Source organism: Heteronotia binoei, chromosome 15 (genome assembly GCF_032191835.1).
Source record: "Heteronotia binoei isolate CCM8104 ecotype False Entrance Well chromosome 15, APGP_CSIRO_Hbin_v1, whole genome shotgun sequence".
In the NCBI taxonomy this organism is placed as follows: Eukaryota; Metazoa; Chordata; class Lepidosauria; order Squamata; family Gekkonidae; genus Heteronotia; species Heteronotia binoei.
In genome coordinates this window covers 26,225,290-26,367,517 of record NC_083237.1, presented here as the reverse complement: position 1 = coordinate 26,367,517, position 142,228 = coordinate 26,225,290, and the positions used below count along the sequence as shown (strand labels likewise).

At 48.1% G+C, this 142,228-nt stretch overlaps 3 protein-coding genes and 1 non-coding gene across 4 annotated transcripts; 1 reads left to right on the top strand and 3 right to left on the bottom strand.

Moving 5' to 3' along the window:
* Nucleotides 1–3,455: 3,455 nt before the first annotated feature.
* CDC42EP5 (CDC42 effector protein 5) lies at nucleotides 3,456–4,393 on the bottom strand. The gene has a single exon (XM_060255637.1). The coding sequence runs from the start codon at nucleotides 4,361–4,363 to the stop codon at nucleotides 3,683–3,685; it is 681 nt and encodes a 226-aa protein (XP_060111620.1). The 5' UTR covers nucleotides 4,364–4,393; the 3' UTR covers nucleotides 3,456–3,682.
* A 41,282-nt stretch (nucleotides 4,394–45,675) lies between these two features.
* Nucleotides 45,676–83,996, bottom strand: EPS8L1 (EPS8 like 1). The gene is made up of 21 exons (XM_060255675.1): nucleotides 83,892–83,996; nucleotides 78,991–79,044; nucleotides 76,766–76,806; nucleotides 71,951–72,009; nucleotides 70,495–70,656; nucleotides 70,213–70,362; nucleotides 69,628–69,710; nucleotides 66,683–66,822; nucleotides 64,741–64,793; nucleotides 63,222–63,348; nucleotides 62,527–62,615; nucleotides 62,350–62,424; nucleotides 62,086–62,234; nucleotides 61,270–61,411; nucleotides 58,904–58,932; nucleotides 50,461–50,554; nucleotides 49,307–49,477; nucleotides 48,284–48,383; nucleotides 46,922–47,093; nucleotides 46,202–46,334; nucleotides 45,676–45,829 (listed from the first exon to the last, which is right to left on the bottom strand). The coding sequence occupies exons 2-21, from the start codon at nucleotides 79,005–79,007 to the stop codon at nucleotides 45,761–45,763; spliced, it is 2,055 nt and encodes a 684-aa protein (XP_060111658.1). The 5' UTR covers nucleotides 79,008–79,044; nucleotides 83,892–83,996; the 3' UTR covers nucleotides 45,676–45,760.
* Nucleotides 83,997–87,232: 3,236 nt separating this feature from the next.
* On the bottom strand, nucleotides 87,233–136,601 carry PPP1R12C (protein phosphatase 1 regulatory subunit 12C). Its single transcript, XM_060255508.1, has 23 exons — nucleotides 136,176–136,601; nucleotides 127,085–127,215; nucleotides 126,228–126,346; nucleotides 125,201–125,360; nucleotides 121,804–121,948; nucleotides 120,590–120,664; nucleotides 118,811–118,899; nucleotides 111,552–111,694; nucleotides 111,368–111,462; nucleotides 106,618–106,806; nucleotides 104,604–104,699; nucleotides 103,988–104,082; nucleotides 100,849–100,956; nucleotides 100,176–100,266; nucleotides 99,627–99,764; nucleotides 98,792–98,882; nucleotides 98,331–98,452; nucleotides 98,077–98,135; nucleotides 96,955–97,054; nucleotides 96,751–96,855; nucleotides 96,267–96,317; nucleotides 89,467–89,517; nucleotides 87,233–89,325 (listed from the first exon to the last, which is right to left on the bottom strand). The coding sequence occupies exons 1-23, from the start codon at nucleotides 136,503–136,505 to the stop codon at nucleotides 89,239–89,241; spliced, it is 2,670 nt and encodes an 889-aa protein (XP_060111491.1). The 5' UTR covers nucleotides 136,506–136,601; the 3' UTR covers nucleotides 87,233–89,238.
* TRNAT-AGU (transfer RNA threonine (anticodon AGU)) lies at nucleotides 123,702–123,768 on the top strand. Its single transcript has one exon. It is a non-coding gene; the product is annotated as a tRNA-Thr (tRNA).
* Nucleotides 136,602–142,228: the final 5,627 nt, after the last annotated feature.

The following is a 142,228-nucleotide window of genomic DNA, read 5'->3' as shown; positions in this document are numbered from 1 at the left end:
GCTACAGGAATTGCCCGACTCAGAGTTGGCATCCCTCGCCAGTGTCTTGTCTTCCTTGAGGTTTACTTCAACCAGCTGCAGACTATCAGAGGGGGAGAAACGCAACCTCTGCAGGAGGAAGCAGCGTCTGCTTTTCCTGGTTTAGACAGTCCGCAGTGAGAGACAAGGGCAATGGCTGAGAAAGCATAATACTTCAGCATTTGCAGCGTTTTGAGCATTTAAAGAGCTTTGCATACACATTTGCTCCTTGTAATCTTACAGAGATCCTGCAAAGTAGGGGTTTTCCACCCATGGGCTACACCAAGGCTAGAAGTGTCTTGGCAGAGGTGACATTCGAACCAGGGGCTTCAGTCTCTTGACCACTGCATTGCACCAGTTCTCTACATAATAGGGTAGAGTGTAAAATAAGAGATGCACAAGCCCATTGTCTTATTTGCTCACATGGTGGCCCTTCACAGGAACTCCAGCTGTCTGCTTAGAAGACTCCCCGGCTCCTTTCAGAGCACTCAAATGTGGGACTCCTCTTGAATCCAAACTTGCAATGGGGGAAAACCAACTTTTTATTTCTCATAGGTCAGCTTCTCTCCCCTACTCCATCTTCTTAAGAAATCTTGAACAACAACAAAAGAAAATGGTGGACCCTCAAGTCTAGTCTGCCAACAGCCCATGGGAGCCCCCCTGGCAGGCTACGAAGCACTCAGAGGTCTGTTTCCCAGGCCCAGTAGCTCTGATCTACTCTCTTGGTGGGAAGTCCAACTAGGATAGCTTTGGACCTGCCTTCCTTTCCTACCCAATGAAGGATCTCCAACTGTCCTGCATTCCCCACCGCAACCTATTACACGCCAGTTCCCTTCTCCAGAACCTCGCTCCCCAACATTCCAGATTCCACTCTTGACTGCAGTGAACACAACATGCAAATCCTTTAATAAATCAAACCTTCCCGTCACTCATGACGGAAGTTGTGCTCTGCTTTCAACAGGTTCAGGACTGCTGTTTTGAACCCCATCTGGTCTCACTTACAAGATGGCAGACCCATCTGGGTTGGGCAAAACGCCCTGTGCCATATCAAAGGCTTGCCATGAACAGATAGGAGTGACAAAAATGGACAGCAATAGCATTGCCCAGGACCACCTTTCCAAGATGTTTAAGTTTGTCCCTATTATTTGGGACAGGCAGGAGGAGAAAGAGGCCAAGGCCCAGCTGGGCAAACAGAAACTAATTTTTGGCAAAATGCCTACATGGGTCTGTTACCAACAGACATTTTTCAGTTTTGCTTAACAAAATCTGCCATAAGTACACAAAGGAAAAAACCCTAACCTAGATTAGATCCCCCTCTGTAAGCACACAACAAAGGAGCCAGAAAGCAACCCACTTTCCCCAAACTGCCTTGTCAGTAGGCACTGTGTTAAAGGGTAACTAAATTCCTAGGTGATGCAGTGGTTAGATATCACACTGTAGCTAAAGAGTGACGGATAAAGGAAGTGCAGGGAAGGAAGCAACCGGTGGCACCAAGGGAGGAGAGAGAAGGGTGATTCGGGAGACATTGCTGATGCAGGAGAAATGAATGGGTGGACCTCCCCATGGCTTATCAGTTGTCTCCTCCAGAAACCTGCGGGACTGGAGGCACCCAGAATTGAAAGCGCTATCTGTCAGGGGTATCGGTGCAAACAGGTCAAGAGACGTTTAAAGACTGGGGAGTCTGTGTGTCTTTTTAACAAAAGGCAGAGGATAACCAAAGGGCAGAAGGACAGACGTTGAGGTTGATGAATGGGGATCTGGAATCAGCTTTCAAAAGGGTCTGTTGTCCAGTATCAGTCCGTGAGTCTCCTAAACGGCGCTTGGCTTCAAGCAGTTCATGTAGAATGTTTTCCAGTTCCTGCTGGATAGAGGTGCAGTCAATTGATGCAACTCAGTGGTCAACTCAATCGCTCACCTGGGTCACGTCACAGTTTCCAGGGAAAAAAGGAAGTTATTTCTCCAGCCAGTTATTTCATTCCCAGTTTACCTTTTACAAATAAGTCTACAAAAGATACTAGCCCTCAATAGAACAGTACTAGCCAGCCTACCCAAACATACTTTAGTCAGTCATTTGTGGAATGCTGATGGATTGAATTTACTAAAGGTTTTCTTCCTACCTAGCCTGGAGGAGATATTTTCACTCAAATGTGCCAGGCAAACTTACTTACAAACCTGCCCAGCAATCAGTTCTCATTATGCCCAAAACATTCTTAATTCATTCACTCACCCACCCAATTCTCTCTTCACTGCCTCCCTTGGAACACAAACAAGGAAGCACCTCCCCTGTTTGCCTTAGTCCCAAAACAAGCCATTTCCCTCAACTTCCTCCTCTCTGAATTCCTCAGCTTCTTCCTCCCCCATCTTCTTTCCTTTCAATTTTACATTAGACCAGAGCGCGAATCCCACAGCAAGAGAACCTTGCAATGCTGGCAGTACAGCTGCTGGCTCAACAGAGGCTCTCTTGGCCTTCCCTTCAAGCTGTGAATGGGCACCTGGACAGACGGGCAGACAGAAGTACACCGGGATACACGGGTGGGTGAAAAGATGGGGGACACAGATCAGAAGACAGGCAAACGGCCACCCAGATTGCTCGAGTCCAGTTCAGCAATATTCAATCAGAAAACAGAAGGATAGTCAGATGGAGACTGACAAAGAGATAAATGAAGGGATCTTTTCTATCTGCCCACTGTTTCATTTCCCGGTGTAAAAGTTATTACACCATCCATCCATGGGCAGGTTATCCCTTCAACTTACAGTCAAAGTCCCAGGTATGCTGCTACCCAGAAGGACAGCCGGCAGAGAGAAACAAGCAGAGCTCCACTTATGCCACAAGGGCCATTCATCTTCACAGCTCAAGTGATAGGCGGCTGCTCTTCTTTCAACATCTCAGTCCGCCCCGTGTCCCTTCCTCTCATCTCTCTACCCAAACTGTTTTCTGGTTAGACTTGAATGAACAACAGCTGAGAAAGACGGACTCTCTGTCCCGGTGGGGCTCAAAGATGGATGGATGAGAAACAAAAGGCAAGAGGAGAAGACAGAGACATGGAGGGTTTCTTCAGCATGTCCACTGATGCACTGCTTCTTCTGTTCTACAGAGATGAGGTGGCCAGAAGCAGAGATGCATTTCTCTGCAGGAGCCAACGCTGTGTACACGGAAGAGTTTATACCATTCCAGGCATCATTGGGGAATACGAGAAATCAAGGAAAAGGACAACTGCTATTGGGCATGCACCACAATCCTGTTTTTCAAAGCTTGTGTTCTGTAGCATTATCACTCGGCTGGCCAGAAGTTCAATCTCCAGGCTGAGAAGCCAAGTCCTGTTCCCTTTCCCCCTTCCTTCCATCGCCATTGCCAGACTTGGAGATCAGAGAAGATCACAGACCAGCCTGATGCCTTTCCTCAAACAGGCGGCTGCAGCAGTCATGGCAGGGGAGAGCAGCCTCTGTCCGTCCTCCTCTTGAAGTCAGCTAGGAGAGGTGTAAAGCAAGAAGGCTTCTTTGAAGGCCAAAGAGAAGTGGCAGGCCAGCCAGCGGTCATCTGCAGGACAGGCTTGGCTCACGGGCGACCAGCTGCCCACTACTGGGGAACTCTGCAGAGTGGAGTGTTTCAGAGGGAGGAGAGGTGGAAAGCCAAGGAGAGACAGACTGGTGTCGCTCCCCCTTCCTATAGCCCAATCTCGTCATCCTGCTCATCCTCAAAGCTGTATCCCTGCCCCATGTCCTCGTCCTCATCTTCATCGTCGTCCTCATCGTCAACAGCATGGTGGAGGTGGTGTCCCACTGGGCTCGCACTTTCGTTCCTCACTGGCACCTGGTCCAGGTCCTTGATACTGTCCCAGTCTCTATCCATCACTCCCAGCACCTCATCCAAGATAGAAGGCCCAAGATCCAACTGGAAGGAAAGAAGGGACTCGCCGTACTCCAACGTGGAGCTCTCCAAGGAGATCTTCTGGTGCAGGTCCCAGCCTGCTCCATTAGCGGGCGCCTGTGGCTGCTGCGCCGCCATTTCTGGGCCCTGCAGTACCACGTAGCTTCCTTCAGGGGTTGAGGTCGCTGGGCTCTGGATGACTCCGTTCCCCCTACCCGGGGGAGACAGCAATTCAAATGGGCCAGAATCTGCTCCGGAAATGGAGAGGCGCTCTGGAGACCCAGAAATGTCCAAGGCCAGACCGTTGGCCTTGGGGCCCCCGTGGTTGCTGAGGAAAGATGTGTCCCCAAAAGCATCTCCACCCCGACCGATGTGCATCGTGTGCCGGAAGTCCCCCAAAGGAGCGCTGATCATGGCTCGATCCAGACGGGGTCGCTTCTTGGAGTGGGAGACAGGAGACTGCTTGAGGATGGGCATCTGGGGAGAAAGGAAGAGACGGATGAGAAGGGGACCCAAAGGACAGTCTTCCCCTGAAAGCCAGTCCGGCCTGCTGCTCAGGCAGCTGGAATCCAGGAGACCAAGACAACTGGTTCATTATTCAGCAAGTCATTCTCTCACACCCATCCATACATTTTTCAAAAGCCGTTCTCCCACCACCCTCAGCTGCTCAATCTGCCAAACGGGAACCACCGCAGCAGTGACTCCACCTCGCAGGACTGTCGCTAGAACAAACAGCAGGATTGCAGAAAAGCCCTTTTGCAAATGAGCGCCACTGCCTTCAATTAAGCACGCTGATTTGGAAGCTGACTTTCGTCTATGACTGCCTGGCATATTTATTATTTATCAAGCGGCGAAAATTGCTGGGTGCTGCAGGAAAATGAAAAAGACAAAACAAAACATGCCCTGCCCTTGAGCTTATCACTTAAAAGAATTTGCCTATTAAAAATGTGTCTCCCACCCTTCCTTCAAGAAGTTCAGGATGCAGAGCATGGGGCCATCCCATTTTATCATCACAACAATCCTGCGAGGTAGGTTAAGCATCGCGTTTTGCTCTGAGGCTATCCAAAGAGCTTCAGGGGTAAGCAGAGATTTGAACCCAAGACTTCCGCATCACATTGAGTCAAGGAGGAGGGCACTGGGCGGGCGGAGGGCTTTGTCCCTTTAAGAATCTGGCAGATTTTGCCACATTTCAAAAGGAATGAATGGTGGAAGAACTTTTCTTGCCCCAGCCTTGGATGTCCTGAACCCACTCACCGAGTCCCCAACTTGTTTAACTGGTTCCTCAAACGGAGGAACATCTCGGTTGCTGCGAGGTCTGGGTCACAGGATGCCTGGATTCCCTATGGAGGAAAGCATGGCAAGCCAGGATTTCCAGGGCCTAAGGGAGGAGGAGTGAGCTCTCCGGCATTAGAATGGGGGATGGCTGCTGAAAGAGAAGCAGAGTTGTGTTGGAGATTTCTGAGTCCCTGACTTCCCTGCTATCATCCCAAGAAACAACAGAGTCAGGGGCACAAAGAAGGCTGAGGGGCCTCCAGTTAGGGTTGCCAGCTCCTGGCAACTGAGGAGGGATGTGACATCATCACAGAGTCTGCCCTCCAAAGCAGCCATTTCCTCCAGGGGAACTGATCTTTGTCATCCAGAGATCGGCTGTAATGTCAGGAGGCCTCCAGGCTCTGCCTAGAAGTTGGCAACTGTAGACCACCCCCCTAGACCCCAGGGGGTCTCTCATCTCCCCCAAATGTGCCCCAGACTTCAGAACTGTCCCTGTGGTCTGATGATCTAACAGCTTGAGATGAGTTACATTTCAGAGGAGTGATAGTACTACCCTTGGGGTAGGGGTCACAGTCCGGGCAAGTGGGGGGAGGGGGAGCCAAGGAAAGTGGGGAGGCAGGCAAAGCAAGAAGGAAACCCAACCAAGTTTCTCCCACAGAGATCAAAACTGCTGACAGGAGTGGGAAAAGGGAGAGAGAAAGCCGAGTCAGCAGTGGGTAGTAGGAAAAAGAAACCTGGCTTGGCAGGAGGTGGCGAAAGGGCCCATGAGGCCTGTCTCCCAGAATCCTCTCCTGTGGGCAACACTCCCTCACTGTAGTATGCAGGAAGGCTCAGTTGCCAGGACCCTAGCTCTTAACTCTTCAGATGCCAAAATCTTTTTTTTTCAGGGTTTGCAGGGGTTAAGGGCCCTGACCAGCATAGCCCAGGTACCCTGATCTCATCAGATCTTGGAAGCTAAGCAGGGTCAGTCCTAGTTAGTATTTGGATGGGAGACCCCAAGGAAGTCCAGAGGCTAGCAGGGGCTCTGATTTTCTCGTGAAACCACTACAGGGTCACCATAAGTCATGGCCTTTCTGCACAGCCAGGCAAAGGAAGCCCCAAACACAGCGTAACTTTTGCACAAACACCTTTGCCAGCTTAACAAACCCCACCCCCCTCTGCCAGTTTTGCACCTATTCCCCTTCCCTCTCTCCAACTTCCACCACTGTCATCATAGAAGACTGGAAGCTCTTTGTGGGCAAAGATCCAGAGGTATTGCTACTCCTGAAAGTGGCATGGCAGACCCAGCCTGGAGATGCTCTGCAAAACAAACAGCTGCCCTGATTCCGCAAAGACCTCCCATTGGAGGTAGAAGGGGAGATACTAAGTGGGGAACTCCTGCCCAGCTCATGTCAACTTAATTGGGTGCGTGCACCAGCCTGCCAGAACAGCACACACACAAGTCTTTTAAGTAAATGCACACAAAGTGTCAGATCAACAGAGGGCTTTCGGAAGGGGTGGCGGTGAAAGGGGTGAAAACACAGACAGAGTAGTCTTGCTACCCCCATTCCGTGCACTGCTCCCTTTTTAAGAAAGGTAATGGTGGAGGCCTCCTTTATAAAGGAGCAACACCATCCCCAATTGTTTTATTTTTAACAAAGCTTACTGGACAACCCTGAGGCCGGCCCTTTGGAGGAAAAGCGGGAAAACACTGTAATTAGTAGTTGCAGCACAAGGGATATTAATTAAGTGTTTTGACAGGCAGCCAAATTCCACACACTAAATAGAACAGCATCAGATACACTGGGCGGAGGTGGGGGGATACAGATGAAGCATGGCGTTTTCCATACATAAAAGAAACTGCTCTAATAGTGCCATCCTAAGGAGAGTTACACCCTCCTACATCCATTTAAGTCAACAAGCTTACACAGGCCTAACTCTGCTTGGGATGGCTTTGCAAGGCATACCAAACCTTGCTTGATCACCCATGGCGAGTTCAGAATTGCCTCCAGGCGATCAAGTAGTGAAACTTTACAAACGTTTGCAGCTTCTTCTTCTTCTTTTAGGTTACAGCACAGGTACGTGTGGGCAGATGGGCTAGTAATAAAAAAACCAAACGTGGGCTGCAAATGGCTTTTTTTTTTATTTAGCAAGTTTATAGCCTGCAATCAGAGTTGCTCTGCTAGATCACATCAGTGGTCCATCTAGTCCAGCATCCTGTTTCTGTCTGGGACGCTCCAAAGGAGGATAAAGACAGCTTAGACCAACAATTACAGTCACGCAGAAAGCAAGCAAGCCAGTAGGAAACTACAACATAACCCTTGGATGGCCAAACAACAACCCGGGAGCCACATGTGGCTCTTTCACACATACTGTGCAGCCCCCACCCCACCCAATCCCATTGGCTGGCTAGGAGAAGGAATTTTTCTCTTCAATTCACTTCACCAAGCCAGACAGCAGCTTGAAGAATGCATTTAAAGCTAAAGTTGCTTTCTTTCCACTTCTCCCTCCCTTCCCCAATCTATTTGTCTGCCTGCCTGCTTTGCAGCTCTCAAACATCTGATGTTCATGTCGTGCACCTCTCAAACATCTGACAGTTATTCCATGTGGTTCTTACGTTAAGCAAGTTAGGCCACTTCTGACATAATTCATAAAACTCAATTTTTTAAAAAAATCAGAAGACCCATTCATTGCAGGAAGTCCACTGTAAAAGATTCCCTGATTGCCCATTTACAAGGACCAAATTCCTGAAAACGGGGCTTCTTTGGAGGAAGCCAATCCCACAGGTCGCAAATGGATGGCGGTGGTGGAAGGTGCCGTCAAGTCACAGCTGACGGACGGACGACAATCCTGTGGGGTTTCAAGACCAGAGACTTTCAGACAGGTGGCTTGCCATCACCTGCCTCTGCGTCACAACCCTGGGATTCCTTGTCGGTCTCCCATCCAAATACCAGCCCAGGCCAGCCCTGCTTAACTTCCCAGATCTGCCGAGATCTGGTTATCCAGGGGTATCCAGATCTTTACGGGTGGATGCCAAGGAGGTACCCCTCTGATTGACGAAGCCATTAAGAGGTTTATGTGCCGGAGGGAAGAGGCAAAGGTAGGAGAAACTGAACCCTCCTCCTTTGTGAGCTTGTTTGCAAAGGTGGTTTTTGGTTGGGGATGGGGAGAAATGCATCAAAAGCCCCAGGACCAAAGTTCATGGATGTGCATCGACTGCCCACACATATGCACAGTAACTTAGTGAGGTGTGAGGAACAGCTGAGCGCCAGAACTGTTGGGAGTCTTAGTCCTGGCGTGGAGCCAGGCAGCGTTACTCCACAGCCTCCCGGGAGAAAAAAAATATCTGTTCCCTTTCCCCTCCACGTTTCCCTGCTCTGCGGATGACAGATACGGTTACTGGGCCCAGAGGACAATGACGGAATTTCCTTCTGGGGAAAAAAAACCCACCCTGAAATGAAATCCTTTGAATAAAAGAGTTAAGGAAATGATTGGGGGTGGGTGGGAATGAGGGAATAACTCCACAGTTCTCTTGCCTGGCCTCTGATGTGCAAAGGGCTCTGAGGCATTGCGATAACTTGAGTTCCTGGGATCTTGCTGGGAAAAGGGGGTCTGCCGTCTTTGCAGAGTACAGTGGAGAAAGCAGAGGGGTCACTGGGAAGAACGTGGGATTTGGTGAGCTGGGACCCCTGGCAAAAGGAGGGGGGACAAGGGAACTGTGGGACAAGCCACCTGGGGGGAAGGTGACCAGAAAAGGGGCAGGGGGAGATGAGGGCTTACCTGCAACAAGAGTCCGGGAACTCTGGGCGGGGCGGGGGGGGGGGGGAGAACGTGTGCCACAAAGTCCACGCAATGGTCTCTGACGGGGAGCTGTTTGCTTAGCCACAACCCCCCCCTTGCTTGCTGCCCAGCCGCAGCTTGATTTATGACCCCTGGCTCATTCCTCCCAGACAGACCGAGAGCCAGACGCACATTTTGCTAGAAGGTTTTATGGAGACACCACTGAGCCCTAAGCGTTCAGCTTCCAATCATCTCAAAAAGTTATTTTCCTTCCCCTTCCCGGAGTGTCACCCGAAAAGCATCTGCTGCTTTCTGATTCCCACCCACCCCCATGTTGCTCAACAACAAAACGAGACAGAGACTGACCCTTCCCCAATTCCAGGAAAGAATCCTGGCAGCCTCTCATTCTTCCTCTTCCTCCTTCAGATTCTGGCTACCACCTTCAGCATCCTCCTCTCTGTAAATCCCACTTGTTTGGGGAAGCCCACAGTGGATCCTCCTCCTTGATCCCCCCCCCCAAACACACAGTACTTAACACTCCCCCCCCCCCGCCGCCACCCAGCCCCAACATGCGCATGCCCACACACCCTCTCTGGCAGACAGCCGGCATCTGCGAGTTGATGTGCGGCGTGACTCTAGCCACAGCGAAGGTGCTGCCAAGCCAGGAAAACTCACCTTTCCGAAAGCCTTCTTTTCTCCACCGCTTAGGGGGGTGACTCGCAGGACCGTCCCGTTTTGCTTCCTGCTTTTGTAGTCGCCCTGATCCGCTGCCTCTGCCAAGAGGTTGAGCCAAAAGAAGCAGAGTCGCAAAAACACACACACCCCGTCGCCCAATATCCTCCTGGCGCTACAGTTGGATCCTGTCGCTGCTGTGTCCAGCCACGTCCGGGAAGTCCACTGGCCCTTCTCAAAAATCCCCAGAAAGTTTCCTCTTTTTCCCTCCTTTCATTTGTCCAGTTTTTGCACTCCCTCTCTTCCTGCAGTCTCTTCGTCACCACCCTTTGCTCCTCCCCTCCCTGGGTGGTGTCCCGGGATCTTTTTATTTATTTATACCTGCATTAAAAAGATGAAATCGAAGATGTCAGGAGCTCCAGCAAAGCTAAACAAACTGTGCGGTCAGAAGAAAAATAGACGCGGGATCCCAAATGCAACAGAAGGAAGGGAATCCAGAAGCCAAGGCAAATATTGTCTCAAGAGAGAGAAAGAAAGAAAAAAGAGCAAAGGAATCCTTTTTTAAAACCCCACAAAACTATTTTGCATCGTCTTCTGAAGTTCCCCACATTCCACGACTTCCGGACTTATTTGGAGTATTTGGAAACCAGGCTAAGGGGTGTGGGGGGGGGGGTGAAAGAGCAAAAAGAGTAGCAATGCAAACATTAAAAGAAATAAATGTGGCTTTGGAACAGACGTGGCGCACACACTGGGTCCTGGAATTCAGGAAATCGAATCTGAAGCAATGAGGCAGCTAGATGGTGAGAAGGGAGAGAGCAGGAGGGTAGGAAAGCATAAGGACACATGCGGGAAGGGGTGGGTGTAGTGAGTGATATTAAAGAGACAGCAGCTTCGCATTGGGAAGGGCACATCCAAAACACAGAATGGGGAAAGAAAGATCTGGAGGGCAGGTGGGCATTTGGAAATGAAAGGCTCTCTTCATCTCAAAGCCCCCAAATGGGTCCCCTTACTCACACACACCCAATTGCCATCAGGGGTTTTGTGCAACTTCTGCACTAACTGAAAGGCGGCCCTTGGGGCTGCTGGCACAAAGCTTGCCCGTCATGCAAACCAAATGATGCAAAATCAGCACATCTGCTGCAGACGTTCCCCAGATTTGCATCCTTTTAATTTGGAGCTCTCTTGCCACACAGCTCGCCTCTTGTTGGGTGCTCAGCACCTGCGACAGCTATGCAAACAGAGAAGGCAGGAAGGGCGACTGAGGCAGAAGAGCTGCACTTTGAAGACCGGGACAAACAAATGGATCAGACTGATAAGCTGCAGCAATTAAATTCCATGGGGAGAGGCCGTGCCCTCAAAAGCCCGATGTGCAGGCTGCAGGAAAGGTGCACAGCGTTCCCCCAAAGGCACTCTCTACTTAATTGTTTGCACTGCTGTTCTGGTGTTTAGGAAGCCTGAAACTTATTTAGCCAGCAACAAACCTCACTTTTCTCCAGAGCAGCTTACAACATCATTTTCCTGTCATCCATTTTAGCCTCTCAACAACGATGCTGTGAGGTAGGTTAGGCTCAGAGTGACTGACCCAGGGTCACTCAGTACTAATAATAAGCTAATAATTATTATCATAAAATAGTGCGTGCAGTATAGCCAGGAGATACTAAGATTGTCTGGCAACTGGAAATTCTAGGTCTTTTAGCATTAAGTGCCACTAGGTAGTGGCAAGCTTGACTTGTTTTAGGGGGCTGAGAGAGTTCTGTGACTGGCCCAAGGTCACCCAGCTGGCTTCATATGGAGGAGGAGATAATAGAATCTGCTGATCTTAACCACTAAACCAAACTGGCTCTCGGTCACCCAGTGACCTTCCATGCTAGTGTGGGCATTCAAACCTGGGCCTCCCAGATACTAGTCTGATACTTTAACCACTAAGCTGCCTGTCATGAAAAGAGTTTCCAATCTAAGCCCAGGTCTTCATTTGAGCCAAGAACTTGTTCTAGAATTCATTTCTACAGTGTCATATACAGTTTAAGAGTACCTCTGAGCATGTACAAAATACACTTCCTTCAGCACTGTTTAGTTTGATCAGAGCACGTAGCTTTTGGGCAAAGAAAAACCCTAGTATATTTCTCTTTAGAAATCTAATTATCTTCCCCCCCCCCCCCAAAAAAAAGCCAAATTACAGTTGTGGGGGTTACATGATGGAAGTTTGAGATCTAGATGTTTAGTCAGTCTGTTTGTAGCAGCAGGAAAGAGAACGAGCCCAGTAATACCTTACAGACTACAATTTTTTAACTTGACTGTTGAATGCTGTCTAATTGGAAATGTCTGAGCCTTGTTTCCCAGGTAATGGCAGGTTTATAAGTCAAATTAAAAAATAACCAATTTTGTGGCAGGGTATGAGTTTTAGTGAGTCACTGCTCACTTCTTCAAATAATACCACTTTATAAAATTATTTTAATATTTTATTTTTTAAAAAATCTGTCCCATAACTCCAGGATTTGAGATAATACAATAAAATTGACTGGCGGTAGGTTCTTCACAAGAGCCCCGTGGCGCAGAGCGGTAAACCTGCAGTATTGCAGTCAGAGCCCTCTGCTCACGACCTGAGTTTGACCCCCAGCGGAAGCTGGGTTTTCAGGTAGTTGGCTCGAGGTTGACTCAGCCTTCCATCCTTCCGAGGTTGGTAAAATGAGTACCCAGCTTGCTGGGGGGAAGTGTAGATGACTGGGGAAGGCAATGGCAAACCACCCCGTAAAAAGTCTGCCAAGAAAACGTTGTGAAAGTAACGTCACCAAGAGTCGGAAACGACTGGTGCTTGCACAGGGGACTACCTTTAGCTTTTTTTACCTTTAGGTTCTTCACATATGAACATGCACAATGTAAATTGCACTGTGAGAAAACGAAGCAAAGGTTTATACTAGTGTTAAATTGCATGGAAATTAGGGCTATTGGCTGTGGTGGCTAAATAGAACCTTCATGTTTAGAGGCAGCATACCTGTAAGCACTAGTTCCTGGGAGACAACAGTCATGACCTTCTGGTGGGCTTGATGAAGACCACCGGTTGGCCATTGTGGGAGATAAAACGCTGGGTCAAATGGAGCTTTGGGTCTGAACTGGCAGGGCTCTTCTCCCAAACAACTAGGACAGACAGACAGACACAGGGTGGGGAGACGGGGAGGTCCTGAGAGTGTTGATAAATTGATGTAGTGATGGGGATGAACAGAGAAGGCTGTGAGGAGGCTGGCTGATTGAAAGAAGGAATAAACAGGCTGTGAAGAAGGACAAGAGATCACAGGCAAGATTAGCACAGGGGAGGGAGACAGATCTGGGATGGCGTGGGAGGCAAGGGGATGGAAATCGTTCTCCACAGTCATAAATCTCAGAGTCAAGACCTTCTTATCTCCATTTATCAGTACCAGGTTCAAAGCTCAGTGTTTTTTTTTAAAAAGAACAACAATAGCAAAGAAGAGAAAAAATGGGGGGAGAGACTGAAGAGGGAATGAGGGGAGGTAATCTTTCTCCCTCCCCCCTTTTCCAGTCCTAACCTAACCACAGCAATATCCATACACTGCTTCATTTAGAAAATTTGTGTGCAGCCTTTTCAGAACCTGGGGGTGGGGGAGCTCAGAAATCAAACAACAACAAAAAAAAGACAATAAAACAAACCAGCACCACAAAACAAAAGAGCAGTGTGAAATGACAGTGATCAGGCTGTTATCTAAAAGCTTAGATGAAAAGAGAAGCTTTGACCTGCTGCCTTTAGAAGTCATAAGGCAGGAACTAGGCAACCCTCAAGAGGAAGGGTGCTCCAAAGGTGAGGCACCACCACCAAAAAAGCCCTGTCTCTGGTTACCACCTGCTTCACCTCTGAGGTGACAGGGCTTAAAAGGAAAATCTTTTAACTGGAGGGCTTTCAAGGGTTCATAGCATTCATGGATGGTTCAAGAGATTTTGTTCCCTAAGTAAAGGTACTACTCCCCTCCTGTCATCCAGCCAGTGACGGCATGGGCCTTGACATTATTTCCTGCCATCTCTGGTGTTGCTGAGGGCTCAGATAGGATTGCGAACTCTTGCTTAGGGAAACTCTTGGAGAATCGGGGGTTGTGCCTAGGGAGGGAGCTCAGTGAGACTGTGATGCCATAGGGCCCATCCTCCCAGGAACAGATCTCTGTAGTCTCAAGATCAGGTATAAATCCAGGAGATCTCCAGCCTCCCCCCCGGAGGTTGGTAACCCTAGACCTAGAGCAAGCTGAGCTCTGATGTGCATTACCATTCTCCTCACAATAGTCTCTCAAGCTGCGGGGGGGGGGGGGGGGATGATTTGTCTCAAAAACTGGTCCCAATAGATGTCATGTGCCTTGTACCACACACATTACAACAGAGCACAAAGTGGCATAAGAGAATGAGCCAACTGTAGATTAACAGCAAAAGACAGACACATCCCACAGTTTAAAATCAGCTCAAAACACAACCCACCCAATACATGTGCTCAAGAGATGACTACGTGTGAAGTCAGTCTCACATGACCCCAGAAGCTGGCTCTCAGACCCCTTCCCCTCACATCCTCATTCCCTGCCCAGGGCAGGCCAAAGCCTTGTTGACGCCTGAGGAAAAAGCTCAAGTCATACCACTGCCCCTAAATGTCACTTAAAAACTGGCAAATTTCTGCCTTTGAATGTTGCCCCACCCAATCTGCCTTGAAGCAGCCCATTTTGCCCCTCCTTTCCTGTAATTTTCTCCTCACATTACCCCTACTAACTCAAATCACAGAGGTTATGCTTATCTCACATTTGTATATCGCTTGATATACAGATCATATATATTATCTCATAGCCTCATAATCTTGATATACAGGTCACATATATTATCCTCTTAATTACTGCAGATAGGGGAGAGCTGAGGAAGAGCGCCTCCCAGTGAGTTCATGGCAGAGGTGAAATTTGAGCACAGAACCATGAGTATCACAGCCTGGTCTCTTAGCTCAATGCCACACCAGCTCTGTGCCTTCCTGTCATGCCAGGCTTAGACCACAATCTCCTTCAACACCTACTGAAATGGGTGAACAGACGTGGCAGAATATCTGGGCAGACAGGTATGCGATTGTGCTTATCTGTATTGCTTAGATGACATATTTAAAATGCTTAAGATGAAACATTAACAAAATGGGCCACATCAACACAATGAGGAGCAAGCATGAAAACATAAGAACGGCGCTATTGAAAGCCACCTAGCCTAACACACCAAACCTCCAAGCAGAGTATTAAGGCCACAGCCATCTCTTCTTTGCCATAAGGATCATAGAAATACACTACTTCTGGAGGTTCCAATTCTAGCTGTCCTGGCTAACAGTCTGATTTTTTTTATAATTATAACATTTTAATTATATAATTTTAAATGTAACACATGCAACCATAAAGCATAGGAATACAGCAATTGAGTATGACAATCAGAACATATGTATAACATGTAATACAACTAGGAAGGACGGGCAAAAAAAGAGGATAAAAGGAAAAAAACTGATTTTATAAACCAGGAAGAAGAAATTGTTATATTATGTTTCACTCAGAGATTCTGTGCATGTCATAACCATGTTTGCAATTGAGACCATTCAGGTAGGATAAACTGTTGGTGAGATAAATAGTCCAATACTGTGAACCATTTCTCATCAAAGTTAGAGTTTCTGGGGAAGTATAAAGTGTTATTAATACCAATCTGTGACATGTTCCATGATGTATTGATCCCAGGGCTTGTGAAACCAACAATTTAAAGTAGGAGGCGCTTTGTTTCTTCAGAGAGAGGCTATTGCTGTCCTAGCTGCTGTGATCATTGTGCCTAACAAGTCTTTGTGTCCCAAAGAAGGCAGGCCAATCAGAAACTTGATATCTGGGAGAAATGGGACTTCAACACTAGTTATTAATTTTATGTGGAAAAGGACCTCCCTCCAAAATTCCTGTATTTTATTGCATTGCCACCAACAGTGAGCAAACGTTCCAATCTGATTACAAGATTTCCAGCAGTAAGATTTCTCCTAGGACATGTTTCAACTTTCTTGTTAAAAGTTAACAAAAGAGCAGATTACCACACCACATATTGTATGCGAATTCTTTAAAATAATGGTGAATTACAGAAGACATTCACATGTTCATTTGGCTAACTGTCCTAAAATGTAGTTATTTCTAAGAAAATTTTGGCTAAAGCTGTGTGTTGGGGTTTGTATGAACACACCGTGGAAACTGCTGGCTATGCAATACACATTTTGGGGGGTGGGGGAGTTGTTCCAATGCAGCGAATAAGAAACAGTCCTAACAACAGCACCATGAGTGCAGCAAAACAGTATGGATTTTTTAAAAATGTTAATTAGGGAACAGAGTCCAAAGTTAATCAGGATTAAAATGATGATGTTGATGATGATATTGGATTTATATCCCACCCTCCACTCCAAATCTCAGAGTGGCTTACAATCTCCTTTACCCTCTTCCCCCACAACAGACACCCTGTGAGGTGGGTGGGGCTGAGAGAGCTCTCCCAGAAGCTGCCCTTTCAAGAACAGCTCTGCAAGACGTATGGCTGACCCAAGGCCATTCCAGCAGCTGCAAGTGGAGGCGTGAGGAATCAAACCCAGTTCCCTCAGACAAGAGTCGGCGCACTTAACCACTACACCAAACTGGCTTTATACAAGATAAAATAGGGAAACTGCTCTGACCTGTATCGCCCAGGCTAGCCTAATCTTGTCAGACCTCCTCGGAACACCAGCAGTCGGAAAGACAAGGGCAAGCTTTATTCAGCCACCTCCCTGAATATTCTCCAGGCCCCCAGTAGGGATCAGTCACCATGACTTCCACACATGTGCATACACACAAACAAATATGATACAAAAAAGATAAAATAGGGGGAATGAGGATAAGACAGAAATGGCTTTATTATTGGGCAGGGGAAACAGCCAAATTATTGAAGTATTTTTTCTACAAGTTACTTCAAATAGGCATAAATGCCCTTTTATAAAATGCCTACAGCACCACTCAAGTTTAAATAATCTTGGGTATGCAACAGGAAATCCTGACTCAATAACCTCCCTCCTGGTCTGACTTCATAAAGCCAATGGCCTTTTCTGCCCATGGATGTTCCTGCTATCAAGGTCTTAGATGTTCAATTTGCTGTTATCTAAAATGTTTACTTTCTATCCCCAACACACACACACACACACACACACAGGTGAGTCAGCAATATGATGCGATGCAACGTGACTAATTGATTCGCTTTCATTTGGTGCAGCATGGAACACTATAAAGCCACCACTGATATCTGGGAAATGCCCCTCAGTGGATGGAGCAGGCTTGAATAGAAAGAGGGGCCAGGATGCCTGGGTTTCAGGGTTAGAAATGGGAAGTGCATCACAGGAGAGGATCCTACAGAATGCGTATGCAGGGATGTTAACTAGGGTTTCCAGCTCTGGGTTGGGAAATACCTGGAGATTTTGGGGCTGGGCCTGAGAAGGGAACTCAGCAGGATATAATGCCAGAGTCCACCTTCCAAAGCAGCCATGTTCTCCAAGGGAACTGACCTCTCTTGTCTGGACTGCAGACCAGCGTTCCCTCTAAACTGAGTTAGAAGAAGAAGACCGTAGATTTATACGCCACCTTTCTCTTTGAATCAGAGTCTCAGAGCAGCTTACAATCTCCTTTATCATCTTCCCCCACAACAGACACCTTGTGAGGTGGGTGGGGCTGAGAGAGCTCTTACAGCAGCTGCCCTTTCAAGGACAACCTCTGCGAGAGCTATGGCTGACCCAAGGCCATTCCAGCAGCTGCAAGTGGAGGAGTGGGGAACGAAACCCAGTTCTCCCAGATAAGAGTCTGCGCACTTAACCACTAACCAAACTGGTTAGTATGAGCTAGCTCAGTTTAGCTTTCGGCTCACACTTTTTTTCTCTCAGCTCAGGAAAAATGACCCCAGAACAAACTAATTTATACCATAGCTCACAACTTTAATGCCAATAGCTCAGAAAATAGAATTTTTGCTCACAAGCTTAGAGATAACATTGCTGAAGACCAGCTGTAATTCTGGGAGATCTCCAGCCACTACCTAGAGTTTTGTAGCCCTAGTTACAGCCACAAGTAGGTTCTGTCTAGATGTACTGTAACTATACATACGCTTATCAGTGTGTATTGAAATTTACAAAGAGCAGAAAAACCTGGAGTCCCTGCCCAAGCAGCCTACAATCTTCAGTTTTGACCAAGACAGGGAAAGAAGTCAGGAGGAACAGGGAAAGAAAGTGCCAGTATTCCAGCAAGGCATTTTTCATTTCAGTACAGGAAAGGGTTGTGCCAAGGAAATGCAAAGGAAAGGAGAAAGGGCAGCATTGCGCAAGTGTAATGAGCGATTCCACACATGTGTACATAATTATACATAACTACCCGAGCACGGGGGTTGTGAATTTTCATTTAGCATGCTGACTTTCATCTATGCAATCAATAACATCTAGCAAGTTTATTTTGCTTTTTTAATTTAATGCTTGTATATACCCTGCCTTTCTCCCCAGCAGGGACCCAAAGCCACTTACATCGTTTTCCTCTCTTCTGTTTTATCCTCCCAACCACTCTGTGAGGCTGGGAGGGCGTGAGTGGCCCAAGGTCAACAGAACAGAGACCAGGATGTTTAACAGCCCTGCTGGAACAAGCTGAGCCACCTGCCCCCTGAGCTGTTGCGGGGCCTGCTCGGCTCAGACCCTCGGCCAGGGCAATAACATCAAGGACTGACTCGGATCCAGGGGCTGCTTTACTCCACTCCTGGTCACCCTCCGGGGAAGCGCAAGCCAGGCATTGCTGAAAGGCTAGCCTGCCCCACAGGACACCTAAAAAGAGCCTTGCTAGATCAAAAGGGGCATCTAGACAGGACCACGATCTCGAAGAGCCAGATGCGAATCCCCACAGAAGAATGCTGCGTAATGTCAAGCCAGCCACTCTCAAAGCCCAGCCTACGTTACAGGGCTGTTGCAATGGTAAAATGGAAGAGGGGAGGTTGTGAGACATTTTTTGGATCCCCACTGGAAGAAAACTGGGTAGAAATACTTAAATCAACAGCAATACCCAACGTTATGTCCAGATGCTGGCATGTAACAAGGGCCTGCAGGAGGAGGTTTGAGCAGGAAGTTCTGGAGGGAGGTCTGGGCTTGCTGAATGCCTTAAAATAAGTTATTTTCTCAGCCTCCGCTTGCCTTATCCATGCAGAGGAGAAATTAGAATAATACTGACCCCGCCCCCCATACTCTCTTCAAGTATTAGACTGTTAACAAATAAGGTATTTCCATCACATGCCAGGCTGCAAACCACAGTGCCTGCTACGTGTGTGAGTTTAATCCAAATCAATAACTTTTTTTTTTGCCAAATTGGACTAATAGAACTTCCATGTTCAGAGGCAGTATACCTTAAAATACTATATACTAGGAGACAGAAAACTCAGAGTTGAATTCACACACAGAGGGATCTGGCTAGCCACTCTCGGAACAGGATGCTGGAGGAAAGGGAACCACAGTCCAAACCAACGGCTTTTTTCTTAGTTCGTACACGAAGAGCAGAAAAGGACTGAGAAACAGGATTTCTGTTTTCCTCTGGGAAAGGAACAAGGTCTAGCTCAGGTTGGGACTAAACCAAGAGTAAAGTGTCCAAACAGCTGAGTATACATACAAGACACCAGAGCGCCTTTTCAACAAACAAAAGTTAGCGGCCACACCAGCAAACAGAAGAGAGAGAAAAATCAATCAACTAGGCCAGCAGGAAAGAGAGGGGGGAAAAATCACATGATACAATTCAATCACAGGCCTACACCAGTGACGGAACCCAGGTTTATATAACATGGTGCCCTGCCCCCCTCTTGCTGCCCTGGAGATGTGGAACACGCTTGGAACATGCCTTGTGCCATGTGATCTTCAAAGGCGCGGCTGGGACAGTGCGGGCCTGTGCCCCGACAGGGCAGGTTTCGCCTGGGAAAGTGGATGGGCTTTGCCAAGCACACATAAACACAAAAATTAGACTATTCTACATGCGCATGCAAGAAGTTAACAGCAAAACCCCAGAGATCTGCAAAACCGATAGCACATTGCTCCAGAAACTTGAGAGCGCGTGCCAGCTTGCCTTCACTGGACACGCTTGCACAGACGTGCGAACGGTTGCACAACTCACTGGTGTGCAAACATACCCTCAGTCTTCTAGGTGGCATCGATATACTTCCCAGCTCACCCACACAGCCATTTCAAACCTATATACAAGCCTGGTGCCCAAGAGCCACGACCTCCATCCCTGCTCATTGTCCCATATTGGGTGCCTAAGCTGAAAGACCCTTTTCTGACATTCACACTCCTGTTGCCCTGCAGGGCTGTGGAGACTCGGCTTACCCAAGCCCACAGGCGCAGGAGAGCCCCCTTTTGCTCCCACTGCCTGGCCTCCTCTCGGACGGGGTGTCTCGGTCTTCCTGGTGGGTTCCCTTATCAGCTCTTAGCCCATCCGCTTGGTTTGCGGCTACAGCAAGGGACAGGACCTGGGACTCCCCGCGCCGGCGGCAGCAGCAGGCTCCTTGGCTGTCTAGGACGCAGCCAGCCCCCCAAGAGTGCCTCCTCCTCCTCCTCCTCCTCCCTCGGATCGTCCAGATAACCCCTGCACCAAACCGAAGCAGACTTCCTGAGCCCCTTCCTCAGAGAATCCACGAGTCCCCCACTCTCACGCCTCACTGAAATCCATGCTCCTCCTCTGCTAAATAAGCCCGGAATCCCGGCTGCCAAATTCTGCGCTTCCAAGAGGGCCGCGTTTTTTCACCCACTAGGCAACACTGCCCTCCCAAAGAAGACCTCTCGCTCCAAAGCCCGGGCTCTTCTCCCGGAGCCTCCCCTGGGTCCCAGGCAGAGAAGCCTCCCAGCCCGGCGTCGGCCTTACCTCCCTCCCAGCTCCGACCCGTTCGTCCGGCAGCGCCTCGTCATTCCACCCCCGCGGTGCCCAGTGCTTTTTGGCACGGCAACAGTTACCGAGGGAAGGGGCGTGCCTCAGGCCCCGCCCAGGCGTCCCCGCTTCGCCCTGCAGGCGGGCTCTTCAAGAGATACCGGGGGAGGGGCGGGGAGGGCGGCCGGGAGGCGGCGTGGCTCGCGCCCAGAGGAAAACTTGAAAGGCGCTCCGCGCGCGCGCGAGGGAGAGGCGGCGGCGTGGACGGGCACGGGGCGCCTGGGGGCTGGTGGGGTAGAGAGGAAATGCAACGCAGAAGAAGCCCCCCACCCGCCGCCTCCCAAAATCTGGCAAGCCCAACCCTTGGCTGGAATTTCCTGAGCGTTGCTGAAAGTTCCTTTCCCAGAGAGAATAATCTGTTCCAGATGGAAAGAGGGGAGAGGGGGAGAGAAGAGGCTGGAAAGGTAGGGCGGCAAGAACAGGGGGCCGAAGAAAGAAAAGAGCGTGGAGGGAGAAAAGGAGGCACGTGATGGATCAGGCCGGCCGCCCCATTCGCACGTTTATTAACAAAATGTTTCCTTTCTGAGTTACGCTTGCAATTAACACGTGTAGATGGAAGAGGCGGAAGGAGTCTGACCAGTCAGCTCAAACGACATACTGCTTGCAGCTAGCACGCGGAAAGCGTCACGGCCTACACACGTTACCTTGCTGGGAAACCATCACCGATTGCCAGGGCCCAAGAGGGGAGGACTGGGAAAGAAGGGGCGGCCGGGCGGTGTTATCACGCTGACCAGCCTATTTGATAGAACTTCGGCAATAAAATAGAATGCTGTTTATGATTGGTGAGGTTAGAATCATAGAGTTGGAAGGGACCTCCAGGGTAATCTAGTCCAGCCCCCTGCACAATGCAGGAAACTCTCAAATGCCTCCCCCTAAATTCACAGGATCTTCGTTGCTGTCAGATGGCCATCTAGCCCCTGTTTAAAAACCTCCAAGGAACGTTGTATATATGAGGGGCGAGACAAGTTTGTACCAGCTCAAAGAGGGGAGCGGGACTAGCTGGAGGCCCTACTAACTGCAGCCTTCATGCATGGGAACTACAGTTTTGGGGAAGAGTCACCTGGGTTGGGCTTTACGGATCGCACATGGCCAGCCGCAAGTCAGACACGTAAGCATTTTTTATTTTTGCAGCGTCTGAAACAGCGCGTCAGTCTCGTGCCTGCTTTTCCTCCTTTGTTCATAACTTGTGTAGAATCCACCTGTAGGTGTTCACAGGTGTTGGCTTTCTTTAGAGAGGGTTACCAGACGTCCTCTTTTGTGTGTATCCTCTGTCCTCATTTGGGATCTTTAAAAAAAACCTGATGAAAATGTCCTCTTCTTGTGTTGGAAGGTTAGGAATATTCCTGGTTAGTAGCAATTATCACATCTTAAAGTGAGATTTGTCATAGTGATCACTTGTTTGGAGTAGTCAGTCAGGAATTATGTCCTCTTGCTTTTCAAAACATGGTAACTCTACTTTAGAGCAGGGCTTTTTTGTAGGAAAAGCCCAGCAGGAACTTATTTGCATATTAGGCCACACCCCCTGATGTCACCATTGTTCCGCGCAGGCTTTTTTGTAGAAAACACCCAGCTGGAACTTATTTGCATACTAGGCCACACCCCCTGATCCCAAGCAAGCCAGAACTGTGTTCCTGTTAAAAAAAAAAAAAAGCCCTGCTTTAGAGAAATTTTATCCCACCCTTCCTAGAAGAAGCTCGGGGTGCTTGTGGGCTTCTTGAAGGCAGCTGGTTGGCTGCTGAGTGAACAGAGTTCCGGGCTAGATGGGCCTTTGGCCTGATCCAGTAGGGCTCTTTTTATGTTGCAGGGGTGGTTCTCCTTTTATCCCTACCCCAACCTTGTGAGGTAGGTTAGGTTGAAGTAGAACAACAGGCCACAGTCAGCAGTACATGTCATGCTCAGTGGGAGATTTGAATCCAGGCCTCCTCCATCTAGTGTGGTGTAGTGCTTAAGAGAAGTGGACTCCAGTCTGGAGAACCAAGTTTGATTCCCCCCTTTCTTCACAGGAAACCTGCTGGGTGACTTTAGGCCAGTCCCAGTTCTCTCAGAACTCTCTCAGCCCCACCTTCCTCATAAGGTGTCTGTTGGGGGGAGAGGAGGGGAAAGACAATTTAGGGTTGCCAGGTCTGGATTGGGAAATACCTGGAGACTTTGGGGGTGGACCTGGGAGAGGGTGGGGCTTGGGGAGGGGCTTCAGTATGGCTCAATGCCTTAGAGACCACCCATCAAAGTGAAGAGGGACCCCTGAATAATGAATGAATACCTCAATAATAATAATAATAATTGAAAATATGGTTGTGCTTTCAAAAGAGAATGTCTGATGCAACATTTAGAGTGACTGTCAAGAGGCCCCTCAGAAGAGCTTCTGCTAAACTGTTAAAACTAGACAGGCTAAGGGTGTGACTCCAAGATAACAGGGGTCCTGCAGAGAAGGAGCTTCTTGCTGATAACACAGAGGGACAGGGCAGGGGAAAACTACAAGAAATTACTGGAAGGAAAGCAGGAGGTGGAGCATTTGAATTAGATAAGAGGGGGCTTGTCTTCTTGTTTTGGGGATGAGTAAAAATGGTCAGAAGGCTGATGATTTTAACTTAGTCATTTTGAGCTTATGCTGACAAGTTCTACTTTGATGTCAAAGTAAAATACCTTGCTTCAAACCAAGCAATATGTGGGGCTTCGTTATTTACCTGCTACAAAAGCAGCCGCTTTCTCCAAGGGAACTGATCTCTGCCAGTTGGAGATCAGTTGTAAAAGCAGGAGATCTCCAGGCCCCACCCTAAATTAAGCCACCTTGAGACTAGTTAGTGTACAGAAAAGGGGGTTATTAAAACCCACTTTTCTTCATCATCCTATTCCAGCACTCTTAATTTCTCTGCCCCACCTGGATCTATCTTCTCTACCCCTTGTTAAAAGAAGTACCTTTATGCAAGAGTCCTACAATGTGAAGCAATCTTGAATAAATTCAGCAAAAAACAGAGACATCCCACCCAACTTTCAGTGGGCACAATTAGACCCAGTTGAAAGAAGGGTCAGAAAAAAAGTGACTTCCTTTTTTTAAGGAAAATCCTCTGGACGCCTGTTATTCCAAGGGGCAGTCTTGTCAAGACTGTAGCAGCAAAACATATGGTTACCAGCTGTCCCAGAGAGAAATATCTTGTGCCTTTATAATAGAGATTTATCAGGATGTTAGTTACTTCCCTGCTGTGAAAAGTTTCAACTGCCCAGTGCATTAAAGCCTCTGTTAAAGGGACAGGGGCCATTTTCCTCCTGGCCAGTTAGCAACTGGAAAAATAAAACAGGATCCCAGTGGCACCTTAAAAACTAACAAAACTTCTTCCCACTGTTGGACTAGAACCCGAGACTATCGACTTAACCTATTAGCTAAAACAATGCTTAAGTGGAATTAAAATTAGTTTAAAAACAAAGCAAAACAGGGGCATTAAATTAATCTGAGTGTGAATTTGAAGATTCTGTTTGCTGCACTGATAAAGGAAATGGACAAATTCTTCCAGTAATACATTTGTGTTTTGCCCTCACTGGGAGGTTGTTAATCCAGTCAATTGTTTTAGAGGATCTGATTACAAACTGCATTGGACCCACGCTTCAGTCAACTTCAGAGTCACAGTATGATTAATGTGATTGTTCATACACGTTAAATCATTGCCGCCTTGTTAAGCAATCAAATTGCGTTAAATCAAGAGAAGCAAACCTCTTTGGACTGCGGGCTGGGATTCTTCCCCCCTCCCCCTCGGTTTATTATGTGACATGATTTGGGGGCAGACGCTGCCCCTTGTTTTAAACTGATATCTATGTTTTTAATTGACATATCTCTGTGTAAATGCATTTTTGTTCAGAGTCTTGTTTTCTATTACTTTGTTTTTAGTGGCCCCAGTTAACCTGAAAGGTAGAACATCAATCTTCTAAATAAATTAATAAATGAAATGCATCTTCCTCTGCAAAGCAACCAGGGACAAGGATGACTGGGCTCAAAATAATCGTGAACTGAAACAAACCTTTGAACAAAGTTCATGGCTTTAAAAAGAGACTGATGCAGCCAGGGCTGGCCCTAGACTGTCTGACACCCTAGGCAAGGCTGACTTCTGGCACCCCCCTATACTGATAACATCACCCAAGTCACATGGGGAGCACCCTATTTGGCACCCCCAGAAGGTCAGCGCCCTAGGCAATCACCTAGTTTGCCTAGTGGCAGGACCAGCCCTGAACCCGAGCTTCCCTATTAGAAAGAAAGCTGTTGTTGGGAGAGCCCTCAGAGACCCACGTTCAAATCCTTACCCAGCCATGAAGCTCACAAGGTGATCTTGGGTCAGTCCCTCTAACTGGACCTAACTTGCTTCACAAAGCAGTTGTGATGCTAAATGAAAGGACCACATAAGGTCCTCTGAGTTCCTTGGGGAAAGGATGGGATTTTTAAAAACGTAATAAAGAAGAGATTCTCCGTGGCTCTCCCTGAATCTTCATGGGAAAAACGATACAACAGTTGCTTCAGAGGAACACCAGAAGTGCTAATGAAAACTGCATGGGAACTTTTCCAGATGGGTAGCCGTGTTGGTTGGCAGTGGAAGAACAAGATTCAAGGCCAGGAGCACCCTGAAAACCAACAAGATTTCCAGGGTATCAGTATCAGTTTTCTAGAGTCAAAACTCCATTCATTCAGATATTACAAGTGGGAATGCTGATGATCCCTGGGCTCTTATTCTGGGCTTCTGACTTGTACTGGTCATTGGCCGAATAAACTGATTGATTGATTGATTCCCAGTCTGAAGGTTGCAGAAAAAAGAATCAGAATGCAGAGGTGCAATGCAAAATTGAATCTGCTTGGGGACAGAAATGCTTAGGGCCAGAAAATTGGCATCTGTAGCAAGATGTGTCCCTATTCACCCTGGGGGTGGAATGTCCATTGTTCTGTATGTGTGAACTCAGAACAATTTGGTGAATGCAAGGGAACTGTAACCCTTTGATTATTTACCTTCCTTTCATGTGCACCTTCAGGAAAATAGGCAGCCAGCACTGTCTCTCACCCACCTCCTGGCAGCTTCCTGAGAACAGAGCTTGTCCTTTTAAAATGAAGTCTGGGTTTCTTGCCAGAAGAAAGACCCTGTCTGTCTCTGCTGCTTCCCACGCCTTCCCAGTCTTGCGGGGTGGGGCATAGTCTATGGCTGCTAACTCCAGGATGAGAACAAAGCAGGAGTCAAGTATCACCTTTAGGACCAACAAACATTTATTCAGAATGTAAACTTTCACCTGCATGTACACTTCTTCAGACAAGGGAGAACATGCACATGAAAGCTTACATTCTGAATAAACGTTTGTTGGTCTTAAAGGTGCTACTTGACTCCTGCTTTGTTCTGCTGCTTCAGACCAACAAGGTTGCCTACCTGGATCTATCTCACTATGAGAAGTTCCTGGAGATTTGAGGATGGAGTCTGGGGCGGGAGGAAACTTGGTGAAACATAATGCAGAGTTGGCATCAGCAAACCTTGCAGTGGGGCAGCTGCCAACACCTCCCCCCCCTCCAGCATGCTCACTGACTAGTATTCCACCACCCATGCTCCCTGATGCCTTCCCTGCCCGGTGCCACTAGGGAAGGATCTGAAGGCAGCTGTGAGCATGGGCAGTGGGAGAGCTTGTGAGTAGACATATGAGCAGGCAGGAGGCATTGCAGGTGGGTGGGAGACAGGGCTTTTTTTGTAACAGGAACTCCTTTGCATATTAGGCCACACATCCCTGATGTAGCTAGTCCTCCTGGAGCTTACAGTAGGCCCTGTACTAAGAGTCCTGTAAGCTCTTGGAGGATTGGCTACATCAGGGTGTGTGGCCTAATATGCAAAGGAGTTCCTGCTACAAAAAGAGCCCTGGTGGGAGGGCATGAGTGCCCGGTAGTGAGGAGGGGAGGGAAGCTCTGAGAACTCTTTGCCTGCCCCCCCCCAAAAAAACCTTGGAGCTTGCCCTGAAATAATAACACCATACAGCCCGCCCTCCAAAGCAGACATTTCCTCCTGGGGAAGTGATCTCCATATTCTGGAGATGAGTTGTGATTCCAGGAGGTCTCCAAGTCCCACCTGAAGGTTGGCAGCCTTAGGGCATCCAGTGCAGAGCTTCTGGGAGTGGGATCTGATCTTTACTACCAGGCAGAGGTATCCTTTATTCCCCTCTTTTGGTCCACTCCCCTCCCCAATCTGTCCCCAAAAGATGATGTCACTTTGTTACAGCCATCTAGGTTGCAGCTCCTCAGTACAAGGTGATGTACACAGAAGAAAGGAGCAAGCAGAATAGAAGAGGGATTAAAATAGCAACACTGAGTTCTTTACAGAGTTAACACAAGAAGAAGGAGATCTCTAACCTCTAGGATCTTACACTATAAGTGTAAACACCAGGAAAGCAAGATTTTGAGCTTTAAATGTTATGTTTCTCTCACATTTTATCCCACTCTCCCTGTGAGGAACTCAGACATCTTCCTCATAACAACCTTGTCAGGTAGGTCTAATTGAGAGAGGGTTACTGGTGTGAGGTCACCCAACAAGCTTCATGTCTGTATTTGGGATCTGAATCCTGGTCTTCCAGCTCCTGTGGCGCAGAGTGGTAAAGCAGCAGTACTGCAGTACTGTAGTCTGAACTCTCTGCTCATGACCTGAGTTCAATTCTGGCGGAAACTGGATTCAGGTAGCCGGCCTAAGGTTGATTCAGCCTTCCATCCTTCTGAGGTCAGTAAAATGAGTAGCCAGCTTGCTGGGGGGAAAGTGTAAAAGACTGGGGAAGGCAATGGCAAACCACCCAGTAAAAAGTCTGCCATGAAAACATGAAAGCAGTGTCACCCCAGAGTCGGAAACGACTAGTGCTTGCACAGGGGACCTTTCCTTTTCTTTTCCTTTTCCTTCCAGCTCCTATTCTGGCACTCTAAACGGTGCACCACCCTGCCTGAAGCAGTTACCTGTGCAGAATTCCATGTCACCATTGTTTGTTTAACCAGGTTGCTTTGCCTGTAGATGTGCAGAGATCCATGACCAAGGCAAGTGTTAGGCTAGCATGATAACATGACGCATTTAAAAGTTTAAAAGTAATACAAATTTTATTGAGTAAAAAAAAATGGATATGATGCTTTTAAAATCCATCTTCAGTTCTATAAATAAATCATATAAACATGATTAAGTTCAATTCACCTTGCTGGTCAGAATAACTTTCCATCTATCAAACTTATCTAACTGCTTATCTTGCAGCATACAGGTTAGTTTACACAAAACGTGTGCATTCCTTTAGTGCTTCCAACCACGCCTTTTCATTGGGAGTTATGTTTTTTCCCCAGTACCTAGCAAAGATAAATCTCTCAGAGGTTATGGCATTTAAAACAAATTCTTGAATATCTGTAGAAAGGAAAGCAGGGCAGGTTTTAATATAAATGTGATGCTGGAATGCCAGGTTGGAGTATTCTTTAATTTAGGCCCTGCATAAAACCCAAGTGTCAGCAAATTCTCACATTACAATTTTTTTAAAAAATTATGCCATCTTTCCACCTGGATGGGGTCCTCAGGGTGGCAAAAATTAAAACATTCAAGCAAAAACATTCCCAAGTTATAAAACAATTCAACAAAAACACATAAACACAGGTTACTCTGATTTTATCTGGGTGGCTTACTGTCACTGAGTCAGACATGAATTAAGCATTCTCTTTACTTCCCCTCGTGTGTGGTATTTGATTGGGATTGGGAGCATGGGGCTTCAGCCGCTCATTATAGTGGTATGGAGGGAAGGTTCTATTTATCCCTTTTCTGTCTGTGAAAATGGCTCCCTGGAAGGGTGAAATATCTTCTCTTCACTTTGTGCAAGGGAACTGAGGGAAACCTATAAGTCCTGTCTGCAAGATGAAGCAGGGAACCAGACAATCCCTTGCTAGACTATAATGTGTCACATGAGTCAGAGGTAAACAGTCAAAGGAATCTGGGAGGCTAAGTCAAGGTTTCAGCCTCTGAGGTAAGAGGAAATTGTGCCATCACAACAGCTGTTCTCTCCACATTGGTGTTTTGCCTTTGACCTGGCAACTGGGAGGGGTAGGTTGGATTTGCCCTGGGGTCCCCCTGTTGCTGACTCCTACAGGAAATTTAGGAGAGTCAGGTATCAGTTTCTCCTGCTGCAGTCCCATTGGATCCATCACCTCTCAGAACTCAGAAGTCCTGTTTCATAGGAATAGAAGAGCCCTGTTGGATCGGTCTGATGCTCCATCTGGTCCAGCATCCTGTCACACACAGTGGCCAACCAGTTATGGTAGACAGCCAACAAGCAGGGCAGAGAGGCTAAGGTCTTTCTCTGATGTTGCCTCCTGGCACTGATATACAGAGCTTTCTTGCCTCTAAATGTGGAGGTTCCTTTTAGTCACCACGGCTAGTAGCCACTAGTGGATCTGTTGCAGGTTGGGAAATACCTGGAGATTTTGGGAATGGAGTCTGAGGTGGGCAGAGTTGGGGGAGGGACTTCAATGGAGGATAATGCCACAGAATTCACCTTCCAAAGCAGCCATTTTCTCCAGGGGAACTGAACTCTGTTCCCTTGAGATCAGTCATAACCCCAGATCTCCTGCCACCACCTGGAGGCTGGCAACCCTACCTGTTGTCTATGAGTTGGCCCTCCTGTCCCCTTTGAAAGCCATCTATGCTTTCAGCCATCACTGTGTCCTTGCTGGCAACGAATTCCACATGTTGATCACGTTGAATAGAAAAGCACTTCCTTTTGGTTTATTCTGAATCTATTGCCCATCAAATTAACTGGATGTCGCAGAGTTGGGTAAGGGAGCGTGTGTGGAGATAACCCACTCCCTAATTCTTCTTCCCTCTCCACAATCTATGTCTTTCCCAGAGAAATCCAGGCTTGTTTAGGTTTTTTTAAAACATCCTATAGTTTGTCAAGATATGATACTCTAAACTCCAGAAGGGAATAATCTTTCACTTTCCCCTAGTAAATCAATTCCTTCCAAGCCCGAATTGAAGGCAGGAAATGCATTGCAGGCTCTCCTAATCCCCTGGCGGCCTGAGGCCGGGCAGATTTCCTGTTAGAGGGCCAGGCATGAGAATGCGAAGGTAGGTATTCAGAGCAGGAAACTGTTTAACCCTCGCAGGCCTGGGAAATGACTATGCCTCGTGGTGGGGCAGAGCAAGGGCGATGTGGGCTGCAAAGGCGCAGAGCAGGCTGAAAGGAGCGAGGTTTTCCTCAGGTGGATCCTCCAAGAGCCGCAGAGGAGAAAGCGCTGGATCCGCACAGCCACCACTTAAAAGCTTACAGCAGCAGGGCGCGGGTGATTATATAAGGGAAGGAGTCGTTTGGACGGATTTGTAGCCAGCAGCTTCACAAATACGGCTGCACAAGTTACTAGTCCATAAAGAAACCATTTACAAGCTGTCCTGTCTGCCTGGTCGCCCAAAGCGTATTCTTAGTCACCACAGCTCTTTACAGAAAGTAGCACTTTGTGAGCCTGCATCAGTGGAAAGCAGCATCAGGCTGGGCTAGGGTTGCCAACTCCCAACTGGGAAATATCTGGAGATTTGAGGGTGGAACCTGAGAGAGTGGGGGGGGGGAGGGAGGGACAAAGGTAGGGTATAATGCCATGCAGTCTACCTTCCAAAGTAGCCGATTTCTTTAGGGGAAGTAGAGTAAATGCTTTAAATAAATTAGTGATGTATGTGATGTGGAGATCATTTGCAATTCTTGGAGCTCTTCAGCCCCCACCTGGAGGTTGTCAACCCTGTTTCCCTCTGCGGCAGCCCTGGTCTCCTTCCATGTCTTTGTCCTCACACCGGACCCTCCAGATGGATTCAGGGGCTGCGTGAAAGAGAGCCTCTTCAAGTTCACTGTGGCTGCGGGGGAGGGGGGGCGGTAATGATCTGTCAGCCGTCCCTCCTTCCTGTCTAAGTGTATTTTCAGGGCTCATGTTAGGGTTCCCAACTCTGGGTTGGATTTAAGGTTGCCATGTCTGTGTTGGAAAATACCTGGAAACTTGGGGTTCCTAATAAGCACTGTGTGAACTGTGTCAGACATTAGAAACATAGAAATTGGGGTTCCATTGAAGTAGCCATTTGAACTGAAGGAAAATATATTGAAAGGCTCTTCAGTATATCAAGAAAAGACGTTTTCAGCTGGTCAGCTGTGGTCCCCTCTTGTGGAATGTTTGAGAGTGTCCAGACTTCACTTATGGACATTTTGTACTTTTTGGTGGAGATGCAGTGTGATTTGTTTCTGGTATTTGCATATACTTATGTACTCAATTTTGTATTTGCGAGCACATTTCAATGTTATTCCATTAAGTCAGGTTGTTTTGCCACCAACCTGTTTTTTAATTCAACTATACTTTTGATACAGTGCAGGGGTGGCCAAACTGTGGCTCAGAAGCCACATGCGGCTCTTTCACACATATTTTGTGGCTCTCAAAGCCCCCACCACTCCATCAGCCAGCTTGGAGAAGGCATTTGTCTTGTTAAATCACTTCTCCAAACCAATCGAACAAAGCAGGAGTCTGGGAGGAATCTCAAGTTGCACCTTTAAGACCAACCAAGTTTTATTGAGAACGTAAGCTTTCATGTAAGCTTACATTCTCAATAAAACTTGGTTGGTCTTAAAGTTACAACTTGACTCCTGCTTTGTTCAACTGCTTCAGACCAACACAGCTGCCCTCTTGGATCTATTCTCCAAACCAAGCCAGCCAGAGGCTTGGGGAATGCATTTAAAGTTGCTTTCTTTACACCTCTCTTTCCTCCCCATCTATTTGCTTTCTTTCCACCTTTCTTTCCATTTTTCCACCCTCCCTTTCTTTCAGTCTTGCAGCTGTCAAACATCTGATGTTCATGTCTTGTGACCCTCAAACATCTGACATTTAGTCTATGTGGCTTTTACATTAAGCAAGTTTGACCACCCGGATATAGTATTTATTATACTTGTGATGGCTTCTGCTTAGCGGCTTTACCAGTCTTTATTTTCTCCAGGGGAGCTGATCTCTGCTAATTGGAGATCAGTTGTCCAAGTGGGAGATCTCCAGGCCTCACCTGGAGGCTGGCAATCCTAGATTGGGAATGAGAAATTTCTGAAGATCTCAGGGGCCTCAGCAGTGCATAGTGCCATAGAGTCTGTCCTCCAAAGCTGCTGTGTCCTGCAGGGGTACAGATCTCTGTAGTCTGAAGACCAGCTGAAATTCCAGAAGATCTTCCAGCTCCACCTGCAGTTCTGCAACTCTCAGTCAGGCATACCTTTGGATTTCATCTGTCTTCATCTGAGAGCCAGTTTGGTGTAGTGGTTAAGTGTGCAGACTCTTACCTGGGAGAACCGGGTTTGATTCCCCACTCCTCCACTTGCAGCTGCTGGAATGGCCTTGGGTCAGCCATAGCTCTCACAGGAGTTGTCCTTGAAAGGGCAGCTGCTGTGAGAGCCCTCTCAGCCCCACCACCTCACATAGCATCTGTTGTGGGGGGAGAAGATATAGGAGATTGTAAACCACTCTGAGACTCTGATTCAGAGAGAAGGGCAGAGTATAAATCTGCAGTCTTCTTCTTCTTCTTCATTCTAACGGTTTTTTTTGTTGTTATTGTTGCAACTGCAGCTTCAGGGATTGCTGTAACAGGGAGGGAAATGGTGCAGGGAGAAAGAGAAACTTAACTTTTCCCTCCTTATGTGCCAATGCAAAAACTTTTTCCTCCTTATGTGTGCCATCGGAAAAAGCTTCAGCTACTTTCCCCCTCTTGGTGCAAACTGGCAGGCATTCATATTCTCTCCTCTTACCCCCCTCCCCCCCCCCCCCAAGCAGAGGCAAAAGTGGTTCAGGTGTCTTTTAAAGAAAAAAGAAGAGGGCAGTATGTCAGGGGAAGAAAGAGTTAAAGTATCACCCCTGCTGTTCTCCTTGATAAAGCAATCCCAGAGCCAATGCTTGAGTCCCACTCTCCATTATAAACACAGAAGAAATTTTACTGTTGTTTAGTTCGCAGCTGCTTAGAAGGAAGAGGGTTACAGTACTGCTTTTAACCACACAGTCAAAAGTAGCAATCAGCACAACTGGTATTTCCCTGTGCTTTGGGGTGGGGGAATTATGTAAGACCACTGAATTATGTGAGGCCACATAGATCATGCAGATATGTCCACGCCTGCATTCTCCTTGATCCATACTCTGAGTTGTACATTACCTTTGCTGTCCAGGCTACCCTTCCACGTGATCCAGCCCTACCACTGCAACTGCAGTGCTCACATAAGAGGACGCACCTGAGCAGGTAGATCAAAGAGCTGGTGCACTTGCAAATCAGTGGGATCTGAATGACATCCATATAGGTCAGGGGTAGCCAAACTGTGACTCAGGAGCCACTTGTGGCTCTTTCACACATGTTGTGTGGCTCTTAAAGCCCCCATTGGCCCGTCGGCCAGCTCGGGAAGGCATTTCTCTTTAAATCACTTCTCTGAGCCAAGCCAGCTGGCAGCTTGCAGTTAAAGTTGCTTTCTTTCCATCTCTCCATCCCTCCCCTCCATCTGTTTGTCTGCCTTCCTGTCTTGTGGCTCTCAAACATCTGACATTTATTCTGTGTGGCTCTTACATTAAGCAAGTTTGGCCACTTCTGATATAGGTAAATGAAGAAGAAGCTGTAAAGGTCACCTCCACACTTGAAAGGAGACGAATGGAGTGCAATGGCAGTGTGTCAGATTCAGGCAGATAGCCAAGTTGGTCTGAAGCAGCAGAACAAAATTTGAGTTGAGTGGCACCTTTAAGATGCACAAAGTTTTATTCAAGCTATAAGCTTTTGTATGCCACCTTGTTCAGTTGCTTCCACGCTTGAGAGGAGATGGATGTAGCGTAATAAAAGGATTGCCGTTAGTTACTCTAAGCATTCCACAACTAAGAACTATAAAATTAACTATAAAATGAATAATTTATAGAATGTATGATTTATAATGTGTATTGTTTTTAATTGTTTTTAGTGTTTTTATGCTGTGAGCTGCCCTGAGCCTGCTTTGGCGGGGAGAGCGGGATACAAATCAAGTCAAATAAAAATAAATAAAAGAAGGGTACATCTGTGCATCAGTCTCCGATTCTGATATATTTATTTCCTTCATTATATTTTTCCCTGAAATTAAACCCAAACAAATGGTGACCATATAAACTAAGCTTGTTATTTCAGTTTGGTCCTTGCATCTGTCAAACACCTTTATTATGCTGTATGCTAAAACGCCTATATGTATGGACTGGTAACTTCCATTTCAGTGTATTGAAGAAGTGAATGTGCACATGAAAGCTTATGCCAGGGGTGGCCAAATTTGCTTAACATAAGAACCACATAGAATAAACCTCAGCTGTTTGAGCTGCAAGACATGAACATCAGATGTTTGAGAGAAAGAAGAAAGGAAGGAAGGCAGACAGGGCAGCAGGCAGGCAGGCAGGAAGGAAGAGCAAATAGATGGAGACATGAAAAGAAAGCAACTTTAAATGCATTCTCCAAGTTGCCAGCTGGCTTGACTTGGATAAGTGATTTAACAAGACAAATGCAAGCTGGCCAATGAGGCAGTGGGGGCTTCAAGAGCCACACAATATGTATGGAAGCTGCAATTTGGCAACCCCTGGCTTATACCTTGAATAAAACTTTGTCGGTCTTAAAAGAGGACAGAGACTTTGTTCTTCATGTGTGTGTGCATGTAGACTTGCTTCCACTGAAGAAATCTGGAAACTTTCCCTTTGATATGTACACACCCCTAGCACTTAGAAGACACATTTGGGCTGCATTTAGATACCCCAAACAGCATGTTTTTCTTTTGCAGTGAATTACACAAATAAACTTGCAAACACTGTAATTGGGAGGATTTCAAAGCTCAGAATATGCTCACTAAATTGTTCGACCTGGTTTGGTATCAAATCAAGAAACCGCTGGGAGCTTTCAAGCTTCCTTCTCCCCGGGCAGCCCTTTCTGGTGTGTGCAGATCTGTTTGCCGTGGGACCCCTGTGCCTTTGCCAGGAAGACCTCGTGTACCACAGAGGATTCTGGAGTCGATTTGAGCCAAATGGCTGACTCAAGCTATTTCGCTCTTTGAGCTGAAAGTCAGCTATGCCTCTCAGCCCCCCCTCCCCTCCCCATCCTGCTTCCATTTTCTTTTGAAAGAACCCTATTTGCTTCTTAAGGGGCTTCGTAGATGCAGTTCTCTTTCCTTAAACAGATATTTTTCCTGGGGGGGGGCAGGGGTTGCTTCTTTCCCCCTTTTAAACCTGAACATCCAGCCTCATACAGAATTTGTCATTTGAATGCTTGCACACAGTGTTCTGGTATTTTTGTAGGCCGCAGTAAAAGGTATTACACCTTTTTAGGGCAGTTTTTCTGCTGATCCATTTGGGGTTACCTCTATTTTAGCAAATTTCTTTTCCTCCAAATGAGGTGAAGGAAAGGGGGCAGTAACCAGGAAGACAGTATAAATCTTTATCCCAGTCCTTGGGACAAAAAGATCTGTGGAGAATCACATCCTCATTATAGGGTTTAATAAACCCAGCCCCCTTCACCTGCTTTGTACAAGTGAATGGACACTTTTGCCCAATCGCCTGGATGAGAAGGTGTTGCAGGGAAACGGGGTGTGTGTGTGGGGGGGGGGGGGGGGGGAGACACACACTATTGCCCATACACACAGACCTTATTGTGCTAAGAGATTTGTGTTTCCTCCAGTGGACTTTCTTGATTAGCTTGGGGCCCAGAGAATTCTGTCCCAGCCAGTGTTCCCTTTAAGCCGAGTTAGTGTGAGCTAGCTCACAGATTTTTAGCCTCCAGCTCATACATTTTTGCCTTAGCTCAGGAAGGATGACCCCAGAGCCAGGGCCAACCTGGCCACTAGGCAAACTAGGTGATTGCCTAGGGCACCAGCCTTCTGGGGGGGCTGCATTGGGCGCCCCCCATGTGACTCAGTGACATTATCAGTGCAGGGGGGCGGCCCAGAAGATAACCTTGCCTAGGGTGCCAGACAGTCTAGGGCCGGCCCTGCCCTGCCCAGAGCACACTAATGTATGCAGTAGCTCACAACTGTAATGCCAGAAGCTTATAACTTTAATGCCAATAGCTCACAAAGTAAAATTTTTGCTCACAAGACTCTGCAGCTTAGAGGGAACATTGGTCCCAGCCTATTGTCTATACCAGGGGTGGTCAAACTGCAGCTCAAGAGCCACATGTGGCTCTTTCACACATATTTTGTGGCTCTCAAAGCTCCCACTGCCCTATCAACTGGCTTAGGGAAACCATTTCTCTCTTTAAATCGCTTCTCCAAATCAGGCCAGCCAGCGGCTTGGAGAATGCATTTAAAATTAAAGCTGCTTTATTTCCACCTCTCTCTTCCACCCCCCATCTATTTGCCTCCCTCCCTCCTTCCTACTTTCAAACATCTGATATTCATGTCTCGTGGCTCTCAGACATTTACTCGAAGTGGCTCTTACATTAAGCAAGTTTGGCCACCCCTGGTCTATACAATCTATTCAGACAGGCTCGATCTGAGTGCTGTTCCCTCAGCTCATTCAGGGGTGCCAGCCAGCCCTGTCTTGTGCACAGGAGGACCACAGCTGTGGGACAAGATCAGCAATCAGTATCTTGCGCCTGCTGGGATGATTGCCGAGCAGACCCCTTTACTGGTCTCCTATCACTATGAAGTCCTGACAAACATCTGAGGAATTCCAGGGTTCCTAGAAGCAGTGTCTGGAAACAGCTGCGCTAAGCAAAGTGAGAAGTGCTTCAGCCCAGAAGTACTAATTAAGTGCCAACATGCCTACCCTGGTTTAGCTAGACAAGAGCCATTCACACCCCAGGCAAAAGGGTAGAGCTTCTTTGGTGCTTATGTCAGTGGGTGGGGAAGGAAGGAGACACCCTTTTCTTGCTTCTCTTATGGCAGCCTTTACAGGGCAGTTGAGTTTCTTTTCAAAACGGGGTCAGGGTAAGTTAGAAGGGGAGGAAACACTAGAGGATTCTGGGAAATTCAAGTGGCAGCATGCTCTGTGGTAGGCTTGCCAAACTCCAGGTGGCAGCTGGAGATGTCCTGCTATTACAACTGATCTCCAGGTGACAGAGATTACTTGGAGAAAATGGCCACTTTGGAGGGAGCACTCTATGGCAGCGGTCCCCAACCTTTTTGGCACCAGGGACTGGTTTTGTGGAAGACAAGTTTTCCACGGACTGGGGTGAGGGTGGGGGATGGTTTTGGAATAATACAATTGTGCACTTTATTTTGGTGTGGTGGTTAAGTGTGTGGACTCTTATCTGGGAGACCCGGGTTTGATTGTCCACTCCTCCACTTGCAGCTGCTGGAATGGCCTTGGGTCAGCCATAGCTCTCTAGGAGTTGCCCTTGAAAGGGGAGAGCTCTCTCAGCCCCACCCACCTTACAGGGTGTCTGTTGTAATAGATAATGAAATAATTATACAACTCACGGCCTGGTTGCTAACAGGCCACGGATTGGTATTGGTCCATGGGCCAGGGCTTGGGGACCCCTGCTGTATGGCATTACACCCCATTGAAGCTCTCCGCCTTCGCAAACCCCACCTTCCTCAGGCTCCACCCCCAAAATCTCCAGGTATTTTCCAACCCAGAGCTGACAACCCTACTCTATGACCATGAGGCCAGTAAGAAATTGTGACAAGCTGGGGGCCAGTGAGAAAATTCAGGAGCAGGAAACAATTCGTTACAAGGTGCTGGTCATTACCTTTAAAGCCCTATATGGCCGAGGACCTGTCTACCTTAGGGACCGCCTCTCTCCATATGTTCCCCAGAGAGCACTACGATCTAGCTCACAAAATCTCCTAGAAGTACCTGGGCCAAAGGAGGCCAAACTAAAAATAACTAGAGAACAGGCCTTCCCTATAAAAGCACCCCAATGGTGGAACCAGCTGCCGGAAGAGGTGCGGGCCCTACGGGACCTTAGTCAATTCCGTAGGGCGTGCAAAACCGCCCTCTTCCGGCTAGCCTTTCAAGACGGAGCTTGAAATAAACATCACGCCATCACAAATATTAATAACTGAGATAACACCGAATAGAGATATTTTAGACTGTTTTTAGATTGTTTTTAGATTATGTAAAAACTTAATAGTAAATTGTAATTTTATTGAATTGTATAACTGTTTTATTGTTCAATGGCTTTGCCATGCCTGTAAGCCGCCCTGAGCCTGCCTTGGCGGGGAGGGCGGGGTATAAATAAATTTTTATTATTATTATTATTATTAATTCCGGATATCCACTCCTGCCACATCTCCACCTCCACAATGCTGTGTGTTTCTTATGCAAGTTGAGGTCCACCTGAGGTTTCTTTTTGGTCATTTGCAGTCAGGAAAATTGGGGTCAGGTAGCAATTTTTCTCCAGGCCAGTTTGGCCAGGGATCCTGAAGGGGTTTTTGCCATCTTGTGGGCATGGAGCAGGGGTCATGGGTGTGTGTGGGGGGGAGGGGGTATTTGTGAAGTTCCTTCCTTATGCAGGGGGTTGTACTAGATGACTCTGGAGATCCCTTCCAACTCTATGATTCTGGAGATCTCTTTCAACTCTATGATTCTGGAGATCCCTTCCAACTCTATGATCCATTTTTTCTGTGTTCCTGGGGAGTCCCCACAAATATCAAGATCTTTTGGCATAGGAACATAAGAGAAGCCATGCTGGATCAGGCCAGCGGCCTATCCAGCCAGGCACTCTGTGGCACAACAGCTAGGCTCTGCTCTTGTGGCTCTTGTTCTTCTCGCTGGGCTAGCCACTTTGCTCTTTGACAGGTGATGAATGATGATGGCCACTTGCCAGCACAAGCCTTCCCTTGAGATCTGGAGGGAAAGAGGCATACGCCAACAGCCAGAGGACAAGGCAGGGTAGCTGATCAGGGGGGCGGCTGTTGCAGGTTCTTGCTCTCTGATGGCGCTGTGCTACCTTTAGTGGTGGGACCTGCTTATTGGTTAAAGCAGCCAGGGAATTCCAGAAGGGTAGCCCTCCAAAATAACACAGTCTTGCAGCATCTTAAAGATGAACAAGTTTATTGTGGCAAGAGGCTTTTGTGAACCAGAGCCCTCATGAAGTTTTCAAGACAAGAAGACCAACAGAGGAGGTTTGCCATTGCCTGCCTTTGTAGCAACCCTGGACTTTCTTGGTGGTCTCCCATCCAAGTGATACCCAGGGCTGCCCTGCTTAGTTTTCAAAATTTGGTGAGATCAAGCTAGCCTGATCCATCCAGGTCTGTGTTTTGGAGGAGGAGGAGTCTCAGAGCAGCTTTCCCTTCCTGTCACCACAACAGACACCCTGTGAGGTAGGACAGGGCTGAGAGAGCTCTGAGAGAACTGCTCTTGAAAGGAACAGCTCTGAGAGAATTATGACTGACCCAAGGTCATACCAGCAGCTGCAGGTAGATGAGTGGGAAATCAAACCCACTTCTCCCAGATTATTTAACCACTACACCAAACTGGCTCTCTATCATATGGGTGCCTTCAGAACCCTACAGGGCTGCTGTAAATTGGCTGCAAGGTGATGGCACTTTCTGCCACTGCTGCATAGGGATTCTTCAGAGAACATTTGGGGGGCTTTTCAGCAAACAAATCCATGTAGTGAAGAGCCACTTGAAGATCCACTCTCCTGGTAGATAATTGTCCTCCCTTTCTCTGGGCTATTTTTGCATGCCTTGTCATGAGAACATGCTTCAGTCCAATTCTCTTTAGTGGTATACTGTTAAAAGGGGGGGACGGGAGCTGAAAATGTTTTAATTGGCAGAGTGACTGTTTGTTATGCCTGCTACCATCTGCCATCTCAGCTTGCTGGGTGCCACACAAGCAGGCAGGAAGATGGCAGAGGAGACCGGGAAGATGGTGGTAATGGTGGTGGTGGGGAGAAGGGCACCCAGCCCCGAACAGATCTTGCAGGGGCCGAAATGAGGGTTTTGGTGTATTATTCATAGCTCCCAGGCAGCTAAACTGACCATTGAAAGAAAGTCAGAGTTTCCCATTTGAAAATAGGAATGGGGACCTATGTCGCTACAGGGTTGTGACCAGTGTTCCCTCTAAGCTGAGTTAGTGTGAGCTAGTTCACAGATTTTTAGCCTCCAGCTCACACATTTTTGTCTTAGCTCAGGAAGGATGACCCCAGAGAACACAATTTATGCAGTAGCTCACAACTTTAATGCCAGGAGCTCACAAAGTAGAATTTTTGCTCTCAAGACTCTGCAGCTTAGAGGGAACATTGGTAATGATGTGAAACCAGCTAGGATCAAAGAGAGACACCCTGCAAAGGGAAAGTTCTATATGGATTGTCATAAAGAGACAAAAATGAGGTACGGGGAAAGACTGGTGGTGTGGAAACCAGGTTCAAGTCATGAGGGCCAGGAACAAAGTCTGCTGTATTATTTGAGGAAACAGGGATGATCTTTCAGGCAAGTAGGGTTGCCAGCTCTAGGCTGGGATATTCCTGGAGATTTGGGGTGGAGCTTGCAGAGAGTGGGGCGAGGGGAGGGGAGGGACTTCATAGGGGCACAACGCCATATAGTCCACCTCCAAAGCAGTTTTCTCCAGGGAAACAGATCTCTGTAGTCAGGAGAGGAGTGATTATTCTGGGAGATCTGTAGGCCCCACCTGGAAGTTGGCAACCTCAATTTACCGAGGGAAAACCAGCTCTCCTGGGGTTTCTTGGAAGTCAGAGGGCATCACACACTGGAGAAGGATAGCGGTGGCCCCGAGATGTGCCTCCCACCGTTTCTTTGGCCTGTACTCCAGGGTCAGGCCAGAGCCGACGGGATCCTATTTCAGAATGAAAATGGAGCCACTACAAATGTTTTTGGTTAAACACAAGATTGTCGGCTGGTGCCAAAGGGCTCTGAAAAACAGCTGTTGCCATTCCCCCCTGGGGGCTGCTACTTTGGATGGGGCTTCATATAGGAGAGAGGGAAAGCTCTGTGTGTGAGAGTGCGTACACCCTGTCTAAGGTCTGTTTTCTGTGTGCGTGCCTTTACAAAAGGGCTGTGCTTTCCCATTTTAGTGCTTATACACACCCATTAGGGTTGCCAGGTCTGTAAATACCTGGAGATCTGGGGGGTGGAGCCAGAAGATGGGTTTGGGAAAGGGCGGGAAATGGGGCATAAATGCGATGGCCCCACCCTCCATAACCATCAGTCATCCATGGAAAGGACTTTACCACTTGATCCTACTGATTGTTATAAATCAATAGTGCCCATCAAAGAAATGGGGTACAGATGCACATATGACCCTTGGAACCAAGTTGCTTGGCATGACTTCATGTAGGATGCCAGATAGCTGATTTAACAGGGGAAAATGCAAGATGGGTGTTATTTTCATGAGCCTTCCATAGCTGTGACTTAGCCATACTATTTCCATTATGATCCTACATTTGCTTATAGAGAGTTAGTTCTTCTTGAAGCGCCAATTGAACTACTTTTTAGGTCTCCCATGAGGGAATACTCTCTTTCTCACAAAGCCCGCCAAAAAATTCACCTCACACTTAGAAAACTAGCATTTCAGGGGAAAGGATTCTAGACATGTTAGCTTCCCAGCTGCAGGGAGACTTTTGTGGAGGGTTTTGTGAGACGGCTTTCCACCATTTTGCTTTCTATGTATTGCATAGAGCAGCATTTACTTACTCCCCACACCTGAAGTGAGGCAGAACAGCCTCTTAGAAGTGAGAACTGGGCTAGAGATGCAGAAGATGGGCTTGCTGGCTTTCCTTCCCAGCCCTACCCAGTTTCTGGCACCCTGTGGGGCTGGTTGCTTGATGTAGCATGCCAGAGATTGTGTAATATCTAAGCAACGGGAAGGTCCTCAAAGAAGCATATGTGGCAATTAATGGAATTTGGCAACAAGGGCCCATCCTTTTTTTGCTAAGTCCTGAGTCACTCTTTCAGCACCTCCCAGTACCATCCTGACACCTTTCCTAATTCTTCTGTGTGCTCTTACCCTCTTTAACTCTGAGTTTCCCTCATCAGGGTTCCTGACCAATCGCTGAATGCCACGCCAAGCTCCTCTGCCCCACCCCAGTGCCACACGACTCTGCCCATGTGCCACGATGTGACAGAACCACGCAGTTCCCTGCCTCCACCCTGAGGGCCTTCAGTAGTCGGCACTCTCGAAACCCAGACTGGAATGGAAGCCGCCCTTCAAAGCAGGCCGAAACCAGCTCTGACAGGATTTGGGCCATTCTGCCAGGAATTAAAAGAATCCACTCCATAAACACTGCTTACCACAACCCTCAAAATGTTGCAAATCACAGATGTTTTCCCCAAAACAAACTGCTGGGAGATGCCCTGGGCAAGCTGCCGCATAACCTCTCCCCCAGTGGATACGAAGAAGAGAGAGGGTCTTAAATTAATTGGGGGGAATAGGTAAGGGGGAAGACTCTACATCTGGGGGTCAGCAGAAGAATGAGGTTGTGGGGACAGTGGGAAATGCTGACTCCCTGGAAAGCTGTATAAAGGGAGGGTCTTTAGTCAGGAACTAGTTCTGGTTTGGGAAATTCCTGGAAGCTCTGCCTGGGGAGGGGAGAGGGAGTCAGTAGGGATTTGATGCCATAGATTCCATCCTTCAAATCTGCCATTTTGTTCAGGGAAACTGCTCTTTATTGCCTGGAGGTCAGCTGTAATTCCAGAGGAACTCCAGGTATCCCCTGGAGATTGCCAATGGGCCATTTTGAGAATGTGTGTGGGGATGGAGTGGCAAACTGCTGGTCTCCATTTTGATATTCTGCCTCACTGACCTGAGTTAAAAGGGATTACTTTGCCTTGTGACAAAAGATCATCTCTCAGTCATTTTAAAACGAACACTTACTACGCAGTGCGCTTTGGCAGATGTTGAGGCAGCTCAGTTAACTATGCCATTGGAATGTTTTTTTCAGGAATTCAGTGGTTCTGAAGAGGCAAAGGAGCTCCAAGATGATGTCTTTATATGGAAGGGTGTCCCTCCCCCATCGCTTCTGCACGCTCAGGGAGATAACTGCAAACAGACGCTAGCAAGGAAAGCCACATACAGTTTGCACCATTTTTTATTTACACAGCTTTATATATTTAATTTCTTCAGTAAATGATAGATCCACAAGTAGCAGCGATGTGTAACTCCCATCATGGGCCCTCTACCACAAGACCAGCAGCCAGGCATCTCCAGATGTATGGACAATAAAGCCACAATTAAATTTGCAAGTATCAATTAACAGTAACATGCACCCTCTGATCAAACAAAGTTCTCTAATATCAGATTCGAGCTCACGGTACATTGGCGTTTGCCACCTCTGAATATCATTAGCTGAGCCCTTTCCGTATCGTCAGACGATTAATAAGAACATAAGAGAAGCGATGTTGGATCAGGCCAGCAGTCCATCCAGTTGCCAAAGGCGCAATTAATTAGTTTATTCCAGAAGCCTCTGTTGCCTCCCAAGCATCAAGAATACAGAGCATCACTGGCCCACACATCATGTTCTATCTATACCTTGTGGCTATTAACCACTCATGGACCTCTGCTCCATATGTTTATCCAATCCCCTCTTGAAGCTGTCGATGCTTGTAGCCGCCACCACTTCCTGTGGCACAGAATTCCAAGTGTTAATTGCTCTTTGGGTGAAGAAGTACTTCCTTTTAACTGTTCTAAGCCTGCTGCTCATTAATTTCATTGAGTGCTCATGAGTTCTTGTATTGTGAGAAAGGGAGAAAAGTACTTCTTTCTCTGCCTTCTCTATGCTGTGCATAATTCTGTAAACCTCTCCCAAGTCACCCCTCAGTCACGGTTTCTCCAAGCTAAAGAGCCCAAACTTCTTTCACCTTTTTTTTCATTCCACCTCTTAATCATTTTCATTGCCTTTCCTGCTCCTTTTCCAGTGCTATAATACCTTTTCTTAGGCTGGTGACCTGAACTGCACACAGTATTCCAAATGAGGCCACACTCGATTTATAGAAACATTCCTGAAAGCAATAGGCCTGCAGCAACCATGAGGACTACAAAACTGTCTCATGAGAAGGGACTGCTGCAGTTACCTTCTGGCAGCAGACTACATGTGACTTGGCTGCCCTCCACTGATTGGTTTAGACCAGCAAGTAATTTTGTTGGCGGGCCCCCTTGAAACAAAAGGAGGGGGGAGTGGAAGGCAAACCCCCCTCCACTAAAGCAGTCTGTTGACTAGCCCCATTAACCAAGCCTGTTCTTCTGACGGTCTTTCATCTTGGGCTTGCACCCCCCACCCCTCAGGAGACTCCAGGCTTTGTCCTGAGTGCTCAGGTTGTCAACCTCCTGGTGGGGCCTGGAGAACTCTAGTTCATCAGCTCTGCTTTAAGGGTATTGTCAGAATTAGAATAACAGCAAAAAAAAAGGTCATTTATAAAATCTTTATAGCAGTTAAGATTAAATCAATATAAATAAGCTTTAAAATAAATATTTTGTAGGGAGAGGGAATCAGTAATAGGCAATTTGGGCCAGAGTTCATCACAAGACCAAGGGCAAACAACAATCCTTGGGAAGTTGTTCTTAACATTCTAACCACTAGGAAGTGGGGAAGGAATTATTTAAAAGCTGGAAAGAGCTCCAAATCAGAATGCCTTTCTCCAGGTTTTCTGAAAAGTGCTGTGGGGGAAAAAATCCTCCAAGTTAAATTCCTAACCTCTCCCACAAACCCACCACAATGGAGAAACAGCAAGGCATACTTCGAGAGGAATGATGAGCCCTGACACAAAAAGGTTCTCTTGGAGTGGGGTGGCTGGGATGAAATGCCTTATTCTATTGCACAAAAGTCTCTCTGGAGAGCAGCAGATTCGGGGAGGGGGATTAGACCTCAAAAACACTTGAGGGGGGAGTTTTCAGGTCAAACTCTTTTTTTAAAAGTATGAATACATCAAAAGAGGGGAAAGGGCATTCCTTCAAGAAATGTTTTAAACACCAATGTCTTGCTGCAATTAATGTCTGCCACCTAGTGGCGTTAAAGCGACTTCCACCTAAGTCAGTGGGTGGGGGGTGGGGGGTTTAGAAACAGTCTCTGAAAGTAGGATGCATGATCTTGTTCAACAGCTTTACACCAGGATCTCTTGCAGAAGGATACATTATTCCTGAAATGGAAGAGTTTGGCACAGGAAGTTTCACAGGTGCCTCTATTTTTCTCCTCGATCAAGGGTAAGTAGACAGCAACACAGTGGAGAGATAACTTTGCTTAGCAAGGTCATCAGAAACTGCTACCCAGTGTGGATGGAAGATGGAGCTGAAATCATGACTGCAAACATTATGACCTTGAACAAATACCTATGTGCAACAATGACTATGCTGATTTACAACTACAAAATCCACGATGCAGCACAACATATGCAGCAGTTGCTAGGGCTTACATTAAAGTGCAGAACAGTGAAAGCAGTGAAGAGTGGCTGAGTGGCAGAGCACATGCTGGGGTCTCAGGCTCAATCCTCCAGCATTTCCAGTTAAAGGATACCAAGGCATAGATGTTGGGAGATCTCTCTCTCGCTCTCAGGAAGGGGTAATGGCTCAGTGGTACAGCATCTGTTTGCCATGAAGAAGATTCCAGGTTCAGTCCGCAGCATCCCCAGTAACAAGGCTCAGGCGGTGGATGATGTGTGACCCAGGAGAGCATTGCGAGTCTGATTAGACAATACAGACCTTAATAGACCAACAGTCTGATTCAGTATAAGACAGATCTATGTGTTCTCTCTCTCAGACACTCTGGACAGCCACACTAAATGATACTGGGCTATAAGGATCAATGGTCTGCAACAATAAGAATGCGCACAGTTGGAAATAAATTCAATTCGAGCCAACATTTTCTATGGATCTCTGTTGACTGTGGAAAGGAAAGTTGAACTGAGGATGGTTACAAACTTGTGGGTTCGCATTTTGCATTTTTGGAGAGGCACAAACATTATTTAATTCTGCAACAGAAGGAAATAAATACAATATAAATATCTTTTTCCATTAGAGGCTGCGATCATTCTACTTTTTTCACTGGGAAGAGAGAAGGAGTCGCAAGACTGCTCCATTATGAAAATTTCAAAAAGGAACGCTGGAAAGAAAGAGCGATCCCTTTTAAGAAGATAAGAAACATGAATTCAGTGGAAAATTAATTAAGTGGATGTTGGCAGACATGGAGCAAGAAACCAGCAATGTAGCTTCTTTTGAGCTGGTTACTGTGCAGTCCCTCAGGTTTCCTGCAGAGGGCACTCTTGCATTAGAATGCAGGAGGTCTCTAGGCAGTCAAATGCCCTCTACTTTCCTTTTCCTCTTCTCCATCACCGCCTCCAGCTCTGATATTTTTCCAGAATCCTAGAAGAAAAAAAGAATGACCACTATCTTTCTTGCAAGAACCAACCCTTCCACACCCCAATCACTCTGTAACCAACTATGCTACACTCAGGGCTTTTTTTGTTTAAGAAAACCCAGCAGGAACTCATTTACATATCAGGCCACACCCCCTGACACCAAGCCAGCTGGAACTGTGTTCCTGTGCATTCCTGCTAAAGAGGAACTCCAGTGTTGTGGGAAATCAGTCTTTTTTCAGCTTGTCCACATCCCATTCCCTAGTTCCTGGTATGTCTGCTGCGGACCACTAAACTCTTTCCTTCCCAGCATCTTGACAAGCTAAGTCTTCAGCATCCCTCTTTCACACTGTTAGGAGAGACTTGAGAATTGCTGTACCTCCAGGAGGGCTTTCTGTACTGTGACCTGGCTGTAGACCCGAGCTCCTTCCTCTGGGCTGACGGCTTTGAATTCTTCCTTTTGCAAGGAGAAGAGCTGAGCTCCATTCAGAACCCCCAAGGCACCTACAGTCCTGGGAGAGGAAAATAAGGTGGAAGGGGGAGAGTGTCATGCAAGAAGAAAGGAATTGCCAGCTGTTTCTACATATACAAATAGAAACAAAACTGACTTGCACATAACAGAGTTGGAGAACTGTACTGACAAAATGCAAAATGTTTGTAACGGCTGTCAGAATTCACACAAAGCAAAGAGGGCCTTTCGAGAACATCACAAACTAGCAATGGCCAATGAGAAAGCAAGGAGGCACCAGCAGTAGCCAATCAGGAAAATCTAATCTGGGCAGGTGTATTTCTCCAAGCCTCGAATTTGGCTAGCATTAGTATTGGAAAAGACCCCCTAGCCAGCAATTGAGAGATGGCAAAAGAGAAGCTACTAAGTCGGAAAGTTGAGATGCTTCATATGGTGGTCAACCAAGTCACTCAAGAGTGGTCAGGTGCCTGGGAATTAGTGAAACCAGTCAGGACAAATTGGCGTTCCAAGGCCTCATGACTGGCTCATGTACAGAAAAACCTACAGGCACCAACGAGAAATGAAAAAGCGGCAAATCTGGAAAGGCAGGTGCTCCGACTATAAAGCCAAAAGAAACAGACATCAACTCACGGTGGGCTGAATCCTTTGCCCTCTAGCCAGGCTTGGACCTGAGCAGGGTCGGAGTCATATCCTAAAGGCACGTTGGTGTCTGGAGCACGCTGGATATGAAGATTTTTGCCTCGGCCAGACATCCCGTTGGCCAGCCTCAGGGCAAGCTCCTCATTGACGCTGCTGAACCGCTCTGTCAAGGCAGGAAGTGATGTTGCACAGTTTCAGGCACTTGACTTTAAACATCTATCTATAGTTAGGCAAGTGAGTTTATGACCTAGTCTCCAATTGCCAGCCTCCAGGTGGGGCCTGGAGCTCTCCCACTTTTACAACTGATCTCCAGCTGGCAGAGATCCGCTCCCCTGGGGAAAATGAATGCCTTGAAGGGTGGACCCTATGGCATTGTGCCATGCTGGGGCCCCTCCCCTCCCCTCCCCAAACCACGCTGTCTCCTAGCTCCACCTCCAAAGTCTCCAGATATTTTCCAACACAGATCTGGCAACCCTAAGTACAACAAGTCTGCAATGATTTTATGTGTGTTACAAAATGGCGGCCAAATCCTGCCCAAGGAACCTTGGAATACATGAATGAGGACAGTTATAAACTAGTCTTTAGCGGCAGTCAGCCAGAGGAGAAGAGAGATTTGTGAAGAGGCTATCTGTGAAGTCAGAGAAAATTCTGGAAGCCTGAGGGCCTGTTTGGAAGTAATTTGAAGACAGATCTTGTGGTAACTGTTACACTGAGAATGATCTTGTATTTTGTCATCACGCATGACAAAATAACAGCTTCTGTTGTTTTCACAAACCAGGCCACTGCTGTCTTTGAGAAATAATCTGCCTGGCTGAGCTGTGGGAGGAGGCCATAAAGTTTAACATCACCAGCATGTTCAGCAGTTCTGAACACACAAATAACAATTCTACAAAATGACAAAGTGCTTTCTTCTAGTGCCTCTACAGCTAGGGTTGCCAACTCTGGCTTGTCAAATTCCTGGAAATCTGGGGTAGCAAAACCTGGGGAGGGTGGGGTTTGGGCAGGGAACTCAGAAGGAATGCAATTCCACACAGATCAGTTCCACTTCCTTCAAGGCAACTGCTCCATGTGATCTGGAGACCAGTCATCATTCTGGAAAGACTCTGAGCTCTACCTGGAGGTTGGCAACTACTCTATCTGTAGGGCAGTCTATTTTTTTTTTGTTGGATCTGTGGATTCTTCACTGATTTCTCCACATTTCAGTCAGCCTGTCCCTTCAGCGGGGCCATGAGCCAATCTCTTCCTCTTCTTAACAAGCCAACGGGAAAAGTGAAGAAGCTGGGTTGGGTCTTGTCCAGCAAAACGATGACAAAAGAGATATTTCCTCACCAGATCTTGAGAGGGAATTCTTACCTCGATCATTCAGGTCCATATTCAGCCCTTCAGCACTAGCCCAGCGCTGGCCATTTTGGTACGGAGTTCGGGTCTTTGGGGGTGGCTGCGGTGGGGTTTTCTAAGGAAAGGAAATGAAGCAAAATCACACTTTGGTCTCCTGAGAAGTCTCTCTAGTGATGAAGTCAGGGAATATGTGGCTGGTTCCTCAATATTTGCTGTGCTGAGTATACATTGAACAGTGTGGGCCCTGTGCACCTAGGTCATTTTTACAATTAGGGTTGTCAATCTCCAGGTAGGGGCAGGGGATCCCCCAGTTTGGAGGCCCTCCCCCCACTTCAGGGTCATCAGAAAGCTGGGGGGGATGTCTGTTGGGCACTCCAGTATTCCCTATGGATATAATGTATTCCCATAGGGTATAATGGAAAATTGATCTGCAGGTATCTGGGGCTTTGGAGGGGCAGTTTTTTGAGATAGAGGCACCAAATTTTCAGCATAGCATCCGGTACCTCTCCCCAAAATGCTCAAGTTTTAAAAGGACTGGACCAGGGGGGTCCAATTCTATGAGCCCCAGAAGAAGGTGCCCCTACCCTTCATTATTTCCAATGGAAGGAAGGCATTTAAAAGGTGTGTGGTCCCTTTAAACATGATGGCCAGAACTCCTTTTGGAGTTCAACTATGCTTGCTCCTGGCTCCACCCCCAAAGTCCCCAGATATTTCTTGAATTGGATTTGGCAGCCTTATTTACAATGCTTAATCTGATTTCTGCATTTGCTGTAACTTGAGTGTTAAACCTCTGTCTGTAGTAATGAATATTTGAAACAAGGCTGGATTAAATGCTCTGATATGATTTGTCGATAAATGCTTCCTTCTATCAGTTGAGTTCACCCAGTTACCCCAAGTGCTATGGCAGTTTTTATAGAGTGCTCTCTCTCTCTCCACTTCCTCCACACTAAGCAGGATGCATGATCAATGCTCTACAAGGTTCTCCAGTACTTGTCTTTTTACCAAACTCAAAAGACACCTGCTCAAAAGACACTGTACCGGTGTTTGCGTTCTTGCAGAGTTGGTTCCATTGATTTGGACTGTTACATTGTGGTTCTGAGGGTCATTCCCATCACCAGGCGGAACGGGGGCGACAATATTATAAGGCACGTAGCCAATTTGACCACAGCTGTTCTGCACCTTCCACCATTTCTTACTGTCCTCCAGGACCTAAACAACAACAAAAGGAATATCCCCAGCTAAGCCAACACGGAAATTCCACCACATTTTTCAGATTCCTTTGACTTATGAGAAGAGTCCCAAACTAGACGTGCAAATAGTTCCCGAGAGTACTAACAGAAAATTTTAAAACTACCTGGACAGTCCATGCATATCTATGTTGATAATTTGTAGCAAATGGCTTACAGGGGGCGGGGGAGGGAGGGGAGGAAGAAAAAGACCAACATCTAATTTACAAAAAGTTTCAAGTTTAGACACCTAGAGGTAATTTTTGCTTCAACACAGGTGACCAGGATACTGTCTACTTACAAGACCATCCTAATTTAGCACATTATTTACTGCTCTGAACAGGGCTTTCTTTGTAGAAAAAGCACAGCAGGAAATCATTTTCATATTAGGGCCCTGCCACAGTTCTGTCGGGCCTGTAAGTCCAAACTACTTAAACTTGCCTTCAACAGTTAAGGGGAAGTAGCTAATGCCCCATAGCACTGACGATCTCATTGGATAAATACAGATAATCAGACGTGCATCTTGGATTTTTATAGTTGGAAAATGTATGGAATTGTTTTTATTGTATATTCTGTTTTCTTTTTAATATTCTATGTGGTTTTAAATATTGTTAGCCACCCTGAGCCTCTCAGGAGAGGGCGGAATATAAATTTGATAAAATAAAATATCAGGCCACACCCCCTGATGTCACCATTGTTTCACACAGGACTTGTTTATAGAGAGGAAAAAACAGTAGGAACTCATTTGCATATTAGGCCACACCCCCTGACACCAAGCCAGCCAAAACTGCACTCCTGTGTGCCCCTGCTCCAAAAAAGCCCTGGTTCTGAAGATAAGCTTCTCTTCAGTAGAGCTAATGCTGCAAATTGCCCCTCCACCTGTGCTCCTCTTTTTCCAGAGATTTGAGGGGGATGTCTCCAAATATTATGATGCTCTCCAAGCAGTATCCTGAGTTGCCAACTCACCTCCAGCATCTCTCCTTGAAGGACTGACAATTCATTGCTGTTTCTGGCTATGAAGTCATACGTGCAGCTTACTCTCTTGGTTTCGTTTTTGTGCCTGTGAGGAAGGAAGGAGGTGCAGAGTAGTTTACAGGCTGAGAGGCCTAGGAGTTCAGCTTTCATTTTCATTTTGTGAAAACTTCCTTATATAGCATATTTCATCTGTAAGCAACCTTGCATATTCTGTGAACAGAAAGGGGGCTTAGAAACCCTCTAGAGATATAAATCAGTCCTATGGAGAATACAGTTAGTTAGGACCGTGTCTGGAGACCCAGGAGTTTGGGGTTCAGTTGTGAAGTTTAGGAGTGGCTAACTCTGAAGGCTGTGTGTAAACTAAAACACACCATCACCCTTCTAAATTATCATCATCCGTTCAAACAGTAAACTTGATTGGCTGTGCATGCATCACTAGCAGCAGTGAAACAGAGTTACCCACAGACAAGGTGGGTGGCTCTGCATTCTTGGAACTTCCTAGGTAAAACATATATTACAGTAAATGCTTTGTTATTTGGCATTGGCATCCATGGGGAATGATGGTTCCCAGTTAAAGCTTTTAACAAGGGGTAGTAGCTTAGTAGCAGCAAGCAATTATGAATGTTTGATGCCACCAGGTAGGGTTGTCAGGTAGGGTTGGTTGTGAAATTCCGGGAGATTTCAGGACAGAACCTGGGGAGGGTGGAATCTGGGGAAGGGAGGGAGCCCAGCAGAGATGTGATGCCATAGAATCTGCCCTCCAAAGCAGCCATTTTCTCCAGGGGAACATCTTTGTAGTCTGGAGAGCATTTGTAATTCTGGGAGAACTCCATGTCTCAGCTGGAGATTAGCATTTCTACCAACCAGCCTGGGCAGAGTGAGAAGTTCTCCAACTGAGTGTCAGTTAACAAAGCTTTTAGTTTGTCAAGTTAAAAAAAACCCACTCCTTTACGAAAACAGGCTGATAAAGAGTGAGTGTACTCATTGCCTTTGAAATTTTGAGAGAGCGCTCTAAGTCAGGGGCAGAAGAGGGTTTCCTAGCTGTTTATCTCCTCACCTGCAGTTCCTTATACTCCCCTCCATCTGGTTTCATTTCAGTTTGGCCATAGCTTTGACCAGAGAGAGATAAGAGTGTCTACACCAAAAATGTATGCTTTTTCCAGCCTTCATGCTGCTTTGGAATTTTGACACAGGGTGGCAAGCACAAAAACAAAATGGCTGACACAGAAGCAAGGCCAACCAAAACCCCCCATTAATTAGCAAGTCACTAATGCTCAATTTAATTTGATTTATAGAAAAAACCCCATAACTTAGGGCTAATGCCCCCAGTTAAGAATGATGCTGCACATATACACATTACCCCCACCCCAAAAAGTATTGTGTTACCACCACAGCAACTTCAAATGCCACCTGATCTTATTATACAGGGGCAACGACAAAAAATGAAGAGGAAGAGTTGGTGAGGGGAAAAAGACGTGGTGTCAGAACCCAGGGCAGGGGGAGAAAGGAAGCAGAGAAGTGTGGGCCATGGGAGATAAAAACGATTCTCCCCTTTCCATGAGTCCTTGTGGGTCTGCCTCTTGTTAATCTAACAGAGAATTAAAAAGAAAAGACAAAAGAAGGCCTAGCAAGGAATGAAAGCGTCTGTTTACTGAAGTGAGAGTAACCTTGACTAAATGAGGGTTGCCAGATCCAGGATGGGAAATTCATGGAGATTTGGGGGTGGAGCTTCGGGAGGGAAGTGACCTCAGCAGTGTGGTGCAGTTCCACAGAGTCCATTCTCCAAAGCAGCCATCCCCCCTCAGGTGAACTGATCTCTGTAGCATGGAGATGAACTGCAATACCGGGGGTCCCCAGATCCCACCTGGAGGCTACCACTGATGAGCGATTGCCTGTTAGAAAGAATCACTGAGACATTTCTGTCCCATGGGAGTTTTGTAAATGTATGTCTTCATTGACTTTTGGAATTTCTAATAATCCCGTGCCTGAGGAGATTACTGAAACAGGAAGTGAAAGTTAACAGTCCTGTCACTATTCAAGGGATTAAGGAGAATGAACTACCTACTGTGAATTCATGTGAACATCAATTGGAACTATTCAGCATATATGATATTGGTATTGTATTATGTGCAATTTTTAATTGTATGCCTATGCTATTGAAATTGCAAGAGTTTACTTTGGTAAATTCTAGTTCATAGTAATTTTGGGTCACAGTGGCCCTTTGTTTTGGTCAGTGGTTATCTCAACTTTTAGTGACCTCTCTCCTGCTATTGGCTGTATCCCCACCTGAAGGTTGGCAACCCGACTTCAATATCTCAGAAAAGTCATGTTGGTGTTTGGTAATGAGCAGGTTCATTTAAATTAAATTCAGTTGATGATTAAACAGGAAAAGGTCAGCTGGCAAATCAATTAAAAATTCTTTCATCCACCAGGAGCCCAAGTTTTCAGATGACTTTTTACTGAGTGAACTTTAAATATGTGTAATTCCACAAACGCACCAATGACTACTCCCAGTTTTGAGGCAATGTGCTGATTTTAAAATCAGCACATTGAGACGGAATGGTTTTTGCTGACGTTGTGAGTTAAGCTGGTTTCTAAACCGTTTTAAAGTCAAGGTAGTCCCCTGTGCAAGCATCAGTCGGTTTCGACTCTGGGATGGCATCGCATCATGATGTTTTCACAGCGGACTTTTTAAAGGGGTGGTTTGCCGTTGCCTTCCCCAGTTATCTACACTTTCTCTCCAGCAAGCTGGGTACTCATTTTACCAACCTCGGAAGGATGGAAGGCTGAGTCAACCTCAAGCTGGCTACCTGAACCCAAAGTAGCCAAGTGTCTAGATGAACATTTCACACAGCAAAAAGTTCTGAGAAAGAAAAAAATGCTTTGGTCTGAAGGAAGGAAAGAAGAGATGAAAAATGGCCAGAAAAGGATAACATGAGACACTGGTCCACACCAATTGCAACTTTGTGCCTCTTTCAGGAAGTAAATGGTTGTTTCTACCAGAGGAGAACCCCCCATACTACCATTTTGAGATACTCCTCCCAGCTAGATTTTATGGTGATCACAGATGAAATTGATGGGACAGATAGTTTTGCCCCAAAGACAGGGACAGGAGAAGGAGAAGAATCAGAGCCATCCACCTCAACCCCCCATCCTACCTTAGCTGGCTGCCTAGTGTCCCCCTCTTGGCTCTCTTCTGGGCGCCATCTTTCTTTTAACAGCTGTCATCTTGTTTTCATCCTGTTATTTTCCCCTTGTGTGCCCATCGACAGAACTTCAGGCCTGTGCCACCTGCTGCCCTCCATCTGTGACACCTGCAGTCCTAGCTGCATCTCCTTCTCACCTAACCTCAGTCTACCCCATTACTGTAACTTAACAGATCCTCCCTCCCACTGCTGGTCCCTTCACTACATGAGTTCTCCCTAACTAACTTAGGCACTGAAGCCCCTCTTGTTCTCATTCCCATTCACTCCAAGAAGTCCTACCCCTCCTTAAGTGCTCTTCCCTTTCTGGTCTGCCCTTCTATGCCTTATTCCTGACCTGAACAGGACTTCCTTTAGTTCAGCTCATTTCCTGCCTTCGTTCACCCAGCAGCTGAACTGCAGCCAACCGATCTAAGGACTGGCTTTTTCAAGGGAGGAAAAGTTCACCGTGCCCTCTTGAGCTGCGGCTTAGATTGTTTGGGGTGTGTGCTTTTTTGGCCACTTTCCTATTCAACATAAAGGAACTTGCTGTGTGCTGTTCAGGTAGGATGCACCCAGGTTAGAGCACCTAGCTATTGCCAGCCAAACTGTTCCTTCTGCTGCATTTGCATTAATGCAAAACAAAAAAGGGGTAATTCTGTAGGGGCTTTTCAGCAATTGTGGGGCAATCCATAGACACGACTGGCCTACTCCAAATAACTTTCAGAGTGAAGTCACGTGGACATATTTGAGAATCCTCTTCAGCTTCCCCCCCCTTGCACTGTAAGCAACTAAACTTTCTGTGTTGCACAGAGACACTCTGGGAAGGTCTGTGCTCTTTCAACATTCAAATGAATTGTGTTAAGACGTAGTGTATTGTTCTCCTGAAAAGCAGAATGTGTACTCATCTTAACTCCTCAGGTGGGCAGGAACTATGCAGCAGCCACTTAATATGTTTACTGGGTGGGGAGGCAGTCATTGTAGCCTCTAACCACATGAATACACCCAACGTTCTCGTCTCCATGTTTCCTAGAAACTCTGATGCTATGGGTGCTTTTACATTCAGTTTGATCCAGAGTTTTAGAGTCTTCAAATCGCCTGCCACTGTTCCGCTTTAATTATTTTCCTTTTACATTGGTGGATTTTCTGTGCTCATTTTGCATAGCCAAACTTCTATATTTCCTGCTGAAAGCGTTCCAATTTGCGGGGGGGGGGGGTGTCTTTGATCAGAGGGCAGCCAGAATACCAGTGCTTAGTTAAATGTATACGATCGCTTGGAAATCGCATCAACACTGCAAAAGCAATACAAATTTAAATTACAAGATGAGACAAGCAATGATATGTAAAAATTTCAAGCGCTGTCAGTTCTCATGCAAATTACTTCACCTTGTGGCTTTTGGAGGAATCTTTTAAAATGCATGAAAACTTCTACAATACAAGTTTGAAACGCCTGTAGAGAAATGACCGGATCAAAACTAGTTTTGAGAAAAACGTTGCAGCAGCAGTGCCAGAACTCATCTCACCGAAACAAATGTAGATGCTTTGGGCAGCAACGATGCAAAACAGTTGTGAGAATGTTAGGTAATGTAAAAGGTGAGTTTCCAATGCGGTGATAGAGAGTCACAAACTGTCAGTGTAAAAACACCCTATGATCACATACACGAAATAATGCACTTTCAATTCACTTTCAATGCACTTTCCAACTGGATTTTACTGTGTGAATTGGCAAAATTCAGTTGGGAAGTGCACTGAAAGTGGATTGAAAGTGCGTTATTTAGGCCGTTTTCGCACTCACGTTTTACTGGCGCCACGACCCTCCTGACGCCGGCGAATCTGCATGGATTTCGCACCAGAAGCGCCGGCTACTTCCGTCGCTAAGCCAGCGCAAACGCAAATCGCAAAGATGCAGGAAAACGTTTGCGCTGGCTTAGCGACGGAAGTAGCCGGCGCTTCTGGGTGCGCCGGCGCTTCTGGTGCGAAATCCATGCAGATTCGCCGGCGTCAGGAGGGTCGTGGCGCCAGTAAAACGTGAGTGCGAAAACACCCTTAGTGTGTGTGATCGCAGCCTGAGTATCTATTCACATGTGATCAAAGCGGAATGTCAGCCTCATTCACTGCACATAGAATACACATGGAATAACTTGAAGCTTCTCCATGCAATTATATCCAGTTCTTCCAAGGATCTTAGGGAGTCCTACACTGTTCTCCCCTCCAGTTTGATCCTCATGTGTGCGTGAGGTAAATTAGAGAGTGCCTGGCCAACTAGGGATTTGAACTTTGGTCTTTCTAGTTTTCTTTTGGAAGTCTAACTATTACTCCACACTGGCTTTCTAGGCAAATCTGAATGTGTGTGTGAAATTCACACAGTGTGTATCATTCACTGCAAATGTGTAGATGGGTTCCTGTCCTAAATCCAGCCCTAAATCTCTGTAAGAGTGCGGTGATACATGCCCCTTGTCATTTGACAGTAGCCCAATCACACAAGAGTTCTGGCTGATAAGAATTCCAAAGGCTCCTCCTACCAAAAGGTTGAAAAAACTGGAGAGGATGGAAATCACACACAGTGGAGGACTGCATTTATCCCCTTCTCCTCTTCTTTCTTTGTGGCTCATTTTCCTGAAGACCTGGGAGGGGGAATTGTGGGGATATTAGATGCTCTTATTGGTGGGGGGGGGGGGATCAAAACAGCAGGGCTGAGAAAGGTAGCCAGTGACTTCACCACCACTGTGTGTGTGATTGCCAGATTCTCAGCAGGGGGATCTCTCAAGTTCCTACCCAAATTTCTCTTTAAAAAAATTATTTTGGAGAAAACCAACTCCCAGCATTCTTTTGGGGAGAAGAAAAAAATCCATTGTGGTCACTATTCTCCTTTATTGTTTTTGGTATATAGCAATTGATATTCTGAAGGTTTTCTGGGAAGGGGAGGGTCACAGTCTTGGAATGTTAACTGGAACATTTCCGCAACTATCCGAGACGTGAAAAAGCTATACAAACACAGTCACCAAATGGACTGTGACTTCTCTGTGTACACAACTCATCATAAATACTTGTGTGAATCCACCCAAAGTAATAAAAAGGGGTGAAGTCACTTGCCAACATTATTTCAGCGACTTATCGTGGCCTTAAATTCAGGTAGTCAATCCCTTGTATTCTTCATTTAGACAGTCCTGCCTCACATCCAGAATTTCTAGTTGGGTCAGAAAAGAGGCATTCATTTTTCATTTGTTTTAAGAACAGTGGGCGAATCCACTCCCTTTGTGACACAGCTTCTCTCAGTGGTCAAGCATTTCCTCGTTTTCACGTGATATGTTTGGGGCTTAGTCCATTCTACTTGTCTCGTGTAATTTCATGTATCTGTCAATGACTCATTTCCTGGACTGAAAGATTCCTCAGCCACAGGTGGTCCTCAGATAAGTTATTACGGACAGAGGTACACTAAAAATGTAAAATGGCTTTGGAGTAAAACCTCTTGGCCCAGGGAATTCTAGGAGTTAGAGTTTCATGGGCTATGTGAAGGGAGTGGCTAGAGAACGCTTAAAACATTCTCCTCACCTGCACCAAACTACAATTCCCAGGATTACTTGGAAGATACCGCAACACAGGTAGAAGAACGTGTATTGGTCTGCAGTGTAGACACATGACCTTCTCTCTCACCCAAACTTATTTCACAGGGTTGTGTGTGGTGAGGACAACTGGCATCAATGAAAAGTGCTACAGAAGTGGCTAATTGTAAACTAATTCTGTTGAGATCACTTTTTTGTTTCCTTTTGAGGTGTTCCTTGATCTTCACATAGATTAGAATTCAATGGGCCACTGAAGGCACATTGGCTATACAGGAATATGAGGGTACAAACCAGATCTGAAACCTGCATCAAAAACCCTCCCTGGCTTCCATTGGATCTTAATTCTCTCCTTGCTGTCTGTTTGTGAAAGCTTTTTTTTCCTCCCAAGAGCAAAGAAGACTATAAACTTGAAAAAAGAGAGCTGTGATTCATGCAACAACTACCACAATTCTGAGTTTGGAGGTCCTCGTCTCATGTCACAGTGGTGGCCACAAAGATTCTGAGCCACCTATATCAACTAGAGATCTGAGGAAGTAATTTGCCACTCTTGCACATGAAACAGGCTGCTAAGCCCCTAGCCTAAGCCCCCTCACCTCCTGCTTCCCCCAGCTACCTGCCACAGTTGACTTATAAGGACCACCCCCTACCCCAGCTAAGCTTTTGCCCCTCTTTCCCAGTGAAAACTTTTTCTCTGAAATCCCAGCTCACCACCGGACCCAGCTATTCTCGACACAGATAGAGAAAGAGACAGACAGACAGACAAAAAGATTTTTAAAAAAAGCAATACAGAGTTGATTTAAGCTTCCCATGAACAAAATGGCATTCAACCTTCCCCCTTCCTACCCAACATTCTTCAAAACCTCTCCATCACATAGCCAATTCTCTTCCCTCCTTCCTCCAAATTTCCCCGTTGACATCAAGCCCTTTAAGGTTACACCATGCAAGAAACTTCCAAGCTCTCCCCTGCCGACAAATCCCACTCCTTTAGAGCCCAGGAAATGGACTGGATTCTGGGGCAAGAAACCTAAATGGTTAATATGCAGTTAAAGGGCCAAACATTAAAAACAAAGTTTAAAAAAATCATAAATCAACATACATGTATTTATTGCAGAAAGCTAAAACCATTTAAGGGCCAATCATAAGTCTCTATCCTATGTAAAATCATAAAACCTCAATGGGAACTCACTCAATTTGACCTGACGCGTTTCGACCTAGATTGGTCTTCTTCAGAGGTCAGAAAGGTAAGTACACATATAGGCTCATAATACAGAACAGAATAAAACAAAAGAACAATGCTGGACCACAAGGAAAGTTAGTGAAGTGACAAAGGCTTAGAGATATTCTTGAGGCCTCTTGTTCTATAGCCTTATGTCTTAATCAAGGGCATACCTATAGCATTCAGTGTTTTTTAATATGCCACGTGGTCCAGAATTGATCAAGCAAAGTCAGAGCCTATGTGTCAAGACACACAACTCTTGGCACATAGGCGCTGACTTTTCTTGATCAATTCTGATCAAAACTGTAGAGGGCTTTTCAACACCCTTGATTTTGCCTGTCCCTCATGATCCTTAACCCAATTTCTCTCTCTTTCTCTCTGACTCTTCCAGGTCCTAACTTCTAGCTCTGCCGTTCTTCACCCCATCTATCTTCCAAGACACCCCCCGCCCCATCCATTGTCCAGGGACTTACCCATTGGCCGCGATTGTGGGAGCCGATTGCTGTGAAGGAAGTGAAAGAAGAGAGATAATTAACGGACAGTCAACCAGCCCGGGTTTGTATCATGAGAGCCAGTTTGGTGTAGTGGTTAAGTGCACAGACTCTTATCTGAGAGAACGGAGTTTGATTCCCCAGTCTTCCTCCATAGGCAACTGTTAGAGTGACATTGGGTAAGCCACAGTTCTCTCAGAGCTGTTTTGCTCCTGTGCAGTTCTTGGAGAGCTCCCTCAGCCCCACACACCTCACAGGATGTCCTGTTGTAGGGAGGGGAAAGGGGAGGGAAAGGAGATTGTAAGCCATTCTGAGACTCCTTTGGGTAGTGAAGGGTGGGGTATAAATCCAATCTCTTCTCCTCCTCTTCTTATCCTATCACTTTGTTCAGCCCAGCAGCTTTTCCTCCATCTTCTGTCAGAGGAAGGCTCTGCTCGTAGCTGAGTGGAGGGATAGGCCCTTCCCTCAAGGGGCTCAAGGTGGCCCACAGTGTTTTCCCCTCCTCCATTTCATGCTGCCCACAACTGTGTGAGGCAGGTCAGACTAAGACAGAGAGGATATATGACAGGACCATTTCCACCCTTTATGGATGAGTATGAATTTAAAACTGGGCCTTTCTACTCCTAAATCCAACTCTCTATGATTCTACGGACAAACTCTATGATCCTATGGACAAACACTTGTCAAGGATGCTCTAGGCCAGGGGTGTCGAACTCATTTGTTAGGAGGGCCGAATCTGACATAAATGAGACCTTGTTGGGCTGGACCAAGTTGGGTTGGGCCGAGCCATGTCGGGCTAGGCCATGTGTGTACCTATTTAAGATTAGGTAGCAGAGATATAAATTTTATAAAAAACGCAGACAAACACACACACACACACACACACACACACATAGAGAGAGAGGGAGGGGCTTGGCTCAGTAGCTCTGCTGTGTGATTGACAGAGCCTGGCAAAGCAAGCTATTCCTCCCCAAGGGAGGAGTCTCAGCCAATGAAGAAAATAGAAGTTTTGCTCTGTAGCTCCTGCGCACTTGAGCAAGCCTTGCAAAGCAAGCTGTTATGCAGAAGGAAGCAAGAGAAAGGGAGAAGGAAGCAGAGGACAGCCAGTTGCTCGGGGGCCTGATAGGAGCCCTATGAGGGCCTGATTCAGCCCCTGAACTGCATGTTCGACACCCCTGCTCTAGGCTGATCTTGCATTGAGCAGGGGTTGTAATAGATGGCCTGCATGGCCCCTTCCAACTTTGTGATTCTATAATTCTCTACACCGGCAAACTGACTCTAATTCAGAGCCAACTTTTAGATACACCTTTAGTAACATGAGCTAAAACAAGGATGTCATAACAATGGTGCTGGCAGTGCAGTTCAATAACAGGTCTGGAGTTCCGCACCAGTGTCCCACCATTATGGAGTCCCCTCTGATTCTAGGATGTCCTAAGCACAGGAAGGGCTTCATTGGAAGTTATGAGACAATACAGAGCTACTGCTTTCCTTTCTCTTTTCCCCACTTTTCCATCTAGCATTTAGGCAAACGTGTGGCATGACATCAAGGCCTGGCGTGTGTTGCCCCATCCACGTTTTACATCACTTCATTGCTGAGGCAGTCAAAAGGGGCTTCGTGCTGTAGAGGGGCCATGCACAGGGGCAGCAGCAGAGTGACAGAGCATCTGCTTGGCATGCAGAAGGTTCCAGGTCCAATCCTCAGCTCCTCCAGTAAAGATCAGGTTGGAGGTGATATGAAGAACCTCATCCTGGAATTCTGGAAAGTCACTGCCAGTCTGAATAGACAATGGACCAATGGTCTGATTCAGTATAACTTCATGCACTCATGTAGGCAATGCACCAAGCTTATGAGGAAGAAGGATAGTGGAAAGACACAGCAGAGCAGCAGGCAGCTCCAGGGATTCAGATGAGCAGGTGATTCTAATAAGCATTGGTGTTTGCAGTCCCCAAGTGGCAGAAAAGAAACAGAAGTGGCTCGTATGAAAACACCCAAGGTCTAATTTGTGCAATGCTTGGTGCCTGTGGAATCCCAGTGTTTGTGGGACTTTTACTGCCACCTTGCCTCTGTTTGATTCTCATTACACAACAACTCAAAATGTCTACACTGAAAAAAAGGGTTATCTGAATCTATCATGACAGAGACCCAAATGGGGTATGTGTGAAAAATACACCATAGTGATTCTCCAGGGCAAACCAGGGGGTTTGACAGTAGGGGTGGAGAGCTCAGTTCTTCCACTGTCTCCCTTCTACACTGAGCCATTGCTGGACTTCTTGCAACTACAGTTTTTGCCCTGGGGACATGGGATTTGAATCCACTTGTCCTGCCCATTTTCCACCTTGATCCTCACCTGGGCACGACGCTCTTCGTGTCGATGCTGCATCTCTACTGGGTCTTCCCATGGCTGCCCATAAGCGTCCAAGCGGGGTGGTTCCCAGCCACTCTGGAAAGTTAGGGTGTAGGAAGCTGCATAGTCCCGGGGAAAGTCCACTCTGGAAGAACCAGCAATAGAGGCAGTCATGAAATCCTCAACCAGACAGCTCAAGCTGCAAATGTCACCTGCACATTTCTGATAACCGATGTGCATCAAAGCCTTGAAATCAGCCAAGCTGTTTAGGACTCACAATAATCGGTTTAAGAGTTGTTCGACAGTGGTGAGCTCTCCCTCCCTGGCAGTCTTTAAGCAGTGGCTGGACAAACACTTCTCAGGGATGCTCTAGGCTGATCTTGCATTGAGCAGGAGGTTAGACTAGATGGCCTGAATGGCCCCTTCCAACTCTGTGATTCTATCATTCTATCTGTACACTGAGCACAGTGCAGGCCCAAATCCAGTTTACCAAAAAGACCTTGGAAATTCAAGTTCAGAGGTTTCAGCAGCACCTTAAAGAGCTCAGCTGTTGAGCCTAGGCCACCAACCTTCTCTGAGACATCACAGCAGCTTATCCAGTGAGAGTCAAAGGAATAAGGGGAAAATTTACTGCAAAACTCCACTGTGACATCACAGCTGAATAGCCAATGGCAAGGAAATTTAGAGGCTAAGGAGAAGATTGCAAAAAGGTAGAAGCCAAGCCACGTGCCATGGAAGAAAGTGTAAGCGAAAGAAATGGCAAGGGAACAGATCTGAGCACCACAGATCCTTATTCTCTTTCTCTTGTATACACTGTACCTGGCCTTGGTCCAGTTTTCGCCTAGTGAATGCCAGAGCTCGACTTCCCGTTCTCCTAAGCAGCTCCGCAATAGGGTGACAGCCTCCAGGGTCAGCATGGGGCTGCGCAACTCAGAAGCAAATTCTGGGCCCCCGGAAGCCTCCACAACCTGAAACAGGATGCATGAATCAGAATCCAGAACTCCTGCTTTGATGGTTCCAAAAGTGAAAACTCTGAGTTCTTCAGAGCTTTCCAAAAGTTCCGTCCCCTGCCATCTCACTCACCATTCTCAAGGGACCAAAGAGAAAATGGATCAGCTCATCTGAGGAGGGGTTCATGATTCTCGGTTTGAGCCTGGCCTGGGTGAGGAGGGGTGGTGGGGAAGGACTAGTGGTTAATATGAGTCCGGCAAACTGCTTCCCCTCCCTGGGAAGGAAGGCACATGTGCCCCTGACACTTACCAAAAGGCTGAAGGAATATTTCATCTTAGCCAGAGTGTCTCTAAATTCTTCTTCAGGAGGGGGCCGAGCTCGGAGGGTCAGGAGTCCCTCTGTGGGCAAAGCAAGTAAGAACAACATGATAAGGGTTAATCCAGCACTGCACTTTAGAACCTTCAAATTCTTCCTCAGCAAGGGTTGCCATGAGTTGGGAAATTCCTGGAGGTGAAGCTTGGGGAGGGCAGAGTTTGGGGTGGGGAGAAACCTCAGTGGGGTTGAATGCCGCAGAGTCCACCCTCCAAAGCCGCCATTTTCTCCAGGGGATTTGATCCCTGGAGCCTGGGAATGAGTGGTAATTCTGGGAGATCTCCAGGCCCCACCTAGATTTTGGCACCCCTAACCTCAACCTCTGGAATCCATCTTGGGGTTCTAGAAGCTTCCTCAAAAAAGCAGCTTGTCTCACTGGCACAAAAGCCCCTGGTGTGAGTGCAGAATGATGTAACTGTGTCATGCCTGCATAGGAGGCCTGTATGTGGATACACAGATCAGAACCTGAACGTTACCAAGAGTTCCAACCAGAACTGAATTTTAGTGGCATTTTGAGCACTCTCATCGATGTGGTACCCCACCTAACTTGAGTTCCAGCTGTCACACAGCTGGGGGGGGAGGGAGAGAGAGAGAGGCCATTGCCCTGTAGAAGTGCTGAGCCCATCTCTCACCGCCTGGCTCTCGGCGGCGCCCCCTTGAGGATCGCTTCCGTTGATCCAGTACCCGGAAAGCTTCTGCAGCTTTCTGCAACTTCCCTATGAAGGCTTCCACATCATCAAACACATGGTTCAACAATTCCTGGCAGAAGCAGAGAGAGAGAAGAAATGATGACAAAAATATAGCACCAGATGGACAGTGCAGAAGGAGTAACTTATACAAGGACTGGCATGACCCAGATTACTAAAAATTAAAAAGGCAGAGCGCTCATGCTCATTGATCCAGGAGTTCTCTACCAGACCCACCTCCCGAGTGTGGGGGTTGATCTGTCATTGCTAAGCTAGGAAAGGAACATTTCACATCAGCAGCACATTAAAAGTCTTTCTCGTTGACTTCTCCACCTGTCTAGGATCTATGGGGGCAAGCAAGGCTTTTTTTTGAGCAGGAACACAGTTCCGTCTGGCTTGGTCAGGGGTGTGGCCTAATATGCAAATGAGTTCCTGCTGGGCTTTTTCTACAAAAAATGTTTTGAGGGCAAGTAACAAGATAGCAAAGTGAAAAAAGTCTTGATCTAAACTAAAACAACCACCCCTCCTCCATTTTGTCCTCTCAACAACCACCACTTTATAAGGCACATTAGGCAGAGAGAGGATGACTGGCCCAAGACCACCCAGGAAGCTTCAGGGGATCTGAATTTCTCAGACCCTGGCCTGACTATTCACTCTAACCATGCCGGCTCTCAAACTTTGAGCTTATTCTCCTTACAGGACTGTTGTGAGAATAAAAACTGGGGGCAGGGAATCCCATGTATCCCACCCTAGCAAGGAGAGGCAGGGTACCAGAACTCTGCACATGGTCCGCTGCTCATGGGCAGTAGGAGATGGTTTGTGTGTATGTTTTCCAGCTCTGTTGGGAAATAACTGGAGATTTTGGGGGTGGAGTTTGAGGAGGGGAGGGACCTAAGCGGGCAATAATGCCATAAAGTCCACCTTCCAAAGCACCTATTTTCTCCAGATGAACTGATCTCCATCACCTGGAAATCAGTTGTCATCCCAGGATATCTCCAGCCCACCTTATTTTGTTGGCAACCGCATTTGTGTGCTGTATGCACAGAATGCTCTGCAGCTTCCAAGAAGTCACTCACCAGGTTGCATTCAAATATTCTCCAGAAAAAAAACATAGCATTCAATATGTTAAAACTACCCATGACATGCGAGTATTATTTTTAGATTCCAGAAATGCCAAAGGGCCCAGATTCTGCTTATAACATCTGTGCAGCAGGGTGGAAAAGAGGGAGAGAAATCCTTAACACTACTCTGCCACTTGGTGAAGAGCTGCATCTGCCAACTGTGCGGCTGTTAAAAGCCCAGGGTATCTTTCAAGTAGGGGGTAGCCTCTTCGACTGGGTACATACTGCAAATATGGATCTGAGGCAGATCTGTAAATCCTACCTCCATGGCAATCCCTCCCACTTTCTGCAAATCTAATCACTCGCTTCTGATGTTGCAAGCCACTCCTTTCCAGCTAACTCACCACGTCTTGCTCGGTATGGATGATGGCCAGGTCAGGCTCAGCAGGCAAAAGGGCTGGAAGCAGAAAGAGCAAGAGGTTAGAGAGGGCAGGGCTGCCTGCCTAGAACCTGGAAAGCACGTCTGAGTCTTTGGAATAGCCTTCTGGAATAAGCCTTTTAAGTCAAAGGGAGAAATTCTGCTAACAGAAATACAAAAAGACCCTGGGCTAGCTCTTTTGCACATTAGGCCAAAAGGATTCCCAGCAAATAAGATGCATTTAATGGGAAACCTCTTTGCTGCAGCATGGAGACAGAACAAAACACCAGAAATCAAGAAATGACTGTGCAAGGTGTGGAATATCAGGTCAATGGGGAAAATATCTGCATATAGGATTTTCTGGGGAGGAGATGTGCATGCACAAAACTGTACAAAGTTGGACTTTGTGGAAGAGGTTTAAAGAACCAGTTAACAAGAAATGTTGAACCTTGTTTGGATAGAATTTTTTTTTAATTTCATGGATATAACATTATATATTATGTCTTATGTGGGTTATGGAAGTTTGAGAAGGCCTCTCAGCAGAGAAAGAGCGGGTGACTCTTTCCAGTTCCACTCCTCCTCCAGATCATCGTAATTAAATCTGTCATTCATAAATGTGCCTGAAATACACCAGGTGCTGTACAGGAATATAATGAACAGCTTCCTGCCCACAGGCTCACCCCCTCAATAAAAAAATTAAAAAGGGATCTTTAAATAAACCCAAACCCTGGAAACAAGAATAAAGGGGGAGTGAACACCCGGCACTGTCTGGTTGAGAATAAAAGAAACTAAGAATTCAAAGAATTAAAGCAGCCTTGACTAGATTAGACCAAAGGTCCAATTCAGCCCAGGGTCCTGTTTTCTACAGCGGCTAACCAGATGCCCAAGGACTGGATAGAATGCCATCAAATCACAGCTGACTCATAGAGACCCCGCAGGGCTTTCAAGGCAAGAGATGGAGATGATTTGCCATTGCCAGCCTCTGCATATCATCCCTGGACTGCCTCGGTTGTCTCCCATTCCTGACCCTGCATAGCTTCCTAGATCAGGCTAAACTAAACACATTATTGTTCTAGCATAAGCTGTTATGCCCCTGGGCAGCCCAGAGGTAGGGCACAAAGGCAACGGCCACCTTCTGCTTTGGCAGCCCCAAAAATGCTACTGAGAGGTACACTGCTTTTGAACATGGAGGTTCCATTTAACCATCCTGGCTAATAGCTGTTGGCCTGTCCTCCAATGAATTGGGAGCTCTGGACATGAGACTCCCGGCACATGTCTGGCTTATCCCCCTGAGACAAACAGAGAGGCACAGAAGGGTCAGTCCCACTGAATCTAAGATGTCTCTGTGTGAATAGGGAACAGGCTGTAACAAGAAGGTCCACACTTAAAATTTAAAAAACTCACCTCCCCCGAACGAGTTAGCAGCCCAGAAGGAACAAGAGGTTTTCACCCCATCCTTCCACGTCTCTCCCAGAATTTAAATAGCCCCTCTGAAGTTGCGATTAGCTTTACACTGATAGGAACAGAAATCATGGGTACCGTCTTTTTACTCTAAACAGAACTAATTGCAGCTTCAGAGCGGGCTATTTAAAACATAGGAGGAAAGAGTTAAACCTCCTCATCCCTGGCAACTCTTCCCCAATCCTTTTTTAAAAAACAACTGCAAATGCCCCTAACCATGGTGGCTTTGTCACTTATCTCATCCTGACCATTTGGGCCCCTGACTTTCTTACCCAGGGCTTTTTTTTTAAGCAGAAATGAACAGGAACGCAGTTCCAGCTGGCTTGGTGCCAAGGGGGTGTGGCCTAATATGCAAATGAGTTTGCACTGGGCTTTTTCTACAAAAAAGATTTTGTTCTTATCTATACTATTTTATCTATACCCCATTTTTCTCCTCAGTGGGTAAGCAGGACCGGGGCTCTCACCACTTGCAGGCTGCTGGTCAGCTGGATCCGATGCAGTGGGCAGAGGGGTGATGACTTTCGTCCGGGAAGGTACCCGCTTGGGGGACTGAACTGCGGTAAGGATAGGCTCTTTGGGCTGGTTGCCCAGCCAGTTCTGAGCAGCTCTGGAAAGGAGAGACAAAAGGACAGTGGCTGAGATGCAGGCAAAGGAGAGATGACCCAGATGTTCTCATGCACTCTAGGGTTACCGACTCCAGGTTCAGAAATACCTGGAGATTTGAGGGTGGAGCCTTGGAGAGTGGGGTTCAGGGAGGGGAGAAACCTCAGCAGAGTATAAATGCCATAGAGTTCACCTTCCAAAGTAGCGGAATAAATGTTTTAATAAGTAATAAACAGACGAGTGCTCTATGTAGTCTGGAAATCAGTTGTAATTCTGGGAGATCGCCAGCCCCCACACGGACATTGGCAACCCTGGGCCTCTTCTAGGCCTCAGTAACACTGGCTGTAACCAATATTCCCTGTAAGCTGCAGAGTCTTGTGAGCAAAAACTCTGCTTTATGAGCTACTGGCATTAAAGTTGTGAGCTACTGCATAAATTAGTGTGCTCTAGGGCCATTTTTCTGAGCTAAGACAAAAATGTGTGAGCTGGAGGCTAAAAATCTGTGAGCTAGCTCACACTAACTCAGCTTAGAGGGAACACTGGCTGTAACCCTCTATTCTTCAGGGTTGCCAGATCCAGGCTGGGAAATTCCTGGAGCTTTGGGGGTGGACTTTGGGGAGGGCTTGTGTTTGGGGAGGGGAGGGAATTCAGCAGCGATGTGATGCCACGCAGCCCACCCTCCAATGCAGCCATTCCCCCCATCCCAGGGAATTGAGCTCTATGTCTTGAGATCAGTTTTAATTTCAGGAGACTGCCAGGTTGGCAACCTTAAAGCAGCTTCTGAAAGAAGGGATTTTTTTGGCAGAGAACCTGCAGAGGAGGGGGATGCTTAACCGCTTCCCTGCCTGTTACAAGGTCATCCCCAGGGCTCTCTCTGCCTCCCACCCAGCACCAGGTACCTAGAAGCGTTTTTTTGGGGGGGGACCATATCCAAGAGTGAGTGGGGCCTAAAGCAAGAACGTAATATGTAGTTTTTGCGCTCCTCTTCTTCCTGCTTCTGCTGGCCATTTAGGGTTGCCAGGTGGGGGCCGGAGGTCTCCTGGAATCACAGCTGCTCTCCAGACTACAGAGACGATTTTCCCTGGAGAAAATGACAGCACTGGAGGGTGGATTCTCTGGACTTATACCCTGCTGAGATCCTCCCCGCTCCCCAAACTCTGCCCTTCCCAGGTACTGCCTCCAAATCTCCAAGGAATCTCTCAACCCAGGCTTGGCAACCCCATGCCACTGCTTCTTCCCAAAGCTGTTCTTCATAAGGAAAAGCAGCTGTTAAAAATAGCAATTCTGAACTGAGGCCCAGCTAAGTCCCCAGAAAGGAAAGAAGTGAAGCCTTTCTCATTCTTAACAAGATGTACAACTCTTGATGGGAATTCAGAACTGAAGATCTGAGGCCATCCCTCCTCCACACTTGCAATGGCTTCTGATTCAGGTTGCTAGGTCCCCGCTGGCCACTGGGTGGGGGGAATGGGATGGGTAGTGTTGCCAGATCCATGTTGGGAAACTCCTGGAGACTTGGAGATGGAGCCGGGGGAGGTCAGGGACCTCCGTGGGGTACAATACCATAGAGTCCACCCTCCAAAGCAGCATTTTTCTCCAGGGGAACTGATCTGTGAGCTGTAATGAAGATGAGCTGTAATTCTGGGGTATCCCCAGGTCCTGCCTGGAAGCTGGCAGCCCTACTTCTGATAGGCAGAGGAGAATTGGTCTTTATTGTTCATGCTGTCCTCCTCCACCCACCACAGGACAGCAAGAACAGTACAGAATTTCAGATTCTAGATTTATCCCCCAAGCAGGGAGCAAACAGGAGCCAAAACTACAGTGCTCAAGTAGCTGAATGCACACTTGAGCACGTGCGTCATAAATGTATAATGGAAATTGCCTTGTCTGGTGCATTGTTGTTTATAGGGTTGCCAAGTCCAATTCAAGAAATATCTGGGGACTTTGGAGGTGGAGCCAGGAGACATTAGGGGTGGAGCCAAGATCAAGGTTGTGACAAGCATAATTGAACTCCAAAGGGAGTTCTGGCCATCACATTTAAAGGGACGGCACACCTTTTCAATTCCTTCCTTCCATAGGAAATAATGAAGGATAGGGGCACCTTCTTTTGGGGCTCATAGAATTGGACCCCCTGGTCCAATCTTTTTGAAACTTGGGGGGTATTTTGGGGAGAGGCACTAGATGCTATACTGAAAATTTGGTGCCTCTACTCAAAAAACCAGCCCCCTCAGAGCCCCAGATACCCGCAGATCAATTCTCCATGATTTTCTATGGGAATAAATCTCTATAGGGAATAATAGAGTTCCCAGCAGACATTTCCCTCCCCTCCCCCCACTTTCTGACAACCCGAAGCAGGGGGAGGGTCTCCAAACCGGGGGATCCCCTACCCCCACCTGGAGATTGGCAACCCTAGTTGTATGTCCTAATTTTCTTTTAACTTGTGGCTTGGGGAACATCTGATAACAGTGTTGCATACTGTGGGGTGGGGTGTGTGTGGAAAGTGCTATCAAGTCACAGCCAGTTTTCAAGGCAAGAGACGTTCAGAGGTGGTTGGCCATTGCCTGCCTCTGTGTCATGACCCTGGTATTCCTTGGAGGTCTCCCATCTAAATACTTGCCACGGCCAACCCTCCTTCGCTTCCACCATCTGACGAGATTGGGCTATCCAGGTCAGGGTGCAGCAATGGATTAAAGGCCAAGAACCTCTACATTGAGCTCCAAATAACTACATACGCAGCTTAGACCCCAAAGTGATTTCACTTTTCCCTTTCCCTCCCTCTTGGCTGTGCTGACATGTTGCTCTCTCTGCTCACCTGAGTGCCTCTTTCCTCTGGGCATTTCCCCCAGACTTGAAGTCCAACAGAGCGCTGTGGACATCCTGCTGGATCAGTTCAGCCTGGAGAGAAGAGAGGAAAGAGCTAGTCAAAAGAATGAGGGGAAGCAGAATCACCCTTAAAACCAGGGGTTTTTTTTAGCAGGAATGCAGCAGGGTTCCTGCTAATATGCAAATGAGTTCCTGCTGGGACTTTTCTTCATAAAAGCCCTGCTTAAAACTAAAAACACACTTTAAGCCAAATTCATCATGCTAGCAGAGGATCAAACCCAATGACCCCATAGGGTGACCCATCAATGTTCGTGGCAGATGAGCAAGGTAGCCTTTTTTAGGTTCGTAAATGGCTCATGGCCATGGCAGTGAAATAGAACTTCCATGTCCAGAAGCACTGTACCCCTAAACACCTATTGTTGGGGGGCAATGATAGAAGGAAAAGCTTTGCCCTCTGATGTCGCTTATGAGACTTTGGGGATTGCCTTACTGGCCACTGTGGGAAACCAGATGCTAGACTTGCTGGATCGTCAGTCTGATCCAGCAGGGTTTTTGCTGTTCCTAATTTTCTTACCCCGATGTGGTCACATTCAAAGAAGTGGACATCTGGCTTGAGCTGATAGGGTTCCTGGCACACCAGCAGGAGCAGGGATCGGGCCCGGGTCTCAGGGCGGACAGCCTCACAACGAACCACAGCAGCCAGTCCATAGTTCTCCAGCTCCTCCTACAGGGGGGAACAAAGTCACCTGGTGCCAAACCAGATAGCCCATACAGGAATGGAACACAGAAGGCTCCCATCAACCTCTTCTTGATCCCCATAATTATCCTACAACGCCTCCATCGGTTGCTCTTTTACCTTTGAGTTTATGTCCAAGAGTTTGACAGCTGATCCGTTGACCTGGAGCAGCATCTCCTGGATCCAGATCTTCCCTTGGGCATCCATGACAGACAGTTTCCTTATGGCATCCTCCACAGTTCCTAAATCGTCTTCTTCCCTCATGGAGAAAGTCACGAGGTGCTGGGAAGACACAGAAGCAAGAGAGATGTGGGCAGACTGTGCCTAGGACAGAGGTTCTTTGCTTGTTTCAGTGCCCTTCGAACTGGGAATCTTGGAGAGTGAAGGCAGACCAGCTTCCTCAAGAGGCACCCACCCTCGATTCTTCTAATGCATTCTAGGCCATTTGCATGTGGCCTAACGTGCACATGTAGCATGCACATGAATAAAGGTGTTCCAGAGCCAGTTTGGTGTAGTGGTTATATAAGCAATCTGACTAGGATCTGGGAAACCCTGGTGTTAATCCCCACTCTGTCACGAAGCTTGCATGGACTGGTCACTCTCTCACACCTTAATCCACCTCATGGGGTGGTTTGTTGTAAGGATAAAATGGAGGATGGGAGAAAAACATTATAAGCTATTTTGGGTTCCCATTGGAAGCACACATATCAGGAAGAAGAGGAGGAGAGTTGGATTTATACCCCGCCCTTCACTCAGAATCTCAGAGTGGCTAGAAATCTCCTTTCCCTTCCCCTCCCCACAACAGACACCCCGTGATGTAGGTGGGGCTGAGAGAGCTCTGAGAGAACTGTGGCTGATCCAAGATCACCCACCAGCAGCATTTGGAGGAGTGGGGAATCACACCAGTTTTTCCCAGATCAGAATCCACCATTCTTAACCACTACATCAGTAAACAGTCATTCCACAGAATCTGTACAATCTGAAGGAATTTCCTTGTCCAATGGAGGTTCCTTCAACTAAGCATCTCTGCAATAATGCCCTTCGCCCTCAGATGAGAAATTCAGTCTGGGAGTAGGGTTGTCAACTCCACATTAGGAAATTCCTGGAGATTTGGGGGTGGACCCTTGAGAGGGCAAAGTCTGAGGAGGGAAAGGATCTCTGTGAGGTATAATGCCATAAAGTCTGTCCTCCAGAGCTGCCATTTTCCCCAGAGGAACTGATCCGTGAAGCCCGGAGATAAGCTGTAGTTCCAGGAGATCTTCAGACCTTCCACTTGACAGAGAAACTTCTCTGATGCCAATTACAACACACATTCATGGAGGACTGGTCTACTAACCATGAAAGCTAAATGGAATGAATACCAGCGATTGAGGGAAAGTCACACCAGGGGGAGGCCTCCTCCTCCTCCTTCTTCCCATTGTTGGCAAGAGGACACTGGACTAGGGCATTTGCTCTCACCCATCCAGTTTCTGCTGATGCTCTTCAGCAAGGTGACACACCCAGCCCTCTCCACTCTGACTCACTAAATACACCTTCCTCCACCCAGAGAACCCACAAGATCAAGAGCAGCACCTACATTGACAGGATACTGGGAGACATCTGCCATGATGACACTGGAATATTTTTTCCTCTGCTCTGCAGAAAGAGAGAAAAAGGCTACATAGGAGGTGAAATTGATTTTTAATGTTTACCTGAGATAGCAAGATAGACTAGGAAGTCCAGTGTTTAGAGGTAAGTAAGAATTAACAATAGAATATGATTCTGAAGTCCTTTAGAAAAGGGAGGGAGGGTTATCTGTGACAGATTAGTGTCCTTTCCCTTGGCCCTTTCCTCTCCAGTGAGGAGAAAGCTGACCTCCTTTGGGGCAGCAGCACCCCTGTGCTTTTAATAGTGGCACAGAAGGCAGAAACCCAACAGATTAAGCTTTCCTTTCCTCATGCTGAAGAAAGCAGCACCTGTTGAATATGTCTCCTAGCATACAGCTGTTCAGGCTGCCAGAGGGGAAAAGGAAGAAGAGTTAGAACCATACCTGCAGTTCCCCCCTACATATCAAAGAATACTAGTTCTGAAACAGGATCATCTAGTTCAAAAGACCTCATCTTGCCACCCAAGGATCTATTCCCTGTAAGGAAGACATTTCAGTTCTGGAGAAGTTATTCTCCAACCTAGAGCAGAGGGAGATGAATTCGTGCCTGTCCCTGGGGGAACCAGTTTGGCTTTTGAAGAACTCATATAAAAGTCCACCCTTCCCTTTCCTTCTTCCTACTCCTCCCTTCTACCCACTCCCCACATTGTAACTATTAGATTTTTAAAGCCAGGAGACAGATTGCTGAGGAGGAAGGGAGAGGATGTGAAGGCTGAAGGAGCCACCAGTCATCTGGCTCAATTTGTAGTAAGGAGTAAATTGTTGTGGGGAGGGATTCACTCATCTCCAACTCAGGTGATACAAACTGTAACTTCTGCAAGAAAGGTCCTTTAATATTAGAGATCACACACCCCTATGCAAAAGGCAGGGGAAACCGTTGCGGATGAACCAGCCCCACATGGGCAGGTTTGCTTCAGACAAACTAATTTGCAAAGCAATTGTATTTATATGACTATCATCTCCCAGCAGGGACCTAGCAACAGCCTCATCAGCCTATGTGGCTTTTACAATGTTTTGGAAACAAGAGGACAGATCCTTGTGGACAAGAAGCTTAAAGTCTACATCTTGACCATGGGGTGAACGTAATCTGTCTCACTAATTTGCCAGGAGTTGCTTTATGGAAGCGTAGAAGCCATTATTGAGCCTAAAAAAGATGGCCTGCTTCCCAGGGCAATAGGCAGGCTCTCCGAACTCAGGAGGAAGTTGGATGCAACCCGACTCCTTACAGTGCTGCCCCAAAGCCTTTTGGCTCTCTAGGTAAAGTATGCCCTGGGGCTACAGTTGTCCAGTCCAGGTGGGGAAATTCCTAGAGATTTAGGGGCAGAGTCCTTGGAGGAATCTCAGGGAGATACAATGCCATAAAATCTACCCTCCAAAACAGCCTGTTTCTCCAGAGGAACTGATCTCTGGAGTCGGGAGATTAATTGTAATTCCAGGTTCCCCTTGGAGGTTAGCAATCCTTCTTGGTCCTCCATTCAATCTAGAGAAAGATGATATTTTTGCCTTTACTTATCTGGCATTCAAAATGAACAATATAAAGATATAACCAGATATTCTGTTTTCTTTTAAATTTCCAACTTCTGTCTAATTTGGCATCTTTCAAGCATGCCACTCCTAGGCAACCGCCCCTAGACCCAGCCTTGCCCCCAGCCAAACAGGAAAGAGACACATGCTGCTTGTTTCTTTATACATGCAAAAGTTTGCCAAAAATGGCTTATAATCTACAGTTAAACTCAGAGTGCTCTCTCTCTCTCTTCCCATCACACAAGAATCACAAAGGATCAGCTGGTGTGATGGAAGCTCCAATTGTTGGTAGAGCACAGTCATCCATATGGTAGAGCACAGTCATCCATCCATCCATCCATCCACCCACCCAACCACTCCTTGTGATAATAGGCTACCCTTCCCCCAACAAGTTGAGGATGGTGCATATACACAGGGAGGATGAGGGTGGAATAGGGTTGCCAACGTCCAGGTGGGGCAAACCAACGAGATAACACGGTTAGGTTGATAGCTTGGAGAAAATCGTGTGAGAAATATCTATAACACTCAGTTACTATTATGCACTTCAATTCAGGGTTAATGAAATCCAATAACAATTTAACAATTGATTCCACAATTACTATAGAAACAATAAAGAGCAAACTGATCTGTACATCACACTTCACCAAAATAGTTTACAAAAACCAGTTGCTCCAAAGAAGAACAGAGTTCACGAAGCTGAAGATCAAAGCTCTATAGGTGTGCAGAGTTGCTGGTCAATTTCTTCCACAGCAGATGTAAGTTTTTCAGAACAATAGCTGATCATGACACACTTCCGGTAAATACGCGTGTTTTGGACACCCTTCATCTAACACAACTTATTTGTATCTGGAACTGAATATATACAAAGAATAACAGCACCTGCTGTGTAAACATAAAATTACAACAACAAATAAAAATATATATGGTCTCAGCTCACCCAAAGCTCAATGAATATTTGCGAGTTAGTCTAGTCAGTTTCCCCAAGGCATTAGCGGTTCTCCGTAATAGCCCCAACCGCACCCATTCATTAAATAAAATCAGCTGAGCTACATATAATATTCTCAAAGAAACAGTCTATTAGAAAAATCCAAATCAATCAACACAATTATGATCAGCAAAACTACAAAAAAGAAGTAAGATCCAAAGCAGCATTAAACCCGGAAGGAGATACAGTTCGAGTGAAGCTGAAAGTGATGGAAGCTCCAATTGTTGCCCTTATGGTAGAGCACAGTCATGATCCTCAGGATTTTAAATGTGGCATTATTTACAAGCTTCAACAAAGTAATCCTTACGATATTAAGGAGATGCACAGACTTTTACTGCAAAAAGAGTTATATTTCATACATAAATTTTCCACCGTGTCTCCTTCCAGACTTAATGCCACTTTGAACCTTACTTCTTTTTACTGGAAGTGTGTCACAGTCAACTATTGTTTTGAAAACTTACATCTGCTGTGGAAGAAATTGACTTCGCACACCTATAGAGCTTTGCTTTTCAGCTTCGTGAACTCTGTTCTTCTTTGCAGCAACTTGTTTTTGTAAACTATTTTTGTGAAGCATGATGTACAAATCAGTTTGTTCTTTATCGTTTCTATAGTAATTGTGGAATCAATTGTTAAATTGTTATTGGATTTCATTATCATTGAATTGAAGTGCATAATAGTAACTGAGTGTTACAGTCATTTCTCACAAAGTTTTCTCCAGGTTATCAACCTCTAGGTGGGGCCTGGATGTCTCCCAAGATTACAACTGATCTCCAGATAACAGAAATCAGTTTCCTTGGAGAAAATGGTTGCTTTGAACGATGGACCTTATGACATGATACCCAGCTGAGGTCCCTTGCCTTCCCCAACCCCACCCATCACAGCCTCCGCCCCCTACTCTCCTAATCAGGAGTTGGCAACCTGTGGGTGAAGGGGTTAAAACAGGGCTGCCAGCTTTAGCATGGGAAATTCCTGGAGATTTGTGGGTAACATTTGAGGATGGGAATTTAGGGAGTGATTTCACCTGGAATCTTGCCGTGGGTCAGTCAGGAGAGAAGGACTCCTCAGGAGACCTGCTCTGAATCAGGCAAGCAAGAAGATGAACTGCAGGCTTGTCAGAGTGCACAGCCAACAGTGGATGTAGAGCCACCAGCACCTTCCAGCCTGGTTCCAACTGATGAAACCCAGGTGGTTGTGACCAGCCTTCCAGGTTCACCCATCTTTTTTGAGCCCCAGAGACAAAGGCTTAGCATGAAGCTCCAGGAGAGCAGACAAAGTGCCCATCTCCTGGCCTGATGCCAGCTGCTTGCTGATGATGCAGTTGGTTGCAAGAAAGACCTTCCAGCAGATGCCTGTAAAAGCCAGTCAAGGGAGACTGCGCCATGTGGAAGCAACAAGTTATTGTACAACCATAGCTCCTGACTCTGCTCCAGTGTCCTTTGGACTTGGATCTCAGACCTGCTTGCTCTTGTATGCAGTTTCCGAAACCATGGGAGTTTTTGGCAGAAAAAGCGCAGCAAGAAATCATTTGCATATTAGGCCACACCCCTTGGCACCAAGCCAGCCAGAACTGCCTTCCTATGCGTTCCTGCTAAAAAAAAAAGCCCTGTCTGGAACCCTGGCTTTGGACCAACATTGAGGCTGACTCTGACCTCTGACTGTGGCTGTACACGGCACCCTACAAATCAACAGCATACAGTTGACTTTGCCCTTTTGGTGCAGCCATTTTCTCCAGGGGAACTGATCTCTGTGATCTGGAGATCAGTTGTAATTCTGGGAGAACTCCAAGACACAGCAGGAGGTTGGCAGCCTTAAGTTAAATGACAGTCTTTGTGGAAGAAGCGGGTTTGGAAAGAGCAGTGAAGCAGTGGAGTTTGAGGCCTAAGTAAGATCTGGCAAAAGGTAATGGGTTCAGTCAAGAGGATTACTGAGAGAACAGAAGACCTCCAAGGGGTTGAAACAGACAGACCACTCCACACCCCCAGCCAGGGTTGCCCGGTGTGGTTTGGGAAAATCCTGGCAATTTGGGGGTGGAGCTTGGGGGGGGTGGGACCTTCATGAGGTGTAATGCCATAGAGTCCACCTTCCTTCATTTTCTACAGGGAACTGATCTATGCAGTCTGGAGAGCAACTGTAATTCTGGCAGATTTCAAAGCCCTACCTGGGGCTTGCCAACCCACCACCATTCAGTTTTGAGCCTTCTTACCACCCAAAGGTGAATAAAGCCCTCCAAAACTCACCATAGATGGATCTGGCACTGGGCTTGGACATATCACCAATGCTGTGGGGGGGAAAAAAAGGAAAAGTCAGAAAGAACTTTGTTCTCATTCCCCCTCTCACTCCTGCCAAGGCACTCCAGATCCTTAAGAGTCTGGTCGCCCCCTGTCTTCTGAATTCTGACCTGCTGTTATCCACAGGAGCCCACATCTCATTGGGGAAAAACAGTACTAGCATTTGTTTAGCTACCCTTCAAGTAAGGTTGCTAGCTCTGGGTTAGGAAATTCATGAAGCCTGGAAGAGGTGGAATTTGGAGAGGGGAGTGAGCTTAGCAGGAATGTGATGTCACTCTAGGACTTCATTTTCTCCTAGACTCTATGGTATACCATAGAATCTGCCTTCCAAAGCTGCCATCTCCTCCAGGGGAACTGATCCCTGTAGTCTGTCATTCCAGGAGATTTCCTGTCCCCATCTGGCAGCTGGCAACTTTACCTACAAGTGGATGTGTGACAAGGCAACTGTTATATTAATCACCCCACTAAAACTATCACCCTGCCATTGCTTCAGTTGTCAAATATTTCCCCTCAGAAAGTTCACACAGTAGGCACGGGTAAAGCTTTAAACAGTTTTTGGTTTATTGAACAATTTGGCAGGAAAGGAAATCGATATTTATGTAGGGTTTATGATTTGGGAAAGATAGGCAGAACGGTTTCTTAGGTTGCAAAATTCACAAGAGATGGTTTTATACTTAAAGTTGTTTGATTTCCACTAAAGGTATGGCAGATGTTATGAGACTTATTCTTAGAGGTTACTTTTACAGAATTCCTTGTAAACTTCCCACTTGATAAACATACAATCTTGAGAGCATACTCAACTTTGTCCCTGTGTTTAAGGCGAAGGTCTTCCCATTAGACTCCTTTTCCTAGTAAGATTGTTATTATCTCTTCTTTAAGACAAATAACCTTTGGTGTGTTGAGGGCCTTTCAATTCTACTTCCAACCCTTTTGCTCAATCTATCTTCCAGACTGACAGTCTTTACACCCTGGACAGTAAGCTTAAAACTGGAGAACTCAAATTCCCTCTCAAGACGTGTTTGTTTTACACACCCAGAGACTGTTTAACTTTTGGGAACAGTTTCTAACCAGAGCCTCTTCTAGGTTCAAAGCTCTCCTCCCACTCTGGCTCTGAAACTTACTCTGCTTTTGTTTCAAGCTTTTCTCACATGAGAGAAACTCTCAAAGCAACCACTGTCTTATCCATCCACTCTCCAACTGCTTCTCCAACTGCCTAATTGACCCCCAATCAGAGTGAGTTCCATTAGCTGTCACCCATCACAGGGTGCCAGGCCATACTGTACTGAAATGGCATCGCTGCCCATTCAAGGGTTTTGCAGCAAGCAGGCACTCCCTATTTTGCCCCCACCCTTTGCCTAGCAGAGGCCAAATAAATTACGAAAAACTCAGCATCCAAAATACTTTACACAATTTAAAACAAGCTGTATGTTTTGTTTTCCATGCCGCAAAACGTGGGCTTCCTCAATGAAGAATGCTTAGTTCTTATATACTGAAAACTGCAAGGTTCTCACAGGACTGACCACATAGTGGGATTTACAGATTAAATGAAGTTTAAGGAAGAATCTGGAAGAAGTAAAGAGGAAGTGGATTAACAGGCAGTGGCTACTTTTCCAAAGAGAGCTGCACCAGGCCAGAATCAGGGTTGCCAATTTGGGCTTGGAAAATTTCTGGAGATTGGGGGGGGGGGGGGTAGCACCCAGGGAGGAGATGTGGTGACAGAGAGTCTTTCCTCAGAAGCTGCCAGTTCCTGAAAAGGATCTGACCTCAGTATCTGGAGGTCATCTGAAATTCAGGAGATCTCCAGCCCCATCTTGAGGTCAGTAACTCCAGCCCAAAGTTCATGCTTGCTTGAAACCTGCAGGTCCTTCCCCAGCTCTCCCCCCCAAAAAAATTTCCAGGAAGTGGCATCACTGCCCAGTCTAGAGTTGGCAACCCTACCTATGAACTCCTCACAAATTTACTCACCCAGAGTTGGCATGCCTAGCACTGTCTCCCCATAAAAACCTGAGAGTCCCAGGGAATATGCTCAGTTCAGCAGTATAAGACAGGGTTTTATGTGCAACCTCCTCAATGACACACACCAGTTATGTTGTGATGCCCTGAGCAACTAGCTGCCTATACAGTAAAGCTTTCCTGGGGCTGAATGAGATCATTATCCTTGCAATCACTCTTACCTTCCTGAGTCGCTCATAGTGCCAGGTGACCTGCTCTTAGATTGTTAAGACAACCTGAAAAAAAATTAAAAGGAGAAAGTTACTGCTCTGTCCACTACGCAGGAAAAGCTGCCAGCTTTTCTCACATGCTTGGTTCATGACCAGCTAAAAGAACATCCACTGGCTGCCCTTCCTCTGCTAGACGTGTGGTTTCAAAATTCAAGGCAGGGCCTGCTTCTGTAAACAGCTCAGGAGAGCTCTCGATTTCAAGCACTCTCCCTCCTTTGAACTCCACTTTTGCCTTGTTCTGGTCAGATCCTCCTCAGCTACATTTCCTGGACAATGTTGGCAATTTAGGCTGTCCAAAAGTTGTAAGAATATGTAAGAAAGGGCCACGAGAACTAAGCACTCATGCAAGTTTTCCTGCATCCTTCTCATGATCTGCCTAAGTTCACATAATCATCATTGCTGTCAGATGGTCATCTAGCTTCTGTTTAAAAACCCCTAAGGATGAAGAGCCCACCACCTCCCAAGAAAGCCTGTTCCACTGAGGAACCACTCTGTCAGGAAGTTCTTACTAATGTTTAGCCAAAAACTCTTTTTGATTTAGTTCCAACCCGTTGGTTCTGGTCTGACCTCCTGTGGCAACAGAAAACAACTTTGCACCATCCTCTATATGACAGCCCTTCAAATACTTGAAGATGGTGATCATATCACCTCTCAGATGTCTCCTTTCCATCAACTTTTCCTCATATAACTTAGTCTCCAGACCCCTCACCATCTTTGTTGCCCTCCTCTGGACATGTTCCAGCTTGTCTGTATCCTTCTTAAATTGTGCTGCCCCAAACTGAACACAATACTCTAGGTGAGGTTTAACCAGAGCAGAGTAAAGTGATATCATCACTTCACTTGATCTGGACATAATACTTCTGTTGATACAGTCCCATATCCCTTTTTAGCTATTGCATCACATTACTGAGGAAAGTAAGGTTTTCCCCAACACCTGCTACCTTGAGATTCTTCAACTGGAGATGCCATGGAGAGAACCTGGAACCCTTGTGCAAGCAAAGCAGCTGCTTGACCACCAAATCTACTGATACTGCTGTATGTAGGTTTGCCTCAGAAGGGAAAAATCACAGCTCCATGGGCCTGGTTCAGGTGAGGGAAAATGCCTTAAATCTAGCCTCCCTTTGTGCAGTGGTCACAAACCAACCTCCCTGGGAAGGAGGAAAAAAAAACAAGGGGAACTAACTCCATTCACAAAGTTGCTGGTTTGGGAAAGTCCTTTTTTGTAGCAGGAACTCCTTTGCATATTAGGCCACCCCACCCCCCTGAAGTAGCCAATCCTCTTGGAGCTTACAGTAGGCCCTGTAAGCTCTTGGAGGATTGGCAACATCAGGGGTGTGTGGCCTAATACACAAATGAGTTCCTGCTACAAAAAAAGCCTTGTCTTGGAGAATTGGAGGTAGTGCCTGGGGAAGGGAGGGGAGGGGGCTCAGCAGGGTTTGGATGTTGCCCTGGGACTTCCATTGCCTCTGAAGCTGCCATTTCCTCTAGACAAAGGGATCTACAAAGTCTGAAGATTAGTTGTAAATGAAGGATGCCAGCCTCAAGGCAGGTCCCCAGGGATCTCCTGGAATCACAGCTTATCTCAATAACAGGTGTTATTGAAAATAAAGGATACAATTAAACGTCAACTACCATGGCAAGATAGTCACTTAATGCTAAACTTTTTTCCGAAAGAATGGAAATTAAAGAAGGGGCAAAAATTATGGTTAGGAAGGGCTCTGTTGATAGCAAAACGCCAAATTCTTAAACATTGGAAACAAAATGATGTAATTCCAATTCTTCTTTGGGAAGATGACTTATTGAAACTTGCAGCTTTTGAAAAAATATCGTTTTCTGGTCGTAGACAAATATGTCGTTTTAATGAGATTTGGAGTCCATTTATGCAAATGATGAATGTTTAGCTGATTTGATTTGATATCATTGTAAACTGTATCGCTTTACTTTTCTTGTATTCACTATATGAAAGTTAGGTTGATGTTCTTCTTTCTGATATCTATTAATGTTTAACTTGAGTAACTATTGTAATTTTATGCACTGGGGTTTCACATGTGGGGTTTTTAAAACAACAATAAAATAAAAAAAAAAATCTCTAGACTTACAGAGAACCGTTCCCCTGGAGAAAATGGATGCTTTGGAGGGTGGGCTGTATGGCATTGTACCCCACTGAAGTCCCTGTCCTCCTCAGGCTCCACCCCCAAATCTCCAGAGTTTTCCATCCCTTCTCTCATCTGGCAGTTGCACCAAACTCCCAGCCCCTCTCTTGCAGTATCCCATGATGCCCCTGGCCTAACCTTGAGGATCAGCTTCCAGTTTCGTCTTCAGTTCTCTTATAAAGCCTAACTTCCCTCCTCCCTACAAAATCTTGAGACCTGTCTCCAAGAACTCACTCCCTACTCAGATTCTACTGTAGTGGTTAGCTTGGCTCTGCACCCTTCAATGCATACTTAGAAGAAAGCCTGATAGTTTACTGTGCATTAAGTTGCTTGTTATGCTGGAGAAGTCAGAGCACAAGGGATGCAGATGTGGCGTAACACCCCCCCCCCCCCCAAAAAAAAATCCCTCATTGGATTTCACTTTTCTCTTCAAGGCCTTGCAGCAGTTCCTTGCACACTTGCTGTATTATTTCACCTGACTTTATTCAAGGCAGAATTCTACCTCCTAGCCTAGCTGAGCGGCATAAACCCTGGGGCTCAGCAGGGACTCCTCCCTTGACCCACAAGGGGCCAAATGCCAGGTCAATCTGTGTTCTTGGTAAAGGCATGCCCCTCCTTCCAAAATTTGCTTAAAACCCAGCCACTGTTTGGCCAGCTAGGGAGTTGAACCAAGGTCTGCCAGCAGTGTGGGTGTGGATTGCAAAGGAAGCCAAGTTAATATTGATTCAGGCAGATAGCATGAGGCGGGTGGGAGGCTTTGATCAGGTGTCTAGTTTAGCACCTGAGAAACGAAAGCTGGCTGTTTCAATTCCATCCCTTCTCAGGGCTAGGTGACAAAAATCTTTAACTGTATTTGTCTTTACAGGCAAGGAACCAGAAGTTATATAGAAAATGTAATCATTCCCCAGAGCTGCATTGCTGAGGTAGAAATTCAGCTGGTGCAGATTCTTCCGCATGCCATTCCATAATGTGATCTTCACCATCTCAGGATGTTGTGTGTCCCCCCCCCCCCCCCCCCATATTTCCCTGACCCTCTGAGGAGAAGCAGGTGACCACTGGGAATAAGGTCCTTCTCAGTAGTGGTACCACAGTCCTCAGCCTTTCCCTGTTCCAAGCCAGCATTTATTTCAGCTGGGTTTTGTTAATTTTCCTTTTGCCACCTTGTTGTTTTGCTTTTGGGTGTACCTATTTTTTTAATTGGTTTGCTGTTCATTGATTTTAGTTTTTACTGCACTGGCTGATTTCTGGGAGGGATGAGATTTTATATGAGCTGTTTTTCATTGGATTTAATGCTGTGAATGACCTTGCTTATAAAGTCAGCCCTGCCTGAAAAAATGGTGGCAACTGTATTCCTACAGAGTCTAGGAAATCCTTACTAGATATTGCTGCTTTTTTGGGTCCAAACACAGTTGCCTGGAACTTGATTTTCAGTGAGGGCTGAACTCTGGAATCCATTTGGGATGCAAAGACCTGTTTATGGGACTTGCAGAAGCAAGCACACACACCTGGAAGCACCTTAGAGCATGCATAGAGTGTTTTTTGTACTTCCCACTGAGTAGCCACAACCAAATGCTCAGATACAAGGGTCCCTATGCCACAGGCTGGGAAGTATACGCAGGGCCAATTCTTGTAGCACCCTTCTGAGGAAGTTAAGAAACACCCATGCGTTTAGTTATCCAAAATCACCCTGAACTCAGAAATCTTAGCTCGTAGATTCTCTGATTTTCACTTTTCTTAAATATCTGTATCCTGCCTTTCTACCAAGACCAATTAAAAAAAAAAATCAAACTAGCGGTCCATAGCCCTCAAGAAAATATATCAAATTCCTTTAGTCTGCTTGAATACCAACCACAAATGATGTCTTATGCCTTGCCTAGGGAAACCCCAGAGACCTTGGTCAGCAACCAATGCTTTTTTTAAGGGGAGGGGGGAGGAAGTATATGTGGAAGCTCATTCCTGCTTGAAATCATGCCCCTCGACTGGCCTTGCCCTCCAGTCCTGGCTGTGGTCACTTCCCATTGGGCATTTGCCCAGACTTCTCTCGTTACTGAACAACTTGGGTTGAGAAAGGCCCAGCCTCCACAAGCAGCTCTGCAGCACAGCTGAGGTTCTTATATATCCCTTTCTCATAGAAGTCCAGAATCTTCCCGCTCAGAAGCAAGGGTTTCAAAACGGTGGGCCTCTGACTAGGTCACAGAATTGGTTGTCCAAAGGGTTTGAACAATTGGCAGAACAAGCAACTGTGTAAACGGTAGCAACAGATGCACAGAGAATAGTGTTTTCCTCACAAAGCCCACTTGGATCAACGGTCTCAGTGTTGTGTACCCACTTTGCAGAGACCAAACTCCCAGCATGCTCCCTGCTCTGCTGTTTCCCTTCCCTCCACATTGTGCTCCCAGCAGAGAACGCAGGACCTTTTTAGGTGATTCACCAGTCCCTCAACTCAGATTTAATAATCTGGAATCCCAGTTTTAAAAATTTTAAAAATCTGGAACTTCCCAGGTTGATGGAAAGAACCTTCAACGACAGCCTCAACATACCTATTAAAATCCTTCATGCCAAAGAACTCAAGAACCTCGACCTCCAGTTTCTCTCATCCTGCTTCACAGGTCTGTGTCAGAGTCTCAGGAGCCCTGGTCCTCAAGTTCCCTTGTCAGATTCCACCTCCCTCTCAAGTCCCACCATACATTTCAGACTTACCTGTGGGATATTAGCAGACAATAGGCCTACACCCTCAGCTGCTTTGGGACTCCCACCATCTCTCCGTGGGGCACAGAGCTGGAGGCCTCCTGACCCGACGAGCAGAAGTTGGAAACTGTCTGTGTGATTTGAGTTCCTGAGCAAACAAGCCTGTCCCATGTGCCACACCTCTCGCATACCTGGGCAGGTAGCAAAAGCTCAGCGAGCTGCTGTTAAAAAAAAAGATTACTTGAAACTTAAAAAAAGAAAAGACCGTACTGGAAACTCAAGCCGGGGACAGGGGACAGATCGGGGGTCAGATTCCTTTTGAAGGCCCTCGGGCCCAGCTGGTTGGCACTAAAAAGAAACGAGGGATAGTCAAACTCAAAATTTGTATTTAGAACTAGGACCTAATTTTATGAGGATGGTCACATGCAGCACTTGCACACGTCTCTGGGTGAGCAGCCACACAGTGTGTGCACTGGGAAGTCATGTTCAGTTTCTTAGTGCACGTAAAATGGCCACCTTCGGGATTGTTGTGCTTCTGGGAGATCATCACAGAAGCTGCGTGCTAATGACTGCAAGGGAAATCATCCTGTGTTAGCAATTGTGTCACTTTTTAAACTTCAAAAGTCAGGGCTCTTGCCCTTTAACTGGACAGCATTGATTTCGTCCCTGCCTCCCCCCCCCCCCAAGGTTCTGGTGGGGGCTGAGTGTATTATGACACAAATAAGTCAGGAACTTGAGAGCTGTAAGGGGGAAGGGAGCGAATCCTAGTAGTTGTTTATTTTAGGGAAATGTTAAGGAACCAGGACTTCAGATTCTTTTAGGAAGTGCCTCCTGGACAAGGGCCTGGTTAGCAGCCAGTTGTATTAGGCTACCTGGAAGTCCATACTTGGGATTTCTTTAGAGCTGTTGCCAATGCTGAATGTTGTTGTTTCCCCATTGCAAAGCCCCAAAACTGAACTCCTTCCTGGTTCCCTCTGTTTGGCCCTCTGCAGTTCAGTGTTTCCTCAACTTGGCCAATACTTCGGATGTTAAGGTTTTTATGAGAAGCTGGGTTTCAATTTCAGCAGGCTGTGAAGCTTGCTGGCATAAAGCCCATGCAGACCTCCGCTCCACAGGCAAACTTGCTCTAAATAGCTTGGCTTCTACTGTTTGCATGCAGAGACACAGGATGCCATGCTCCTATGATCACTAGGGTGTACGGTCATATCGATCTCCAGTTTGGAGGGGGGGAGGCGAGACACATCTGAGGCTCAATCCACTCTATTGCTGGATATCGCAGAATTATTGCACTATAGCTGTTGTTTGCAATGAAATTGTCCCATGTGGACTGTTCCATTGTGAATGATTGCTAGAGCACAATGATAGCAATTATGCCTGGATGCAACCTGACACAATTCAGACATAATCAGATACCCAGCAGGGAGCTTTTGTCCAGGTAGTGAGGAAATCAGACATCTGCATTCATCTGGTGAAAGACTGTGCTCTTGAATCTTTCTCACTTTACGAAAAGGTACCCAGCAGGAATTATAGCAGACCAGGTGTGCTTACAGCCTCACCCTCCCAGTTTCAGGTGTCAATACAACAGGCAATGAACCAAACACATTCATCCCACACGCTCTCACTTTCCAGTGGTTAACATTCCATGGCAATCCAACCTCTAATCTTTGGAGCAGTTATTTGTCGGGGGGTGCTAAGCAGGAGGCGGGGAGAGGTTTTATGCATCTGTTTACTAATTGGTGTGATGCAGCATGAAGGCCTGGCAGCTGATTGGCCAGGGACAGAGAGTGTCCAGAGGACTGTAGCCCTTAGAAGCTGGCCACAACTCTTGTTTTGGAGGGTGGTGGGAGCAGCCCGGGGTGGGAAGCAGGGGGCATCAGGACCATGGGGTTCCCTTTCCCACCTGGAGAACTTTCAGATCTGGTGCCTCACCCTTACCCCAGGGTGACACCACCTAGCTTTGGCATCCTCACCAACAGGTTAGGCTTGGCCTAAGGAGGAAAGAGGGAGTGCCAATGACCAACTCTAATTTTAGTCCAAAGAGAGCTTGAGTCACCCTCTAGGAGCATTCTACTCTGATGATCTCCCTTGTTTTCTTAAGCGGAGGGGGAAATGATCGTGCAATCATTATGTCAGCTAATGTTGAAAGCCTTGATCTAACCGGTCCAGACAGCGGAAGTGTTGGTTGGGGTTAACACGCAGATAAGCCCATCAATGCCCTTTGGGTGCAAATACCAGGCCTCTTGGGAAAGGGAGGGCTAGGAAGGTGGGTTAGAAACTGAGGCCCAGGTGGAAAAAGGCCCCACACCACTGGGAACAATTGGGGCTATGAGAGGTCCAGAACGGAGGCGCTTGCGTGAATGGAATCCAGATCCCAGATTTAGGAACCGGAACTCTTGGGCTTCTTAAAAAGAGGTGGGGAACGTCAGTCCCCAAGACAGCATGCACTCACCATGCTCTGGGAGCATGAATGTTGATGTCATGGAGATCCCAATAGTCAAGTTATACTGTGTAGTATGGAATTTGGTGGGGAGACAGGATCTGGTTGTGCTTCATTACTTACTTTACTGTTCTTTTGACTCATCGGTCTTGAACAGATCAAGATCCAACTCTCTTACAGGCAATCACTACAGCTAAATACTTAGCAACTGCTAAGGCAGTTTTCCAATCCTCATCTACAAGGAAAAACAGGGCAATTTTTTGAGAAGGTAATTTCACATACCAAAGCACAAATACATGAACACACATGAAAGTGTCTTATACTGAATCAGAGACCCTTGGTCCATCAGTCAGTACTGTCTACTGCTCAGATTGGAAGAAACTCTCCAGGATCTCAGGTAGAGGTCTTTCATGTCACCTACAGCCTGGTCTTTTAACTGGAGATGCTGGTGACTGAACCTGGCACCTTCTGCATACCAAGCAAATGCTCTTAGTACTGAGCCACAGCCCCTCTCAATATCTTTCTCACAAATCAGACCAGATTTCACACTCCAATAAAATATGTTCCAAGCCATATTTGAGCGACAGAGAATCTTAACCTTCCCCAGTGACTGGGGTTAACTAACCTGGAAGGAATGGTTGGACTTCTGGAGTATGAATGAGATTATTACACATTTTTAACCCGCCTTTCTTCTCAGGAACTGGTGCATTTTTTGGAAATTCCTCACAGCCACTCGGTATGGCAGGTTAGGTTGACACATAGTGAGCAGTTGGTGGATATGGTGAACTTTATGGCTCTGAATCTGTGGCTCTCTAGTCCAAGTCCAGCATATTCTATCCATTACTGCACCAAAAGGGGATAAACCACTGTGACTTCCTGGTGTATTATGAAGAGATCGCATCAAAGTCCCGATTTCTTTTTAAATATTTTTTAATTATATTCAAACACGGTAATTTCAATTCCCTGTTCTTTAAAACAAGTGCAGCTGAGCTGCTGAATAAACAAGTACAATATAGAGACTTCTTTGGAAAAAAATACTCATGCGATATTGCACATTTAAGTTTTTTCTGCATTTTTCTTCTCGTTTTTGTGGCGATGCAGCCATATAGAAAATACTTCTGTTATGTACAGATATGTTTGGGGAGGCGGGGGAGAGTTGTTCACCAACTGGGATGAGTGGAGGAAAGAAAGGGGAGGGAGAAGGGCACGAACAAGAAATGGGGAGGGAGGAAGTATTCTTTTTTTTTTTTGGCAGAGGAATCTTGGCTCACGATAGCGCAGGAAAAAAAAATTAACACACACAGGATTTTCAGGGTAGTACTTTGGACCCGTTTCTCATGGAATTTACTTGTAGCCCTCAGTTTCTCTTGGAAGTACTTCTAGCCCTCAGTTTCAACATGGAAAATAGCTGATTGTGTGCGTGCAGGAAGAGGAACGTAGGAGGAGAGCCACAAAAGCTAGAAGCCCTCGAGGGAAGCGGAGGGACCCAGGGGACTGGGTGGGAGTGGTCAAGAAGCGGCTCTTGGGAGGAGGAGGAGCGTCAGAAGCTGCAGTGGAGTGGCAACCCTGGCAGTGGGGCCTTGGCGTGCACTCTCTCTCTCTCCGTAGATGCCCAAGGAATCTTAGGACTGTGTTGGGTGATGGCATTAGGCTGTGGACAGAAAGTAGGAGCGGCATGAAAAGTGCACCCCTGGGTCTGGTCTCAACCTCAGGTTAAGCCAAAAGAGACCTTGGAGGCAGGACTAAGCTTTGGACACATCAGATTTTGGGAAGAGACAGGATTCATATCCGAATCCCAAGATGCTGAGGGAAACGTAAACAGGAACAGAAGTTCCTCTCCCCCCCCCCTTTACTGGCTTCAAAAGGCAGGGAAATGAGCTGACATAGCCAAACTTTTGCAACCCCCCCTTCCCCCCAATTATGGCACTTCTATCTCCAGAGCTGTTCGTATAGTCACAGCCCTTCACAGATAACCCCTCACCTGCCTTGGCAGGCGACCATGGCAAACCAGTTTGGCATCCAGGGTTCGCTCCCTTGTTACACAGGATCACTTACAAGCCAACCACCAAACCATTCAGGGCACTGCCTGGCCTGTCAGGTTGTTCTCTCACACATATGCCGCCCCTCCTGGGCTGCTGCCAGGGGCTGTTGCCTGATCACTTTCAAACCATCTGCTCTGTTTCCTAATTCCCAGGCTGGCCGCCAACCTAAGCTCCATAAAAACTGGCTCCTGGGTGCCGCCTCCCATCACGTGCTGTGAAAATGCAGCGGGTTTTGTCAGGGGGCACCTCAGCAAAGTGTGGGGATGCATCTGTCCTTAGGCTGCTGAGTCCGACACTACCCCTAGAGGGCAGCGCTGTAAACAGTACCTGTCTCTGGGGCCCTTCTTTAAAGAAGGGAAACGGTTAACCCTTCTCTCCCCACAACCACATTTTGCTTCCAAATCTTAAAATCCTTAAATCTCACTGGTCTCTCCTCCCTAGTCAGGAAAACTGCACTGTGGCCTGGTCTGCTCATCTGAACGCCCAGGAATACTGGCTCCTATCATACCACTCCCCTTGTGCATTAAAATAATAAAAAAGCAAGCAAGGAGCGTCACTTTAAGGAAGCCACAAAATAAATACTGTCTCTGAGAAGGAAAAAGAAAGACAGGAGGAAGAAGGAAAGGGTGGAGGAGAGAGGGGAGGTTGAGGCATCACTTCTGTTGACAAACTTGGCCCTGTATGGAGAAGAATGGTGTCTGATTGGCTGGGGCTTGTAACAGCTGTCATTTGGAGTGTTTGGGTGTTGGCGCAGGAAGCTGGCTGCCCCATTATCCTCGTTGTCTTTTTCCTGTCCCTGATGAAAATCTGGTTGGCCTAAAGGGTGGACTGGGAAGTAAGGCCCCGGCTTCGTGGCAGAATCTGGGGGCTGCAGCGGCGGTCACTTGGAGAGCTTGCTGATGACACGGATCAGAGCAGCGTTTTCGTCTTTGAGACGCTGGTTGTCCGCCTTCAGATCTGAAAGAGCCTGCCGGAGGGAAGGAAAGACAGGCAGAGAGGCCTTTTCAGTCTTGGAACAAGCCTCATTTCTTATGATCTCTGACCAGCCAGAGAGATGTTCCCCATCACGGATAAGACCCAGGGACTGAGCTAACCAGGTGGGAATTACCTTCAACTCTTCCTCCAGCTCTGCGGCTTTCCTCTCCAGGGCTCGGCGTTCCTTGTGGGGAAAGGCAAAGAGATGAAGGTGAGGAGCTGAAGGGAGTTTCTAAGAACCCATTTAAACAGGGCTAACTGAAGCCAGCCTCTACAGAACAAGAGTGGGCTGGATGTTAGTGCTATAAAGAGTATAAAAGAGTATCTAGAGCAGGGGTGTCAAATGTGTGACCTGAGGGTTTTAGGCTCAGAGCACTGACCATGAGATTACTGTAATGAATGTCAATAAATCAAAAGTAAGTCTGCAACTTACACCCATACACCTGAACAACACCTGAACAGCATACTCAAGATTACTACAGCACAGACACTGTCTCTAGATTTTGATGCAATAATTCAGAGCAAGAGGTGTCAGTTATCAGAGACTGATAAACAAACTAGTGCAAGAGTGCTAATCTTAAGCATTTTTAAAGTTTTTTTTAAAAAAATCTTTAATTTTGTTTGTGTCCTTTATAAAGTTTATATCTCCACCAGCTGGCATTACATTTTATGACACGCACGGCCTGGCCTGACAAGGTCTCATTTATGTCAGATCCGGCCCTCGTAAAGACAGGTTGCTTACCTGTAACTGTAGATCTTCGAGTGGTCATCTGTGCATTCACACTCATGGGATAGTGCGCTTGCGCCGATCCCCAAATCGGTACCTGAAAAGCCCGGGATTTTTCCGCGCTCGGCGCCAATGGGCATGCGCAGGCGTCCCAGTGCGCATGCTCACCGGTGCCAGCGCGGGGATCCCGCCAGTTCCTTCCTGACTGCTGGAAGCCCCTACCGGAGGGAGACCGTCAGCAGTGGGGAAGGAGGGCGGGTAGTGTGAATGCACAGATGACCACTCGAAGATCTACAGTTACAGGTAAGCAACCTGTCTATCTTCTTCGTGGTCTCTGTGCTTCACACTCATGGGAGATTAGCAAGCAAAGCATACCTGGAGGCGGGAAGATGGTCAACCGGAAGAAACAGCTTGCAGCACCGCAGTCCCCAACCGAGTCCTCTGCTGAGCATGCACGTCCAGCGCGTAATGCTTCATGAAGGCATGCGGAGAAGAACAGGTAGCCGCCTTGCAGACATCGGAAAGGGACACACCTCTCAGGAATGCCACCGACGTGGCCATCGCCCTAGTGGAGTGTCCACGAACAGGTCCAGGTAAAGGCTTCTTTGCCAACAAATAACAAAGTCTAATCGTCTCAGTAAGCCACTTTGAAAGTCTCTGAGATGAAATCTTGAACCCTAACTTGGGGGCAGCATATGAGACAAAAAGTTGCTTGTCTGTACGAAAACCCCGTGAACGATTTAAATAAAACAGCAGAGAACGCTTAACGTCCAGCGAATGCAACCTACGTTCCTCATCCGAGGAAGGGCTAGGGTAAAACGTAGGTAACCAAACCTTTAGGTTAAGGTGGAACTGAGAGACCACCTTGGGGAGAAAAGTAATGTCTGGAGCTAAAGAGACCCCAGCTTCTTGAAAAGCAAGGTAAGGATAGTCACAACGCATCGCCGTGAGCTCCCCCACACAACGAGCTGAAGTGATGGCAACTAGAAATGCAGTCTTCCATGACAAAAGTTGTAGGGAGCACGTTGCCATGGGCTCAAATGGACGACGAGTCAACTTGTCCAGAACCAGAGTCAAGTCCCACAACTGTGGGGGGGACCTAGAAGGTGGGTGAAGTCTGAACAACCCCTTCATAAACCGTTTGGAATGCGGGTGAGCAAAAACAGAGTAGCCCTCCACTGAACCATGGAAGGCAGAAATAGCTGCCAGGTAGACTTTGATGGAGGAAAATACCAGATCCTCATCCACCAAGGTTAATAAAAATTCAAAAATTGCAGAGAGCCCGACACTGTCAGGCGGCACAGGAGAACCGGCTACAAAGTTACTAAACTTTTTCCACTTCCTTCCATTAGAAGCACGGGTGGAAGGCTTCCTACTGCTTAGAAGGACCTGCTGGACCCTGGTAGAAAAGTCTAGTGGTCGATGAACCACGCTCTCAACTTCAGGTGCGGTACGTTGTGGTGGAGCACGTGCCCGCCCTGAACCAACAACAGGTCCGGTTCCGCTGGGAACTGGTAGAAGATCCCCCTCGACTGCTGGAGCAGGATCGAGAACCAGCTCTGACGGGGCCACCAAGGAGTTACGAGAATGCAGCGTGGCCTCTCCTGCACTAACTTGTGGACCACCCTCGTCAGCAGAGGCAGAGGCGGGAACATGTAAAGGAATCAGCCCCCCCAAGGAAGAAGGAGTCCGTCTCCCAACGAGGCTGGATCCGCTCCCCCTCTGGTACAGAACAAGGGGCACTTCTTGTTCTCGGCTGTTGCGAAAACATCCAGTTGCGGATACCCCCAAAGCTGGAACACAGGCGCTAGGAAGTGCCATTGCAGCTCCCATTCGTGCAGAGAGGCCCCACCCCTGCTGAGAGAGTCCGCCTGTATGTTGAGGACCCCCGGCAGATGTGTCGCTTTTACAAAAATGTCGAACTGGAGGCACTCCATCCAGAAGTCCATCGCCAGCACACAGAGCTGACGGGACACTGTCCCCCCCTGCCTGTTGATATAACACAGGGCAGTGGTATTGTCCGTAAGCAATGCCACAGTCTGTCCCGCTACCAGTGGACGGAAGGAACGAAGGGCAAAGTGAACCGCCAGCAGTTCTAAGTAATTTATATGGCACCGACGCAGGCTCGGTGACCACTGGCCCCCCACACAGAGATCTTCCAGGTGGGCCCCCCACCCCCACAGGGAGGCATCGGTAGTGATAGTCACAGTGGGGGTCGGAAGATGGAAGGGAGCACCCTGGCAGATGTTGCTCTCCGACTCCCACCATTGCAGTGATCGAAGAGCTGCAGGCGGGATGGTGAACCTCTTTCGAGGTGAGTCTCTGAGAGGACGAAAATGGCGCAAGAACCATAGTTGAAGACCTCTCATTCGTAGTCTTGCCAAATGCAGCACGCTTGTCGTCACCGCCATCAATCCCAGCATCCGCTGAAGCTGTTGGGCTGTGCCCACTGCCGCCGTTGGAGAAGCTGCACCAAGCTGATAATGTCCTTTGCTCTCTGCGAAGGCAGAAAAGCCTGCTGTTGGTCTGTATCCAGCAGAGCCCCTATGAACTGCACTGACCTTGATGGAGTGAGATGGGATTTCTCCAGATTGACCTGCAACCCCAGGGTGTCGAGGAGACGCAGAGTGATGGCAATGTGCGTTGTTAAACTCTCCTTCGACTTCGCCACAAGAAGCCAGTCGTCGATGTATGGGAAGACAACAACTCCCTGAAGACAAAGGTGGGCAGCCACCACGCTCATCAGCTTCGTGAACACCCGAGGAGCAGTAGACAGGCCGAACGGGAGGGCTCTGAACTGGAAGTGCCGAGCACCCACTGCAAACCTTAAGAAGCGCCTGAACGTCGGATGGATGCTGACGTGGAAGTAAGCACCCTTGAGGTCCAAAGTCGCCATCCAGTCTCCCTGATTGATGAGAGGCAGAATTGTTTGCAGCGTGGCCATTCTGAACTTCTGGTACAGAATAAATTTGTTCAGATTCCGAAGGTCCATGATAGGTCTCAAACCCCCGTCCCTTTTGGGGACCAGGAAGTAGCGAGAGTAGAAGCCTCCCGTCCTGGCTTCCAATGGAACTACCTCTATGGCTTGTTTCTGTAGGAGGTTGCTCACCTCCGCCAGCAGAGGTGGGGAAGGGGGAGTGGTAACTACCACGGACTGGTTCGGGGTCTGAACAAACTCTATTTTGTAGCCCTCTTTTACGATGGACAGAGCCCACCTGTCCGTGGAGATCAACTCCCAGGCAGGTAGGAAAGGGCATAGGTGGATGGATGTAACACCAGTGGGGGCGATAACGCGTGCTGGAGGAAAGTCAAAGCCCCTGTTTCTGGGGACGAGCACCCTTGGACTTGCCCATTGGTTGGGACCCGTAACGGCTCCTGTTGTTGCCAGAGTAGGAGGGTCTTTCAGCTTGCGAAGGACGAGGACGCCATTGCTCTGGAGAAAATTTCTGGTAGGGCTTCTTGGCCCAAGGCTTATGCCATTGTTTGGACCTGGGGGTCTTGGTGGTGGCCTGCACGCCCAGGTTCCGAGAGGTTTTGACACTCTTGTCAAACTCTTGCAGCGCTGTGTCAGTAGTGGTGCTGAAGAGCCCGTCACCCTCAAACGGTAAGTCCTCCACAAAGGTCTTGGTGTCTTGATGTAAGGCAGTAGATCGGAGCCAGGAGTGGCGCCGGATGCAGACAGCGGAAGTGATGGCTTTGGCCGAAGCCTCCACCATGTGCTTTGCTGCAGCCAGTTGTTGCCTGGCCACAGCAAGGCCTTCTTTTTGCAACTTCCTGGCGGCAGCCTTCTTATCCTCACTTAGGGAAGAGAGGAGAGGGGAAAGTTGTTCCCACACGGAGTACTGATATCTAGCCATGTAAGCTGCATAATTAGATATCTTCACTCCGAGTGCCCCTGCTGAATAGACCTTGCGGCCCATACCATCAATCTTCTTCCCTTCCTTATCTGGTGGGGAGGAATGAACCTTATGAGCCTTCGATGAGGAGGAGACGACCACTGAGTTCGGCCTCGGGTGGGTAAAGAGGAACTCAGCTCCTGCCTCCTGGACCCTATACATATGGTCCAAGCGTTTGGAGGAAACCGGCGTAGAGGATGGCCTCTTCCAAGGCTCTTTAACTGCCTGGAGGATCACCTTGGTGACTGGCAAGGCAACAGCGGTGGATGTGTTCCTCTGCATTATGTCGAACACATTGTCGTCCACAACTGGTTCTGGCTGAGTCACAGGCAGATTGAGGGTGGCTGCAATTCTCCGCACAAGGTCCCCATAGGACTTCAGATCCTCCGATGGCGAAATTGGAAGATCCTCAGCCGTCTGGGAGACCGGTGAGGGCTCCACGTCCTGGGCTTCGCTATCCGATTCCGATGACGAGGAATCCTGGTGAGAGGAGTGCTCCGATAACATCGGCGTCAGCTCCCTTGGAGGAGACCGGATCGGTGGCGATGGTCGATGAGCTTCGAGCGGGACCATGTGTCGTTCCGGGGGAACCGATACCGATGCAGACACCTTCCGGGATCGGTGCGATACTCGAGACATGGAGGAAAACTCCGACTCTCGTTCTCACTCCGGGAACTCCTCTGGATACCACTGGTATGGCGGGTAGTACGAGTACGGAGGTTGCCACCTACGCTGTTCCCACGGTGGTATAGGGAAGCGGCGGGGTGCCTGAAATGGTTCCACCTCTTGTCGTTCTCGGGGCCCCATCGGAAGGCTGGATGATCGGTGTCGAAACCTCCACTTCCGACGCCGATTCGCTCGCACTGCGTCTCCGCGAACCTGATGACGAAGATCGCTGAGTCAAGTCGATCGCTGAGTCAGGTCGACTGACGTGGCTGAGACAGCGGGCTGCGGTGCGGGGAAGCTAGGATCTTCCGCAGTGGTGCCGTGGTCACCGGTGCCGAAGCGTTGACTGAAGGCGAAGGAGTGCGGGGTCGCTTCCGTTTCTCCTTCGATTTAGCCTTCTTAGGAACTCGGGTCCCCGAGTCCTCTCGGCGCTTTTTAGCGGGCGTGTCCACCGAACCCTCATGGGAACGCTTTGTGGAGCCGCGCTCTTCCGGCAACTCGGTCAGAGTCAGAGCCGCATCGGCCGATGCGTGCTCCTGTGCCGGGGTGTCCACCGACTTCGATGTCGATGCGGTCGCCATCGATCTCTGCGGGCGAAGCGCCGATTCGGTCAAAGCTGCCGATAGACGGGCCGCTCGGTTCTTCCTCGTTTGTTTGGAGAAGTGAAGGCAGTGCGGGCAGGCCTCTACGCGATGCGCTTCTCCCAAACACAGCAGACACAAGGAATGGCCGTCTGGGGGGGCAATCTTTTTCCCACAAGCACAGCAGCGCTTGAAAAACCCCCAGCGACTGTCCATAGACGGTAGCCGCTAAAAAACCACTCAGGAACGTCTGAGGGGAAAAAACTGGGGGAAAACAAGGGACGGAGCACCCCGAAGGGCAACCCGAAAACACCCACTGAAGACAATTCAATTTTTTTTTTTTTTACAACTAACTAACTAACTATCTATCTATCTACACTAAGAAAATAACAAACGGGCTAGAGAAAGAGAAAAAAGGCAAAGCCAAAGATTCTCACCGACCGGGGAACAGGAAAGGTAAACCTCTCCGCGCGGCGGTCAGAAAGGAACTGGCGGGATCCCCGCGCTGGCGCCGGTGAGCATGCGCACTGGGACGCCTGCGCATGCCCATTGGCGCCGAGCGCGGAAAAATCCTGGGCTTTTCAGGTACCGATTCGGGGATCAGCGCGAGCGCACTATCCCATGAGTGTGAAGCACAGAGACCACGAAGAAGATCAATGAGTTCAACACCCCTGTGCTAGAGGATGCACCAACCAATGTGTTTTAAATGTATAAAGCAAGAGGATATGCTCAGAATTCCTTTATGTTTCATGGCATAACTTGTCTCTGCTCAATGTGCCTGGGTAAGAACAAAATACTTCCTTTCTGCATCCCGCCGAGATCCTCCTAGTCCCCCCGTCCTTTGCAGGCATCCCAGGAAGCTCCTGGGAAACTGGGCAGTATTCACTAATGGATGATGCCCACCTTCTTGCCCTTTGCTATGGAACACTGCAGCTTCTCCCATCTGTCAGGCAGCAGCCAATGAGGATGGCCGTTCCTTACCACTGTCATAGTTCCAGAGCTTTCCAACATTTGGAAAATGGCAGGGGAAAAGAAAAGAAGAGAAATGGGAACTGGTACTTACAAATCTCTCCAGCTCCAGGAGAGCTGGCCGCTCAGCAAAACGCTCCTGCCTCTGAGGGAACAGAATAAAACACACAATGTGACACACACAACACCAAGGCAACAAAGTGCAACTTAGGAGGGAGGAGAAAGGTGGTGGCAACAAAATAAGCATTTCTGCAGAATGTTTTCAAGGGATCAAATTGCTTTGGGTACATTCGTAGTCCTCCCCAAAGCCCTTTACGGCAAACTGGTATTGCCACTCCCATGTGAACAGGCAGGAGAGAAAACGGCAGCATGCCTGAGGCAGTCAATCTACTCCACAGACTAGATCTGAACCCATAACTTCCTGGCACGGGCACTGTTCCCATCAAAGAGAATCCCAGTTGGACATTTTTACACCGTGCCGCTCTGGATGGAAAGAATGAGTCATACTCATGGCCAAGCTGACTGTGTTCTGCCCCACTGTGCCCTCAAGCCTGCCCCCCACCCCCATCCCACTGCACCTGGGTCGCTCTTTCCAGCTCCAGCTTGACTTGGGTCAACTGCAGCTGTGCCTCCTGCAGCTGCTCCTTCAGTTTCTCGTTTTCGATCGAGAGGTCTTCATACAGCTGAAGGGCAGAGACACACAAAGCGGGCCCGGAGGTCACTAACAGCCGTGTTGGCCCGCAGCCTCCCCTCCCCCTCCCTGACAAGCCACAATCGCTCACTTTTTTGTAATAGGTATCGGGTTCCTCTTTGCAGCCCGATGCACTGTTTCTTCTCTGGCAGGGAGTTGTCCGGTTCGGCAAGACGCTGTTTGTGTGTTCACTGAAAAGAGAGACCGTGTCATGGTGGGGGTGGGAGGAGTGGTCCTTTGGAGGTTCCTCACACTCTGCAATTCAGATGGGGAACATGAACTACAGGAACATCTGTAATGGACTGAAAATAAAGCCCGCCAAGCGGACAGGCTAACGGGAAAACAAAATGACAAAACCTGCTTTGCAACCCAAATAGCTATTACTGGATTTGCCCTCTCGTAAGGATACGATACACCAAAGGTGAAGCTCATTCCAGCTTTACTGGAATGGCCAAGTGCGTGTCGTGCAACAAACTGGAAGGCTACGCCGTCACCTTTAACACGGTTGGAAGGTTAAAACTTGGGATCTTATGGTTAGAAAAAAAAAGATCTCGTGAATGGTTAACTCTACAGATTCAAAATTATCTCACTTTTTGAACAAGTGAATGCCTCTTATTTCTTATTTGAGGGGGGGATGAAATATCATAAAGATGAGGAGATCCCGCACCAAATATAGGCTCCTTTTTCATGACTGTTAAATCTGTATCTGCCTTAGTAGTGTATTGTATTTTGTTTCATAATATTTTAAAAAACCCACTTTGCACATTAAGTCGTTGGATCTCGCAGTGTACTGAGCACCAAATAAATGCAGGATTCTAAGCAGACCACGTCCCCCCTGGTCTCTGCCTCCCCTTCCTCAGGGCCTTGATTTATTACAATTTATTACAAGTATTGTGCAAATGGGCCCCCATTTCACTTGTGGAACCCAGCCCTCCTTGAAGGTGCTCAGGATGCTACAGCCGGTTGTTCCTACCGCTTGAAAACTTTGGGAAGCAGGGAGATGGACTGGCTCCCCCAGGTCACCCAGCAGGCTTTCTGGCTAAGCTGGGATTTAACTACACCAGCTCTATGCCTCTTGTAATTGAGGAAGCTGCCTTGGATCCCATATTCTCAACTGTGTGTGTGAGTGGGGGGGAGGGGGGAGGCCCTCACACAGCTCTTAAATACAAGGTTCAGAGGAAAGGCAGTGCTGAATTTCCAAAGGTAATCCTACCTGCCATGTCCTGATGGATCTTCATTGTTGACTTGCTCAACATCTTCTTCATCTTCACCCTGGAAAAGAGGAAAGACAGCTGGGTTTATGCTGTCCACACGATCTGTGCGAGCAACTGGGGGGCCTACCTCTAAGGCACCTGGAGAGCTCTCAATAATGTGGTCACACAGCGCCCCCCACTGGCAGTCTAATCCCAGGCCTTTTCTGAGTGCAAAGAAGCAGTTCCTTCCTACCCAGCCGTCTGGCATATTCACCTCAGAGTTTCCCCCCAGCCCGCTGATGCGTCTCTCCCGCCGGCCTTTCCTGCGGTCCCGGATAGCTAACCGGTTCCGGAGATCTGAGTCCGCCTCTGAGCTCATCTCGTAAGGTTCCGAGCCTGCAGGTCAGAGAGAGAGAGGGGGCGAGCTGCAGAGCTCTGGACAGAGATGCAGGCCCCTGTGGGGTGGCAGGAGATTTCATACAGGCAGATCAAGGCCCTGAGGAAAGGGAGGCAGAAGCCAGGGAGGGCTTCCAAGGAGAGGGTCGGGCAGGAGAACTGGGGGGTGGGGAGCACTGTTGCTTTGGGATGCAGCAACACTCAGCCCTGCAGCAGAGGAAAAGCAGCAGTGTAAAATGGGCCAAATGTTAAGAGAAGACCCCCCCCGAAAGTTACAGTAGTACAAATCTCATTAAGCCCCCCATTAAAATGACCAAATAAGGGAGTGGGAAAAGTTACCTTTTCTGGGCTGCGAATTCACCACCAATGGATTCACAGTATAAACCGAAGCGCTGTCTGAACTGGGATGCCGAAATCTCCTAGATGCATCCTGAATTTAAACAAGAAGGTGGGGAGACTGGGGAAGGCAGCACAGCACAAACTTCGTAATACTTTACGCTGATTTAAAAAAAAACGGGAAGAAAATACAGCCGCGCCAGTTGGAGGGAGAGAAAGGAAGAACAAGGTGCAGGGGAGAGCAGTTTATTTGACCTTTCAGATCGCAACGCATTTCGCAATAAGCTTCATTGGGAGATCTAAAGTTAAAACAGTTGTGATCATCTCAGTACCTGTTAATACCAATAATACTTCATTTGGAATAAACATACAAACAAACAATTAAAATTCTTCAGAATTAATTAAGACACTCTGATCTGAAAGGTCAACTCAACTGCTCTTCCTTGCATCTTGTTCTTCCACAGATTCAAAAAAGCCACCTTTGGAAGGCAAATTAAACCGTGGAGTGACCTGATGGGGCTGGCTGGGATAGACAGGCGCCACTTTACCGCAGTGAGATGCACAAACTACATCAGACTCTCACTTGCTCCAATGCTAAGAACTGCATACAAAGAATCCACATGCTATACAGAGGACACCTGTATCTCTTTCCCTGCCCAATTGCAGAGGGTGAGAAGAGGCCCCTAGGTTGATGCTAACTGTTCCCCTAGATCAGACTATGGTGTCCATGTCTACCCAATCGATTCTGGCATCAGGCCTGCTCTGTGGAGTTCCCACAACTGTGACCAGCCCAACCCCCTGCCTGCCCGCCCACATGCCCCTATCCTGCCCCCTCTACCATCACCTCTTGGGGCTGCTGCTCTCCATCTTTTTCAAATTTCTCATCCTCTTTGCTTCTCTGCTCCGAGGCTGCTTTGGAGTCCCCAGCCCGGCCCATGGTCTTCTCAGCCTCCTTTAGATCGGTGAGAGTAACACCCTTAAAGCAAGTGGGGGGGGGTGGAGGAGGAGATGGGGGGAAAATTAAGTGAATTTTGATTGCATGGAGGGAGGAAACACAGTGTTAGCTAAGGAGCTGCTGCAGGAACTGAACCATATAGATCACCCAGCTGTGATGATCTACAAACAGCTGCAGAGTGGTGTCAACATCGCTCAGCAGTGCGATCCTCATTCCCTGCCTGCTTATGGAACCGCCCTCTGTGGACCTGGAGGTGGCGGGCTCTCCTTCCTTGGAGGTTTTTAAACAGAGGCTAGATGGCCATCTGACAGTAATGAAGATCCTCTGAATTTAGGGGGAGCTTTTTGTGAGTTTCCTGCATTGTACCGGGGGTTGGACTAGATGACGCTGGAGGTCCCTTCCAACTCTATGATTCTATAACCTCGTTCCTACCTGGGTGGAACGCCTAGACTGCCTCATGAGCCTGGAACGGGCCTTCCTTTGGGACTCCGACTCCTCATCCCGCACGGGCGTCTGGTAGGACCTGCAAAGAGGACAAGCGGGTTGGGCGCCACCGAAAGGCTTCTCCCTTCAGACCCTCCAAGCTCCCCTCAGCCTCCACTCTGGGCGGCTGCTTAGGCAGCCCTCCGTGTCCCATCTGTCACCCCCAGACATCTCAAGGCGACTGGTGCCCCTCATTGCCTTCTCATCCCTCCTTGCCGTAACGGCTAGCGAGAGGCAAAGACACGCGGTGCGGCATATTTGAGGGGAGAGGGGAGTGAGGGCCATGTCTCCCCCTCTGAAGCCCTTGGTCGCTTTGTCCACCCTCAGAGGGAAGGAGAAGCCAGCGAGTGCTGGCAACACACAGAGCCGACTGCCCTCCCCCCAGCAGAAAAGCATCTTTGGTACGAGTCAGCTAGTGGTGGTTCAAGCAAAGAAGGAGCCGAGACGCAGAAGCCTCTCTGGCAGGCAAAGATCACGCTCAGAGGAGTTCAAAAGCTGAAATGCAAAAGCTGAAACTCCGAGGTGGCCCCTTGTCCCATCCCGAGAGGCGGCCTTTTGGCTCGGGGGAGGGGGGGTCCCTCGCTTTTCTATACTCTCTGCCCCTGCCCCCACTAACCCTCACCTTCGGCGGTCCCGGGGATCCGTGCTAGAGCTGGTGGCCGTGGAGGAGGGGGACAGGTGTGGGGCAAGGGCGATATCTATCTTCATCTGAAGGCCACCTTCTAAGTTTCTGTGGGGGGGAGCAAGGAGAGAGATGGGAGAGAAAGACAGACAGAAGGAGCGCGCAGGAGTGTGCTCAGAAGGGGCTGGATGCAAACTCCCGAGAAAGCTGCTCCCCCCCGCCTCCCCTCCCCCCAAGTAAGACATTTCACTCTCAGAATACTTCCCATTGACCCCAACCTCAGGTTTATGGGTACTTGAGCTTTAACCCAAGGCCCAGAAGTCGTGTCAATCTCCACCACCCACAGAAGACTCATGGCTGGCGTGCCCTTCCCCATCCCTTAATTCAGAGACAGAAACGTTCTCCCCTGCACGGCAGCACACTCGGTGCAGTCAGCCAGAACCTATACAAGCCTTTCATCCATCTGGAAACAAGGCAGACGCACCAAATCCTCTATTTTTTTAAAAAAATGTGTTCAGCCTCTTCAATTCCATGCAGCGAGTCACCCGTCGTGTCCATTCTACCCATGGAAAACGGAGCTCCCTGCACTCCTGAGCCTGCCCCAGCCCATAAGCTAAGCAGAGAGTCAAACCCAGGATGCCTGTGTTCAGGTCCTCCACAGGGCAATACGGTCTCTTCCATTCATACGCTTTCAACAATAACCTAAGGAAAAAAGAGCTACACAAACACTTCGGTTGGCAAAGGGCTCTCAGCTAATTTGCATGCACTATCTCGGTCATCCCAACCTCAGCCTTGCAAGGCAGATGTGTCTTGTTGATCTGGAGGGAGGGTGGCTTTCTTAAGACCACCACAGGCAACCTATAAACAGGGACAAGATGCTCTAGGCAACTTCTGAAAGGCCATGGAGCAGATTTACGTCCTGTCTTTTGGCTAAGATTCCAAGGTGGCTAATGCAGATGCAAAGACAGACCAAACGATAAAACCAGCAAAAATCACACGACAAACCAAACAAATCTAACAAAGCACGAGACAGCCAAGCAAAAACACAGCCATTAAAACCACTGCAGGAATCGTCAACCTCCGAGGAGCGAGAGAAAAGCAAACAAAGCCCAAATACCTGGGAAGCCCAAATGCTCTGGGCCTGACGGCAAAAAACCATCAGGGAGGGTGCAAAGTGGGTTGACCTGGGGAGGGAGTGCCACAGTTTTAGTGCCATGGGTGAAAAGAGCCATGTGGCTGCCCATCACCATTCGTGGGAGTGGAAGATGGAAAAGGGCCTGAAAGGCAGCCAGTAGTCGATTCATGCAGCGATCAGTGGACCTTTCAGCACTTTGGATCCAAGACCATGTAGGGCTTTCATGGTCATTGTGAATGGAACCCAGAAGCAAACTGGCAGCTGATGGAGCCAAGGCAGTGCTGGCACCACGCCCTCAATCTGGATGGCCGCCTTCTTCAGCGGCTGCGGTTTCTGGGTGGTCTTCAAAGGCAGCTCTTACATGGCCGCTATTGAGCCTGGCTGCAAGTTCCCCTCCTTGCTAAAGCCACTGCTGGGAAAACGCATTGCAAGCTCTCGGGCTGAAGTGCTGGGTTCGAGAGCATGCTTCTGCTGCAAGGCTGGAATCTTAAGGTGGAGCTGCACCCTGGTTGGCACACCAGAGCTCTATCGATCAGGCTGGGGAGGCCAGCTGGGAAAGTCAAGCAGGCTTCCGTTTGACAGACTGCTTACGAACAAAGACAAGCTCAACGAACACTTTGGGAAAAATCTTTACAAAATCCAACTGAAGTTTCTCCCCTCTAACATGCACCGGTGGTGCCAATGGAGTGACTGCTGCGCAAGACAAGAGACAATTGAAAATGAATGACCCGGACAGAGATAACGCGGGACGTGGACTTTGCAGCTGCTGGAAATGGGGATGGAATAGAGAGGGGTGGAGACAGTTGGGAAAGGTTAGCCTTCCCTATTTGATGGACTTTCAAGGAGCAGCAGTGACTGGGATTTTCCACCCCCTGCTGCTATTCCCTCTGTCTCCACACCTCTTTCCCAAGGAATGCTGAAGCCACCCCCCCCCCCCCGGCTTCTCCAGCCTAACCTGATATCCCCGGGGATCCAGCAACAGACTCTCCCTGCTCCGATCTGCTTGATTCTACTAACTCCTCACAGCAGACAGCCTAGGAATGCCAGAGTGCAGCCAGCATTTATCTCATGTGTTTATACCCTACTTTTCTTCCCAACGGGCCCAAAGCGGCTTACATTGTTCTTCTCTTATCCTAGCAACCAACCTGTGAGGTAGGTGAGGCTGAGAGTCAATGTTCCCTCTAAGCTGAAGAGCTTGGTGAGCAAAAATTCTACTTTGTGAGCTACTGGTATTAAAATTGTGAGCTACTGGCATTAAAGTTGTGAGCTACTGTGTAAATTATTGTGCTCTGGGGCCATTTTTCCTGAGCTAAGACAAAAATGTGTGAGCTGGAGGCTAAAAAACTGTGAAATACCTCACACTAACTCAGCTTAGAGGGAATACTGCTAAGAGTGTGCAGCTGGCCCAAGATCAGCTGGCGAGGTTCCCCGGCATAAGTGGGGATTTGAACCTGGGTCCTCCAGGTGCTAGCCTCTTAACCATGACACCACACTGGTGCTAGCATTCTAGCCCTGGCATCTGCTTTCTGCTTCCACGGAGCCAAAGCCCAGCTGTGCTCCCACTGCCAACTCAGTCTGATAGCTGACCACTGGATCTGACTCCTTCCTTCAGGGAGCTCAAGGCAGTACCGTCCCCCCACCCCCCACCCCCATTTCACTCTCCCAACAGCCATACAAGGGGTAGTGGCCAATACTCCTTCTAAGCTGTGGAGTCTTGTGAGCAAAAATGGTACTTTGTGAGTTACTGGCATTAAAGTTGTGAGCTACGGCATAACTTAGGTTGCTCTGGGGCCATTTTTCCTGAGCCAAGACAAAAATGTGTGAGCCGGAGGATAGAAAACTGTGAGCCACCTCACACTCAGCTTAGAGGGAGCACTGGTGGTGACTTGCCCCAAGGGCCACTGAACTTTGTGGCTGAATGAGAATTTCAACCTGGGCCTCCTGATCCAAGCCTGACATTATACTCGTAACATTGCACTGGCTAGCCTAGGGCAGGTTACTCACGCTCGCCGTGGGTCCCGATGGGGCTCCGTGTCTGGGAGGGCAAAGATCCTCCGAGTGGGGGTTGGTGTCACCCGGGCCAGACGTGGTTCTTTGCTCTGTAAGAAGGAAAGGGAGGAACTGAGGAACGGCTCGCGGAGGGGGAGGAATGATGCGGTTGTTTGTGTTTTGGCCAGGAGGGGGAGCTGCTCAGAGGCCAGCTGGAGACCTGGAAAGCTTCGACTTGACAGGTGGCCTAGAAAGGGAGGCTTCTAAGTGTATCTCTCGACAGATGCCAGGGCAGCAGAGCTGGTTCTGGCTCTTAGCATTTTACCGGGGCTTAGTAACACAGAATAAGGCCTGGAAAGCTTTGGCCAGAGACAGCCAAGACAAAGAAAAGGTGAGAAACCAGAAAAGGGTGGGGAGAGAATCACATAAAAGTGGGACATCCAAACCACAACTTCCTTGAAAGCAAGCGATGGCACAAGGGATCCTCTTCACAAAAGATCCCCTTTGTGCAGCCACTAGAAACCCCCTGGCTGTCAAGCAAAGCACCAATGCAACTAAAGCCCCAAAAGCTAACCAACTAGCAAGCAAGGTAATCAGCCAGCCACACCCTCTGATGGGCAGAGGCTCCTACCGGGTCACCAGCTGGCTCAGAAGCTGCACTCCTATTGGCTAACCCTGGGCCAATGGGATTCTTGTTCCACTTCTGTAAGAGTTCCCGGATGTCTTGCTGTAAATATATAGACAGTGAAGGGTGGGGTGGACAGGGAGAAAGAGAGAGAGAAAGAGAGATCGACAGAAAGGGCAAAGCAAAGAGAAACCGATGGCAAAATTTGCCTCTTGGAATCCCATCTCAAAAAGCCCACCCTGCCAGAGCAAGTTTTGCCCCATAATGGAGTCTTCAAGGCTGCTATATCGAAGATAGGAAAAGTAGAGATAAAAAAGCAAGAGAAAAAAGCAGAAGAAAGCTATTCATTCTAAGGTAAAAAGGAAGTAAGTCCCTGAGCACTCTTCTCTTCCCCTTCTCTAGTTACCCTCAAGCCGAGGGCATTTCCTTTCCTATTTCTCCTCCTTTCGATCCACCTAATATTTCCCAGTGTACAGGCTGCAAAATGGAAGGCATCGGGGCCAAAGTCTGGCTGCTTCCTGAGCAGAGTCCTTGTGCCTCCCCTTAAAACCAACTGTTGGTGACTTCTGCAGGGAGGAAAAAACACTTTCACTGCATGTTCAGACAATCCCAACTACTGCACAGCTTCTGTGCCAGAGCTGGCAAATGAAGCAACAGCACAAGGCTAATGGCTGGCTGAGAAAGTTATTCTACTTCCATGTAGCTCTTTGCTCCTCCTCCCCTAGGGGGCAGTGGAGCACATCACTCCCTGATGTCCGTTCCCCACGGCTCTCCAAGCCCTGTCCATTTATTTTCAGGTGTATTTGTGCAGCCGTAAGGGCCAGCAACTCGCACTGCTGCTAAGATTTCACCATGTGTTTTCCAGCTTATGTGTACTGCTATAACAGAGACACCAATCAGAGTGGCTTGAGACAACCAAAGGTAACCCCTGCGCTTAAAATGGTGTCACTGAACACAACTGAAGTGCACAGCACTGGCTAAAAGTCATTGCCTGCTCTGAGTACAGATGAACAAAAACTGTGTAAAAATCAATATAACAACAATGAAGTGGATTCTACATAAATATTATTCTTATATTGGTAATAAATACTCCTATGCTGCAAGAACGTGTCTGCATACGATTTCATCCACACAAAATTGAACAAATAACATATGTACATAAAGAAAACTTGCTGTCGAATAACAATAAGGCAACTCTCATGACATGTCCTTAGTCTTTTTCATAGCAAGTAGACACTCATTTCAATCAGGAGAGTAATTCATAAGCCTGAACCCATCAGTCCAATGTACGTTCTTTCCAACGCGCTGGCTAGCTCAAAGTCAAGCCTCATTTCACATCAAGCTTTCTCAAGAATCAACTTCACAAATATTCCACAGCATTCTATAATGCCAACAAGGCTTCTTCAAGGAAACATCAAATGTATTCAACCTGTGCAGCTGATTGCTCAGCAATTTCACTGAATGTCCATGAGTTCTCGTATTGTAAGAAAGCCACCCTGAGCCTGTCGGGGGAGGTCGGATAGAAATTTGATAAATAAATAAATAAAGGGAGAAAAGTACTTCTTTCTCTACCTTCTCTATCCCCTGCATAATCTTGTAAACCTCAGTCGACTTTTCTCCAAGCTGAAGAGCCCCAAGCGTTTTAACCTTTCTTCACAGGGAAAGTGTTCCAACCCTTTAATCATTCTAGTTGCCCTTTTCTGCACTTTTTCCAATGCTATAATATCTTTTTTGAGGTGCGGTGACCAGAATTGTACACAGTATTCCACCTATTCTATGTGTTATATTACACAAGTTTGGCCCCTTCTGGCATTGATTTTTATAGTTTTTGTTCATCTGTACTGATTTCTTCTGCTCCTAGGCCATACAACATTCAAGTAGAGAGGCTTCAAACAGGTGTGACTGCCGCTCCAGAGCCAACTGAGGAATTTCCCCCTTTGTTCCCCATGCAATGCCACCGCGCAGAATTTAAGAATGCTATGGCTTATCTCCTCGTGGGCCATTCCTCCCACAGGCCTACCTTTTCTTCTGTGTCCAGCCGAGGGCTGGATGCCGACCTCTTGATGCCGCTGCCCTCCTTGGCTGCCCCATCCTCTAGCCTGGCATCCTGCAGCACCCCAAAGCTGCTGGTCTTGCGCAGACTCTGCCTCCAGGCCGCGGGGGCTTGGGAGTCCTCTGGCTCCATTGTGCGGCTGCAGCCTCCAGAGAACTGTAAGCGGGGAGGGGAGTAAGTGGGTGAGGGAGAGAGAGAAGGAGAGGAAGTGGGGAGAAGAAAGGAAGGAACGGGAGTCAGGACGGACGAAGGCTTGGAACGGTGGAGTTGGAGCGGATGAAGGGGACTAAACCGGGCAGAGCTAATGCAGGCGGGTTCCGGCACGCCCAGGGTCACCAGCGACTCCACCACAGCAAACAAGAACCGCTGGACTCCTACTCGTTAGGGGAAGGACAGAGTGGAGATATGGATTCCTCATTGCTGGAGACCCTGGTTCACAAGGACAGGGGGAGCAGATTTCTCTTTTGAGAACAGAAGCCACCTAGTGCACCAAACACGGATAGAGAGGGGCAGAAGGAAAGGCAGAGGAGATCTCTTGGCTGCACAGTCAACTCAGAAAAGAGGAATCACAAACCTCCCAGAATTTGCCACCAGGTTATCGGTTTCCCTCTTGGGTGTTGCGGAAGTCCTACCTCTCAGTCTCGGCTATTGGCAAGTTCCCTGAGCTTATTAATTGGTGAGAGACAACTACTCTGAGGCAATTGGTGTCATGATAATCAAAACTTTAAGGTGCTCTGAAGCTCACCGGGGGGTCCCTGAGAGAAGCTGACTTTCCCATGGAAGAGAGCCATAAAATGCACAAAAGTATCAGCAAGAACAGAGATGCATTTCCATGAAGAGAAAACCCATCTCCTCCATTATCCAAGGGCAAGATTAAAGGCTACTGTTAAAGCATGCACAGTGTATGGGGATGTGAAGGAATATGTGTGCTCTTGGATGATTAGGAGATGGGGGTTCACCATCCCAAGTGGGAACAGGCTCCCTAACTCTTGACTGGGTAAGGAATCTCTAGCCTGCTAGGGTTAAAATGGTTAACTTTCCCAGGTTAAAAGGTTGGAGCCTCTAGATAAGGCGGTTCAAATGGGAGGCATCAGACTTCCCTGCATGGAGCAGCTGGGGGTTAGAGTCAGCATTTGCCCAAAGAGCATCCAAAGAGATGCAAAGGTGACTTCTGTATTGTGAATGTTAACTTAGAAATATGGGGTTTGTTCCTTGTTCATTTCATTAAGTAAATCTGCTGCAGCCAGTAGATATGATAGATCTTTCCTGGTCTTGTGCTGTAGTTTAATAATCCGTTGTTAATAAAGTCTTCCCTTATCTTAGAGAGCAGACTGTGTTCCAAATTCCTCCCTGAATGCCTGACCTCTCACCCATGCAGTCATGCGTGCATAGGGGAAAGTCTGAAGTAACTGGAAAACTGCCCTTTGCGCATGCTTGGAGGCAGCCTTCACCAGCGTTCCCCAAGCCACTGGTAAATATGGGAGGATGGAGTTAATTTGGGGTGGTGGCACCAAAGAAGAACACGCTTACACACAGGCTTACTACACACAACCACACAAAGCCAGGGCAGGTTTATGACAATTGCCACTTCACATTTTCCCAGATGCCCACGCCCAGCCATTCTAATAGATATGGGGGCTCAATTCTGTCTCAAAGGAATGGATGTACCATTGCATCCCACCTGCATCCTCACAAAACCTAAAGCATGAAAGCCAAGCAAGGGAATTTCTCTTTCCCCTCTTCTGTGTCGCAGATGTGAAACATCGAACTAAAAGGAAGCCACATCTTTATCTTGTCATTGTTAACATCCAGCTTCTCTACGGGTAACACAGGGAGGGCTCGTTTGACTCCAAGCGCAAACCTGGCACCAGGGAAGGGAAGATGCGGGGCACCAAGAGGGCCGATGTCAGGGCTGCCCACAATCTCGGCACAGCCTTGCAACCGCCCGACTCTGTCCTCCCGAGGCCAATTCCAGAGCCCAGCAACAACCGCTCTGACGACTCGCGCTGTCCAGATTCACGTGATGTGGAGGAATTTGGAATGCTTCCAAGAGCAGGGTTCACAGCAGGTGACGGCTGGAAAGCTGCCTCTTCAGAGAGGGGGAGCGGAGCTTCCCACAAAGCTACAGTTTCTCCAGAACTTTGCGTCCAGTTCTGTGCTGGGGAACAGAAGCCTGGAGCCCTTTGCCTGACGCATTTCACCACACTGTCGTATCGTATTCTCACTGAAATGCCTGCTTTGGCTGGCTGGGCTTCCCCATTCTAACTGAGCAGATGCATGTTAAGAGCTGGCTTCCTCAAGGCCCCTGATCCGGCTCACTAGCATCTAATCAAGGCACTCTGTAAATCTGCAACAACCCCCAGCCATTCCCCCCCTACATAGGAAGCCTGCTCACTAGAAAAAGCCCACCAAACCTATCCTCCTTTCCCTTCTGTGCTGCGGTATGCACAGGTGGGGAGGAGCTAGTTGCAGGAGTACACATGGAACACTGCAATACTTTTCTGTATCAGTACACAGAGGACAGCAGTACCATCCCTTTTAAAAAAGAGTGAAGAAGTGTTAGGCAATTTGAAGAAGACGATGATGATACTGGATTTATATCCTGCCCTACACTCTGAATCTCAGAGTTTCAAAGCGGCCACAATCTCCTTTACCTTCCTCTCCCACAACAGACACCCTTTGAGGTGGGTGGGGCTGAGAGAGCTCTCACAGCAGCTGCCCTTTCAAGGACAACCTCTGCAAGAGTTATGGCTGACTCAAGGGCATTCCAACAGCTGCAAGTGGAGAAGTTGGGAATCAAACCCGGTTGTCCCAGATAAGAGTCTGCACACTTAACCACTACACCACACTTGGCAGTTAGAAGAGGTTGCTGCAACCATCAAGAAAGAGAGTCAAACCCTCAGGATTAGAAGAGCCTGCTGCAATCATCAGGAAAGAAAGTCAAACCCCCAAGATTTGGGTCTGGTCATCCTACACATTTGACAGAACAACTCTAAGGCCGCTGCTAAGCCCATCTGATCTGGAAGGAGACTGCTTAGCTTCCCTGGTAGCTTCCCTGGAACTTTAGGACCCTGCTCCCTACTAATGGAGAAAACAGACACACAGGATACGCTTCTGAACACAGGAAGCTGCTATGTACTGAGTGGCACATCAAGCTCAGTGTTGTCTATTCTTGTTAGCAGTCGCTCTCCAACATCTTGGGTCAAGACCTTCCACATCTCTTGATCTGGAGATGCTGGGGATTGGACCTGGGACCTTCTGCTTGCCAAGCAGATGTGTTACTAATGAACGACAACCCCTCTTTGCCTCTCTCTCTCTCTCTCACTCACTGCAGCTTTCTCTCCATTCTCGGGCACCAGAACGATCCCTGTCTTGCGCAAGCTTTGCCTCCACATGGAAGGCCCGAGAGGGCTCGGGATGGGCAGCACGGGAGCGATGAAGGCAAACTGCAGCTGGGGGAAACAACGCAAGGAGGTTGGGGTGCAGTCCAGCCACAGACGGAAGGGGGAAGATGCAAGGAGGGCGGGGTGGGGGTGGGGAAGGACAGAAGAGCAAAACAAGAAAAGAACGTCCAAAGTATTTCACACGACAGAGAGAGAAAGTGACATGCAGTGGAAAGTACTGCCCGGCAGGCAGCAAAACGGAGTAAGAGAGCAGGATTAGGGTCCAATCAGAACAATCACCCTGAATGGTTTGGAAGGCTGCCTCCATAAAAGTCAGCCTCCCCTTCCCCAGTATGCTGCAAACAACAGCAGGTAAAATCAAGCATGCAAGATGACGGTGTCGGTGGGCTGACAGAGGTGTTATCGGCACAAATGCGGCATGCGTGTTGCAGGGCTGCAGGAAGAAGTCATGCAAGGATTCATGGGAAGCCAATGGCGGTGGTGGTGGGAGAGAAGATGCCTCATTCTGAAAAGGACAGCTATGCCACGAGAGAGCCCAGGAGGTCCTGGAGTTCCCAGCTTTGCTGCCCACTTCTGCAGAACCAGATTCCAAAGTGCAGCTTCCCCACTCCAAACCTGGGGAGAGTGGCCCCCGCTGCTTCCTCTCCTCCCCGGGGAGGTAGCTATGAGCTGCTGGGCAGGACGTTCAAACCTCACTCAAATGCCAGGGAAGGTACAAGAAGGTGAAAACGCATAATAACAACTATGATATTGGATTTATACCCCACCCTATACTCTGAATCTCATAGCGGCTTACAATCTCCTTTACCTCCCCCCCCCCGCCCCCACAACAGACACCCTGTGAGGTGCTCTCCCAGCAGCTGCCCTTTCAAGGACAACCTCTGCCAGAGCAATGGCTGACCCAAGGCCATTCCAACTGCTGCAGGTGGAGGAATGGGGAATCAAACCCGGATCTTCCCAGATAAGAGTCCGCGCACTTCAACCGCTACACCAAACTGACTCAAGCACTACACCAAACCCCCAACGGTCTCCAGACCTGCATCCTGTGAAATGAACAACTGACGAGTGGGTGGAAAAGCTACCAGAGCCTTCCTCAAAACGCTTAGGTTCTGCTGTCCCCTGCACGCAAGCTCTGTCACAGGCTGGTTTGTGAGAGCAGGAAGGGCTGACCCAGGACGGGAGGCCATCAGAGACCATCACGGGCGCACCAAGCCCTCCGCTGTGGAAGGAAGAGACGGCCATGCCGACTTCTCCCCATTCTTATCTCTGGGTGGCCGAGGAGCTTGTGCCAGCGTGGAAAAGGAAAGCCTTACCTTCTGCGTAGCAGGGCTGGGAGGGACGGGACTGACAGGGGACACAGAGACTCCATTCACTGTGCTGCTTTCTGCCGGGAGGCTGGGCTTTGCCTCTGTAGGGGACAGGAAACAGTTGTTATCCAACCCGCTATCCTGACCTTCCTTCTCTCAGGATTGAAAGCCTGCCGTGTGCCCCACCTACCTCTGGAATTTGAAGCCTCCTCCCCATCCGAGGCCGAACTGGTCTCCTCCTCACCTACGGCGATGGTGCCCAAAGTCTTGCGCTCCTTCGATTGGTCCTGGACGGAGATCTTTTCTTTGCTGCTCATGCGACATACAGAACTCCTGGATTGGGAGAGGTGAAGGTTAAATGTAGAAGACAAAACATCAAGACCGCACTCAGTTCTCTTGCTGCTCCACTTTGACTCGTACAAACTCAGTCATAGACTGAACCATCATTGCAGGGCTGGAAGCTTCAGGAATGCTGATAGCCTCTCACTACCAATCACCAGTTTCCTTATTTTTCATCCTATTTGGACTACTGCTGTATTTTTATTCTCCTTTTCCTTCCACAGAGGTTGTAGGTGGTTGATTTCCCCCCCCCCCCATGCAATTTTATCCTCACAATAACCCAGAGTGAGGATGTGAAATCAAGTCTCCTTGCCCAGCTGAAGACACCAGCTGATGAACGAAATGTATCGGTTAAAAGAAGTAAGGTCCGTAGGTTACAAGGATCTAGGTCTGGCATTGCTCTCTCGTGCTGTGCATTTCACATTCTAGGTCAGAGGTGGCCAAAGCGTGGCTCAGGAGCACATGTGCCTCTTTCACACAGACTGTGTAGCTCTCAAAGCCCCCACCGCCACATCAGCCAGTTTGGAGAAGGCATTTCTCTCTTTAAATCACTTCTCCAAGCCAAGCCAGCTGGCAGCTTGGAGGATTCATTGAAAGTTAAACGTTGCTTTCTTTCCACTTCTTCCTTCCCCATCTGTTTGCTTGCCTTCCTTCCTTCACTCTCGAACATCTGACATTCATGTTTTGCAGCTCTCAAACATCTGGTCACCCCTGATCTAGAACTTAAGTATGGCAGAAGAAGACACACTGCCCTTTCATGGGCGCACTGCTTACAGCTTGGAACCGTCGGGTTTTGGGCTTAAGAATGCCACCGGGATTCCTCTTCAAATTTATGGCACTGCTTCCAGCAATCAATAAATGCTACTTGGAGTGAACTGATGCTTTCCTGCCTTGAGGAGGATTTACCATTTGCGGAGCGGGAGACTCCTGTAATTGGTACTAACTCAACGTGTAACCACAACGTGAGCAACTGTGGCAACCTGGTCCTCCATTGAAAGAGAGGCATCCAGAAGCACCCCCAAGCCCTTCATCCATGGTGCTGGCTTCAATGGTATCCCATTGAGAGTTGAGAGCTGGATTCCTGATCTCAGATCCCCATGGCTCAAGTACAGGACCTCTGTCTTCACTGGATTTAAGTTCAGTCAGCTCTGTTAGAACCAACTAGCCAGGGCCTGCAGTGCCCTATTCAAAATCTCCGGGGTGGAGCCTGACCAGCCACCCAACAAAAGATAGAGCTGGGTGCTGAGCACTGATGGCAACCCAGTCCATACCTCCAGACCAATTAGGCAAAGGGACACATACAGATTTTAAACAGCATCAGGGAGAGAAAAGCCCCCTACAGCACCTCACATTCCAGTGGGTGCCACTGGGACAGTCGCCCCTCAAGCACCATCCTCTATTCCCAATTGTGAAGGAAGGAGGAAATCCTTTGTAAAGCAGTTTCCCATATTCCAATGTCAATGAAGCAGTGGGTCAAAAGGTCATGATCGACCATGCCAAATGCTGCATTAGATCAAGAAGCAATAAGAGTGCCAACCTGCCTAGATTCAGATGTCTCCAGAGATCATCTGCAAGAGTGACCAGTACAGTCTCCATCCCTTGGCCAGGGGGGAAACCAGATTGGAATGGATCCAGGACGCCAGCATCATTCAAGAAAACCTGGAGTTGTTCCACCACTACTCTCTCCACCACCTTGTCCAGGAATGGTAGGTTCAAGACCAGGCAATAGTTAGAAAGTACCATAGGGTCCAGTGATGGCTTCTTCAAGAGTGGACACACCATTGCCTCCTTTAAACCAACTGGGAAAATCCCTATGGAAAGGATTAATTGACAATATCACCACATGCTCTCTCAGCAGGTTTTAACCAGCTTAGAAGGACATGGATCAAGGAGGCAAGTGGTGGACTTCACGGCTACCAGGATCTTGTCAACTTCTTTCCTGAGAAAGCCAACTGAAGTGGTCCAATATCAGACCAGAAGACAGGGCTTCCAGTTCCATTATTGTATTTAACATGTCTGGGAGGTCCTAGTTGAGTGACAACACTTCGCATGCAAAAAAGTTTGCAAATGCCTCACAGCTGATATCCAATTCCTTAGTATAAATCCACTTGCCACTTTAACAGGGAGGATTTAGGCTACTCAGGCAGGCCTTCAGGGTAAGGTGGTCTCTCCATGTTACTGCCTCAGCAGATTCCAGAACCACATCTATCCCCACACCAAAAACAAGATCCAGTGTGTGGACTGCTTGATATGTGGGAGTCAATACAAACCAGGAGAGCCCCAGTGCCACCACTGATGACACTAGGTCCCTGGTCTGAGAGGTGGCCAGGTTATCAGCATGGACATTGAAATCCTCCAAGACCAAAAGTTTGGGGTGCTCCATCGCCTGGCCCAACACAGCCTCCAAAAGGCCTGGCAAGGTTTCTGCTGGTGTGTTAGGTAGTTGGTACACCAGCTCTCCTCAGATTCCCACACTAGGCCAACACATTCAATACCATCAATTTTGGTGTGGGGAGCACCCTGATGGAGAAAGCCTCCTGAACAAGCAGCGTTATGCCCCCTCCCACCCATTGGTCTGAGATTGGTGAAGAATCAAGAAATCTGGAGGGATAAGTGGGCTCAAGGTGAATATCTTGCCATTCTTCACCTAGGCCTCAGTCATGCATGCCAGGTCTGTTATGTTCCAACAGATAATTTGGAAGGACAGAGATCTTATTATTAATAGACCTGACATTGCACAATACCAATATCGGAGAAGTGTATTGTCTCCTAGCCCCACACCCTGCATCTCTCAGGACGAGACAAAGGTAGGAAGGGGACTGAACATCTATATCTCCTTCCCTTACTCCACCTTGTCCCACCACCATATCTTCCCCATCCCACCATTACTGGAATCCCCAGCCCTGACATGGCCTCCCCCACTAGATGTTATTGCTCCCAGCTGGAAACCACTAACCATCTAGTGGAAGCACCAAGCAACTCTGAAGACAAATCTAAATGATGGCACTATAGCGGTAAGTCTTCAGTTAATAGCTAATCTAACTAATAGGCAGAGTGAAACAATTTTATATAGTGAATACCCCCCCTCCCACCCAGACCTTAGTAATAAGTTTCTTCCCTCAAATAAGTAAAAACGAACTAACAGACTACTAATAATGAGTGGAAGAATGTCTCCCTAACTCTACCTAATTAAAACAATTCTTATACCACCATAGCCTTAATGGGCAACCAAGGTCCAAAATCAGAGTTCTACAGCAGCAGCCAGAAGAATGTTTCTTCCTACTATTTCAGGGTTTGCACTTACACAAGGCAAGTTCAGATGCCAGTTTCAGCAGTGGCCAGCAGAGGGTCCACAAGCTTGTGAGGAGTCAGGAATGAAACTCAGAAGCAGGCCACGCTGATTGATAATCTGAGACTGATTTCCCACTAGCATTGCTCCGCCCAAGGCTCAAGCGATCAATCAGTTGCTCTGCCAGTGCATTTTGAGCTGTGGTAACCTCCAGTTCCTTGTGCCATTTTTAGATACTGTCTTTTCAGGATTGCATCGCTGTGTGGAGAATTGGATGTTGCCATGGCTCAGAATGCACCCACAGAGCAACTAGTGGGAAATCTATCCCTTGCTCTGAGGAAAACAGAAGGCTGCGGGCAGACCAGCACTAGTGGGAAATTGGTCTGAGAGGATTCTATGTTGTATTCAGTTCATAACTCTATGGAAAGCCAGATACAAATTTCCAGAATTGGTGGGAATGAAATATTAGTCAAACTTTTTGGAAAGAAGTTCATAAAATGATTTGTGGACTTGTGAATTTTTCTTTCATATTCTCCAGAATTTCTTTTGCTAGATTTCAGCTTCCAAAACAACAGATTTTTTTTTTTATTTTGATATTAGCTAGATTGGCTATTACAAAAAAAATAAATACCCCCCCCCCCTTGGGTCCCACACTTCACAACTGGCAAGTAAATTTATTGGAACAATATATTATGGGGAAAATTATGAATAATCCCTTTTTCTCTGACCCACCTTTGGTGTGGGGGCATTTTGATTATGAGGAAACTTGGGAACTGGTTGTACAATATCTCATGGACAAAAGAATTATCCCTTCTGCTCAGTATATTGGGGTAGTATAATTTAAACATTTTAAATTGGCTGGAGTACTGTATAAATTACTGGATTATCTAATTTTGTTTATGAAGTTGATTTTAATCTAAATAGTATTTCGATGTTAGAATATGTACTTTTTATTTAAAATAAACATTTTAAAAGCCAAATACAAAGCATTATTGCCCTAAGCTATTTCACAAGGTTGTTGCATAGATTCAAGGTTGTTGTGCAGGTATATATCAGCCTGAGGCCCCATGAGGAAATGCTGCATACAAATGTAATAAGTTCAGATATATGTAACTGCCTTGTCATGATCACTCAACTCCACAAATAAAGTATAGAAATGCAGTTCCGGTAAGGCTTCACTCAAGAATATGGATGGAGGATATAGTCACAATCAGGGAAGTACAAACCCATGTTAAAACACTTGAGGAAAAAGTGCTAAATTTGAGGATGTTGTATTTGTATTCAGGAGAAATGGATGCAATTATACTGGGCTGTGTGCAGTGTTCCCTCTAAGCTGAGTTAGCATGAGCTAGCTCACAGATTTTTAGCCTCCAGCTCACACATTTTTGTCTTAGCTCAGGAAGGATGATCCCAGAACACAATAATTTAAGCAGTAGCTCACAACTATAATGCCAGTAGCTCACAACCTTAATACCCATAGCTCACAAAGTAGAATTTTAGAGGGAACATTGGCTGTGTGCAATTGAAGGTAGCATAACCCTGGTATTTATATATTTAGCCCCACAGCACTCCATACAGGATGGTCAGTCACACAGGCCATGTAGTTCTTCAGGTGTCTGACTTGCATATGCAAAATACAATTCTTCTCCCTCAGAACAGTGGTTGAATATTACTACACTGAGCTGGCCACTGCACAATCAGCTGCTCATGCGGAGAGCCCAATTCATCCTGATGACACTCCCAAGTGAAGGAGAAGAGTTTGTTGTTCCTACCATCTCAGCTGAATATAGGAATCAGGCCATTCTTTGCTCTGCAGTGGGTTTCATGAGTGTTTCCCTACTGCCGGTGCAATTTTACAAATATTTTGTTTTAGTTTCTATTTAATGCTTATTTGCCTTCTATCAGGTTAAAAAGAACTGCATAATTAATGAGCAGGAATCAACATGTAGCCACGTTTTTTAAAAAAAACAACGGAGGGTGAAAGCAGCACAGCTGCTGCCCCACAACACTACTGCTTCCATAGTTTCAGGTGAGTAGACATGTTGGGCTGCAGCAGAAGAGCAACATTCAAATCCAGAGGTGTCTTAAAGACCCAAGCTTAAACAACTTCTCACCCACCTGCAATGGGTGCACGCCAGATGCAGCCAGAGGAAAGAGTAGTAGTCAGTGGGAGGAAGAAGAGACTCACTCTCTTACAGCAGGAAGAAGTGGCAGGAGAGCAGGAAGCCCCTCCAAAAAAGGCTCCCTGCACTCAGGATGGAACATCAAGGTAAGCCACTCTCCAAAAGGTCAAAAGGACTACGTGGAGGGCCATGGAAGCAGTCATTTGCCTCATCAGTGAGATTATTGCTGTGGATGGCCAACCCTTCTCTCTAATGGAAGATGTAGCCTTTCTCCAGCTAAAGTGATGATGGTCAAGACTCAGCTCCCTGGAGCACAAGGCCGAACCATGCATGTCAGTGCAGACTTCTGAAGCAGCCAGCAGGACTGTCAGGGCATGGCCTAGGCCCCAGGAGGGGACAGTCTTGCCACCAGGCTACAAAGTGATTCTATTCTATGTGCAGGGGATAGATGCAAACCACATGATGCCCTGTGATGCAGAGTAACCTGAGGGAGTGGGTGGGCAGCAGCAACATTGTCCGTGGCTATGTGGTCATGGATGCCAGCACCAACATGCTGGCAGAGGTGAAGCATGTTCACCTCAAGGGCGACATCTGCTTGGCACACATGCTTCAAAGGAAACCACACCATGAACTCTATTCCATATTGTAATATAAGTAATAAATATTTGCACAAAACCTTCAATAAATCATCTGTGTATTATTTTAGATCTAAATATTCAAATCATTTATCAAAAATCTTACAGTATCATATCCTCAAAAGTAATACATCACACCCACCATGTTAAGAACTGTACGTTAGTCTCAGATCCATAAGAAGCTAGACAATAATAATGTCCTAGAATGTGCAATAATTCAGCGCTTCCAGCGCCCGGCCTTTGAGCAGCTGGAAGGCAGGCAGGCAGGCAGGAAGAACTTGCGGCAGTCTGTAGCCCGCAAAATGGGAGGGACGGTGGCTCAGTGGTAGAGCATCTGCTTGGTAAGCAGAAGGTCCCAGGTTCAATCCCTGGCATCTCCAAAAAGGGTCCAGGCAAGTAGGCATGAAAATCCTCAGCTTGAGACACTGGAGAGCTGCTGCTAGTCTGAGAAGACAATACTGACTTTGATGGATCGAGGGTCTGATTCAGTATAAGGCAGCTTCATATGTTCAATATGTTCACAAACAGTTTAGATTGCAGGTCCCGACAGCTGCGATTTGTAACAGTAAATATTTCTGCAGGAGACTGAGCCCAGGCTGTTCCTGTCCTCCAGGCATCCTCTGGGAACTCCAAATAAAGCCTTCTTGAAACTTGTTTTGCAGCTTCCACTTGCGGGATCTGCCAACCTGGTGCCAAACCAGAAGCGGCATCCCAGATTAAGAGCAGACAGCTGGCAGAAGGCGAGCCCTGGGCACTCATAGGCACTTAGGTAGCGGCTTTGGACAGGCCTTCAATGAGTCAGGCCGCTGGCCTAAGCTCAGTATGGTCAAATTCTACTCGGCACTGACTCTCCTGCGTCTCAGGCAGAGAAAGGTCTTTCCCAACACCTGACATTGGAGATTCAACCTGGGACTCACTGAGCCCACCTTCTATTCTCTTGTAAAGCCCCTCCCCCACACCCTGTGGCTGAAAGCCAAAGATGTGGCATTGCCTTTACATTTTGGCAGTTTGAGTTGTCAGGAATGGAAGGGCAACAATCACACTGCCGTCCCCTCCGACTCACCTTCGGTGCTTGCTTGTATACGAAGGGGGCTGTTCCAAGCAGGTATCGATAACAGCCTGCCTCAGGTGCGCTTCCTTCTTGCTCCGTAGCTACGGTGAGAGAAGAGGGTCACAGTCTGCCACGATGGCAAGGGGAAAGCAACGTGAGCCTAGCGAGACCTTTGCGGAGCAGAGCAGGGAGGTTCTGGGTTAGGACAGGGGTGTGTGCAGCAATGGCCCCTCTCTTCCCAGGCAAAAACAACCCTTATACTTCCTGAAGAGCAGCACTGCCTTCTCAGGAAACAGCAAAGCAACGAAGAACAGCAGTAAACGGAACTTAAACTGGGAACCGTGCAGAAGCGACCTGTCTGACTGTAGACATTATAGGGGGTGGGAGCAGGTTGGGTTTTTTTTTTGGGGGGGGGGGATGTGCAGACATCTGCTGTCTGCAGACGAATGCGTTCAAAGATGAAGAAGATGATGATGATATTGGATTTATATCCCACCCTATACTCTGAATCTCAGAGTCTCAGAGCAGCTTACAATCTCCTTTATCTTCCTCCTCCACAACAGACACCCTGTGAGGTGGGTGGGGCTGGAGAGGGCTCTCACAGCAGCTGCCCTTTCAAGGACAACCTCTGCCAGAGCTATGGCTGACCCAAGGCCATTCCAGCAGCTGCAAGTGGAGGAGTGGGGAATCAAACCCGGTTCTCCCGGATACGAGTCAGTGCACTAAAACACTACACCAAACTGGCAGAGACAAGGTCATTATCGCGGAGTTATTTTACAGAGGGCATAAATTTGGGTCTTTTGTTATTAGAAAACCCCTCCACTGCTCTGCAGACCCCAGGATGGCTCTCTCCAGTTAAGAGGAAGGAGGAAAAAAATTGGAGGCTGATCCAGTCCCAGTTCATAGCTGGAGACAGCAGTGTGGCCAATGAACAGGAGGGAAGTCTTTTATTCCCTGGGGACTCAAGTTCTTGCCTGCCCAGAGCACTGAAAAGGGAGGCATTGGACGGCCCACCAGGAACTGTCTCAGAGAGGCCCCCCTGGAGATTTTAGAAACCTACGTGCCCCGAGGGCTCCAATTAAGTCAACAGGCAAGTCTGGTTCAACCCCTGACCTTCTATCCTGGGTAACCGCTGTTCCAGCAGCTCTTGCTGCACACAGTAGTTGTAAAAAAACTGCCCAACCAGAACTGGGTAGCCTGTGCAGAAAAACCTGCACAGCAGCAACCATGATGAGCAGGCTGGTGGGGCAATTTGCCTTGTGTGCGCAGCCTACAGAGCTTGAGAGTCAACGCCATGATGGCAGGACCCTGCCCCAAGGAGCTTACATTGTTAAATTCACCACAGAGTGGGAAGATGACAGAGATAAGGGGGTGGGATTTGGGCGTGGCTTTTTAAAAAGTGCCAATTGCACACAGGCCAAGATGAGCACTGAATTGTGAAAAGGCTGAAAGCTGTAGCAGAAAGGGTTTAAAAAAAATTATTGTCCAGGGACCTCTGCTACACGCCAGCTTTCTGGGTGTGCCACTCGCCTTCCTCTAGACAAGCTTTAGCCTCACGCACAACAGAAGTGCCAGTTCCCCGCAGTTTCCATTACAGATACGAGTCCTGCAAGTTTCCCTCCTGCCACCCAGCTCCCCAGACTGGAATCTCCAAGATTTCCCAACGAGGCCTCCGCAGATGCTGGGAGCTCTCTGCACGGGTGTGAGAAGCACACATCCCAAGGAGGAGGTTCGGCAAGTTTGACACCTGCCGTGCGGAGAGGAGGAGGCCAGGAAAAATGAGTCACTCACATCGTTCTGCTTACGCTGCAGCTCCTCCAGCAGAGCCAAAGTATCCTCATCTGCAAGGTCACAGGGACGCTGGCCCTAGATGGGGTGGAGGCAGGGAGACACTGAGTGGACTGAGGGCAGCCCCGCTAGAGACACCCCCAAAATGTGCTGTCCAGCAGATCCAAGTTACACAGTGGGCATAACAGACAACATCAGGTGTAGCCAGGGGGTTCTCCAATCCTCCCCCCATCCTGCCTCCAACTCCAAGCGGCTTCCATGACCCCTCAACTGCTATCCCATTTGCCAGGCTACCACTTCTCTGACTCCAAGAGGCACCAATCTGAAGGAAGTGGTAAGCCCTGCTGGCAGGATGGGGGGGCGGTGTTTGCAGTGGAGACATGGCCTTTCTGGAAACTCTCAAGAGGAAAATGAAGGCGAAGCACAGGTGAACTTTTAAACATTTGTTTCGAGAATTCTGTTTCCGCAAAAGAGGTACTGGAACTCTGTTCCACCTCGTTCCCCCAGAAAAAAAGCCCAGAATGGAAGCAATCTAGAATATGCAGAAATGAAAGAGAGCTTCCCTTTTGTAAGAACATAAGAACAGACCTTTGGCATCAGACCAGCGTCTCGTCTCACAAACTGGCCAACCAGTTACTTTGGAGGGCCAACAACAGGGTGTAGAGACTGGGTGCATTCACACAAACTAAATAATATGGTTTGCTACTGGATTTTTACTGTATAAGAACAGCATAATCCACTTGCAAACAACTGTTGTGTGAAAGCACCCGCTGAGGCCTTCCCCTGATGTTGCTCCTGACAGTGGTATTAACGGCCTCTCCAACGCTCCTTTCCCTAGAACCAAACTTTTCAAGGACGTGCTTCCACGGCTACTTCGATACATCCTCCCCACCCCTTGCCAACAAAACCGCCCAGCTCAGTTTCTTCCAGGCCTCCAAGACCTTGTATAACATTTGTTCTGCCACACACAAGATCCGGGAGCCTCCTGTTCTAGAATCCCACCCTCTCCTACCTCCCTTTGCCTACCAAGCTCCATAAGTACAACGCTGCCATATTCAGTCCAACATTGTCTAGTCTGACTGGTAGCTCATCTCTAAGGTCTCTGGCAGAGAAAATGCTTTCCCAGCGCTGCTAACCGGGATCCCCAAAGCCAGAGATGCCAGCTCTTAAAACGCACCCTCCTCAGCTATTCCTCTCATTCCCCTGAGGCTGCTCACCACGTTGTTGAGAGCCTCCATGTCACAGAAGTGTTCTGCCAGGAGGCGGCAGGCCTCCTCCACTCCCCAGTGGGCTGCCGCATGCAGGGGAGTCCAGCCGTCCTTGTCCTGCACGTTGGGGTCGTAGCCGGCCTGCAAGAGCAGTCTGAGAGGGAAGGAAGACGTGTGAAGAGCCAGCCCCGGAGTCAGTCAGACCCTGGATGCCTCAAGACCAGTTCTGCGTACTCTGCTTGGCAGCAGCTCCTTCAGGCAGGTGTTTTTCACAGCACATAAGATCTGATCGTATTTTCGACTGGGAATGCCAGGAATTGAACTTGGGACCTTCTACATGGCAAGCAGATGCTCTGCCACTGAGCCACTGCCCCCCCCCGCCTCAGGCAATACTCCCCCCAAGCTGTCGAGTCTTGTGAGCAAAAATTCTACTTCATTAGCTACTGGGAATAATGTTGTGAGCTACTAGTTTGCTCTGGGGCCATTTTTCTTGAGTGAAGACAAAAATGTGTGAGTTGGAGGCTAAAAAACTGTGAGCTAGCTCACACTAACTCAGCTCAGAGTGAACACTGCTCTCAGGGAAGGGAACTGGGAATCAGCAGCATGATTCTGGCATTCTAGACTCTAGGATTATTAAAGAGAGAAGGTTCCAGAAATCAGAGCACTGGGGTCTTTTGTGAAGGAAACAGGATGCAATGACTTCACCCTAGAGATATACAGAAATTCTACCCCTGAGTTTTCTTACAGAGAGAAAGGATCCTGATTGTAGTCCAGAACTTTAGAAGGCTATGGCTACTATATAAACACAGCATTTTGGGGTCTGTCAGGACACACAGCAGGGTCTGCTGGAGAAGGCAGGAAGGAATAGGGAGTAGCATTTCCATGTCTTTTAGAAGGCAAAGAAAAGAGAAATCGGAGTTACAGTGAAGTTCTGGGAACTGCTGTCCCATTGCATTTCAAGAAACTGGCCCTTTCTTTGGTTCAGGCTTTTGTGTTTCATGAAGTTACTAAAAGCTCCACTCTGTGAAGATTCATGTCATGATAACTTGCAGTTCAAAGAGAGAGGGAGAGAGATAAAGGATGGGATGGAGACAGTTGCAAAGGAGATCACAGGAGCTTCAAGGCAAGACCAGGAGGGAGTTTACACCAAGAAACCCAGGCTGGTGGGGACAGTGGTAGCGAGTGCTTGCTTGTGGGCACATACTAGCTGCAGAAGTGAGGTCACATGTTTTAGCAACAAACCAGACTGGGCAAATAGGGTCAAGCCAGCTGTGGGCCATTCGGCATAAAACAAGACAATTCATTCTAGTTTGTACTTTTGGCTCATCCTTTTTACATGGTCAGAAAATCTATTTAGGGACTTTTGTTTGGACTCTGCACCTTTAGAATGACCAGGTTAATATCTGAGGTCAGATGACTAAAGCCTGAAATATGAATTTTACATTAGCTATTTAATGTTATTATTTTCTCTCCAGTTTTTTCAGCTCTCTTGCATTTGTAACCTTTTGCACCTTTTTAAAAATAAACCTTAATCATTATACTTCTGTAGTGTTATCTGTGTTTTGGGGCTGCCATCCAAGCCCAGGAGCCCTGGCTGCAGCAACCAAAGGAATTGTTTTTGAAATTCACATGCAACTGTCCTACCTTGAGCAGGGCTGATTTAAAAAAAAAAATCAGAAAAAGATGAGAAAATTGGATTTTTATGCTGCCTTTCGCTTGGAGTCTCAGAGCGGCTTGCAGTCTCCTTCCCTTTCTCTCCCCACCCCCCCACAACAGACATCCTCTGAGGATGGTGGGGCTGAAAGAGCTCTGAGAGAACTGCTCTTGAAAGAACAGCTCTGAGAGAACTTGTGCCTGGCCCAAGGTCACCCAGGTGGCTTCATGTGGAGGAGGACCTGGGGAGGGATGGTGGCTCAGTGGTAGAGCATCTGCTTAGTAAGCAGAAGGTCCCAGGTTCAATCCCCGGCATCACCAACTAAAAAAGGCACCAGGCAAGTAGAGGTGAAAAACCTCAGCTTGGGACCCTGGAGAGCCGCTGCCAGTCTGAATAGACAATACTGACTTTGATGGACTGAGGGTCTGATTCAGTATAAGGCAGCTTCATATGTTCATATTAGAGTCCACCGCTTTTAACCATTACACCAAACTGGCTCTCTCAGTCCCTCGGTCTCTCAGCTAAGGGCTAGTTAGAGGGACTGGTCATGACTTGTAGGAGGTGTTTAGCATTTTGACGTGTCGCTGCCTTTGACGCTGCTCCCCTTTATCAAAACAAGAAGAATATTTGCCATCTAAGCACCAAAGCAAGCAGAATTAAGATTTTAACCTTTGCTCCAAAGAAACTCCCAGGTGACTGGGGTGGAGATCAATATTCTCCTTGCCTACGCTTTTCCCCAAGCCCTCCCTGCCTGTGCGCGGGGGGAAGCCTGGCACGTCAGATGGAGTCTGGGAACCAATTCTCAAAAACAAAACAAGAAAACAAAAACAACACCCCCCAAAAAAACAACCCCCTAAGCTTCCAGAGAACTCTTATCTGGGATTGCACAATGTCCCACCCTGGGATGGGCTGGAAGAGCTGATCTGGGAGATGGTTATGGTAAGTTCCCAGACCTGTTAGGGCAAAAAAGCAGCAAAAAAGATGCAAATGCATTGGGAAACCATGTTGAGAACCTACGTCCTTCAAGGAATCCTAACAATGAATCGCAAAAACTGAAATTTGAGGGGGCAGAGAAAATATTTATTTTAAAGACGGATACCCGATCCCTTCACCATTTGAGACTTCAGCAGGACTCACAAAAACATGTTCAAGCCAAGTTTTTTCAAACCCAGCAGTGATATGTAAATTCTCTACCTTGCAATAGACTCCCTTTGACTATAACACATGACTATATCTAAGAGCCCCGTGGCGCAGAGTGGTAAAGCTGCAGTATTGCAGTCCTAAGCTCTGCCCACTGCAGTCCTACCTGAACCCAGTCAGCTGGGTTCAGGTAGCTGGCTCGAGGTTGACTCAGCCTTCCATCCTTCTGAGGTCGGTAAAATGAGTCCCCAGCTTGCTGGGGGGAAAGTGTAGATGACTGGGGAAGGCAATGGCAAACCACCCTGTAAAAAGTCTGCCATGAAAATGTTGTGAAAGCAACGTCACCTCAGAGTCGGAAATGACTGGTGTTTGCACAGGGGACTATCTTTACCTTTTATAACTACAGGGCCAAGAATCTGCTAGCAGCGCCCTCTGGGGATACCCATTTGTATTGCCTGGCACAGACAACTGACTTGATGACAGTCAAACTCCACTGAGATGGATTTGACCTTCTTCACTGCCACTGGAGGCAGTTCTAGGACACCATCGAGCTCTCTACTCTGAGGAGCACCAGGCAAACCCCAACAGAAGGCGAAGGGGAGTTCATCTCACCTCATGACCTCAACGTAGCCCTTGGCAGCTGCCACGTGCAGAGCGGTGGCCCCGGTTTTGGGGTGGGGCTCATCAGCTATTTTGCTAGCGTTCAGCCACTGGCGCGCATCCCGCAACATCACTTCCTCCTCCTCCCGTTTGGCTACTTCAATGTCTACTCCTGAAAGCAGAGGCAGCCAACATCACTTGGGTTAGGGGGACGGGGGTTCCAGAAACCAAAAGAAAGGTTTGCAGCTGCTTCAGGGAATGGAGAACTGGCCTTCTTTTAAGAACAAAGTGGAATCCTAGCAACAGAATACCTAAACGCATCCACACCCAATATGCTCCACGTCTGTGGCTGGGAGAGTAGACTTGGGAAGTGGGTAAGGCAGGTTTTCAGGCTTGTTCAGGCAAACAGGCCTCAACCCACAATGCAGTTTGGCAACTGTATTGGGAACACACGTCCTTCAAGGGCCTCCAACACCGTACGCCTGACTTGAAATTGAAAGGGTCAGGGGCACCCGCTGGGGATGGGTGACTGTGTGGACCCAGCTGTCTGCTTATCAAGAGACAGAACCAGAACAGACTCAGCAGTTCCACAACTGCACCATGCGCATACCTCAAAATGGTCAGAAGCAGATTAAATTATACAGAGTAAGCAAACATACAGAAGAGTATAGAATTCATACAATTCATCTGGGTGCACATTTCTCTTAAACAGCCCCGGATGGAGTGAGGCCTTTAGTATGCCAGAAGTCAATTTATAACTTGATATGCAGGAGGCAACTGAGTTCAAAAGGACCTCGCGGGGCAGCCTTGTGACGGAGCTGAGGCTAAAGCTTAGACTTTCCTAAGCAAATGCACTGCGTAACTCTTTCCTAAAAATCTCCAAGAAGATCCCAGCATCTTCCTGGTGCATCAATGGGGAAATGGGGGAGGGGGGAGGTGATGACAACATGGAGGGGCCAGTTGGAGAGACCTGGCAAGCCCCAGAGAGAACAGAGCTAGAGCTAGAGCCACAACTCGCAGCCAGATCTCCCAGCCTTACCTCTCTTTGCAATCTCCAAACGCAGTAAGGCCTCCATGTTGTCGGCCTCGGCAATATCCAACGGCACATCCCCATCGCTGTTCACTGCGGCGATATTGGCACCATGGTCCAAGAGGTATCTGGGCCAGACAGCAAAGCCACACTCAGTCAGGTCCATAAGCCCATCTAGCCCAGGCTGTCCCTCATCCCTTGCAGGACTGGATTAGACCAATCGGCTGATCTGGCAGGGAGACCTGGCTTTGAGCCATGCTAGATAACAACCAGCTTAACTCCCTTGGGGGACAGAACATGACTGCTGTGTGCCCCAAACCCCCAACACATAGCTCCTCCCCTTCTCTGGAGTTGTGGAGAAGAGATGGCCAGCTCCTTTGAGATGCAACCGGTACCCCTCAGCCTGTGAGACCACCACCCGTGTGGCTAGGACCCTGCCCTTTACAAGGTCTGTCTCAGCAAGCAGAGTACAACCTCCTCAAGAAAGATGAGGAGATTCCCCCATGCAGTTTCCTGAGCATTCTGTTTACAAAAAAAAAAAAAATTACCACACTTTAAGGAAAATGTAGGATCAAAACACAGCCACTGCCAGAAAAATCTTTGAACATTTGGTGTATGAAGGAGAATTGGAATGCCAGGAAACTGTCCCACTTCTGTGCCCATGCCCACTTCTGGTTTCAGAGGGATGGCTGGAAATAAGGGCAAGTACTGTACTCAGAGATGGAGCTTCCAGTAGCCCAGCTGCTGTGGCACGCTAGCCAGCTGAGGCCCTTATGCAGCATGCACATGGCTAGCCACCAAGGAGATAGCGCAGATCCCACTGTTCATGGTATTACTTGGGAACGGCCTCCTTGCCCCAAACTCACTGTGCAATTTCAATGTAGCCACAGGAAGCAGCAACGTGCAGTGGAGTCCAGCCCTCGTTGTCTGCCTGGTTCACATCGGCTCCGTTCGCCACCAGGAATTCAACCACCTCCATGTTCTCGTCAATGCAGGCCTAGAAAATGAGGGCAGGGGACCATCACAAAGGAGCCCACCTCTGTTTTCTCCTCCCCTCCCAGACACACAGTGCCCAACCTTCCTTCCTTTGCCCTACCTGATAGCCTCACTTCCCCCCCAGAGTCACAAAAAAGATGCCTCCTTCTGCCAACATCTAGCATGTCCCATGCAACACAGAAGATGGCAAACCATTCTGATAAGGGGGTGCTGCAAACTCAAGTCATTTAATGCCACAGGGCTGGGGAAATCTCAAATTCCTTTGACTTTTGCACGTGTGTCCAATTGCATGTGAAGCCTGTGAGAGAACTGATGGGGGCTGAAAAAACTGACAGGGAAGCAGACTGAATGTAAACACCAAGGACTTCTTCCTAATGTTAAAGGGACTGCAGTGGGGGGACCAACCTGGTGGAGAGGACTGCACAGAATGCATTGTCTTCCTTGCCGGGCTTCGTGCAAAGGCTGGGTGGCCCTCCCTTTGAGTCCAACAAGCAAAGAGCAAAGGAAGACACCTGACTTCGACTCACAGAACACCTGTTAAGCCCAAACCTGGGACCAGTCACATTAGGAGGATTGTGCCCCTGAACAAACAAGCCTGAGAGTGAATGAGGGATTCAATACTCCTATGAGACTAGAACATAAGAGAAGCCATGTTGGATCAGGCCAATGGCCCAGCCAGTCCAACACTCTGTGTCACACAGTGGCAACCCCCCCCCCTCAAAAAAAAAAACAGGCACCATCAGGAGGTTCATCAGTGGGGCCAGGACAGTAGAAGACCTCTCACTGTGGCCCCTCCCAAGCACCAAGAATACAGAGCATCACTGCCCCAGGGAGAGAGTTCTATTTATATGCTGTCGCTAATAGCCACTGATGGACCTCTGCTCCATGTTTGGATGGACTTCTGCTCCCTCTTGAAGCTGGCTATGCTTGTAGCTGCCACCACCTCCTGTGGCAGCGAATCCCATGTGTTAATCACCCTTGTGGTGAAGAAGGACTTCCTTTTATCCGTTCTGACCCATTCTAACATTTAAAAAGCAGGTTGCTTACACTTCATCCCTCCCTCCCACCCACCGTGGCTTTATTTGGGGAAGTAAAGGCACAGCAGGGCCCTTCTCCCCTTCCAAGTGCGCTGAAAGTCCAGCCAGCTCTGCTCCTAGCTCTTCCCCCCACCCCCACCCACGCACACCTTCTAAGCCTTAATTAAGTCGAAGAGGCCAGAAGGCAGAGCCAACAGCTGGGCTTCCCAGCCCGGTGTCCTTTCGGCTGCTCACCTGAAGGCATCTAAATTCCTCCTTGCTCGGGTCAAGCCTAAGAGGCTTATCCTTCCCCTGTGCAATTAATCATGCAAAACTGGGCATGTTTGGGTACACTTTACGCAGCCTGCCAAATTGCATAATTGGCTTAGGGAAGTTGGTGGTGGTTGGGGTTTTTTTTTTTTTAAACTTGAAAACGTCCAGGTCTTGAAAATTTTGTTTCCTGTGCTGCTTGTGAAATAGGACAAATGACTCTTGAAACAGGGAAGAACTGGAGAAACCTTGTGAGGAGTCTGTGGGCTGACTTTGGCCTGCCCAGCAAAGCAGCCCCATTGCTTGTGTGGCAGCACCGCTGCGTGACTGTGGCAGCCACCCCAAAAGGATAGGGATAGCCTGCATTCACCCTCCCACACCCCTGATTCCCATTTCCACTCTGGATACCAGCCAGGCAGAAGGCCTACAGACTCTCCTGAGCCCCACTGTGTGTGTGGGGGGGGGGAAGGTTTGGACCAACAAGACTTTGGGGCCTTTCATAGAGAAGTTTTCCTGCAGTTTGGGTACCGACTGCAAGGGTTTTTATCTGGGCTTTCTCCAGACATCACTGCCTGTTTGTTGCTCCTTCCACGGTTTCCTTACCGCTCCATTGTGCTTTTCAAAAATCAGACTAAAGGTGATTTGAGGCAGCCCGAGAACACAGCAAGTCAACCAGTGGGCACTGGTGTTCTGAGGGAGCCTGAAGGAAAACTGCTTAAGATCAGGCCCCGAACTGCAGGAAAGCCTCCATGTGACAGACCCCCTTGATGTCTCTTCCTGTGCCAGGATTATGCAGCTGTGCTACTTTTCGGCTTGCAGCACAAAGACGTCAGGACGGAAGGCAGCCGCATCTGCCGGCTTTCATCTGTCTTTAATAACAGGCCTTGGATTTGCAATCAAGGGACCACGCAGATTAAAACTGGTTCAGGCAGCGAAAGACAGCAAGGTGGGTGTACCAGAAGGAGAATTTGGGGCATCCGAGCGCCTTTCAAAAGCAGCAACTTCAAGCAAACAGAAGCAGGGAGAATTGGGAAGCTGGATGCCTGGGCTATCTCTGAAGGGTATTTTGCAGGGCAGCTGGGAGAAAAAAATCCCTGAGTTCTTTTTGAGAGGATCGCATCTGCTTGTGGTGGGGAGAACAGCGCATATGAGCTAGCCCATTGTTTTCAAAATGTTGTGCTTCTCACAGCCGTTTCTCCAGAATGGCCCTGCCACGTACTTTCAAGAGCAGCTGTTGGGAGACTGAACATTTGTCGTTGCTTTTTGCCGTCAAGTCCCAGCTGACTTATGGCAACCGCAAAGAGCTTTCAAGGCAAGGGACATTCAAAGGTGGTATGCTATTGCCTGCCTCTGCATCACGACCAACATCTTCCTTGAAGGTCTCCCGTCCAAATACTAGCCAGGGCTGACCCCGCTTAGCTTCTGAGATTCGATGAGATCAGGGTAGTCTGGGCTCTTCAGGTCAGGGCATGAGGCCGAACATGGACCTTCATAAATACAAGATACACCACTCCACCACTGATCAAAGCTGAGCAACATAAAATTTGCTTTAAAAGTTGTTACAAAACTCTTTAACAAGAAAAAAAAACCCAAAGTTTGGGATGGCTCGCATTAATACAAACATGCCCTTTCTACATAGGCATGCCTACATTCCTTAAATTATCATACACGGTAAAAGGGACACAGGAGCTCTGGAAGGCTATTCACCCGACACTGCCCACACTTTCAATGCCACCTTTGAGCTGTGAAGTCCAGAAATCCACTTTCTTTAAAATTTAAAAAAAAAACAAACATGAAAACTTTCACAGGATGCCAGTTCTGCACCCGTGTGGAATCATGGCACGCAGACAGCTCTGCTCTCAAATTAGACATGTTCTCAGGGAGTAACAAGTGGCAAGGGAGACTGCATTTCACAAAGCCACCATTTAATGGCACAGTGGTGCCTGGACAGGTGGAGTGTTCTGGGAAGGAAAAGCCAACCTTAGACAGAGCTGAATTCACGGACAGGCACCCCAGTTCCAGAGAACTGGAAGTAACTCTGGGTTCAAAGTAGGTTCTGGAGCAGACTTCTGAGGATCCGTGGTCCAGATTATCCTGGCAGGCAACTGGTTTGCCCTGGAGAGAAGGATGCTGATGCTTCCTTCTCATCCCTTGTGCATAAGCTTTGGATCAAATGCAGTTTCCACCCTGGGCATTGGGGAGGTGGGGGGAGAAGAGGAGACAACCAGCATCCTTTTTCCATGCCTGTTTCACCCAAACTGGCTTTCTACTGATATTAATAGCCTCTGCCTGGAATGTGAAGATTTCATTTTCCACAAATACAACCAGCTGCCGTTGGTAAAAGCCTCGGAAACATTCCTGGACAGAGCATGTTATGCAAGCCAATCTCCGCTCTGGGCTTCATCCTCTCTCAGGGAACCCAGAAGTTCAGGCTTTTGACCCTCCTCGACTCTGTTCCACACGGCCACTCAGACTCCACTAGGCCAAGAGAACCAGAGCTGGGGTACACCTGCCTTGAAGGCTCGCTCCAGTCAGGGATTTCCAATCTGGTGGCCAATCTTCTCAGAACGTCTGCTACCCCAACTGCAAAATGGCTCTTCTTCAGTTGGGAAGGGTATACCTTTAGAAGGCTTTGGATTCAGTGTGGAACACAACGAGCTCACTGCAAAATGACACTTTCTTTCTAAATATCAGGCAGTTTCCCTGGTGAAGGGCCATTTGCAACCCTTTGGAATATGGTAGATTGGGTTTTTTTTTAAAAAAAAAATACAACATTCTGTTTCTGAACCTTTGACAAATTATTCTTCTATTATACTGTAAACCTCAGCCAGACACCCTCGTTTCTAAGCGTTTTGACGGAGACGCCTACACGCTTCCAAGTATTTTCCATCATCACAAGGATTAGAAACTTTTAAAAAAGAGATACGTTTCTTGCATTTCCTTGACAGATAACAGTCTAACTTAGCAGCCGGTTTGTGCATTCAACAGCAGTTCTGCAACACAGCTTATTTCCAGCCCCCGCCTGAGACTTTTTCTTTTTTTTCTAAAGGAATCTACAGAGATCCCATGCCCATCCACCACTCGGTCTATTTCTGACTACACCTTGGAAACTGGTCTGTTGCTCAGCTCCCAGGCTTTTCTTCCCAGCATCTAGGAGAAAAACAATCTGCTGGAAAACAGGTCTTGGTCTCCAAAATAGCCCCTGGCCCCTGCCTACTGTTCACAGATCACAAACAGTTCTAATACGTCTAAATTTTGCTTGAAGTCAGAGAAGGGCCAGAGGGGGCTATTTTCATCGGGACACTCTGGAAAACAAGCCTTGGCACTTCACCCCACAGATCGAGGGCACCACAAACTGCCCCCTTCTCCAGCCCAGCAGCATCAAGCTCAGATGGGTTGGAGGGTTGCATCTGCCAACTAAAAGAGAGCGCTGTGTGCAGAGCGTCTCCCTCCCCCTCACTACTGCATGTAATTGATTTCTTCTTGATTTTTTGCTAAGGGCGTCTCCTTTTCCACCCCTGCTGCTGTACATCCACAGGCTGGATTTGAATATCTTCTAGGCCAAGCCCAGTCTGTGGGGAGCTGCATCACTACCTCGGCTCTGGTCGGGCCCCAAACATTAGGACTGCTGGCAGAAACCCCAGTTCTTGCAACGAACCCATGACACAGGAATGTTTAAAGACCCATCTACGTGTCTGAGAGCCCTAAGGGCACGAGTGACATGCATTTTCCATGTTAGCTGGAAGAATACAAAATGGGTGTTTCCCATAATGAGGACATAAGAGAAGCCATCTTGGATCAGGCCAATGGCCCATACAGTCCAACATTCTGTGTCATACAGTGGCCAAAAAAGTATTGCATACGGAGCTGCCTCATTTCTGGCTTAATACTCGTTATGGTTTGAGTCTGCCCTTCCTCAAAGGAATTCAGGGCGATGCTATTTTATTCACACAACAGCCTTGTTGGGTAGATTCAGTGAGGCTGAAAATGAACTACTGGCTGGAATTCACCTACGGCAAGGGTGGCCAACGGTAGCTCTCCAGATGTTTTTTGCCTACCACTCCCATCAGCCCCAGCCATTGGCCATACTGGCTGGGGCTGATGGGAGTTGTAGGCAAAAACATCTGGAGAGCTACTGTTGGCCACCCCTGACCTAGGGAACTTTGTGGCCAAGCAGTGAGATAAGCCCAGGTCCTCCAAGGCCTTAGTCTGGATCAGGGGTGACCAAACTGCAGCTCAGGAGCCACATGTGGCTCTTTCACACATATTGTGCACCTCACTGCCCTGTCGGCTGGCTCTTTAAATCACTTCTCCAAGCCAAGTCAGCTGTTGGCTTGGAGAATGCATTTACAGTTCCTTTCTTTCCTCCTTCCTCTCCCATCTATTTTCCTTCCTTCCTTCCTGCTCTCAAACATCTGATGTTCGTGTCTTGTGGCTCTCAAACATTCGACGCTTATTCTGTGTGGCTCTTACGTTAAGCAACTTTGGCCACCCCAGTCTGGTCTTACTGGCCCTACCATGCCAACTCCACTTTTATGAGTCACTCAGCTAATGTCTCCCACAGGCCCACATCCAATGACTTCGGCATCCTGGTAGACACATATCAGAAAAGGTTTCCTGGGCTCCCAACCATTTATAGGGGTGGAAGAGCCCTTTGAATTGAGCCCAGAAATGAAGCTGGAACCAAAGGACCTGAAACAGAATGGTGGTGATATGATCACTAAGAGTGGAGTTTCAGATAACTACTGGGCAGCCAACTGAGTTCTGGACTAACCAAAGTTTCCCAGGACATATCAGTTGAAGCCCCAATGCCGTGTGCGTTATGGGGTATTCTGGAGGTCACCATGTCATTCATACCTGCAGCCAGCCCAGATTTGTTCAGGAAGGGCTGAAGGCTGGGCTTTTAATTCTGCAACCTGTAGGCATTTACTTGCGCTAGCCACTTAATGTGCATAATTGATTCAGCTTCGGCTAGCCTTGGGGAGAAGCAACCAGGCACTTTAGATCTACCCACAAAACCACAGGCGACCTTTCCCCCAACTTCCCTGGTAGCGTCAAGAGACTTCCACCAGGCATTTCCAGGCGTATCTTTTACAATCTTAAGAAGAACGAGAAGTTTCTCGACACAAACCCGAGCCTCTCGGGACGCCAGGTGCCAGCCTCCACTGTTCTGCAGATGCGGAATTCACGCCCGTTAGCATTCAGCTTGCTTTATCATTCCCTCCTCAATTAATTCCTAGCAAATCTCTGGAGGCAAAGACTCCTCTTTGACAGCTGGTAAACAGAGGCCATGCTCGAAACAACCAAGGGAAATCCTAACCTCCAGCCTATGCCATGTTTCGGAGGCCGGTTCTGAATCAGATTCTCCCTCCACCTCCCCCCCTCCTTTCACATCCTGCCCCCTGAATTATAAGCAGCACTGCTTCCACTGGAAGAGGCTCCACCCTCTCCCCCCCCACCTCCGAGTTTGACAGATTGGTTTTGGGAGATGGTGGGAGGCTGGGGACCAGGGCGAGAAGCCAAGCAGCATCAAGAGGATGAAGTAATGGAAAACTAGCGAGGAGGGAGAGCGAGTGGGGCGGGAGGGGGGGAAGCATGTAAGGGACAGCAGCCCCGGAGCCTCCTAATGAGAAACCCAGGAAAGGGGAATTTGTTGCAGGCTTACCCAGTTGTCTCGGCATAACCGCGCTGCACAAACAAGGGTGGATAAATCCAGGGAAGCGTTGCAGGGAGGGGAAAGGAACCCAGAGCAGCTGCTGCAGTTCTGCTCTCTACATTGCAAAGAGGGGGGGAAAGAATGCTACTTGCAAGCAAGGAGCTCCTGGACCTCCCTCAATCGATTCCTCTTCTCCAGCCACCCAGTTATTGAGTCAGTCTCCCCAAAGCTCCACCCTGCCCCAAGCTACTAAGTATGCACTCCATCCCTGGGATCTAGCAGGCACCTGTCAAACCCTTCCCTTCCTCAGGCCAGATCGTTTTGTGCTTTGTGCAATGCTAAAAATGTGGGAAAGCTGGGTTCAGATCCCTGCTCAGCTGTCAAAAGTTCATTTTGTGGCCTTGGGCAGCTCCCTTTTCTCTCTGCCCTAATTTCTACCTTGCTGGATCACTGGGAGGATAACAAGAACTCCCAGGAGGCCTCTCAAGAGTTCCCGGGGAGGGTTTCAAAAGCTGTGCGGGTTCTATTATTATTATTAAAATTTACGTGCGCTTCATGAATAAAATTTTAAGACTCCCCACTCCCTGGCAGAAACATCCTGAGCTACCAGAAATACGGGAAGTGCACAGGGAAAGGCGGTACCGGTTGCCTCACTTAGTTGTCCTCGTTGTGAGAAGCCAGCTGTACAAGCTTCTTGGAGTTCTGTAGCTTGGATGGGATCAGCATTCGCACACCATTTTCTGTCACTAAGACTACAGGTGCTGGGATGCTCTTGGAATTAGGCAGTACCATGAAGTCCCACTGGAAGGGTGAAGGCTGGCAGGCATTAGAACATGACAGAAAGGGGGATATCCTTCTATGCTTATGGGCAGGGCTTGGATTCAGTGGGAGCTCATAGGAGCACAGCTCCTGAACCTTTCTGAGAGTTCCTTCTCCTTAGAGTTCCACCTCTTTGTCCATTGAATAGTAGGTGCAGCTGCATAATAATCCCTGGATAAGCTCCACCACCTATTTTTCTACAAAACGACCTCTGCTTATGGGTATGGAGGGGGATGCCCACCTGCATTTGGTTTTGGCTGCACAGAATCTGGAAGGTTACCCAAATGGCCTGCTACGGGCTATGCAGGGATTTCAGAATCCTGTTCTAGGTCTCTTGAACAGAACACTAGTCTCGCCCACCTTGGCATACAGCTGACATCTACAAGAAGCAGGATTAGCACAGACCTGCCTTAGAACCTTTGGCGTTGTCAGCCAAAGACAAGCGAGGTTATGTGGATCCCTGGCATAACTGAGCATAAAGGCAGCTTGTTGTGGGTGCAGCACGGAATTAATCAAGTCCACGCAAAAAACTGCAATCTCAGGCCCAGAATGATTGACAAGTGTTTCCTTTAGCAATGCAAGGCTTCCGTTTACCAGGCTGTACCATGGTAACATATAAGCATTCATTGTATTCCTCTCCCAGATTCAAAACTGTCCACTATGTCAAACTGGGTGATTATGTAATATTCATTTTTATTCTGCGCTTGAATGGCTGACTTTGTTTTAATTCATGCATTCTGCAGAATGAATGATACCGGAGTTCCTGCACTGAACTCCCTAATTCTTAATAGGAAATAGGTTAATGCCTGTTTGCTGGTTTGAATGTGAGGCAGGCTGCAGCTGCAAAGTGACAAGAAACAAGCACTCTGTATACACTCAAGGACCAGTTCACTTTTGGATGCCCCAGAAATTAAAACAGGGGGTTGGGGTTCGACCCTGAGCTCCAGAGAGGAACCCTTGGCATTAGGGAAACCAGTGCCAGGGCTGTGTGTGAAAAAAAAAAAAAACCAGCATTGGCGTATCCTGTTCTTCACAAATAACTCAGGGCTAAGAACTGGGGGATAAGGCACTCTGCACCTGCCCAGAGGCATTCTGCACGACCCTTCTGCCAGGAAGGACGCCAGGTCCAGCGGGAGCACTCTGCACCCGCTCAGAGGCGCCCTCCTCCAGGCCGGGGGATGCGCAGCGCCGAGCACCCACCTGGTGGAGAGCGCTGATGCCGTCCGCGTTGGTCCCATTGACGGCTCCCGGGTCGGCGCTCAGCATCTCCCGCGCCGCCTCCAGCTCAGCCCCGGCGCAGCAGGCCAGGAACTCGGCGGCCGCGTCGAAGCGGACGGCTCGGGAGGGGCGGCCACCGGAGCCCATGGCTGCCGCAGCCGCCGGGGAAGAAGGCAGAGAGGAGCCGGCGGGAGGCGGGGCCGGCCCCAAGGAAGGCGCCGCCGCTTCGGCCTCAGCCCAGGCCCGCAGCTGCTCCCGCCGCCGCGCCCGGGCGCCCTCCCCCTCCGAGAGGGACAGCAGCGGCGCCGCCATTTTCCTCTTCCCCCCGCCGCCGCAGCCGCCGCCAGCCCGGCTGGGCGGCCCGCCCGGCCCAGCGCTCCTCGGGGCTGAACAGCAGCAGGAGGGGGAGGAGCGACGCTTGTCGGCTTCCGTAGCACAACGGCGCCCAAAGGGAGGGCGGCGGGAGGAGAACGGAAGGCTGCTGCGCAGCACGATGGGAAACAGAGTCCAGGCCCGGCCTGTGGGAAAAAGGCGTAGAGGGGCACACGCAAGCCGAACTTCCGGCAGCCGTGGAAAGCCGTCGTGACAGTGGGTTCCCTCTAAGTTGAGTTAGTGTGAGATAGCTCACCATTTGTTAGCTTCCAGCTCACACAGTTTTGTCTTAGCCCAGGAAAAATGGCCCCAGAGGAAGTTAATTGATGCAGTAGCTCACAATTTTAATGCCAATAGCTCACAAAGTAGAATTTGTGCTAGGGTGTATTGCGGCATGATCCTCGGAGCACGTCGATGTATCCCTTGCCTTCATCTAGCCACGTGAGGCTCTAGCAGAAAGCGTCGTGTAGATGCAGTTCTATGTAAATATAAAATTGTAAGCGTAAAGTCTCTTTTTTAGGCTCAGTCGTTAACGGTCGATTCCGGTCTAAAATGGAAAAGGGTACCCACTCTGCCTTCCAAGGCAAAGTATAGAGCGCTTTCATCATAGAAGTGGCAAGAGGATAGAGCGACGCCACTCACTCGCCGAGGTAAGAAAAAAAATACTCGATTCTCGCACGCCCCCTAGTGTTCTCTTTTATTCTTTTTTTTTCAGTAGTACCAGCGCGACGTGTCTGCTTCGGAAATGAATGTTTTTGGGACGGCTCGACCAACCTTCTTTGTGCTTCCTTTAGGGTCTTTTTCTTTTATTATTTTTGCTGCCCTTCCTTGTCTTCAATATGACCGTACTGACTGTATCTAAATCTTGGTTATTCATAGATATTACCACTGGTGATATGAATTATCCTGATATATTTTCGTCTCCTGTTCCTAAATATATTTACAACCCTAACCCACCCCGACACAAACACTTTATCCTATCATAGAACCCGAGATGGTAAGATAAGATTCCTGGGAAGGCTGGCCACGATGTGCTTGTCTGCCAGCAGAAAAACAACACACCCTTGCCCCTTTAACAGGGACTTATTGCATAGAAAAAGGCAGCTGAAGCTTTTAACTGCATGGAGGTAAACAGCATCTCATTAAGGCTTTATTATAGGGACAGGCCTTCTACAGGCCTGTTGACAAGTCTAGAGGTACGGGTCTTTGGGGGCCATTCTACTACGTCAGCTACAGGAATTAACTCTAAGGAGGTCTGCTAGAACTCCCACTCAGGTGTATTCGATGGGGTTTACTCCCAATAAAGCGCCCTTAGGATTGCACTGAAGTTCTGCTGCTTAGAATACTTTTCTTTAATACACAAGGGATATATAATATCTTTTGTTAGGCTTATTGTCAAGGCAGGTGTCTCACCTTGATCCTTCCTTTGAATCATTACCTGCTTCTCCAGACCAAGGGCAGCAGCATCATAAGAACATAAGAGAAGCCATGTTAGATCAGGCCAATGGCCCATCCAGTCCAACACTCTTGTGTCACACAGTGGCAATTTTTATTTATTTATTTATTTATATTAAGATTTATACCCCGCCCTTCTCACCTAAGTGTCTCAGGGCGGCTTACAACATAATAATTAAAACAACTTCAGTTTAAAACATTTAAAAATACAATTAAACCATAAATTAGTAAAAAACAAGATAGAATAAAACCGGCGGCCTATAGATACATTTTGTTCCATCCAAGATGTTTTACATTGTCAGCTAATGTCATAGGCCTGCCGGAAGAGGACTGTCTTGCAGGCCCTGCGGAATTGCCCTAGATCCCGCAGGGCCCGCACCTCTTTCGGCAGCTGGTTCCACCAATAAGGTGCCGTTATTGAGTAGGCCCGATCCCTGGTGGATTTTAGACGGGCCTCCTTTGGCCCGGGGACTACCAACAGGTTTTGTGAACCTGAGCGTAGTACTCTCTGGGGAACGTGTGGGGAGAGACGGTCCCTAAGGTAGGCAGGTCCTAGGCCATATAGGGCTTTAAAGGTAATAACCAACACCTTGTACCGGACTCGGAATATTACTGGCAGCCAGTGCAGACCCTGGAGCCCCGGCCAAATGTGCTCCCATCTTGGGAGCCCTAATAACAGCCGGGCAGCAGCATTCTGCACTAACTGCAGTTTCCGGGTCCGGCACAAGGGTAGCCCCATGTAGAGGGCATTACAGTAGTCCAGCCTCGAGGTGACCGTAGCATGAATCACTGTTGCCAGGTCGTCACGTTCCAGGAAGGGGGCCAACTGCCTCGCCTGCCTAAGATGAAAAAAGCGGACTTGGCAGTGGCTGCTATCTGAGCCTCCATCGTCAATGAAGGCTCCAACAGCACCCCCAGGCTCTTAACCCTGCCCGACGCTGTTAATGGAGCGCCATCAAAAACTGGCAGGGGGAGTTCCCTTCCCGGGCCGCAGCGACCCAAGCAAAGGACCTCTGTCTTCGCCGGGTTCAGCTTCAGCCCACTCAGCCTAAGCCACCTAGCCACTGCCTGTAACGCCCGGTCCAGATTTTCTGGGGCGCAGGCGGGCCGGCCGTCCATAAGCAGATAGAGCTGGGTGTCATCAGCATATTGATGGCAACCCAGCCCATACCCTCGGGCCATCTGGGCAAGGGGGCGCATATAGATGTTAAATAGCATCGGGGAAAGCACCGCCCCTTGAGGCACCCCACAATCAAGCGTGTGTCTCCGGGACAGTTCCTCCCCAATCGCCACCCTTTGTCCCCGACCGTCAAGGAAAGAGGAAAGCCATTGCAAGGCCAACCCCTGAATCCCTGCGTCGGCAAGGCGGCACGCCAGAAGCCGATGGTCGACCATATCGAACGCTGCCGATAGGTCCAGCAACATCAGCACCACCGAGCCGCCTTGATCCAGATGTCGCCGAAGGTCATCTACCAGGGCGACCAGCACCGTCTCCGTCCCGTGGCCCGGGCGGAAACCAGACTGGTAGGGGTCAAGGACAGAAGCATCCTCCAGGAAGCTCTGTAGCTGCAACGCCGCTGCCCTCTCTATAAGTTTGCCCAAAAAGGGCAAATTCGATACCGGCCGATAGTGTGCCAATTCGGTCGGATCTAACGTTGTTTTCTTCAAGAGGGGACGGACCACCGCCTCTTTAAGCGCTGATGGAAAATGTCCCTCCAATAGGGATCTATTTATGATATCCCGTATAGGATATCTTAGCTCCCTCTGGCAGGTCTTAATAAGCCAGGAGGGGCATGGGTCCAATTTACAAGTTGTTGGGCGTGCAGATAGGAGGATCCTGTCAACTTCTTCCAGGCTGAGCGCGCCGAAGCCGTCCAGAACACAATCCGAAGACAGGCACGGAGCCTCAGGTTCACTAGCTGTATCTAATGTGGCAGGGAAGTCGGAACGGAGCGATGCGATTTTATCCGCAAAAAAATCCGCAAAAGCCTCACAGCCAATTTCCAATTCATTAAAATTTGGTCTGCCCTGTGGCAGCGTTGTAAGGGTCCGAATTGTATTGAACAGTTGTGCCGGGCGCGAAATTGCGGACGCAATCTCTGCCGCAAAGTAAGTTTTCTTTGCGGCCTTGACTGCCATCTCATAGGACTTCATAACCTCTCTATAAGATGTTCGAGTCGCTTCATCTCGGGTACGCCGCCATTGCCTCTCTAGTCGCCTGAGTCCTCGTTTCAACCGCCGCAACCCCTGGTTATACCAGGGTGTCGGCCTTGAACGAGGGCGCAGAGGACGGCTAGGCGCGATCTCATCGATGGCCCCGGTGAGCCTATTATTCCAAGACTCCACCAGGTCATCGAGGGAATCGCCAGGGGGCCAGGGATCCTGCAGAGCCGTCAGGAACCGTTCCGGGTCCATCAGGCTCCGCGGGCGAGCTAAAATAAGCTCGCCGCCCAAACGGGGTTGGGGTGGGACGTCCACACGAGCCTTGAGGGCATAGTGATCCGACCATGGCACTGCTATGGAAGCAAGATCGTTCACTAAAACTCCCGACGCGAAGATCAAGTCTAACATGTGACCGGCCTGGTGAGTGGGTGTCGTAACTACTTGGGAGAGTCCTAGTGTCGCCATGGAAGACACTAGGTCCATCGCCTGATTGGAGGTCACGTCATCGGCATGAACATTGAAGTCACCCAGAATCAAAAGCCTCGGGTGCTCCAATGCCCATCCTGCTGCGGCCTCCATCAGTGATAGTAAGGCGCTGGCCGGTGCGTTAGGCGGTCGGTACGGTATAGTAAGGCGCTGGCCGGTGCGTTAGGCGGTCGGTATATATATATACACACACACTGTGGCTAATAGCCACTGATGGACCTCTGCTCCATATTTTTATCTAAACCCCTCTTGAAGCTGGCTATGCTTGTGGCCGCCACCACTTCCTGGGCGCTCTTGAACAGACACACCCCTTGGCTTCCTTCTATCAAGCAAGAATTCTTCATGCAAATAAGAAATGACATCCCTACTAAAACGCATTTATCCAGAACGAAAGTCCACATGCTTGTGGCTGTGAGTTTGACTGAAAGGGACTGGAGCCAAGGGCGTACAACAAAAAGGATGTTGACCGTCCTATGACTGCTTTGTACAATTCTGCAGTGAGTGCCCCAGTCTCCCCTGGGTCCACTGGGATGGATTCCCTGGCAGGCACAATCAGGCGAAGGTGGAGCGAGCCTTGCTGCAGGGAGCTGTGCAGGATTTAATACAAAGTGCCTTGCAGAGCTGTTGAACCAGCCAAGGCTAGAGCTGAAGGAAGCTGATGGCCCCGCCTCTTGCTGTGGCCACAGTTGGGTTCTAGAGCTTTCTTAGGCTCCAGAGCAGCAACTTCCTCCTTTGATCAACTTGAGGAGGGCTGCCCAGGGTGTTCTTTGTTCTGCTCTCCTTCTTTTCCCTTGGGGGGTATTGTGGTCAAAGGGATCACTCAGGGGAATCCTCATCTGCCTGCCTGAGTGCTGCTTTTTGGGCAGGAGCTGGCTTTTGATTTACCTGACCCTCTGATGTGAAGATCCGGCAGGAGTGGTGGTGGTGTCAAGGAGCCCAAGCAGTTATGAGGACCGTAGGGGGTACACTTCCCTTCATGGATTCTACCTTTCTGAGGAGTCCTATTCCTCTGGTGACAAAGAGTTTGAGATAATGGACCTGAAGAAAAATGTCCCATCTGGCGGTTGACACTTCATGCCATGAAGGTAAATAACATCACCTGATAAATTACACTCCATTGACCAACAAAGGGCAGGGCAATTTCCTCCCTCCAGGCTTGCTGGCAACCCCTACCAGGCAAACCCCTAAAAGGGGAGGATAATGGTTACAAGTTGGACCATTGATGGCTCTGTTGGTGGCCCCTCAGAGGTTGGTGGAGGTGATTTACCCAGGTGCTGTGAGGAGGACAGGTACAGTGAGAAGCAAACAGATCCCTGTGAGTTGGCTGAAGCACCTTAGGAGGGGCCAAGATCTCTCTCTCCTTCTCCTTCTCTGTGGAACTGATGTGGGGTATCAGATGGGCAAGGTCTGGGTAGGGAAATCCCTGGAGACTTTGGGGATAGAGCCTAAAGAGGGATCTCAGCAGGTTACAGTGCCAGGGAGTCCACCCTCCATGGCAGCCATTTTCTGCAGGGGAAGTGGTCTCTGTTGCCTGGAGATAAATTGTCAGGGCTGGCCCT

What these genes read in the sequence shown, in the direction of transcription:
- CDC42EP5 (XM_060255637.1), bottom strand. Translation starts at nt 4,363, where the DNA reads ATGCCCATCCTCAAGCAGTCTCCTGTCTCCCACTCCAAGAAGCGACCC.
- PPP1R12C (XM_060255508.1), bottom strand. Translation starts at nt 136,505, where the DNA reads ATGGCGGCGCCGCTGCTGTCCCTCTCGGAGGGGGAGGGCGCCCGGGCG. An exon ending in GATCCATCAGGACATGGCAG is followed by an intron (nt 97,055 to 98,076) that starts GTAGGATTACCT and finishes CTCTCTTTTCAG; the next exon opens with TGAACACACAAACAGCGTCT. An exon ending in AGCTGGAGGAAGAGTTGAAG is followed by an intron (nt 89,326 to 89,466) that starts GTAATTCCCACC and finishes TCCCTCCGGCAG; the next exon opens with GCTCTTTCAGATCTGAAGGC.
- EPS8L1 (XM_060255675.1), bottom strand. An exon ending in TCTCCCAGTATCCTGTCAAT is followed by an intron (nt 70,657 to 71,950) that starts GTAGGTGCTGCT and finishes GTGTCTTCCCAG; the next exon opens with CACCTCGTGACTTTCTCCAT. An exon ending in TCTTGGACATAAACTCAAAG is followed by an intron (nt 70,363 to 70,494) that starts GTAAAAGAGCAA and finishes TCCCCCCTGTAG; the next exon opens with GAGGAGCTGGAGAACTATGG.